General features: G+C 42.8%; 1 non-coding gene and 1 pseudogene across 1 annotated transcript; both read right to left on the bottom strand.

Moving 5' to 3' along the window:
* Positions 1-55752: 55752 nt before the first annotated feature.
* On the bottom strand, positions 55753-55854 carry LOC143389787 (small nucleolar RNA U13). Its single transcript, XR_013090168.1, has one exon. It is a non-coding gene; the product is annotated as a small nucleolar RNA U13 (small nucleolar RNA).
* A 4743-nt stretch (positions 55855-60597) lies between these two features.
* On the bottom strand, positions 60598-122224 carry LOC143389778 (ephexin-1-like; annotated as a pseudogene).
* Positions 122225-144179: the final 21955 nt, after the last annotated feature.

The raw sequence follows: 144179 nt of genomic DNA, 5'->3' as shown, positions 1-144179 counted from the left end.
AAATCAAAATATCTCTTGTCATTTATTACAAGATGAAGGCATTCTATTTTTAAGACTCTTTGCTTCAAGTGTAAGAAAGAAATCATGATGTCTGAGAATTAGTCTTTACCCTCATGCTGCCCTCAAGTACTCAAATAGTTTACATCTTGTAAGGAATATATGTATGGAAGTGAAGATTTAATGAAGTAAATGTGAAAATCTGGTTACAACATGTGCTTATTTATTGTTGTTCTCTTAGTTTTTGTTGCCTTCCTGATACAAGTAGACTACAATTCATACAGTCCCAATTCATGGTAGCATCTGGGTTGTAGCACCTTATACTGATTCTTCCGTTTCTTGTACTAAGTTCCCAGGATGTGTGGCGTTATCCATGTCCCCTTTCCCTCCTTTTTCTCTTTCTCCAAATAATCCTAGTGTTTTCTTTCCAGATAGTATCACCCCTGAGGCTCTGTCAGTCACTAAACCAAATTCCTTGGATTTGAATTTCTTGCCCCTTGCCCCTTCCTATTTTAGACTTCAGGACACAATAACCATCCTTGCTCATTGTTCCTCCCTTAGCAGCAAATTCACACATTTATGATTTTTTTGTTAAAACAATAGAGAAGTAACAATATGGCATCTAGTGACAGGTAATATATATGGTTTATAAACTTGTTTCTCTCGAACTACTTTACCCAGACTTATTCAGAATCATAACAATTACAGTAAATTGCCATATAGAGATTTTAGATGTTACTATTTGCTAGACCACATTTTGGCTTCAACATTAAGTTTTTGAAAATTATCCCATGGAATTGCCTCTATAGTATAAAGGAATGGCTATAATCATTTATCTTGCACCTGCTTTGTGACATGGACTTTATGAAGAACTCCTATAAATGTTACTCAATCAAATGGCTTCAAATATACTACTCACTCTCAGAAAATGAATAATTTTAAAATGTTTTCAGATATTATCAAATTATTGTTATATATTTCACTATTTAATTAAGCAAGGTGAGAGACAGAACTAAAGTGGAGAGAAACAGGCAAAGAGAACATAATAAACATAAATATATATGACCTGTCACATAACACAAAGCAAAACCTGGCTGAATGAGAAGTGAAGGGAGAAGAGATTAATAGAACAAAAAAAAGCTACAAAAAAAAAAAATGAAAAAAAAAAAGAAATAGTGTCCTGAACTAAGGAGGGTTATTTCTGAATCTCATATAAACACTTATCAGAGCAGCCTGAAAATCATGGAGCAGCATGAAGAGGGGCTTTCTTCACTTCTGGACTCACATTTCTGAGGGAAGGCTTGGATGCCCATCAGGAAGAATAGCTCAGCCCCACATTCATTTTCAGGTCAAGAGTGTCACCACACAGGAATATGGAAAAGACAGGAAGTTCTATGTCATTTCCTACTCTCTGACTCATTTTCAGAGTGACCTTCCATGAGTCTCAACCCTGGGCCACAATTCCCTTACCGGTCAAATATGAATGAATTCTATGATCTCACTGAATATGTAAATTAGCTACAGGGTTTTAAATTTTCTTCACAAGAAAAATGCTCATTGTGCTTTAAATAATAATTAAGGAGCTTTAAAAATCCATTTTGCTTACTTTTGTTAATCTTTAATTAATTTTATTTTAAAAATATTTATTTACAGAAAGGAATTTCTTTCTGGAAGAGTCACATGGTTGCCAGAATTAAAACAAACAAATCCTAAGCAATGTTTTGTTTCAATAGACTAAGAGGCAAACACAAAAGAGTGACCTAAATTATTGCACTTAAATGCAAATGACATCAATAAGCATATTAAAATAAGTAGCTAATAACAAAGAGTGTTAAAATATGAACATAGTAAGATTAAGGAGGCTTTAATACATGGATATGTGGTTGTTCAAAGAAGTAAAATCTAACTTGTCAAAAAGAGACCATTTATTATAGTTATTTCAGTTCAATTATATAATAATGGGTTTGCCTAAAATCACAGGGAAACAATAAAAATCTATAACTGTGGTACATTAAAAGCTAAATATAAAAGGAAAACAATCATACAGAAACCTATCTAGAAGTAGTCACTGTATTTCAATCTTCTAAATATTTTGAGGAAAAGTAAAGCTTTCATTTACAATTTGTGGAAGATAAACAGATTAATTAGGAAAAGAAGATCACTAAATTGTTTTATTAGTTTACTTCAGAAATCTGTGTATCATGTACCTTGGTGGTGATACTTTACCCTTTCTGAAGATATTATGTTGTAATTTTTTTTTCATAGAGTAGCACACATTTCTTCTAGAAACTGGAAATGCCCACATGTACTTAACTGACACAGCTTAATATATTAATAAACCATCCTAAACATTTTCCACAATGAACAATAGTGCTGTCTACATCTCAATACAAAATAATTTGGAAGTAAAATAAATTATTACTCAGAGACTAATATAAGGTACATAGTCTGGTATGTATGAAAAATTTTCATTCAAATATACCTAACATCACTCTGGTTTTTTTAAAAAAATGTGTTCAATTAAAAGAAAATATTAACAGAAGTGAATTAATTTGTATTACTTTTTTTTCTGTATGGTCTGAGCTAGAGAAGGATAAGTTTTCATGTAAAAATGAATCTAGCAAAAACCCAAATAGTCAGTTCTTCAGTATTATGACTCAGTAGAAAATTGGAATTATTTGATCTAATAAGATAATCAAGAATTCATTGAAACAATTCAAATAAGATTTCTATATCATAATGGATGGCATAGGGTAGGTGGATAAAAATATTAGTTTCCTTTATGGCTATAAAAATTCACAATTAACATTTCACACATGTATTAAAATGATTAATATAATTATATTAATGCAGAAATTAAAGTATTTTTATCAGCAAAAATAAAAATATTCTATTTAAATTCGTGCATTTGTATTACTTATTTGGTAAATATAATCAAGGTTAAGAATTTCAGGGTTTTTTACTTTTTTTTTTTCCAGTGGTGCAGACCAGAAGTCATTACAAATACTAGGCAAATTCTCTACCACTAAGCAACATCATAGCCCTTATGAAATAATTTTTAATAAACAATAGATAACAGCAGAAAGGTCCTTTTAAAAAGTAAAAGGGGGGACTTATTAAAGTCTTTGTGAACTATATCTACAGAAAAATTTGAAGAGCACATTGTTCACTATTAGTTCCAAATGAAAGAGCTTAAGTTTACATCTCTAAGTATGTCCTTTAACCATACACTAAGCATATCATACACAAAAATATAAAACAAACAAATATATGGATATTTTATGTAGTTGTCCAAGGACAATGGTATTGTTGGCTGATTAATAATATTTGTTAATAAAAGTACAATTTTATTTTACAATATAGTTTGAAATTTTTATTCAATGAAATAAAAACTTCTTTAATTATGAAATTGCCTTCCAAATTCAATGGGCATAAAAAAGAAAACCTATTCTGAATTTCTTTCTCTAGTTTTTCTTCATCTAAAATAGTGACAGAAGGAAGATGGAAGGAGACCCTCATCATTATACAGAATACATGTATGATGATGTGAGGGGCGGGGGAAGAAGTGTGTCACATTAGATTGGTTAAAGAGAAGTGATGGGAGGGGAGGTGGGGAAGGAAGGATAGGAAGGGCAGCAGAATAAAACAGACACTAGTATTGCTGTATGTATATAAGTGACTATATAATCAATGTGATTCTGCAACCTTTACACTCAGAAAAATAAGAAATTATACCTCATTTGGTTCAAATGTATGATATGTCAAGATCATTGTACTGTCATGTGTAACTAATATAAAAAGAAGATTAAAAAATAAAATAAAATAGTGGCAGAAACTATACCAAAATGTGTAGCATTTTCTTCAAATAGGGATCATGGTAGTGATTGAATCTAACTGTCTTACTCAATGTTGTGTTGGTGCTGATGTTGAAATTTTGTCATAAGATTATAGTTCAAGATCTCCAAAGCTCTTTAACTTCCTATATTATGTGGAAGTTTTATGTCATGCTTATTAATGTTAAAATAATCTAGGCTAAAAAATAGCACAAAGTGCTTGATTACACTAATAAAATGTAGGATTTTATAATAAAAATAATAATAAAGCTACACTCTTATAATAAAATTGTAAGGTAAGTATAATTTCAATATAAATCACAAATGGAAAACTGTCACAAATCTAGTTGATTGAAGAACAGATTATATACTAAACAAATTAAAAAGAGTCCCATAAAGATACAATTGAGTAAATAAATGATAATATCATTTTTATAGATAGTCAGTAAAATTAAAGAGAAAAAAATCAAATTTTAAATTCATGGGAAAGACATTGTATATATGCATATTTGTTTTGTATTCTTCATTTTCTAAAGTGGTCATTGTATATTTTTCATTGCAACAGTTGATCATAAAAGGCAAATACAGGGTGCTTGTGATACAACTCCCACACCAACAATTTATAATTAAGTTTAGACATACATATGAAATCTCTTCTTAATAGAGCCACTACCATCAATTGGAATTGGCTAAGGAGATAAGAAGTTTTTTTCTTTGTCTAATCTGTTTTATTGTGTAATGTTATATTATAAATGTACTTATAACATATTCTTTATTCAACTAGAAACCAGTCTATTTTAATGGTTTAGGACAATATTTTAAATAAATGAACTAGGAAATATTTGATCTGCAATATGTTGAATAGATGTAGGTTACAGATAAGATTATGCATTATATTTTAACAAATATTTAAGTGATTTTCAGGTAAAATAATTTAAATCAAAAGAAATTAAAAATCAATTTTATCTTGAAACAACTCCAAAATGTGAAGGAATAAAGATAGCTATAAGTAGTAGAAACAACAAGAATATTACAGTAAGCTTCTTGCTTTTCTCAAAGCATTTCACTCACAAAAAGAAGTAAAATTGAAATTTAAATGTAAATATTTGGAAAAAACCTCTAAATATTGTACCATCATAATTTTCTGCTTCTTGATCTCAGAGATTAAGTAGTTATATATTCATGTTTGTGAACCTGTGGGAGAATTCATAACTTATTCTATTGGATTTAGAATAGCTAGTGTGCTGCAGTTGTCTGTATACTAATACAGATTAGGGAATTATACATGAATAATGGTGAAAACTACTTCAAAGTAACAGTAGAATAGAGGCATTCCACAGTTTGAGTTAGAGAAATGAAGAAGGGAGAATGTGTTTAGGTTTAATTCAAAATGTAAGTGGTGTTAAGTAAATACTATAAATTTAACTTTATAATTTATCCTTATGTTTATTTAATTGATAACATCAAACCATTAAGACAGGTAGTTCAAAGATCAATTTTGAAAGTACAGTTTTTAAAATAAATTCTATTTGTTCATTTAGACTCTATTATCTCCATATGTGTTTCTTATATCCCTAATAAATAAACTACCTTCAAAAGGATCATTAGTTTTTTTGAGAACAGTTTCATATTATCTCCTTTGTATGTCTAAAAAATTAGGCATATATTCTGGAAGAGGAAAAAAATTCAACTATTTTTTAGGAAAAGCAATATGTGATAGTAATGGTTGTATTTTTAATGTCTCTGGTAATCTAACAGACTGTGATATTGAGTAATAATTATTTTTCTTTTTTATTTATTTTTAAGTGGATATGAAAAATTGTGGTATATATGTGTATTAAGAATTTAATAATTATTTTTAAAAGAAGTCATAACTTTCTAGTTCTCTATCTACCTACAAACCTATCTACAGTGCCTTGGCTGAATTATGAAGTAGCTTAAAGATAATTTTTAGTAAATAATTAGTGACTTTCCTTTAGGTGTTAATTTTTTGAAATTTGTCATAAATATAGAGCTTTTCTCTATAAGACAATCTAACAAGTTAATATACCCATAGCAATAAAAGAAGCATTCATAATTGCCTAAAAACATGACAAGCTCATCAAAAACTAAAGGGAGATCACAAAGGAAAATGAAACAAGGGATCTAAATTCAGCAAACTTCCACATCATTGTCCAAATTTGATCAAGAATTGCTTATTCACACAAAAACTTTAAACATTTGTAGAATATAGTATGGAAGCTTGATCCTAAGTATTATTAAAAATTGTCTGAGTGAACATTCGCTGCCCATTTGAAACTTAAAATACTGAACCATCTGTAATTATAATTACATTTGATTTCCTTTCCATAATGAGGATGACAATTTGGGATTCTTTAAAAATTAAAACTGCCACCATTTTCTAATTACAGAAATACACACAAAAGCTAAATTGCCTTATTTTACTTTTGAAATACGGAAATGAGTTTTGTGATTGTCTCATAACTTAGTGGAGAAAGGAACCTTTAAAAATATTTATTTATTTGTTTGTTTATTTATTTTGGTATTCAGGGTCAGCCCTTTTTATTTTATTTTGAGACATGGTCAAAAAATATGACTCTAGTTTGCAGAGGCTGGCCTTGAACTTGCCATCTACCTGCTTGAGCATCCTGAGTGGCTGGGATTACAAACATGTACCGCCATAAGCAGCTGAGATATAAGCTTTAAACAACAATACATTTAACATTTAAAAAAGCCTGTCATCTTTAGGTTGTCCCAAAACAACAATTAGTAGGAAAAATAAAAACAAAGGGTAACTTTGACTTTATTAACTGAGCACCTTCTTTCCCCTCAACCCCCTCAAATTATAGACCAACTGCTCACCTTTATGTTTACAGTACCATTTTGAGCAGACTAAGCTTATACCTTTGATTTCTAGGTCATTCACTTAATAAATGTCTACTGGGTGATCACAAAGGGATGAAGGTAATAAGAAACTAGGTGGGCTAGTATATAACGACTTCATTACTAAGTGTATTCCATTATTATAATGTCATTATTTTTGCTTCCATATGCAAAAAATGGTATGTCTTTGAATGATCTCTATGGAAAAATAAAATATGTTTTTTTTTCCAGCGAATGTGTTTAGTAGAATAATTTACTAAAGATGTACTCTATTATTATGAATTAGTCATGTCTATGCTGGATGAAATACCCCATAATTTTGGTGGGAAAGTAAAATCATTGCTTACCAAAATAAAGGGATAAAATGGTGAAGAAAGCAAAGTTAATTTCAAGCTTCAAAGAAGATAATATAGGTAATGGAGGTTAAAATAAAACTGAAACTATAAAAGCAATTAAGAATGTCCCTTTAAGGAGCAATGCATGAGAGATTGTGATAGCCTCAAATTGTTCATATTTGCATAGAAAAGGTCACAAGATATCATTGGATTGTTAACACAGAACAAGAGACTTTTTCTGAAAAGGAGAATCAGATGCATATTACATTATAGGGCATCAAAGTCTTTTTAGAATTGCAATACATGTAATCTCTACCACAATATTATATAATTTGTATATCCTTTCTAGGTCAAACACATTTTTGCTGGTTCTCATTGATATTTTTTCTGTCTAGAAAATATATGATCAGAATTATCTAATCCTTAGTGTAATTCCTTTCACATTTTTCCTAAATCCCTGTGTGTTCCCATATAACCATGAAACAGTGGGATCAGTCACAATTATTTTGGCTTTTATTGTTTTGCAGCATATTACAAAACGTGAATGGAGAATCAAGTAAACACCAGTATCGCTCTCTGGGTACTTTTCTCATTACAAATCTTTGTATAATGTGACAGGTTTGAAATACGATGACAAACGTAAGAAAGAACATCATTCTGATAATGCATGTTGTTGTGTTTTAATTAATTCTCCAAGAGCATTAAAAGAAAGAATTGCTAATTGAAAAATATGACTCTAGTTGCCCTGAAACATGAAAGAGTTCTATGTCAGTTTATGGAGTAAGTGATTCAAAGACTTTGCCCATTGTCATCCTTATAAAAGTTAATGATGTTTGACCCAGCCAACAGACATTTGTTTGAACAAAGACACATACAACTCTTTATTCTAATTCCTGTACCTAAATAGCAATAGTATTTGTCTGCTAAGGTTATATGTCATGAGAATAAATCAAATTACATGTTGAATTTCAAGGAAGAGCATCTGCTGGAGTACATCAAACAACAACAGATGTTGCTAAATCAAATAACTATCAATCTTAGAATCATAATGTTATTGTTGGGTGTTCACATTCAAAGTACAGAGTCAAATGGATGAAGAATGGATATCACATACTCCAGAAAGTTTACATTAAGTAAAGCTTCAATTATTTAAAATCCAAAAAACGGGTAATGCCCAAAAGATTTTTTCTGATCCTTATTTTTTTAAAAAAGGTTGATAATAAGCTGATATATAAGACTAAAAAAGATATTTTGATGTTTTGGGAATTTTCTTTTTTTGCTTTTGTTTACCCATTAGTTTCTTTTGATAAAAGCACATATACATATATCTTCTGCTTTTATGGTATTTCATTAGATCATTTCCTACAATAAACCCTGATGCATGGAATGATCATAGGTATCAGAAGAAGATTAAATTATATTTCTAAATTTGCAGTTAAACAGATAACTATGTTCATGAGTTCTTAAAATATTATTTGTCAACAAGTTTCAAAACCAAAGTTCTTCTGTTTTAGATTTACTTAATTCTTCACTTGAAGTTCAGGTTTTTAAAAATGGAAAACAAGTACAAATTATTTAATTTTCAGGTCATAGAGTAGTTTTGGGTTGATGGTTTTTCTAAATTATATTTCATTTTCATTATAAACATGGGGCATGTGGACAAAGATTTTGAACTTTTTACTTAACATGTTTTGATATGAAGCAAAACAATTTTTAGTGTTAAATGTATAATTGCAACTACATTTATAAAATTGACGTAAATATTCATTGTTAATTCTTTCCAGATAAACACAAGGGTAAAACACTTAAACTGTTTCTCATACTTGCTCAAATCACAAATATTTATGTATGCTAAAAGAAAGAGGGTTGCATTATATCTATTAAATACTAGTTAAAACAAAACCACTTCCTTAACATCCCCGATATCTCATATTAAAGGAAAGATCAATAAACAAAAAGTAGTAAAACAATAGCTAAATAGGTGTTCTTTGCCTTCTCAATCATCTACCATAGAGACTAAATTATATCATGTTTGCATTGATTTTATAATTTAAAATCAGTATAAAATTATCACACATAGAAAAATAAATTCTATCTTTCAGCACAATTATTATGAAATGAAAGTAAATTTTAGCCTCTCTACTTACTACAGATAAGGTTCAAGTGTTCTTTTGGAGGAAAGAGAACACCCTTGCTATATCAATTAGAACATTATTTACTTTCAAACCATTATAAATGAATGATGAAGGCTCTTCTTCTAATTAAAAGTACTTTGTGGTTTTTTGAGATAATGAGTTTCTACCTCCCTTCCCTGTGCTGCAAGGACTCTCAATTACTAAATGCCAAAGCAATATAGGTTCTTTAACCATCAATTTCTTGCCTTTGTTCCAAAAGGAACTAATTTTGGTTACAAATTCCTAATAATGCCTGTCTATATTGCACAAGATATCATAGAATGTGCTCTGACAAACTTGGATTCTCCTGGCCTCTCACTCAAGATCCAAAGAAACAAGGTAAATTTAAAGTAATTATTAATTTTAGAAATAGCACAAATATTTCCTAGAATATATTGATTTAATTATTATGTATATTTCTATAAAGTATTAGAACTTCTGTTTTCACATATCTATAATTAAATATTTTTCTTTTTCCTCAGTTGTGAATACAAAAATAGCATTTTTCACTGTGATTTGATTTATTATAAGGAAAGCAATATTATGAATTTGACAAAGCAGTCATATTTGTACTAGGAAAATTATTAATTCTTTTTGAAGAAAAATATGTTGTTAACTACTCTTTAGAAAGATAAATAATATCAATTACTAGTACCCATTTTTTATTGTATGTATGGTGTTTATAAAGTGTATATCCTTTGAAAATAATGTATATAAAAATACCTTCTAATATTTGGAAATAATTTCTGTGTTATAATTTTTTTATTTTAAGTACAATGTATAATGAAAAATATTATTTTGCATATTGACAACAAAATAGTTTTGTAATTTAAAACTCAATTCTGATAGAATAGATTTAAAAATGAGAAATGCTCTACAGAGATTCAAATATTGCAAGTTTATAGTATTATATAACAAGTTTATAGTATTAATATAACAATAGTATTGAAAGTTGATATTTTCTGAAAATATTTTCATCTTAAGTTTCAAAAAGAATTTTGATTTTAACTATAATTTTCAAAACTTCCTATATAGTTCTATGTTAAGAATTATTGTGAGATACCAATATTTCACTTTTTTTTTTTGGCTTTCATTACCTTTATGGAGTCTCATTATACTGGAATGATTAATGTGCTTACCTGAAAAAGAAAGAAATAAAGTGTGCTGTTAGTTTCAAAGAGAGATTATTTCAAAGTTGGCAGTGAACAAAATAAGACATGGTGGAGGATAATCACAATTCACATTCCATCGTCTATTTATTTTGCACCCCAGAGATCTGTATGGTTGTGACAAAATCAAATGGAATAAGCTGTTTCCAAAACTGCATAGGCAAAAGAGCTTTTCCAGATGCTTTGGCAGCAAGTATATTTTTATTGAATTGAAGATAGCTATTTTTGTCAATTCTTTATTGCTACCACATACAATGAATCAAATAAAAAATGTCAACAAAAGGTTTGGTGTGATTATATTACTTCCCAGAAGATCGTAGAAACATCTTTACTTCAAATGCATTTTTCCCAGTTCTACTACAGAATCAATCACACTACCCATATTTATCTGACTGGGAAATTTTACATTGCAGGTCTATTTAGAATCAAGTTCAGCAATAATGAAGTATCTGAAGAATTATCTGTCTATGAATCATAGGCAAAATTACAGGTCTATAGCAAGACTAGAAATGCCAGACTTTTCCACTTTTCTTTAAGAACCTAAGTGGTAAAACTAAATAATTCAAAGATTGGTGTATTTTAAGAGAAGATTTATGAAAAAGTGGATACTTTCCTTTATTCCCACTCACATTGAAATGTGAGAAAGAAGCCCCTAATCTAAAGAGCAACTTGTTCCTTCCCTATGAGTGAAATGTGTAGTTCTGTACAATATTGTTTGGACTAAGATAGTGATAGTGACCTGGGGATGGAACCCAAGGTCTCACAACTGTTAGGCAAGCACTCTATCATTGAGCTTCACGACCATTCCAAAGTGTGGTTTAAAGCAGTGGTAGCCTATATTATCTGAAGGTTGAAGTTAGGTATTACAAAAGTCTAATGTATTAAATATTAGCATATTACCTTAATGGGTTATAAGTGAGAAAGGTTACATTTAAAACTCTAGTATAAATAGATTTATCAAATTATTCACTGCATATTATTATATATTCTTTAGGAATCTGTTTTATATTGGAGGTTTTGTACTACCATTTCAGAGCACTCCTTAGTTTCTACAATTTTATGTACACTAGTTTTTAAATGTCTTGAGGTTAGAAACTATCTCTTGGATTACAAATCTAGCATGGTATGTGTTGTAGGGACTCAATATGTTTTTATAGAATGAATGAATAAATAAACAATGACTGGACAAATGACATAAAATTAAAAGTACTAAAATAAAACTCAAAATAGTTGAATATTGCATACATAGAGTAGATTGCATTGTTTGATTAATAGCTTATTACACTTTTTGTTGGTAAAGCTAAAAATTTTTCTCATTAAACTTTTTTTTATAATTAAAATTGGAAAAAAAATTAACAGTGTTTTGTGGTTCAATAAACTGGAATATCATATCTATAGGACATTCAGGAGCAATTTTTGGTAATTTTAGGCATGCAAAACAAAAACTCTAGGTTGCTATTTACCAATAAAAATGTAATTTGTTTTGTATAATGTCTCTTTTGAGAGGTAGAGGTATTAGTTGGAATATACTGATTTTCCAATTAACTTGGTTAAGGCAGATTTGCACATTTTAGGCAAATTCCAGTTTTCATGAGTTGTGTTTCTCCTACATGTAAAATGGTAGACATACAGGTAGTTCCCTTTGTTTGTTTCCTTTGTGTTTATTTGAAAGGGACTTCAGTAGAATTCTAAAGAAGAAGAAGAAAATAATTATAGATACACATAGTTCTTTATAAAAGAGATTCATGAGCAGTCTACAATTATTTTCTATCATGATTTTGACCAATTATGATTCCACTTCTCCCCCTCCATGGAGTTAGATGTTCTTATAAGTATTTATTTTCTTTATTTGCTCCATTATACATATTTAAGATAATCTGGGCAGTGAGCCCAGATTGCTTTATTTTTTGTTGTTGTTGTTGTTTATTATTTGTAGACTTTCCTAGATTCTTGTGAGAGGGCATATTCTAAATTACTACCATAATTACAATAGGATTGGCACTCTGTAAGATTTTAATATAAGATTCTCCTTTTATCTTATAATAAGCTAATGACTATATATATTTTTGGAATGCTTCATTACATGGCAAAGTATTTTAATTTTAATACTGCCTGCATGGCTAGACTATGTTCAAGACACAGTATGATTTAACTGTGTCCGTCTGTTGTCTAAAATCAGAATTACAAGGTAGGTTTTAATTCATTTTTGATGTAGTTATTTTTGTCACACATTCCACAATGCCCTTCTGAAAAATATGACTGCTAATAAACCATCACTTTTAGTGCAGTACATACTATCACTGCCCTCATGGATGAAAACCATCATTAAATTCATATTATAGATAAGAGATATAATATTTAAAAGTCAAAAACAACAAATGTAACTTTAATCTGTTAAATATGCCATCTATTGTATCTATGCCTATTTTATGAAATGCAGTCCCTGAAGAAAGCTAAGTAGTATATCAATTACCTCACCAGACCACAGCAGCTTCCCAGGATATAAAGTACAATATTGTTTGGACTATGATAGTGATAGTGACACCATTAGAGATTGTGTTTCCAGTATGCTTTGCTGCCTGACTCTTGTAGAAACCTGTGTCAGTAGCTGATGATTTCCAGTGTTCCTTATTAGAGATCATCTCATACGTGGTTGCTATCTTAAGTTTAAAATTGGTTATCTCTGAGAGAAAGATGTATTCCTTAAATTTATTTGGTATTTATTTGAGATTATAAGCTATTGATATATGTGAATTTTTACATATAAAATTACAGAAGAACAGAAAGTACTAAATTGTTCTTGCACTCACTTATTTAAATATCATGGAAGGCCCCAGAGCTATGAAGATAAATATGTTGATTAAGTTTCTATTCTTCAAGATTATCCTCTAATGAAGGAGTTACGATTTGTATAGTAACAAATCACATAGATTTTAAATAATGTTTGGAAATAAAGAATTTTTCCTAAAAAATATTATTCATTTTGTTCTGTTTTAAAAAGAAGTAGATATGAATCTTTTTCAAAGAAAAAGTTTGCAACTGTACTTGCATAGTGTAATTCCAGTATAAGCTTGAAAATAAGTCATCTTGGTTACCTTTGCACATCTATGTTTTAACTTAAAACCTTGTTTTAACTTAAAATCTCAATAAATTATTATGTGGCAAAGTGCTTTAAGTTAAAGAGTTTAAATATTGTCACATCTATGCTTAGGTCTGTTAAGTTTTAAATGCATTATATTTTTGGAACTCTATTCTATAATGATAACCTTACTTTTAATAAAAGAGATGAATTGCAGTGCAGTAATTGAAACAACCATGCCAATATTTCATCTTTCATGAAGTATATGTCAGTCACATTATAATTAACATTAATCCAAAAACACAAAGCCCAAGAAGACTGCAGATTAAATATCAGAAGAATTTTGTCAAATTAAAATACAAACTTTGAAATTATTTCTTTTTAATTTTATGCTATGTTTATGCTATATTTCAACACATGTTGCCCGATTTTTGACCTTCTGTTACTGAAAAGGATCAGGACTAAGGCAGAAAAAATTAGTGTTGCATATCCTGGTCCTACTCACACATTCTAAATAGATGTCAAACTTATTCACATCACTGGGGCTGGTCAAACTTGTTTATCTCATTTAGATCTTCTCTGAATTTGACTTTTCACTGACTTTGAGAGTTACAAGCTAAAGAGCAGCTAAATTAAGCAGAGCAAAACCAAGTAAAAGGAACACTGTAGCCCAAGTCTACCCATTCGGTTAGCACATGCTCCTCTTATCTCTCAATTTTAGATAACCATATCTATAAAATGATAGGTACCAAATGGTGATAGTGAGGAACAAGTTCAAGGGGAATCACTCCACTGCACACCTCTGCCTTGATGCCAGGAATTTCATTACTGTTACAAAAAAAATTTTAATTGTCATTCACTTCAAGTGAAAAAAAAATGGAGCATATTTTACTGTAAAACAGAATGAGAACGTATAAGCTTTGGGAATATGTGAAATATAAAAGAAAAGATAAAAATTACAGGGAAAATCATGAAATTGCAAACTTAAAATATAAAAAAAAATCAGGAACAAAAATACCAAAGATCTTTCATTGCTATTTGATAAGAATTGTCAACATAATTTGTTGAAAGAGAATGGAAACTCAATTACTATGTACTTAATTTTTTCAATATTTTCACTCATTGTTTATTGTTCTTACCTCTATGATACTCTTATTGGTGCACAAACAAAAATTTGATAAACATAGATTGCATTATCTACATTATACAAAAAATCTCTTAATCAGATTTTACGCTAGGTACCAAGTGTCCCTCTTATTTATTAATCTGTAGTAGTTGAGGTAAATATTCTCAAACCCTACAAAATCAACTGTCAAAAATCATAACATGAAACAAAGAGAAAATTAGAAACTAAAGTCACCACGAGTATTACTCCATGACAGAGGTTCTATAACTTGGATACATGTCCTATTTACCTTGAAACTTATATAAACAAAAACAAAATACACAGACATTCACAACATTAAACATGTGCCATTTGATGGTTCTAATTAGAGGTCATTATTCTGCAGTTTTCAAAAACTCTTCATATTTTTCTATAATTTTTTATGGTAGTTTAGTTTAATTCAAGTTATTGGATTAATCAAAACAGCATCTTTCATTCTTTGCAGCTCACACTAAAGAAATGCATTATGAATGTATGCATATTTAACTAAAACTCAAGTTTCATAAAACAGAAATGAAACATTCAGTACCATGCCCACCCCCCCCAAAAAAAAACTGCCAGCCTGGCTTCTTCAATTCTCTCTCCATGCACAAAAGTCAAATCAAAATGGATCAAGGAGCTAGGAATCAGACCAGAGACTCTACATCTAATAGAAGATAAAGTTGATCCTAATCTTCATCATGTGGGGGCAGACCCCAAATTTCTTAATAAGACACCTATAGCACAAGAGTTAAAACCAAGAATCAACAAATGGTACATTCAAACTAAAAAGTTTTTTTTCTCAGCAAGATAAATTATATGTGAGGTGAGTAGGTAGCCTACATCCTGGGAACAAATTTTTACCCCTCAAACATCAGCTAGAACTCTAATCTCTAGATTATACATAGAACTCAAAAAGTTAAACAACAAAAAAGCAAATAACCCAATCAACAAATGGCCCAAGGACTTGAACACAAACTTCTCAGAAGAGGATATACAATCAATCAACAAATACATGAAAAAATGCTCACCATCTCTAGCAATCAGAGAAAAGCAAATTAAAACTACTCAAAGATACCATCTCACTCCAATAAGAATGGTAGCCATTATGAATTCAAACAACAACAAGTGCTGGCAAGGATGCGGGAAAAAAGGTACACTCATACATTGCTGGTGGGACTGCACAGCCAATTTGCAAAGCAGTATGGAGATTCCTTGGAAAGCTGGGAATGGAATCACCATTTGACCCAGCTGTTTCCCTTCTTGAACTATACCCAAAAGACCTAAAAAGAGCATACTACAGGGACACAGCCACATCAATGTTTATAGCAGCACAACTCACAATAGCTAGAATGTGAACCAACCTAGATGCCCTTCAATAGATGAATGGATTAAAAAATGTGGTATTTATACACAATGGAATATTACTCAGCACTAAAAAATAACAAGAGCATGGCATTTGCAGGCAAATGGATGGCACTAGAGCAGATTATGCTAAGTGAAGTTAGCCAATCACTAGAAAACAAATGCCGAATGTCTTCTCTGATATAAGGGGGTGACTCAAAATAGAATAGGGAGGAAGAGCATGAGAAGAAGACTACCACTAAATAGGGAAGCTAGGTGGGAGGGAAAAAGAGGGAGAAGGGGAGTTGCATGGAAGGTGGAAGGAGAATCTCATTGTTATACAGAATACATATATGATGTTGTGATGAGAAAAAGAAAAAAAAGTGTGTCACATTAGATTGGATAGATAGAAAGGATGGGAGAGGAGGGGAGAAGTAGTGGGGATAGGAAGGGCAGCAGAATAGAATAGAAAATATGATTTATGTATGTACATTCCATGTATGTATTATATGTCAAAATACATTCTGCTGCTATGTATGACTAAAAAAATAAAAATAAATTTTATGGTAAAAAAAGAAAATATTTGTATTTTTAAAAATAAATAAAAATAAAGCTAGAGAGAAAAAAATAAAATTCAGCAAATTAAGAGTTAAAAAAATAATAAAATAAAATAGAGGAAACCAATTTGGTTTCTTTCTTCTTAAACCTCTCTTACCTGTATGCAATCTTCATGGTTTAGAAAGTGAAAACCCCAGTCTAAAGAGGGAGCCTGTGGTATGGTGGTTTGAAGCCAAACTCTGGGCCATTCAGTGTGGGCTTCAAGGTCTACCACCTGCTTGCTGGGTGACCCTGGGCACTGTGCTGTCAGTTTTCCATTACTGTGAAAAATACCTGAGAGAAGTCAATTTAAAAGAAAAAAGTTTTATTTTGGCTCACTGTTTTGGAGGTTTTACCCCATGAAAGACTGGTCCTATTGGTTTGAGCCTGTGGAACCACATTGTGGAGGAAGAATATGGTACAAGAGGCCCATTTGTCTCATAGCTAAGTGCAAGAGAGGAAGAGAAAGAGACCAGGGTTCCACAGTACCCTTCAAGGGCAGGACCCACCCCCAGGTCCCAAAGCCTCACACTAGGCTCTGCCCCTTAAAGGTTCCACCATCTCCCAGTAGTGCCATTCTGGGGACCAAGTTTTTAACACATGGGTCTTTGGGGACCCAGACAATAGCAGTCATGTTATTTAACATGTGTCTCTGTGGTCGCTTCTATCCTAGAGAATAAAAAACCTCTTGGGGTAATTGTAATAAGAAGATGAGAAAAACATATAAAGTTTTCAGAAGAGTTTAATAGAGTCATACTTTATAAGTATAGCCATTATAATTTTATTCCAAGCTAGAGGACACTGATTGACTTAAACTCCAATTTTATTATCATTCACACTGTGGGTAGTCAGATATTTTATAATAGTCTGTAACCTGTGATAATATCTGGATGAGTACTTAATAGAGATGAACCAAAAAGAGTTCCTCGAGAATGGAGACAATCTGAAGCAGCAATCCTGGGATTTCTCCAATTTCTCACAGTTTTTGATTTAAAAAAAACACTGAACATTTACTTCTAGAATGTTTTAGACACTGTGCTAAAGTGCTAGAAACTCATTTGACGGCTCCTAATAATTGCATAATCTATTTGTGATTAATTTTATAATGCAAAATCCTGATGGCCAGAAAGCTGGTTTCAAAGGCATTTGTGAGAAGGAGAATGTGCTTTGCATAAGTCCAAACCAGAAGCAGAGGTGCTCCTTACTTTTGCCCATCTGTACATTCCTCCTCTTACCTAAGACTTGCTCCTGGCCAGTCTCTAGTTGTATCAGGGATGGATGCTGACTCAAGCAGGAACCCTCAGATCCTCTCCACAGGAATTTGCAATAAAAGTAAGGGCAGGGACTGTTGGTGCTGGTGGGTGTTTGAATGGAGGGGCTCCCACAGGGTGTTGGATGGTGAATGGGACTTCAGTCAGGTCAGGGAGCAGAGAAGCTGTGAGTCAGAGGAGGAAGCTGTTTGCAGAGAAACAAACCCATATAAAATGTCAAGAGTCCCTCATGGCTTGTTTGGTACTATCCCTGTCCCTAGCCAGCCCTTGGAAGCCTTGGAACTGATGGCTGAGTCTTTGTAGCAATGGCTTTCTAGAGCCCATCAGCCCAGGTGCCATTTCTAAAGCATGACACTCCCTCAGAAGATGAGCCTTGTCTTCAGGAATAAGAAAATACATGCTTATTTTGTCATCTTGATCTATTAGCTCTTCTTTTATTTTCTAAGGGAAACAAAATTTCAGCTGTTCTGTAAATCTCCACTTAAATTTAATAAATTCACAAGCAGAAACTCCTTGCAGATTGGTTGAAAATGGAAATAAGCAAAATATGTAAATTCTCCTAATCTGCCTGCCAGTCCACCCTCCACAGAGATGATGCCATCATAGTCTACAGTGTATATGCCCACATGGCAGCTGGATCTTTAGGGTGGCAGGTCTGGGCTCATTTTTACTTATCACCGTGTCATGTCCCCAGTTCTTTATGTACTGTCAGCTGGTCAGGCTTGTCCAGTTATCTGGTCACACAGTGTGTACTGGCCAGGGTAACTGCCCATTGCTATGGTGATGGCCCATGTCCATCACTAGAGCTGGCTAAGCATCAGGGCTGAGGATTCCAGATGTTTTCTGGTGTGCTGTATGTGGGGTAGGTTCTCACAACTTCAGCACCCCAACCCCACTAGTACCCTCCCTGGCAGGGTGAATGTACTTACCAACTGCTTCAGTTCTGCACATGCAGACTTTCAGATGCAGATTTCTCATAAATCCCCTTGGGGTCTTGATACAGTACTGCTTCTGGTCCCATAGGTCTGGGCTGATCCTGAGACTCTCCACTTCAAGCAGCTCTCTGGGGAGTGACCCTTGGTCCAGGACACCTCTGTAAGCAGGAAGCTTTAGGATTTCCTGAGGCATGGACACTGGTGTGGATATCTCCTCCTTGATACAGTCTACCTGAGGTGGCATGTGCTCTTGGACAACTGTCTTTTCATTCCAGAAAGGTTGAAGCAAATAAAGAATGTTCTATTACTTATACAACACTAAAAATAGCTCACTGACCTGAATAACGCAGAAAGGTATGTAGAAAATTAGAGAACACTGGATTCCAAGAGAGAAGTGTCCAAATCCTACCTCCTATTCCTGTGAATGCAGGGATATTGTTGAATTTGAGGGAGGAAGGGAAGAAAGAATGGGGAGGGAGAAAGAAAGAGAGACAGGGATACATGGAAAGAGAGAGACTTAGAGACAGAGATAAGGGGGAATACATTAAAAAGAAGCAAACAGATGAAGAAGAGAGAAATAGGAGAGAAAAGAGATGGGGAGAGACACAATAGAGATAGAGAGAAAAAGAAAGACACAGATATAGAGAGCAAAGGGGGAGCAGATTGGGGGAAAGAAAGAGAGAATGTGCAGAACACTAACAACTCTGGGATTCTTTGAAGGGAACTCAGGGGTTCATGGTGCTATTTCAACTTTGATGGGTGACATTTTTCAAAGTAAAATGTGTGAACATAACAATGTGTCAATAAGCTATTCGGTACATACATATGAAGACCCAGCTACAGTCATGGTTGCTGGACTTAGTAGATAAAAATAAGAGGCCCAGCCACATTTGAATTTCCAGGGATCATCCAACACCTTTTTGTTGGACCTTAGTCCCGAACACTTCAAGTCATTCCTTCACTGTCCTCAAGGCAAGAAGCCTTGCAGGGGACAATTGGCCAGCCCAGGAGAGGCCCCATTCTGGCACAACTCATAATTAGGTCAAAGAGGCTCTGCAGAGGGCCAGTGAGTTCACATTCTTGACCTTTCCCTGTGTAAGAAGTGTGGCTTCTCATAATGGTATCCACAGTGCAAGGAACTTGTCCAGAGAAGGGTGGACCTTTATTAGGCAGGGTCCCCCGCTATGTGGAGTGTTGCTGCATGCTTCTTCTTGCCCAGCCAGGGGCTTGGCCTGAATCTCAGCCTGGCAGCCTTGGCTGGTATTTGCAGTGTGCAACTGGGGTATCCTCAAGTTGGCCAACCTTTCCCAGGTGGTACAGATGGGGACACATTATAGTTAAGGGTACAGCATGGGAACCCAGTGCTGGTGCCAGGCATGCTGAGATACCATATATGACATATAGAAAGCTGTTTCCCACCCTGTACAAAGGTAACCTTATTCTGAGGCCAGTTGGCTATTGCTAGTGGACACTCAATGTCTTTCCCCTCTTCCTTGCTTCTCAAAGAGGCCCTGAGTTTGAGGAACCAGGTATGAGGTACCTGCTCAGGTACCAGACCCTGTGTGGGCCTCTGGAATAACTGGAAAAGGCTTCATTGATGGAGCTCATGTGATTTGCTTTAGCAATGACCAGGGGCCACTCCTGGAAGGAAAGAAGGGAATCATCCAGAAGAGAGGTGGAAGAGAAGGGGCAGGGGACTGCTAAGGGAGGAGCTAGAGAAGGAGGGGCTCTGAGCAGAGGCTGTCTGGGTTCTGGGGTGAAGCAGGCTGGAGAGTTGCATCCTATGTTCTTCAGGTCACCAGCTTCTTGCATCTTTTGGAAGTCTCTGCAAATCACCCCTCACTTTCCCCAAGCATGCATGCAGCTGTGTGATCCCTTTCTCCATTTCCCCACTTGGAAGGCAGTCTCCAGGAGGGCTATGGATGCCTATCACTTCACACCACCCTTTTCCCACTTAGGGCCCCATTAACAGGCAGGCACACTTGGCTTCCAGATTTTAATTCCTCTTTTATTGTTGCCATCACGGTGGAACCCTGGGGAAGAATAACTTAAAACAGAACATTTTTGCAGAAACACAGAAGAACAGCATGTCCCAGCCACCTTCACGGCTCTGGTCTGAGCCCTCTTCCTTTCACCCCACCAAACAGTGTGTCTGTGGCCTCCTGAGGGATTACTCAGCTTTCATCCTGGGGGGTCCCATAGCCTGAGTTGCAACCTCAAGGCTAGTTTGCTTTGTACCAGGACAGGCCTCATTTGTACTCACTTCCAGAGGTTTTGCCTTTGAAGAAAGGGGGAAGTAGGAGAGAATAATAAGAGGGAAGTAGGAGATAAGCCTAAGGGAAACTGCAAAGTCCCCCAATGTGATAAATCAGACTGTTAACTCCTCCAATCTCTGTAGCTCAACAGGTGGTGTCCCTAGAATATATACTGACTCTTTGTCCTGTACCAGGATTTGGGTGAGAGCAAGAAAATACTAGGAGCCAGGGTAATGGGGGCTCGAATTCTCAGTTATTACCATCTATAGTGTTTGAATACAATATTATTAAAAATCAAAATTAACATAAAATAATCCATGATGGTCAATAAAAGCAGAATCAGCAGCAGGTACATGCCTGGAGCAAAAGGAAAAAAATTAAATAGATCTTGTATGCCCCAAAGTCTAATTCTGTAAGGAAAAATATTAGATGAACACAAACTGGGGGATAAGCTCAAAGATACCTGCCCAGTTCTCTTCCAGAGTCAAGGGCATGATGGGCTTTATGATAAATAATGATGAAATATAATATTTGTAATGACATACTATCATAAATGTTATTTAATACTTATGAATTTCTTATTTCTGGAATTTTTCCAGAAAACACCTTGTTGACCCAGTGTAACTGAGCCCCCCAGGGAACTACAGAAATGTAGCTAAAAGTGTTGTGTAGGAAATCTCAACCCCATTTATACAAGCTTTCTGTAAATCTACAGCTACCTCAAAATTTTTAAAAAATCAAACATCTGATTAAATCCCTTGGTTAAAAAAAAAAGAAAAAAGGAAAAAAGGAAACCAGATACTTATCTATAATCCCAGTGGCTTGGGAGGCAGAGGCAGGAGGATTGCAAGTTCAAAGCCAGCCTCAGCAAGGGTGAGGCATTAAGCAATTCTGTGAGATCCTGTCTTTAAATAAAATAGAAAATATGACTGGGGGGTGTAGCTCAGTGATTGAATGCACTGAGTTCAATCTCTGTATTAAAAAAAAGAAGAAGAAGTAAAGAAAAGAAAAACAGACAAAAGAAGATGGAAAAAGAAAATGGAAGAAGCTTTACTCTTTTCTCTTGCCTATGCCTGTGTTATATGGAGAGGAGTACTTCTTGGGACTGAGGCACCTTGGGCTGTGATGGAGTTGAAATCTTGAGTTGGATCTTGGACCTTGTGGGCAGGAGGACATGTGGAACAGTCAGGAGATTATGAGCAGATTCTTGGTTCTGAGAAGTGCCACCAAAGGCAAAGTGTGTGCCTACACCTGCAAGGGTATTGCTGGCTGCATACCCCTTTATACCAGGGAGTCTGGCTAGGGGCCACTGGTGGGGGTGTAGACAGGGGAGTTCAGGGAAAGCTTTGAATTTGGCTTCGGGAGAGGGGAACTTCAAACATGTCTCCACGTGAGAAAACAGTGGAAAGTCTGATTAGGGTGACTCAGTGTGGGCTCAGCCTGAGAGGCAAATCAGGGATCTCCAAAATTGATCTCTTAAAAGTGTGATGTTTGATTATGAAGGTAAAATGATGTCCAGCACCTCCTCTTCAATGACACACAAGACTGGAACCTGGCTGAATCTCAGAGCTATGCTTTCTGAGCCTTGCACAAGATTGTCTGTCTCCATGTGCAGACTTGCACACATGCATGCATGTATACACACACACAGACACACACACACACACACACACACACACACACACACACACACCCTTTCCTCTTGTGTCTTCGTCATTTCCCCTAAATGACTCATACAAACAGGTGAAATGCCACTTTTCTCAGTTAGAGAGGACTTTTTGTAGCCCTCGAGGACCCCTGGGTATATAGGTGTGAGTGTTCTCCTAAGTGTATGTACCTTGATGTGTGAGTGTGCACACACTTACATACCCACTTATCCACCATAACCCAGGCACATACTCAAACTCTCTCATAGCAGTCACATGACCACTCCCATACCATGTGCATATGCACACACACACACACACACACACACATACACACACACCACATGTACACAATTCCCCCCACATACACACAATCTCACATGCATACACATAATCCCACACACTGACTTAATCCCCCCCACACACATGCATACATATCACAACTACTTGTACAAACCCCCACACTATCACACTTATCACACATGCACATGTACCACACATATTAGCACACTCATGCATCACACAGCTGCACACACAATCCTTTCTGTGCGTTCACTTGGGCAAGGGTCTGAAAATATTTTCATTACACGATGAAGAAACCTATGTCAAACCTGGGCAGTTTTCTGTGCATGAAACAGGCTTTGCCTTCTGAAGGGGGAACCCATGCTGGGTGCTTCAAAATGAATGCCACAGAGTCACCCTGTTGAGGTCCCGTGTTCTGGAACCACAGGTGGCCTAAAGTGGGAGTTGGATTGCAGCCTCACACATTTTGAGGCAGTGCCCTCTCTTGGCCAAGTGGGCTCTAATGGCTGGCTCACTGGCCTTTCCTGCTGATAGTCCCTGCCCCTTCATCTCTGAGAGTCCTGGCTGTGAGGCTGGTATGTCTGAGTCACCCTGCATCCACTTCACTCTGCTGCCTTTGAATTTTAGCTCATTTACTAGCTGTCCTCTCTTTCTTCTAACTTGTCATTTTGTAAGCAAATTGTCTCTGTTTATTAATGTTTGGGTCTCAAGGTATTGACAATCCTGCCTGGGGTATTGTTTCCAGGTATTTAAAATGCCCTAGGGAGCCTACTGAAGATGGGAATGACAAAGGACAAAGAAGCCCAGAGGGGGTAGGCCCCTCTTTCTTGTTATGTAATGACCCATTCTCCCCTGACATGGAAACCAGACACTTCCTTTGCTGAGAGAGGAAAAATTACAAGAAAATAAATTTACATTAAAGTCCACTTAAAACAACCTGCCTCTGACTCTGTTCTGTCTTGCAGCTCTCCAAGCCTGAGCAATGGCTCTGATGGGTGAGTCTGCCACCCCATTCTCTTCTTCTATCTGGGCAAGTGTGCAGTTGGCTGTGCTGAGTGGTAGTGGCTGTGCAGAGCCAAGACCCTGTGCAGAGCTGCATGCACAGTCTACTGGTCTTGTCTGAGTCACACTTTGCATCCAAAGCTGGTGCTCTGGACCCATCAAATAAGAGAGCCCTCTCTGGTGCAGTGGGAGCCAGAGCTCTATGTGCAGTGTTGGATGACTGCCCCCCAGTGTCCTTGTGAGGCACATGAGTGCAAGGGGTGACAAGGATTCTTATTCTGCCATTGCCCATAGAAGGGCTCTGCTGGGAAAGGAAAGTGGAGAGGAGCCCTGGAGAAGGATGTGAGTGAAATCAAATCAGAGGACTGGCCTTGCGGGAGCAAAATGCCCCATCGCCTGTTGGGAAGTGCTGCCAGGTGTCAATAGCTGTGGCTTCCTCTGTGGGACAAATGCTGTTGCATGTGTAGTGTGTGTTGTAGGGCTGGCTTGGGTCCCACTGAGGGGCCTTCTCATGTGGTCTGTGCCTCATCGTGGTGGGGGATTCTACCTTGCAGACAGCTGTCCTTGCAGGACCAATGGCTACATTTGCTGACCCTGGGGCCCACTGCTGGTCCACAGAGCTTCTGTGTGTGAATGGTAAAAAGGTCCCTTTCCAGAGGCCTTCCCTAGGAGAGGATGCAAATTACTGTGCACACACACATATCACCCCCAAAATTCCCTCAGATCCCCATTCTCTTGTCCATTTTACACTGCTATATGTGGACTTGCTTGGGTTTCTTTCCAACATCATGGCCTCAAGGAAATCTGCTACCACCAGCAGAGCCAGGCTTATGCCACAGACCCTTATGACTAGCCTCAGAAGTCCCACCTGAGCCATTAGCTAGGTTCAAGGTAAGGGAGCATAGAGTCCACCTCTTGATGGCTGAAATATTAAAGTCACATTGTCATAGAATATGAGGGATAGGAGGGGCCATGGGGCTTCATTGGAAGATTCCATTTGTCCTGGTGGGAAATTCCAGGCAACTCCTACCCAAGAAATGGGTGGGATGGGGAGTCCCCAAGGAGTGTGACAAAGTGAGCACAAACCAATCAACAGACTTCCAGAATTCCTGCCACTGTCCCTGTTTGCTCAGAAGGGTCTCTGCCACCTCTAGGTGCCACCACACTACCTTTGGACTTGCTTAGCAACCGGCTTGCACATCTTTGGGACCCCTCAGGAGCTAATTGTCACTCCTTGCTCCAAACACTTAATCCACCCTACTGTGTGACCACTCAATATTTTATGTCACTGAATTTTTAAAACCTTTCTTCTTTTTTTGCTTTCTTCCCTTCCTCCCTCCATCCTATTAGAGGATTTCCTTGAATATGTAGGAGATCTGCGTTCACAACAGAGCAATCAAAGAGCTGAGCTTTTTACAACTGTTCTTAACAAAAAGGGGGTGTCTGTGCCACTTGGGGGCTGTGATGAGAGAGGGGCATGCTGGTTTTTTGCAGGAATGCCAAGGTAGGAACTGAGATGTCTTACCCCGTGTGATGAACATATATGGCAGTCACTACCCCCGGCTGAGCTCAGCTGTCACTATGCAGTGATGGGGAGGGGTGTGTAGGGGCCCCAGGAAGGGATAGGCAGGGAGGGAAAGGGTCAGTGTCTGTCAGGAAGTGGGGAAGCGGACCTTGCACTTGTTCTAACAATAATCTAGAGCCTTTTTTTTTTTTTGACGTCTTCTAGACCCCAGGTGCATCCCTGGCATTTTGAAACATTTAGCCCAATTTTTTTCCAGTTTAAGGCTTGTGATGTCATCTACTTTGTGACTTTTTTTCCATTTACTTTAGTTTTGGCAGCTTTATTGATATTTAATTGCTACATAATAATGCATATTTTCAAAAGGTATGATTTAATAAATTTTGAAATAGTGGCACTTCTAAAACCATCGCCACCATCAAAATTATGAACTTCTATGTCATCCCCAAATTCTCATGCTTCTCTGCATCTCCTGGCAATTGTTGATTTAATTTTTTTTGCTATATATTTATTCACATTTCATAAAACAAATTGAATGATACAGTGTATGCTCTTTTTAGTCTGACCTTTTTGTTTGATTGTTTGGTCTGTTTTTACTCAATTATTTTTTAAAGATCTTATTGTTGGGAACGGAAATTAGTACAGATCTTATGGAGAACAGAATGGAAGTTGTACAAAAAAACTCCAAATAGGAACTGGGTTGTTGCTCAGTGGTACAACACTCACCTATTACGTGTGAAGCCCTGAGTTTGATCCTCAGCACCACATATAAATAAATAAATAAATAAATAAATAAATAAATAAATAAATAAATAAATAAAGGTATTGTTACCAACTATAACTAAAAAATAATTTAAAAAAAAAATCCAAATAGGACTACCATATGATCCAGCAATTTTATTTCTGGATATGTATTTAAAAGAAATAAAATCAGCAGATCAAAGACATACATGTGTACATGCCCATGTTTATTGCAGCACTATTCACAATGGCCATAGTAGAGAATCAATCTAAGTATCCATCATCTGATCAGTGGATAAAAAAATGTGGTATGGATACACTATGATTAAAAATCAACTCCCAGGCTGGGGATGTGGCTCAACCAGTAGCATGCCCACCTGGCATGTGTGGGGTGCTGGGTTCAATCCTCAGCACCACATAAAAATAAAACAAAAATGTTGTGTCCACCGAAAACTAAAAAATAAATATTAAAAAGAAATTCTCTCTCTCTCCTCTCTCTCTCTCTCTCTCTCTCTCTCTCTCTCTCTCTCTCTCTCTCTTTCTCTTTTAATAAAATCAACCCCCCTTTTCTTTTCTTGCATGGGGGATTGAACTCAGGGGCTCTTAACCACTAAGCCATATCCCAGGCCCTATTTTTACTTTGTCTGGTTTTCTTTTGAGACAGAGTCTTGCTAAGTTTTAGGGCCTTGCTAAGTTGCTGAGGGTGGCTTTGAACTTGCAATCCTCCTGCCTCAGCCTCCTGAGCTGCTGGAATTACAAGTGTGCACCACCATGTCCAGCTCAAAAATTTGCTTTATCTGGCCACATGAATATAACTGGAGAGCATTATGTTAAGTGAAATAAGCTAGGCACAGAAAGACTGCAAAAAAACTATCTGGAAGAAAGAGAGAATAGAATAGTGGTTACCAGAGGCTGGGGAGGATAAGGAGGGATTAGAGGTAAGGAGGGATGAGGAGACCTGGTCAACAGGTACAGCAGGTATAGTGAGCTAGGAGGAATAAATTCTAATATTCTATTGCACAATAGGATGACTGTAGCTAGTAAAAATGTATTATATCTTTCAAGATGGCTAGAAAAGAGGATCTTGAATTTTCCCACCACAAAATAATGATAAACGTTCAAAGTGATGGATTTGCTAATTTTCCAAGTTTGATCATTACATTGTATATGTATGTTGAGACATTACAGTCTACCCCTAAACATGTAATTATGATGAGTCAATTATAAACAAAAATTTAAAACTCAATTATAATTATAGAATATAATTCACTCCTTTGATTGTTGTTAACCTTATATTATATGGATATTTTAGAGTTTGTCCATTTATCTGTTGATAGATGCCTGGGTTGTTTTCAATTTGGAGTAATAACAAATAAAGCTACTAAGGCCATTTGTATGAAAGTTTTTATATGGATGTGTGTCTTCTTTTGTCTTAAGTGAATTCCTCATTGTGGAATGACTAGGCTACATGGTTTATGTGTTTGTATGAGATACATGTTTAAATTTTAATAAGCTATAAAAACACATCCAAAAGGATTGGACCATTGTACATTTCCACAAATAAGGTACGGAAGTTCCAGGTGCTCCACACCTTTGCCAGTACCTGAATGGTCTCTACAGATTTGACATTCTTGGGTATGGGTATCTCATTGTAATTCTAATTTCCATTTATGTAATAACAACTGATTTTGAGATTTCAGATTGTCACTTGTATATTTTCTCTAGTGTAGCATCCAGTTCAAGTCTTCTGTTCATTTGGAGACTTGTTGGTTTGTTTTCTTCTTATTAGTATTGTTGGGAATTCTTAATGTATTGTGGCTAATAGTCTGCTTTACTCCTAAAATTAAAGAATATTTCACATATGGAGAAAATTATAGATAAGAGTATAAAAATTTGGTAAGGTTGTCACCCATATTTAATATATGGTAACCTGTTCTTACATTTGGCTTGAATTTCTTTTTTTTTTGCATAAATGTTATGTATAAAATATACTTAAAGCCCTTTTCTTATTTTCTTCCCTTTCCCAAATTATCTCTTTTTCCTAAAAATTAAATAATAATCTAAGTTTTGTATGTATCCATTTTTAATTCTTTTACTACACACTTGCACAAAGTTATTGATGTGTTCATGGTTAACTTTGCCTGTATTTGGAGTTTCTGTTTATGCAATCATACTTTGTATATTATTCTTTTAAGAGAGAGTGAGAGAGAGAGAGAAGAGAGAGAGAGAGAGAGAGAGAGAGAGAGAGAGAGAGAGAGAGAGAGAGAGATTTTTTAATGTTTACTTTTTAGTTTTTGGCGGACACAACATCTTTGTTTTTGTATGTGGTGCTGAGGATCAAACCTGGGACGCACGCATGCCAGGTGAGTGCACTACCACTTGAGCCACATCCCCAGCCCATACTTTGTATATTCTTTTGATACTTATGTTGCTCATGTTATGTTGTTGAGATTCTTGCATGTTGATGCCATTGATCATTCATTTTCATGATGGTCAATTTCCATCGTATTCTGACACTACAGTTTATTTTTCTGCATATTATTGATGGAAATTTTGGTTATTTTTATATTTAGTGTTATTTTAAGCAATACCACTATGATCATTCCTGTGTATGTAGTCCTGGTGCCTATCTGCATACATTTCCCCAAAACAGAAAAGATGAGTCATAGGGGAGGGCTCATTTCCACTTTACTAGGCATCACCAAACTTTTTCCTAACTGGTTGTTGAGCAATTGTCATTCCCACCAGAAGAAATGAGAGTTTTTACTAATACTCATTCTCTGTGCTCTTTGCTACTGTCAGATGGCATTTTTTTTGTCAATCCTGTAGGCAGGAAATGGCATCTCAACACCCTGCACTATGACATGTCCAGTTTACTCTCCATTGTTCAATCAAAAAGTCCCTGCAGGGATGGGTTTTTTTCCCCTTCTTCTTCTTTTTACAGACCTGTTTTGGGGTTCTTTTTAAAACATTTTCTTGTCACATGACATCCTGCAGTGTCACTATGATGTTTCTTGTTATATTGCAGATTTTAAAGATTTAAACTAAGACTTCAATGAACTTCCTAGGTCTGAACATTGGTGTCTTTCCGCAATTCTAGGAGATTCTCATGTTCTTAGCAACCATCTGTTAAAACATTGGTGTTTTTTACTCTCTATGGTTTCCTCTTCAAGTTCACAACTCTTAACTGTTCATTTGTTGATGTGGATTGTTCTGGACGATTCCTTCATCCCTGAGTTCTAGTTTGACCCCAATTATCTCTTCAACTGTAATATTTATACAATCTGAGGTTTTAATCTGTCCATGATGACATTTACATTTTAATCATTTCTAGAAATTCTTCTTACATTTTTATTATTTTTGGAAATGCTTTTGCATTCTTTTCCAAATCTTTCAAGACATATTCATGGTGTTTTTTTTCCTCATCCTATTTTATATTCTTCTCTTTAAAAATTACTTGATAACATAGTTATTTTGGATTCAGTTTCTATTAACTCAAAAATTATAGAAAATAGTATGGAAAATTCTCAAATAGTTAAAAATGAAGCTACCGTATTTCAGAAATTGCACTTCTAGGTATATACTCAAAGAAAATGAAATCAGTCTGTGGAAGAGAGTCCACACTCCCATGTTTATTGCATGGATGAGTTTGGAGGACATTTATGTTAAATGAAATAAGACAGGCATAGAAACACAAATGCCTCATGACCCCACTTATATGTGCAATCTGAAAGAGTTGGATTCACTAATCAGAGAGCAGAATGATGGTTGCCAGGGGCTGAGAGTGGGGTCCATTTTGGTGACAGGATTCCAAATTACCATTAGACAGGAGGAATGAATTCAAGAGATTTTTCTGTACAACACGAGGATGGAATTCAATAACAATGAATTGTACACTTAAAAATTGATAATAGATTTTAAGAGTACTACCACAAAATAATTATGAGGGGTAATCAATATGTTAATGAGTTTGATTTAACCATGCATAATGTACATGTATTTCAAAACATCATCTAGTACCACGAGTACGATTAATTTATATCAGTAAAAACAAAGCCCAAAATAAGAGCTACTAGATGTATAATGCTGAAAAATAAACAAATTGTGGGATCCAGGAATCTGTATTTTTACAGATATCCCATGTAATTCTGTTGCAATTACTCCTCAATACTCTCTTGGAAAAAAAGGATATGACTTTAGAAATACAAAAATATTCACTGCACATCATAATAAATAAAAGAAATTGGTAATCTCATTTTTTAAATAATTTACAGAATAAGAAAAATATTAAGACAACTTAAGAATTGTCCCACAATGATACCATTTACTGCAATGTGACATAGGTAGGGTGACCCTCACTAAGACTGGTATTAAAACATTTGGATATTTCAGTTAGATAAGCTACATAAACTCTTTTCTTTGTAGGTGACCCACCCTAATGTATTTTGTGGTAGTCGTGGAAAACAGACATACATACAGTCTCTGATTCTGTTTTAGCAGCAGAAAATTAACTAAGAAAGGACGTAGTAGTATCAATTTTATTTTACAGGCAAGAGAACTGAGACACAGGAATATTAAGTAACTTGTGCAACGTCACACAGAATAATAGAAAATCCAGAATTAGCTATGGTGTTTAGCATCTGCTCTCTCATTTCTATATGATAAAACACTTGTTAATGATGTCAGATGCCTTTAGCTTCTGCTGAGTTCTTTTAGGTGTGTAGATTAGAACATTTAAGGTAACAGTTATGTTATCTGGACATTTATAAAACTAAATTAATGTAAAATTTACCATAATTTACTCTTTAATAAAAAAAGTCAGATGCTATTCAGTAAAATGAACTAGAAGCATCTGAAATGGCCAAGAGTCAACCATTTTGTACAGTTGCCATTTTGAGCTATAATTCATAATTTTTTAGGTCAAAAATGGATAAGCCTTGACAATTTTATTTGGCTTAACCAGATGCATAATTTATATCTGAATGGTGCACAACATTGTACGAGACTATTATTCTGTTTGCTCCCTACAGTCTTGGAGGTGGAGGAGGACTCTCTTTTCATCCCACTTCACAGAGTAAGAAGTGCAGGACATATGGAAGGGACCTCCCCAGGGGTGAACAGCTGGGAATTGATAACCTTGCCCCCATGCTCTGAATAGAGTTCCCTTTTCCTTTTGACACTTGTTTATTTTGCCCAATGAAAACTCAGTCTGTCACAATAGCACTAATTCCAGGATAATGTTTTCATCTTTATATTCTTCCATGAAGCAATGAGGAAAGGACATTGATGTAGGGACTGGGTCCCAGTATGCCCTTCAAGAACATGCCTCCAATGACCTCACTTCCTTCCACTAGGCCCCTCCTCTTAAAAATGACTCCACCTTCCAGTAGTGCCAGCAGCTGAGGACCAAGCCTTTAACACAGGAGCTGTTGGGGGACACTGATGATTCAAACTACATCACTTGCAGAATACATGGAGAAATAAATGTGACTTTATACAAACCACTTCATCTTGAGAATCAGCTTATTCTATACAGTAACAGATCTAGATGATACAATTCTATGTGAACCTTCGGGTCATATTTACACAATTGTAGAATTTTTTTTTCTGTCAAAGACAGCTTCGCTATATTAATATATTTCAATAAGGTTGGGCATTGTTACCCCAAGAGCTCTCTGGAAAAGCCTGATTTTTTTCTGGCACATGGTACTTATTGAATAATCCCTTTTTAATAACTGAGCCAAGAATAATAAATTTTTTTCATAGTTGAACCCTTTGCAAACCACACCATAAATGGCTATACTCTGTGGTCACCCCAGATATAGGTCATTTTTAAATTGAAAGTCTTGACAATAATGATGGTCATACAAAGAATTCAACTTCCTTTGAAATACACTGAACCATTCTCACAGAAATATTTTTTAACTTCACTGTCCTTGCAAAGTATGAAAGGGATAAGTAATTGTTTGTGTCTAATGGCCATTTCCTTAGTGAGTTGTGTTATCCTTCGTCATTCAAGTGGTACAATTTTAGTTTTAATATAGATGTTGTTATTGTGATAAGCTATGAGGATTCTTGGAGAGTACATTACCCATTGCCTCAAAAACGCATCTTTATTTGTTTTAACAAAGCCACTTAGAAACACCTGTTTATGAAGAATAATATTGATATAAAAATATAATTTTGACATCAAACATTATTTGACTTTTATAATAATTGGAATGTTTTCCCTAAATTTATACTTTCTGCAAATCTTAAAATTTTATGGGCTTATGGTATTATTATTATTATTATTATTATTATTATTATTATTATCAGAGGAAGCTTCTTCAATTTTTATTTATTTATTCAGGTAAGAAAACATTTTTGTGTTACAGCATACAATGCGAAGAAAATCATGTTAGAGGACATGAACAACCTTCCTAAAATGTAATTTCCTTGTTACTCAAACTATGGCAGATGGTAAAAAATGAAGAAAAAATTTTATATATTTTATATTTCACTCATTTTAATTTTAATACCAAATTCTGACTTTATTTTTTTAAATCAAGAAAATGTATTTATTAGTGAAATTCTGACTTTAAAAAGAGCAAAATAAGAAGAAAAAGAGTGGATTGATTTTATTTGTGAATGTAGATACAAAAGAGTCTATAAAATATTAGTGAATTAGAAAATAAATATCATTTAACTGTTTTAGTCAGGTTTTTTTGTTGCTGTGAATAAAAGAACTGACCAGAATTATTGTAGAGAAAGAAATATGAAAGAAATATATGACTATAGACTGGGGTTGTGGCTCAGTGGTAGAATGCTTGTCTAACATGTGTGAGACCCAAAGTTCGATCCTCAGCACCATGTAAGAATAAATAAGTAAAATAAAGGTATCGTGTTCAATTACAACTAAAAAAATCAATATTAAAAAAAGAAAAGATTATCAGACTGTTATGTAGACAAAAGAAAAATAAATTGGAAAGTCTGAAGCTCTCAATCTTCCTAACATTGTGGTAATTAAAATTAAATACAATATATACTCTTAAATTTTAACACTTTATAAAAATAGTGGTAGGACCTAGGATTGGAAATGCATTAGCCAAATGGTATTCTATGACTTAATGAATGGGATTGGAAACTTAACAACTGTTAGGGGAAGAAGTCTCACAAAATTTGTTAAATCTATGATGTAAAAATACCACCATTATCAGTAAATTTTACAAAAAAAGAAAAAGAAAATAATTCATAGACATAAGTCTATGCCAGTCAGCTTTCTGTAAATATAAGAAATTACCTGAATTAATCAATTTATAAAGAGAAAAGTTTTGTTTTAATCCTTAATATTGGAAGTTTTAGTCTGTGATCTGTTGGCCCCTTTATTTTGGGCCTGTGGTGAATCCATGATCATTGTGGGAGTGCATGGTTGAGTAAGATTGTTCACACCAGCTTAGGGGAAAAAGATAAAGAATAAGGGGCCAGAGTTTCACAATCCCCTTCAGGGAAATGCCTTCAATTGCCTAAGGACCTCCCATTAGACCTCACCTGTTCAATGTTCCTTGACCTCCCTTTAGTGCCAAGCTTCAGAAAAGGCCTTCAACACATGGGCCATTGTGATGCATTCAACATCTAATCTATGGAAATATCTAAAGATATTCCTGTGCATTTTTTATAATAGAAAAACAAAAGAAACTATTTGAATATTTTTGCATATAACTGCTGGAAAAGAACTATGTTGTATACATACTGAGGACTAGCATGTTGATATCAAAGATGTTAGACCTGAGGCAAGAAGACCATGGTGATATAACAACAACAAAACATTCCTGAGTCCCTCAATAAATCTAGATAGAATACCAGGAACAAGAATAAAAATGCAATATTCACGGATACCATCTGTGTTACCTTTCCATTATTATAACAAGACACCTGAGACAATAACATAAATATAAAAGGGGCTGGATTGGCTTTATACCTCATTTGGTAGAGCACTTGCCTTGCATGCATTGAGTTCAATCCCCAGAACCAATAAAAAGTAAATAAATAAGGCTTACTTGGCTTATGGTTCTGGAGGTTCCAATCTAGTATCATGAAGTCCATTTCTTTGGGTCTCTGATGAGGTAGCACATCATAGCAGGAGTGAATGGTCATGAAATTTGCTTGCTTCATGACCAGAAAGCAGAGACAGACAGGAAGAAGCTGGGTAACCATAATCCATTCCTTTGTAGGGCACACCTCCGGTGACCTAAGGACCTCCTTATAGCTCCATCTCTGAAAGATTGTTTCCAATGGCACCATCTTGGAAAAAGACTTGAATATAGGGACCTTTGGAGGACACTTAATATTCAATGTACAGTCTATAACAAAACTAGGTGATAAGGTATCCTTTTGAAACCACCAATCCAAGCAGGTGTGGTGGGCCCTGTGCTCCAATTTTCATTCCCTTTTAACATGGAAAGTCTGCCAGGAGCTCTCTGGATACTTCTTTGATGCCTCTCAACCTGTTTCTTGAACATCTTTGCAATGACTGATCTCAAAAGCTGGAATCATGTCCCTCTCCTTTTTTATTTTTTTGCTCCCAGATCTTGCCCTTGCCCTATAATTGTTTATGGGCTTCTTTGCTCTGTGGTTCCATCAAGCAGATAGCCATATACATATCTAAATAACATATATAAATAATAATATATAATAAATAATATAAATATATATTTATTTATTTCTGTGATACTGATAATTGTGAATAGAAATGAAGTGTTGTAAGGGTAGAACAACTCAAGAGGCTAGCAGGCTCTCCCAGGCAAACTTTAGACCATCTAAGAATACCACCACCCTCTGAGGGAGCTGGGGTGCCCCTTCATAGATGATTGCAAGGAAACAGGGAGCCACTGAATGAATCTGAGCTAAGGTGTCATTTAGTTTCCTGTGAACTCTCAAAAATAACCAGCCAAAACCTACCTTCCAAATAAATCTCCAGAATGAGGATGGTTCTGTCCTTGGCTCTAGTAATTCTCTCAACTCTCTCAAACATAACTAGGTTTTTAAAAAATTTTTATGTATTTACATTTTTTCACTGCCGGTAATAGAACCCAGTGTCTCATACATGATAGGTAATGATGCTTACTATGGAACTGCATCCCCAGCCTGAGTTTATATTTTTTAAAGAATTTTTGTGAGTCTGCGGAGCGCACTGGGAAACGACGGGCTGGTGGCGCAGAGATACAGCGATGCTGATTCTGCGGGCTCCTGCAGCTAGGCATTTGCTGAGCTCGGAGCTGAATTCTGGGTTGGAGACGGGGAAGGAAACGGTCCAGTTCGGTTCTCCACACCGGTCAGACCACGGAGGAAGCCAGCGGCCACCATCTTGGAGAGCTGACGTCACCATCCTTGTTTTTGACTGATTGCAGCTCTTTCAGCTATAGAACAGGTAATTTCAGGCTGACAATTGTCTGCGTCTCGCAGACAAATTGCTCAGACTTAGTGCTAAATAACACGCGGAAACTGCTTCTTGGAGCCTGCTCCTATCAGAACACGCACCGAGCCCGGAGCGGCGGAGCTCCGGCTACCGGAGCTGCTCTGGCCCAGGGCTATAGAACCCGCGGAAACTGCTTCTTGGAGCCTGCTCCTGTCGGAGCATGCACCAAGTCCGGAGAGGCCGAATTCTGGCTCCCGGAACTGCTCTGGCCCAGGGATAAAGAACCCGCGGAAACTGTCTCTCGGTCCGGGTCCTGCTGAATACTGTGAAGGCCAGAGGGGTGGAGCAGAGCCGCCGCCAGAGCCCGGAACAGGCCTAGCGACCTGCCGGCGTGGTGTCGCGTCGCCCCGGCTAGAGCAGGGGCCGAACAGAGCCGCCGCCAGAGCCCGGAACAGGCACAGCGACCCGCCGGCATGGTGTCGCGTCACTCCGGCTAGAGCAGGGGCCGAACAGAGCCGCCGCCAGAGCCCGGAACAGGCACAGCGACCCGCCGGCGTGGTGTCGCGTCGCTCCGGCTAGAGCAGGGGCCGAACAGAGCCCCCGCCAGAGCCCGGAACAGGCACAGCGACCCGCCGGCGTGGTGTCGCGTCACTCCGGCTAGAGCGGGGGCCGAACAGAGCCGCCGCCTGCGCCCGGAGCAGGTCAAGAGACCCGCCGGCGTGGTGTCGCATCGCTCCGGCTCGAGCAGGGGCCGAACAGAGCCGCTGCCAGAGCCCGGAATAGGCCCAGCGACCCGCCGGCGTGGTTGTCAAGAATCCCCAATTGGAGTAGGGGAAAAGCAGATCCTCCACCCGCGTCCGCAAGGTAGGCAGGCCTGTGACAGTCTGGCAGAACAGCCCCAGCGGCCTGCCGGCGTGGTAGACACTTCACACCACTTGGGGGAGGGGCAGAGCAGAGCCGTTCCCCGAGCCTGGATCAGGCCCAGCGGCCCACCAGCGTGGCAGTCACATCACTCCATTTGGAGTAGGGGCAGAGCAGAGCCGCAGCCCGCGCCCAGAACAGGCACAGCGAACTGCCGGGGTGGTAGTCACGACAACCCAATTGGAGAAGGGGCAGAGCAGAGCCGCCGCCCACGCCTGCAAGGTAGTCAGATCCGCGACTAACTGGTGGAACAGGCCCAGGGGTTCACGGACGTGGTGACGTGGTAGACACGTCACACCAATAGGAGGAAGGGCAGAGCAGAGCCGCTGCCCGCGCCTCCAAGGTAGGCAGACCTGCGACCGACCGGCAGAACAGTCCCAGCGGCCCACCAGCGTGGTAGACAGATCACCCCAATTGGAGGAGGAGCAGAGCTGCCGCCCGCCCCTGCAAGGGAGACTTTTCAACTATACAAGAGCAATATAAATATATAGGGGGAAAAATTTCAAAAACACAATAGTTTCACTAAGCAGAAAGAAACACGAGCAATATGAAAAGACAAGGAAAGAAAGGACCACAAGCAATGCAGGTCAACTCAACTTTAGAAGAGGTTATAGCTGCAGCAGATGGAATGTCAGATAAAGAATTCAGGATATACATGCTGCAAATGATCTGGAGTCTCAAGGAAGACATTAGACAGCAAAATCAGACAATGAAAGATCATTTCGACCACTTCGACAATGTATTACATAAACAAATCCAAGAAGCAAAAGATCAACTATACAGGGAGATAGAGGTAATAAAAAACAAACAAACAGAAATCCTAGAAATGCAGGAAGCAATAAACCAACTTAAAAACTCAATTGAGAATACTACCAGCAGAGTAGAACACTTAGAAGATAGAACATCAGACAATGAAGACAAAGTATTTCAACTTGAAAAGAACATAGATAGCTCAGCAAAACTGTTAAGAAACCATGAGCAGAACATCCAAGAAATATGGGATAATATAAAGAGACCAAACTTAAGAGTCATTGGGATACAGGAAGGTATAGAGGTCCAAACCAAAGGAATGAACCACCTATTCAATGAAATAATACGAGAAAACTTCCCAGACTTGAAGAATGAGACAGAATCCCAAATCCTAGAAGCATACAGGACGCCGAATGTGCAAAATCATAAGAGATCCACACCTAGACACATTATAATGAAGATGCCCAACATACAGAATAAGGAGAGAATTTTAAAAGCTACAAGAGAAAGGAAGCAGATTACATTTAGGGGTAAACCAATCAGGATAACAGCTGATCTTTCAACACAGACTCTGAAAGCTAGAAGATCCTGGAATCACATATTTCAAAAACTGAAAGAAAATGGGTTCCAACCAAGAATCATGTATCCAGCGAAATTAAGCTTCAGGATGGAAGATGAAATTAAAACCTTCCACGATAAACAAAAGTTAAAAGAATTTGCAGCTAGAAAACCATGTCTTCAAAACATCCTCGGCAAAACATTACAGGAAGAGGAAATGGAAAATAACAATGAATACCAACAGTGGGAGGTAGGACAGTAAAGGGGGGGAAAATAATCAAAAAAGGAAAACAAACCATGTTTAGTAACATAAATAAACAATTATGGCTGGAAGAACAACCCATATCTCAATAATAACCCTAAATGTTAATGGCTTAAACTCACCAATCAAGAGACACAGACTAGTAGAATGGATCACAAAACAAGACCCAACAATATGCTGCCTACAGGAGACGCATTTGATAGGAAAAGACATACATAGACTGAAGGTGAAAGGTTGGGAAAAATCATATCACTCATATGGACTTAGGAAACAAGCAGGAGTGTCCATACTCATATCAAATAAAATAGATTTCAAGCCAAAGTTAATCAAAAGGGATAAAGAGGGACACTACATACTGCTCAAGGGAACCATACACCAACAAGACATAACTATCATAAATATATATGCCCCAAACAATGGTGCAGCTATGTTCATCAAACAAACTCTTCTTAAGTTTAAGAGTCTAATAGACCAACATACAATAATCATGGGAGACTTCAACACACCTCTCTCACCACTAGACAGATCTTCCAAACAAAAGTTGAATAAGGAAACTATAGAACTCAATAACACAATTAATAACCTAGACTTAATTGATATATATAGAATATACCACCCAACATCAAGCAGTTACACTTTTTTCTTAGCAGCACATGGATCCTTCTCAAAAATAGATCATATATTATGTCACAGGGCAACTCTTAGACAATATAAAGGAGTGGAGATAATACCATGCATCTTATCTGATCATAATGGAATGAAACTGAAAATCAACGATAAAAGAAGGAAGGAAAAAACATGCATCACTTGGAGAATGAACAATTGGTTACTAAATGATCAATGGGTTATAGAAGACATCAAGGAGGAAATTAAAAAATTCTTAGAGATAAATGAAAGCACAGACACAACATATCGGAATCTATGGGACACATTAAAAGCAGTTCTAAGAGGAAAATTCATTGCTTGGAGTTCATTCCTTAAAAAAAGAAAAAACCAACAAATAAATGATCTCATACTCCATCTCAAAATCCTAGAAAAAGAAGAGCAAAACAACAGCAAAAGAAGTAGAAGGCAAGAAATTATTAAAATCAGAGCTGAAATTAATGAAATCGAAACAAAAGAAACAATTGAAAAGATTGACAAAACTAAAAGTTGGTTCTTTGAAAAAATAAATAAAATCAACAGACCCTTAGCCATGCTAACGAAGAGAAGAAGAGAGAGAAATCAAATTACTAGCATACGGGATGAAAAAGGCAATATCACAACAGACACTTCAGAAATACAGAAGATAATCAGAAACTATTTTGAATCCTTATACTCCAATAAAATAGAAGATAGTGAAGGCATCGATAAATTTCTTAAGTCATATGATCTGCCCAGATTAAGGCAGGAGGATATAGACAACCTAAACAGACCAATATCAATTGAGGAAATAGAAGAAACCATCAAAAGACTACCAACTAAGAAAAGCCCAGGACCGGATGGGTATACAGCAGAGTTTTACAAAACCTTTAAAGAGGAACTAACACCAATACTTTTCAAGCTATTTCAGGAAATAGAAAAAGAGGGAGAACTTCCAAATTCTTTCTACGAGGCCAACATCACCCTGATTCCTAAACCAGACAAAGACACCTCAAAGAAAGAAAACTACAGACCAATATCTCTAATGAACCTAGATGCAAAAATCCTCAATAAAATTTTGGCAAATCGGATTCAAAAACATATCAAAAAAATTGTGCACCATGATCAAGTAGGATTCATCCCTGGGATGCAAGGCTGGTTCAATATACGGAAATCAATTAATGTTATTCACCACATCAATAGACTTAAAAATAAGAACCATATGATCATCTCGATAGATGCAGAAAAAGCATTCGACAAAGTACAGCATCCCTTTATGTTCAAAACGCTAGAAAAACTAGGGATAACAGGAACTTACCTCAACATTGTAAAAGCAATCTATGCTAAACCTCAGGCTAGCATCATTCTGAATGGAGAAAAATTGAAGGCATTCCCTCTAAAATCTGGAACAAGACAGGGATGCCCTCTCTCACCACTTCTGTTCAACATAGTTATCGAATCACTGGCCAGAGCAATTAGACAGACGAAAGAAATTAAAGGCATAAAAATAGGAAAAGAAGAACTTAAATTATCACTATTTGCAGATGACATGATTCTATACCTAGCAGACCCAAAAGGGTCTACAAAGAAACTATTAGAGCTAATAAATGAATTCAGTAAAGTGGCAGGATATAAAATCAACACACATAAATCAAAGGCATTCCTGTATATCAGCGACAAATCCTCTGAAATGGAAATGAGGACAACCACTCCATTCACAATATCCCCCCAAAAAATAAAATACTTAGGAATCAACCTAACAAAAGAGGTGAAAGACTTATACAATGAAAACTACAGAACCCTAAAGAGAGAAATAGAAGAGGATCTTAGAAGATGGAAAAATATACCCTGTTCATGGATAGGCAGAACTAACATCATCAAAATGACAATATTACCAAAAGTTCTCTATAGGTTTAATGCAATACCAATCAAAATCCCAATGGCATTTCTTATAGAAATAGAGAAAGTAATCATGAAATTCATATGGAAAAATAAAAGACCCAGAATAGCAAAAACAATGCTAAGCAGGAAGGGTGAATCAGGCGGTATAGCGATACCAGACTTCAAACTATACTACAGAGCAATAGTAACAAAAACAGCATGGTACTGGTACCAAAACAGGCGGGTGGACCAATGGTACAGAATAGAGGACACAGAAACCAACCCACAAAACTACAACTATCTTATATTTGATAAAGGGGCTAAAAGCATGCAATGGAGGAAGGATAGCATCTTCAACAAATGGTGCTGGGAAAACTGGAAATCCATATGCAACAAAATGAAACTGAATCCCTTTCTCTCGCCATGCACAAAAGTTAACTCAAAATGGATCAAGGAGCTTGATATCAAATCAGAGACACGGCGTCTGATAGAAGAAAAAGTCGGCTACGATCTACATACTGTGGGGTCGGGCTCCAAATTCCTCAATAGGACACCCATAGCACAACAGTTAATAACTAGAATCAACAAATGGGACTTACTCAAACTAAAAAGTTTTTTCTCAGCAAAAGAAACAACAAGAGAGGTAAATAGGGAGCCTACATCCTGGGAACAAATCTTTACTCCTCACACTTCAGATAGAGCCCTAATATCCAGAGTATACAAAGAACTCAAAAAATTAGACAACAAGATAACAAATAACCCAATCAACAAATGGGCCAAAGACATGAACAGACACTTCTCAGAGGAGGACATACAATCAATCAACAAGTACATGAAAAAATGCTCACCATCCCTAGCAGTCAGAGAAATGCAAATCAAAACCACCCTAAGATACCATCTCACTCCAGTAAGATTGGCAGCCATTAGGAAGTCAAACAACAACAAGTGCTGGCGAGGATGTGGGGAAAAGGGTACACTTGTTCATTGTTGGTGGGACTGCAAATTGGTGCAGCCAATCTGGAAAGCAGTATGGAGATTTCTTGGAAAGTTGGGAATGGAACCACCATTTGACCCAACTATTCCCCTTCTCGGTCTATTCCCTAAAGACCTAAATAGAGCATGCTACAGGGACACTGCTACATCGATGTTCATAGCAGCACAGTTCACAATAGCAAGACTGTGGAACCAACCTAGATGCCCTTCAATAGACGAATGGATAAAAAAAATGTGGCATTTATACACAATGGAATATTACTCTGCATTAAGAAATGACAAAATCATAGAATTTGGAGGGAAATGGATGGCATTAGAGCAGATTATGCTGAGTGAAGCCAGCCAATCCCTAAAAAACAAATGCCAAATGTCTTCTTTGATATAAGGAGAGTAACTAAGAACAGAGTAGGGACGAAGAGCATGAGAAGAAGATTAACATTAAACAGGGACGAGAGGTGGGAGGGAAAGGGAGGGAGAAGGGAAATTGCATGGAAATGGAAGGAGACCCTCAGGGTTATACAAAATTACATACAAGAGGTAACGAGGGGAAAGGGAAAAATAATACAAGGGGGAGATATGAACTGCAGTAGAGTGGGTAGAGAGAGAAGAGGGGAGGGGAGGGGAGGGGAGGGGGGTAGTAACGGATAGGAAAGGCAGCAGAATACAACAGACCCTAGTATGGCAATATATAAATCAATGGAAGTGTAACTGATGTGATTCTGCAATTTGTAAACGGAGTAAAAATGGGAGTTCATAACCCACTTGAATCAAAGTGTGAAATATGATATATCAAGAACTATGTAATGTTTTGAACAACCAACAATAAAAAAAAAAAAAAAGAATTTTTGTATACATATTCATTAAAGAAGTTGGCCTGTACTTTTAATTTTTTATGATAATTTTCCTTGTTTGGTATGGGTATCAGGTCAGTCAGACTATATGAAACAAGTAGCAGGGATGTGGAATTGTCTGCCTTCTGTCCTCTGGGACTCTGTGTAAGATTGGCATTTGTTTGTCAATGATAACAACCACTTAGAGTTTTCTTTAACAGAGGGTTTTCTTTTCTTTTCTTTTGGTCCTGAGGATTGGACCCAAGAGTTTTTAACCACTGAGCTACAACGTGAGCCATTTTATTTTATTTTATTTAGAAACAGGGTCTCACTAAGTTGTTTAGGGCCTTGCTAAGTTGATGAGTCTGGTTTTGAACTCACAATACTCCTGCCTCAGCCTCTCAAGTCACTAGGACAGGCATGCACCACCACGCCCAGCTAAGAGAGGGTTTTAAAGTGTGTTGTTCATATCTTTAATAGCCATGGGATTATTCATATTTATTACTTCTTCTTGAGGCTGCTTTGCTAAGTTAGATTTCCCCAGAAATTTGTCTAATTTTTACTTAAAATTCCAATTGATAATTCTGTACCACTGTGTCATTTACCATGATGTGACCATTGGCAATATCTTAGTGCTCAACTGCTTCATCTGTCCTCTCCTGACCACTGTAATCTATGACTTTTCTGTTTTCACATTGATATATCTTATCAAGAGCTTGAAAAATTGGTTCTTTCAAAGAATAAACTTCTAGCTTTATTGATCCTTTGTACTGAATGTTTTCTACTATATTATTTCTGGTCTACTCTTTTTATTTCCTTCCTCCCACTTGATCTTTTTTAAGTAATTGTTTTGATGTTATTATTCTATTTTTTTAGATGGATGCTTATGCCATTGATGTATAGTTATTTGTGTTCTCTAATATACTTAATATTTTTAATCTCCCTCCAAGCTCCTCTTTAGTGACATCTTGTGTTAGTGTTTTTTATTAAGATGAAAATATATTTTGATGTCTATTGTGATACCTCATTGCTCCTTGAGTTATGTAGAAGTTTATTCTTCACCTTCCAAATGGATGTTAATTTTCAAAGTATCAGTTCATTATTCATTTTTAGGTTATATGGTATTTGAACAGCTGCATGCAATGAGAAGGGGCCCTCTGGAAAAAGGAAAAACTTGAAGTAAGACTCCCAAATAACTTCTGTGGTGGGCAGGTAATTTACACCCAATGATGGAAGAATGGTGGTTGTCTCTCCTTACATTTCTTTGATGTCACACACAATTAGAGCTACATAGTGAAATCCTTCCCCTAGGAAACAGAAAAGTGTGGCCTGGGAACCATCAAAATATAAATGGAGAGGCCTGATGGTGGGAGGTAGGAAAATGCTGCCTCTTCTGAAAACACTCTGCCCATGAGACTGTTTACAAATGATCTGTATCATTTCTCTCCTGGTCTCTGTGGGGCCTTTCTGTCTATTTTAACACTATTTTTATAAGACACATTCAAATAATAGGGCAGAGGGTCAGAGTAGAATAAAATTAAACATGTTGACTTTCTCTAGTGCTCTGTAGGCAAAATGTCAGGTCTCAGGCTGGGCTCCTAAACATTCAATTACCCAGCTCATTTTCTGAAGCAGCTTTCAGAAGGCATATTCCTTCTAGGTGACACATGATGCAAACTCCCCATTATAAACAGGAACCTAGATGTTTTGAGGACAAGTATTTGTTCAGCTCAAAGCATCTGAAAATACAGTCATTTGGTTTTTCTGTCTTACTCTGTCATGGATGGCGACCATGATGAATAGAAACTGCAGGGTTATTTTGACCCTCACATGGTAAGACCTGCTGGTGGGCAGAGACCCAGACCATCTGGAACCTTTCCACCTCTGTGTGCCACCCATCAGGGAAGGCAAATAGAAAGGAAATGTATGATAGAGTCTTGATTCATCCATTGGCAACCATTTATTGAAGGTCGACTGTGTGTACAGCAAACTTCATAATTAGAAAACTTAGGTTTTCTATTAAATTCCTGGTATAAAGCCAATTCTCAAGGGGAAGTTGTGTGGCCACCTAGTCACACAGCCTGAAGTGATCATGGTTATTATACCTATTTTACCCATGGGAAGTTATGGGATGGCTTGGTTGATCCTGGCCAATCTGTCAGTATGGTAAGCCACTCTACAAGCAAGCAATTGAGAACTTGAATACAGTTCTTGTTTTATTTGTTTCTGTCTCTGTCTCTGTCTCTGTCTCTGTCTCTGTCTCTCTCTCTATCTCTGTGTGTGTGTGTGTGTGTATGTGTGTGTGTGTGTGTGTGTGTGTATCTTTTTTCCTCCATGTCTTGGATCCCAGAGCAAGAACTTCTGATGAATCCAACTGGCTTTTCTTTACACTTTCTCCAAAAGATATGAAGTCAAGTGTTTTTACTTCTGAAACAAACCAGAACTAAATTGCCAGATAAAAGTTCACTTCTGCATAAAATTTACTTGTGAGACAAAGCATGAGCTACACTCTTCAAGGAATTTCCAAAGCTCTTTCTTTCAAGATAAACATTGATTACTTATCTGCTGGGGCAGATTGTATTTTGCAGACGATTGGTCATACAAATTTGCATTTCATCCTACAAGCTCTTCCTACACTGCTGAGCTGACCTCCCAAAATAAGAAGAGAGAAAGTCCCATTCTCACACCCTGGTGAACTTCCCTGATCCATAGAATGCAAGGAAAATTGTGCTGTGAGACTTTCAAGGGAGACCAAATAGGGCAATATGGCTTCTGCCTGGCTTTCTGGGGTGCATGTTCTTAGAACCAAGCCACTTTGTTGTAAGGAAGCTCAGGTCACAGGAGAAGCCTAATGCAGGAATTATACCCCAAACAAAACAGCCAGCATGGACCCCAAGAGAATGGCCTCCATGTAGCCCCTGACTCTGCTTTAAGTCACTGGAAGAGGTGCCCAGGACCAAGGAGCGGAAACGAGCCACCTTCGGCTCCCTGACCCAGTTATTGGCCCATGGGAAATGTAAATGGTGACAAAGGATGATTTTCCAAAGCTGCTAAATGTGGGAAATTTGTAGGGAGCACTAAATACTAATATAGGGGTGTCTTATATCCAACACAAGGTATTTGCTGCCCTGTGTGGTTGGGCTCAGTGTCATTGCACCTGGGTTTCTCATGCCTGTTTCTAGTTTCCTCCTTTTAAAACACATCATTTTATGCCCCCTTCACTATCCTGTGATGAAATTCATAGATGATAAATACATAGATCATCAATGGCATAGATAGATATCTCACACACACACACACACACACACACACACACACACACACACACATTATTTATATACATGGCTATAATATGGAGAAGTAGAAGAAAAATAATTCATAATTGAACAACAAATTAGAACACAACACTATGTGATGAATTCTCTTACAATGCAGAATACTATTTCTAAAAATTACTATTATGAGATTTTTGCATAATAACAGGTCTTATGGGGAATGAGGTAAGTAGGAGAATTCTCAACACCTATATAATTTTTAAGTAATTTATTACATAATAAATGGCAAACTATTAAATTTCTGCTGTAGTTTAAAACATTTTAAATTCTTAGATGAGGAAATACACACACACATACTGTATTTCCCTTGAAAAGTGCATGACTGTTGGGGGTGGAGTCGTTTTGGAGAAGGGCTGGATGGAAGGGATTTTACTCAGAGGATCCCCTGCCTCCATACTAGAATGGGTCCTGGCCTGTTTGTATCTTCTCACTGGTTGAAGTGGAAATTCAACTGTAGAGAGTGAGACTTGTCATCTTCAATCCATTGCAAGAGATTTTTGTTTGCAGAAAATGGTAAATTTTTATTTTATTTTTGGTTTCAAATTCATTCCTCCAAAGTATAGTGTGGAATCCTGCTGGTGTCCCCCTTTTGCAATATCATGTGACCTCCACATTGAAGGTTTCCCTTTGACATTCAGACTTGGATTCTTCTGCAGTGGATATGTCTATCAAGAGCTTCCAACCTTCAAGAAACCAAAGAGCACACTCGTAAGGGTTCACACCTAAGTGAGCTGGGCAGAAGGTGTACACCTGATTATTTGTACCTTCTTTAATTAAGTTTGAACTTGAATCAATAGAAGAAAATAAATGTTCAAATGAAAATTTTTGTTTCTATATTTGACATTTTGAAATAACACACACAAAAAAAATCATTTTTAGTCCAGGCTGATGACATGGGTGTTAGTTTGTGACTCAAGTATCATAATTAGTTTTGTCATCAGGAATGTGATTTTCTGAAATAATGAACCAATTTTGGTGAAGGTCTAAGCAAAACAGAAAACCACTTCCCCCTCTTACACAACAGATGTATTCTGAGAAATGTTGATGCATTTTAAACCCATGTAAAATATTTTTTGTATTTACATGTGAAGAATTGGGTAATAAGCTCAGGACACTAGAGGCAGTTTTCTCCATCTATGTGAAAATTCAAATGGATATTCAAAATTCTTGTGAGATGAGGGGAACTTATTTTGAAGGTGTAACTATGGCAACTTTGTTTTCTTCTTAACAAATGCCAAAGTTGTTAGGAACAATTGTTACAACAGCCACCCAAACCCCATGTTTTATTCTTCGATGGCTGACTCACAATGCAAATTAAATTTCTAACCTCATAACCTGTCATTTTAATAGTGAGAATACTGGGAAGGGATGGGATTTGGAAGATTTAAATGAGGACATAGGAACAGATGCAAAGAAGCTAGGGACCTCAAATCCTTAAATTCTACTGCCATTTTCATTGACAATTTTGTAGGAAAGGTTAGCAAGGCCTGAAGACCATTGTCTTTAGAAAGGAATGCTGATGATGTTGACCTTTGGTGGGCTTCTGAGAACTTGGATTTGAGGATGTTTCCCTCATTCCTTAAAGAACAAAGATGTCTCATGCCACTTCCTAACCTGTTCATGCAAACAAGTTGGTTTCTGCTGAGATGGGTTTTCCTTCTGAGTTTTGGTGTGTGCTAGACAGAGTGTTTGACAGAGACACTAATAAAGACCCTGGTCACAAGCCTCTGCTCCCCAGTAGATGATGTTTGGCTTATGTTGTTACAACTCTGTGCTGAAGGAGGTATGTGTACCCTGGGTGACTCCATGGGGAAAGGATTCTTGGAAACTTATATGTGGCTTCCTCTAGGCTCTGCCCCTATAACTTTTTCCTTTGTTGACTTTGCTTTGTATCTGTTTGAAGCAAGCTATCAGCAGTGAGTGTAACTATATATAGAACCCTGTGAATTGTCCTGGGCCATCAATAAGTGAAAGTCCTTAATATAACAGTAGACATGGCTTATTCCCTTCATCTGAGATTATCCCTTTTGTCTGAAGACAATCCCTGCTGAGATTGTGGCCCTGTAGGCACTATTGATTCTCCTCAGGAAACATAGACCTATAACTGGTCTCAAGTCCCAGCAGGCCCTAAAGGACGAGGTACAAGACATGGTATACAATGTGTGCAGCTCCCTGTTGACACTAACAGGAACCTGGGAATATAGAAATGGGTCTTAAGGGCATAGCATTAAGGTGAAAGCAACTTAAAATTGGTTCAGTCTGAATTCATTTCCCTAGGCTCACTAATAGGGTGTGGACTAATGCATTATGTGGGCTAAAGGACTTTAATAATTTGGATGGTTGATTGAAACATGGATGTTAAATAACATTCAATAAAGTCACAGAAGAAAGAGGCAACCTGAATCACCTTAGAGAAAACTCAAACATTTTGGACTTGTTGTTAGGATTCTGGACATTGAGGATACCACTGGTGAGACCAAAGAAGAACGTATTGCAGAAAATTTAGTGAAATTTTGTTCCACAGTTATGTGTAAAGCAGAATTCATAAGCCACACACCTGTATATACGTAGCTAAGGGAATTTCCAAGAAAGTGTTGAAGGCACAGCTTGATTTTTTCTTACAATTTGTGGTATAATGTTATAGAAGAGAGAAGAAATATCAAAGGTCTCAGCCTTTCCAGATGATCAAAGAAAATGTGACAATTAGAATTGGATGGTAGAAGTGTGGCATAGAGGATGTGGCTGTTTAGCTCTTTGTTAAAACCATGAAAAGCTTAAAAGTCTATGTAAACAACTCTCCAAGAGATTAAAGTATTACTCACAGATCAAGCAAGAGGACCTCTGAGAAGCTTGAGGACATTGTCCTTCAATCCTTTTGCTGAAGAGAGAAGGGATTATGAGTAAAAGATTTTGTGTGCAAATTGTTGTTTAATGGAGTGAAATCCAGAAAAAAATGCACTTTATATCCACAAGCCTCTTGAAAAGAATTTATCAGCAGAAATACTGCCACATCTTGTAATAAATGGAATATCTACACTAATTCTTCTTTATATGTGGTTTTGCTGTTTATAGTTTCAGTTACTTGAAATAAACTGCAATCCCAAAATAGCAAATGAAAGATTTTGAAATAAGTAATTCATAAATTTTAAATCATGCACCATTCTGAATGGTATGATGAAATGTCTCACTCTGTCATACAGGGTGATAATCATCCCTTTGTTCAGAGGGTACATGCTGTATATGCTACTTATTCATTAGTCACTCAGTAACTATGTCTATTATTAGATAATATGACATGTGATCTAATCTTTATGTTCAAATAACTTTATTTTATTTTATAATGGCCCTGAATGCAAGGGTAGTTCCAGTAAAGCTTATTTATTTTATAATGGCCCTGAATGCAAGGGTAGCAATGCTGAACCTTCAGATAGGCTAAATGAGAGTGGTGAATTGCCTTTTTTAAGTTAAAGAGTAAGATGTTTTAGAGAGAACAAGACACTGAGAGAGGCAGAGAGGCCACATTCACATAACTTTTAGTGTAGAATTCAGTTACACTTGTTCTAGTTTGTTATTAACTGGTGGTATTCATCTTCTATTGTGCCTAATTTATAAATTAACCTTTATCATAGATATATGTTCCTAGGAGAATACATAGTGTATATATAGAATTCTATTCTATCTGATTTCATGCTAATCAGAAAACTAGAAGATAAAATTGCTCATCATCAAAACTATTATTCTTTTGAGAAAACTGAAGTGTGACTCTAAGATCTGAATCAAGAAACCATAAATTGAAGATGAAAGCTTAGAGGTACCCATATAGAGATTCTTAGGCCCTGAAACCTTCTTGACTTTGCTCAACTGGTTTTTGAAACTGGTTTGGACAGGTGACTGCCTTTTACCTTCCATCTCCCTCATATTTTGACTGGAATATCTGTAGCTTTTATAATCTTCACCACCTTGTTGAGAATATTGGAGGCATGCACTTCACCTCTAGTTTTGTAGGTTCACAGGTGGAGAGACACTGTGACCTAGCAGTTGTATTAATGGATTATACTCAGGAGCTTTAGCCAAATCTGATTTTGATGATTAAGTAATGAGTTTTGAACTCTTGATTGGATAAAATTCAATGAGATTTTGAACTTTAATTTATGTGGTACTAGGAAGAAACCATTGGAAACCCAGGGAGATGGTGGATATAATTACAGGTTAAGGGAAACAAGTAGATGTTAGTAACAATGAAGGCAGGTAACCTGCATAAGCCTAATCTAATCACACAGGCCTTTAACGTAGAGTTTTATTTGGTGATATAAATATAGAAATATTTCAAGTATGAGAAGAAAATCAAGGCCATTTTCCTGAATTTGAAAATTGAGGGGATCAGAAGGCAAGAAATGTCAATTGTCTTTCAGGGTCCTGAGTTGTCCTTAAATGATAACTGATAAGGAAATGTTTAGGGACATCAGTTATGCAATAACAAGGAATAGAATTCTACTACTGAATGGCATAAGTTCATAAGTATCCTCTTCCTTAAAGCTTCCATATAGGAGGCTTGTTCAGCCAAATTTGATTTTAACCTGCGAGACCCCAAATAGAGATCCCACCTGAATCTCCCTGGAGTCTGATGCTTTTCTCCATGATATCCTGGGTAAACACCTGGTCCTTGTCCGTTTTTTGATAGCGGAGTATCCTCTATTATGGCTTGAGAATGGCATTCATTAGCCCAATATCTCCGTCTATGGCATAGTGGGCAAATACCCGGTATTCTACTCTTTAATACCTAGCTTTGTTAAACCCTCCTCCTATGGGGAAATTTCTTTTAAAATGTCCTGTTTGTTCACAGTTGTAGCATGTTTTCAGCCTGGCATCTAAAGACTGTTGTACTGCAGCTGCCAAGACTTGCCCTTGTTCATTAATGTCTCTACATAATTTGATATATGTGTTTAAATCTCCATGTATGGCTTAGTAACTGACTTTCTTACCAACACCCTTAAAGAACTAGAAGTAAAATCAGGAATCAATAAATGGAATGGAATCAAACATAAATGCTTCTTCACAAGAAATAAAATCATTCATAACATGAAGAGAGAGCCTAAAGAATGGAAGAAAATCTCTAACACATGCACCTCAGATAGAGCATTAATCTCCAGAATATACAAAGAACCTAAAAAATTCAACACCATAAATACAAATTACCCTCAATAAATGGGCAAAGGAACTGAACAGACAATTCACAGAAAAAGAAATACAATCAATCAACAAATATAAAAAATGTTCAACATCTCTAGCAATTACAGAAGTGCAAATCAAAACTAAACTGAGGTTTCCGCTCTCTCCAGACACAATGGCAATCATGAAGAATAAAATCAATAATAAATGTTGGCAAAGATGTCAGGAAAAACGATACACTCATATGCTGCTGGTGAGACTGCCAATTGGTGCAACCACTCTGGAAAACAGTATTAATACTGCTAAAGAAACTTGGAATGGAACCACCTTTTGACCCAGTTATTCTACTTTTCATTTTATACCCAAAGAACTTAAAATTAGCATACAACAGTGATGCAGTCACATTAATATTTATGGCAGCTTAATTCACAATATCTAAACTATGGAACCAACCTAGATGCCTTTCAACAGATGAATGGATAAAATAAATGTAATACATACACACAATGGAATATTTCTCACCCTTAATGAAGAATGAAATTATGGCATTTGCAGATAAATGGATGGAGCTGTAGAATATTATGCTGAGTTCAAGATGTCAGTCCCAAAGAACCAAAGGCTAAATGTTTTCTTGGATATGTGGATGCTAATTCATGATAAGTGATTGGGTGGAGGAGCTAGGTAAGAGTAGTTTTACTTTGGATTAGACAGAAAGGAGGAAGTATGGGGTTAGGAAGGATAGTAGAATGATTAAGATATTATGACCCTATGTACATATATGATTACATGTCTTGTGTAACTCTACATCATGTACAAACAGAACAATGAGAAATCATACTTTATTTATGTATGATGTACCAAAATGCATTCTACTGTCATGTACAACTAGCTACAGCAAATTAAAAAAAAAATTAAAAATATAACATGAGTTACAGAAAGACTAAACATTGAGTAAAATCCATAAAGGAGAAGTCTTGATAAATTGTTCTATAATAATTCTAACACCCTCAAGTAATGAAAAGAAACCAGAAAAATGAAAAAGGTAAGCCATATAGCAGAAGGAAATCTAGTTGTGTGTCCCCTAGTGACATGTTGGTCAATGATGGACCACATATGCAGTGGTATTACTATAGAACTATACTGGAAAATTTCTTCTAGCCAGTCATAGAATCCCAACATGGTAGCAGAATACACTGCTCATGCATTACACTGTGGCAGTACTGACATAAACAAAACCTGCCACAACGATAGTCATTTAAAAGTAGAGCACCTATAATTATGTACAGTAATTATTGATAATAAATGACTGTTGTTGGCTTATGTATTTATGATGTTATGCTTTTATCATTATTTTGGAATTTAACTTAAAATAAATTAGTGTCTAAGTGTATGCTGTGCTACAAACTGATTGACAGCCACCTCATGCACCTTGCATTTACCATGTATCTTTTTTTGGTGCAAAAAATTGAACCCAAGGTACTTAATCACTGAACCATATCCCCAGCCTTTTAAAAAATTTGATATAGAATCTTGCTTAGTTGCTTAGTACCCTGATAAGTTGCTGAGGCTGGCTTTGAACTTGTGATCCTCCTGCCTCAGCCTCCCAAGCTGCTGGGATTACAGATGTACACCACCAAGCCTAGTTTATCAAATCTATTGATAGTATTATTTTCTCTTGTGCATGATGTAATCTTGTGTTATGTTGTTTTGTTTCTCATGGTTCTGAAAGCAATATGCTATACCACCCACCACCCCCCACACACAAACACAAACAAACACCATATAGACAAAGTGTATAATAGGCTACATATGGTCTAGGTTGCTGTAAATATATTTGATGATGTTTGCAAAATGACAGAGTCAACTAAGGACATATTCCCCTGAACATCCCTATCATTAAGTGGCACATGACTGTATTGTTGCACGTTTAACATCCAATGGATTTCTACAAATTAATTAAGAAAATGACAACCAAATAGAAAACTGAGCAGGAGACTTCAAAGGACCAAAAAATAGATAGTAAAGGAAAATTAAATTAAAATCACAATGAATTAGGTCTGCATATCTCAGAAAGGTCAAAATGAAAAAGATAGACCCTCAACTTCAGTGAGGTGTGAATTGGTAGAACTATCACACACTACAGAAAAAAAAAAAAAAACCTTGGGAAGACAGATTGGCACAATTTAATAATACCAAAGTTGTGAATAAGGCAGGACCCCACAAATTGACCCCTGGCTACATTTTTAACAGAATGCACAGAGGTGTGTATCAAGGGACAATGAACAATAGTATTCATTGCAATAGTGCTTGCGACAGCCCCAAACTGAAAAATGATCCAAACGTACATGAATAACAGATCTACTCATAAGGAATAGTGCTAGGTAGGAATGATCACCAGCTAAGCAGTGAGCACTAACACCAGAACACTCACTGTGTGATTCCATTAATATAAAATGAGCAAAATCCAGCAAAAGGAAACTCTACTATTTAGTTGCTAAGGGAAAACAAGGAAGTTATTTTCGTAATTGGGATAATGGCTACTTTTAGGGACAGGTCCTGGAAGTAGCAATATTATCCTCTCAAATTAGGTCCTGATTACACAGGTATTTACTTTGTGATAAATATTTTTTCTGATTGTGTCTTATATTTCACAAAAAAAAGAAAAAGATAAAAGGACATTTTTCACCAAATCACCACAAGATGAAATCTTCCAGAAACAGTCTCACCTGGCTTCCAACAGTCCACATCAGCACACATACTCAGTGTAGAAATACTGTAGTAGTCCAATTACAGTCATTGTTTACCTTCTGGACCCTGGCTCTCATAGTTGATCACATCTCATTCGATTTTAGTGCACGAAGCTGAGCACCACATGCAGACCTTTGGGATGCAACCACAAGCCTTTCTATGAGTTGAATTTCCTTTAGGATTTATTAGTTTTTCTCTTCTTAATTTCCCTACGTAACTTCCTCAACAATTCATCTGATCCTGTCTTAGTACATGCATTTTGATTAGTAATTGTATTTTTTTCCTTTTATGCATTTTATAGTATCCTCAGTTCTTATAAGTAGTATTGTCTCAATCTTCCATTCCTGTGCAACCAAAAGCTCTAAATTCATGAGTAAGAACAACGGAGTATTTGCCATGACTCAGAAATCTGGGCTGCTCTCATCTGGACTGGGTAATAGAATCTGCAGCTGGAACATCCAATATGGCTTGGGCTATCAGGAACTCTCTTTCCATAGGGTAATTGTCCAGCAGAGTAACTAATTCTCTACGTGAGGTTCAGGAATTCTGTTAGTCCATTTTTTTTTTGGTTATTTTAACAAAATACTGGAGGTTGAACACTTTATTTTAAAAAAAGGTTTATTAGTTTTTAGTTCTAGAGATTGAAGGGTGTGGTATTGCTTCTGCTCAGCTCTGGTAAAGGCTTTCTGGTTCCACCACACCAATGATGGGAGCACATGGAGAGGGAAAGATCATATGGTGAGATAGGAAGCCAGAAGTATTCAGCAGCCTGGCTTGCTCCTCATTATAGCTTGCTCTCACAGGCACTAACTCACTCTGGAAGACCAAGGATGAAACCCCATGAGCTAATTACCTTGCATTAGGCCCCACTTCTTAAAGGTTTCACCAGCTCCCAACATCATAACACTAGGTGTCAAGCTTCCAACACACAAACGTTATCCAGACCAGAGCAGTCTATGTCACTGTAAGGACTGTGGATTTTAATTCTCAAGATGAGTAACCATTGGTATGATTGTAGTATAGAATCTATGATCAAAACATACTCTGCTGCTGCATATAGACATAGCAAAAGGGGATCACGAGAGAAAACAGGAGACAGGACAGATTTGATGGCTGAGATTTGAATGTGGTTTCCACTATTCATGGTGGTTGGATTCTGGAATTGTTTGCAAAATAAAGAAGTGTCAAGGGTGACTCCTATTTGGAGAGGAAGCAACCCAGAAAAGGGATACTGTGCATAGATTGACAGGCAAGGGATAGTTGTTCTGCCACTATAACAAATACCTGAGTTAATCAACCTATGAAAAATAAGAAAGGTTTATTTTGTCTCACAGTTTTGGGGATTTGAGTTCATGGTCAGTTGGCCTGGCTACTTAGGGCCTGTGGCAAAGTGGCACATCATGGTGGGGAGTGCATAGCAGAGCAGATTATTCATCTGAATGCTGAGTCAAAAGAAAAAAAGAAAGAAACTGACATCTTATAATCCCCTTTGAAGGCACACCCTCTGAGCCAAAATTTCCCATGAGGCCTCACTCCTTAGTTTACACCAATTCCCAATAGTGACACCCTGCAGATTAAGATTTTAACACCTGGTTCTTTGGGGGATGCTGAGGGTTCAAACCATGGCAACAGTGAACAGTGAGTCTGGTTTGTTGACTATACCTTTTAGAGATTCTTTGGTCGACATGCAGAGTTGTGGGCTGGGTGGAAAGTGGTCATTTGAAGCATACATTTGGAGTCCTCTGGTCCAGAGAGAAGAGCATGCCTAAGAATATGTCCTCATAGGGAACATTAGTGGGAAAACGGAATGGGGCATTTCAGTGTCATACTAATGAGCCCCAAAAGAGGGCAATGAAGTGGCCTGACCCTACCCTTTGTCACAAGAGGACCACTTGCCCAGAGCCAGGGCCTCTTACCTGATGGTCCATCCCAGTAGGATGCAGACCCTTATTAAAGATACACCAAGACAGCTTCCCCACAAATAGCATTTATTAAAATTTGTGTTCTTCCTACAAGGGTTGGCCAAGGTAAAGGTGAGAGTTCTTCTCCATTTTTCACATCAGACTGATAATGTGCTCACACTGCAACAAAGTTTGAGGGAGGCAAATCTCACACAATGGCATTAAAACATGCATTGTACATAAGAACAGCCAAGGGATCGTGCTTTTGTTAGTTAATTTATGTCAAATAAGACTGTGATATGAGAATGGCAAATTACAATATTGTATAATTTGGAACTCCAAAAGGGAAATCCAAGTTGTTTTGCAAGATAAAGTACAACATCCTGAGACCCCAAAAACTTTAGGCTAAAAATTGAATATTGTGTAAAAATCATAGCTCAGTAGGCTTTTGACTGGCATTTTATGGGCCACTGCTGAGAAATGCTGTTCTACACTTTGCATGTTACCTTACTTAATATGGGAAAATTACCTTGAAATAAAGTAGCTTCTCTCCTCCACATTTTGCAGGTGATAAAATGGAGTCACAGGGAGAGGTTCCCTAACTCTCCTCATTTACTTTATGTTAAAGTTGTCAGAATTAGCTCTTGGGTTAAGCTTGAACAAAATGTAAATTAATCAGGGAGGTGGTAATGGAGGCAATGTCACCTGCATTTGCCTGTTAACAAGAACTGTTACAAGAGACTGCCAGAACCATCCCCTTGCACAAAGCCATCACAACCTTGCTCACAAAACACTTCTGTAAGAACTGTCCAACAACTGCCCACCTAACCTCAGGTAATGACACTTTTAGGATTCTTGATGAATATTGGTTTATTCATGCAATATTGATATTCTTCATGCAATCTTCCTGGAGATGGAACCCAGAGGGCTTTTACCACTGAGTCACATCCCCATTCCTTTTTAATTTTAATTAGGAAACTAAGTCTTAGTTACTAGGGTCTCACTAAGTGGCTGAGGTTGGCCTTGAACTTGCAATCCTCCTGGCCCTGGGAATACAGGCATGCATCACCATGCTTTTATTATACACATGGTTTATTATCACATGCATGTTCTCATTGCAATGTTTTTCCAGAATAAACTTAATTTTTGGAGAATCTCTCTATGCTTGTTACTGTACTTGCTGACTAGGAGAGCTGAAGCACTGGATTATCTCTTATCCAGGATGTCATCTGTACCTTGTGAAACAGCCTTCAGACTCAGGGTGGGTGATGTAGCCTGCTTCTTCCACACTAAAACACTGAAAAATCTGTATCAAAATCATCAGGCAATATCAAAAGTCATTCCAATTAACCCACAAACAATTTGGAGAATATAAATAACAAATTCAGACTTTGACACATATTTGGGAGGTGACATGGGGCACACCTAGGTCACAGTGATGTACTGAATGATGTGCCAGATCATTGAACTGAGTGAGCACACAAACCCAGAGGTCTCCTCTCCTCCTAACTGGCACTCAGTTAATGCTTATGGGCCCAGTTCTCCACATCCTCACAGAATCCCAGGGCACTCCACCTGGCAGGGATTGTGTCTTGTCCAGTGCCTGTGAGCAGCATCAGGGAGGCCATGCAGGCAGCTTGATGAATAGGGGAAGACACAGTGACCACACTTGCCTGCAAAAAAGTCAGGCTTGTGAGTGAGCAAGGCATGTGAAACTGTTAACTAGCACAAAATGCCATTCAGATGTGCCAACAGGTGAACAACACAACTCACACTTCCCCTGCAGGACTGCTGGGGGTGTGCAATTCTCCTTCATCAGATAGATCACCCTTGCACTGGGAGCACTAAGGAATTGCAATGCAAGCTTCCTTCATTGATTGTACACTGTGGTCTCTTGAAACAAGCTACAGATCCAGCTCTGTTGGAGAAAATGGGCAAAATGTGTCTGGAAAAGACCCCAAAGTCATTACAACGTTGTACTCCCATGAAACAGAGTTTCGCAGAAACTTCCAAAACAAATCGCCTATTTGAAAAATAAATACCACAAAAGAAATAAAATTGTGTGTTTGTGTGTGTGTGTGTGTGTGTGTGTGTGTGTGTGTGTGCATGCATGTGTGCATGCACGCAAATTTTCTGGTGAAATTCAGTGGAATAGATTGATTTTTCATATTAAGTAAATTTCGCAAAGTGATCCCAGATGTTACATAAACAAATTTACATCCTAAGAACTATGTATTTATTTTAGAGTTTATAAAAAAAATAAAATTAGTATATCCAACCTATTACATCAGTGGTGACCTAAAGTTTTCTTTATGAATTTACATAAAAAGAATCAATTTCAGATTGAAATTTTGAACAAATAAGGTTAAAGTGGAATGTTTTCCTGGAAATGATGGGAGTCATGGAAAATCATGAGTCATGGGAGTCATGAGGAAAATGAAGCAAAGGTACTATGAGGCATGAGTACAGGAACTCCAGAGAGTTCCATGTAGCAGGGAGGCATCTCACTCTGTGTGTAGTTTATCCATTTTGAATGAATTGTCATTAATCAGTTCAATGTCTATTAAATATCCATTTGGAGGTTGGAAGAAAATTCATACTAAAAACTATTTGAATACATTTTTAATCCTCACTATGTCTTTTAAACCCATTGGGGCAGACTTTTCTCCCTCCTCCATTACCTAAGGAGAAGCCCCTGAACAGTCCACCTTTAGTACATCTTGGGGAAACAATGTCAACTTCCAAGCCCAGCCAGGGTTCCAGAAGAAGGCTCTGTGTTTGGTAAGTAATGCATGTGTCCTCCATCTGTTTCAGTTTCCATGGTTTTAGTTACAAGTGATCAATTATAGCCCAAAAATATTAAATGGGAAATTTCAGAAATAGCAATTCACCAGTCTTAAAATGATGTACCATTCTGAATAGATGTTCTGATGAACTCTCACACTGTCCCATTCCATCCCATCTGGAATGTGAAGGATTTTGTCACATGGCAGGTAAGGATGCGTATGCTAGCCACGTTCGTCCCCCACCTAAGCCGGAGTGCATGTGTGCACACCTAGTTCTACCAGAACACACAGTAGACAGGGGCAGCCACCTTAGATTTGCCTCAGGAAGTTTTTTAACCTCTTGTTTCTGCATAATTGCAAAGCCACCAATTGAACCCAGGGTCTGGCATAACCTAGGTAAGTGCTCTGCCACACCCAGGCTGGGGAGCTTTAATAAGAGGGACTCCAGTCTTCCCATTATAACCTGTCTGTAATTATAAAACAATCTCTTTATTGATGTGTTTCATGGACCAAGACCCAAAATGATTTGGCAAAATAACTCTCTACCCTGCCCCCAAACATCAGGGCAGTGATGACTTTCTCCATGTCTGGATTCTGTTAAATTAAATAAATTTGTAAAAAGTCAAATGTTAGAATAATACATCTGGAGGAACAAGAGTTTGTTTCCCCAGGGCTCAGAAAGAGGCCCCCTCCCTCGCCCACTCCTGGGGGACCCTGGTGCAGGTGCTCCCAGTGGGGGTGCATCAAGAGGCCCCAAGAGCTAGATCTCTTTACTGCGCCCAGGGCCCTCTGCCCCACAGCTGGCCCACATTGCTGCAGGTGACACATGCTCCCAGGGATGCTCAAAGGGTCTGAGGTCTCAGAAAGGCCAAAGACCCCCACTGTGGCCTGTGGGAAGATGCTAGGAAGTCCCACTAGCTCTAACTCTAAGGCCTGTTCTAGTGTTCTTCGTCCTGGCAGAGTGTTCCTGTTCCCAGCATACACCCTGGACACTCAGGGGACAGAATCAGGGGTGGGGATGAGGTAGCTCTGCTGGCCAGCCAGGCCAGGGACAAGGTTGCAGCCCCTGGTAACTGGCTGCTACTGAAGGCTTGAAGAAGTGTCTAAAACTAGTGTTTGGGTCAGGTGGGGAGTTCCCCCCAACTGGGGACCACCTCACTGCCCTTGTGATCTTGCAAAGCTCTTCTCAATTCCATGCAGTAAAGATGTCCCCCACTCCCTCTGACAGCTGCTTCCCTCCTTCCACAAGTGGAGGCTCAAATCCCCATCCATTTGGAGACCTGACCCTGGCTGCTCTCCCCTGCCCCGGAAGCCTCCTCAGGGACTTGAAGACTTGATCCTTTGGAACATGCCTCCCCCTGCTGGCCTTGAAAGGTGCTCCCATCTCCCGGGCCAGAACCAAATGCCTCCTTCCTGTGTGCACCCGGATAATAAAGGATAGACCTTCGCCTCTTATATTTTATACATGATGCTTCTTTTAATGCAGCCAAAAAAATGATATTTGCTTTTCTCAGAACCATAACCATACACGATGCAGTGACCAATTCATTCCATAAAACACCTAGGCTCCTTAAGAGGCCAGAAGACACAAGTTACATCCAGCCCATCAAGGAGCCAGAGGCGACATGGGCCCCCAGCCAAGCTTGGGCAGGCCTGCCACGGAGCAGGGCCTGGCCGTGCAGCTGGAGGCGGCAGAGGCAGGGGAAGGAGGACAGAGGCCGCTGGTCTCAGTCCCGTGAGTCAGAGACCAAGGGCCGCTCATCAAGCTCCATCAGGCAAAGGCAGCCCCTGGGTGTGCCTGGTAGATTCTAACGGCTTTCAAGGTAGGGAAGGGCATGTGCAGTGCAGGGGACCCTGACAGTTGTTACCCTCCACCTGGTCTGCCAGGGACGCCGGGCTCAGGGACACTAGTGATCCCTGGGCATGCCTGTCCCCCAACCCCACTAAGAGGTAAGAGAGGGAGGTGGTGTATGTACTGCTCACGATGTGACTCCTTCACGAAGACCCAGGGGAGGAAGCTGCTGCTAGTCTGTGAGTGAACAAGGGCGGGGACACTGGCACACTCACCGCATGGGCAGGGACCAGCGTGCGCACCTCCTGTTGCACCCCTGGGGAGGTGCCAGTCTGTCCTTTCCCAGGGCCTCCTTGTCTGCCAGAGTCCCAGCCAGGCCTGCTCCCCGACCCCTCCTTGTGCAGGTTAGTGCTGGGACAGGGGTCATTGCCGATTCAGGCTGCCCAGCTTCCTGCGGTCCTTGTTCTGGCTGCACTGGGGGTCATCCATCTTGTGGACACGGATACATTCCTTGAGGTTCTGAGAGCGGATCTTGGGGTTCAGAATCTCCTCAGTCATGGAGCTGGGGAACCATCCTCTCTCCTGGTCATGCAGGCGCTCCCCAAAGATCCACCCTGAGGAGGAGGGGCAGCAGGGTCAGGCACTCCACAGGGGCACGCGCAGGAGCTGGGGCCTGGGTGGAGCTTCCCCAGCTAAGGCTCCTGTCTGTGTGGGGAGCAAAGCTGAGGGACTGAGTCCAGCTGGCTTTTCCCAGAGGGCAGCAGCTTGGCACACCCGGCTCGAGTGCTCAGGCCAGGTTCATCCCGGTGAGCTGGGAAGGCAGGTGGTGAATGCAGAGGACCAGGCTGCAGGCTCTGACACAAGCTCCACACTGACGTGGGAGCCCATTCTGGACCCCTCAGCACTCCCATAGGAGGCCAGGAGCCCCCAAAGTGAGAGGCATCCAAGGGGCCCCGTGGAGTCCATGCCCCAAGAATGGACCCGGAGGTCACCTTCTTATTGGTCAGTTCCTCTCAGAGCCTCAGCCTCCCAAAGGCCACTATAGCCAGCTGAGAGTGGCCTCTGAGCTGGTAACACTTGAGTCACAGTGCTCTGGCCATCTCCCCCACTGCTTGCTCGGTCCCCTTCTCCCACCCCCAACCTGGGCCTGGGGGCATATTCCCACCAGCTCTGGGGGGCCTGGGGCATGCTCTCTGCACGTCACCTTTGGGCAGGTGTGTATTCAGTTGAAGAAGGAATCTGGAATGGGGCCCAGAGGGGGCCTGAGTGGAGGAGGCCTCCCGGGATGGGCTGGTTGCCTGGCCTGGGCAGAGAAACAGGGAAAGGGGAGCCAGGCACAGTGGCCACGCCTGTGATCCTAGCAACTGAGAGCCTGAGCCAGGAGGAATGCAATTTCAAAGCCAGCCTCTGCAACTTAGGGAGATTCTCAGCTTAGAGAGACCCTGTCTCAAAAGTTTTAAAAGGGCTGGCGATGTGGCTCAGTGGTGGACAGCCTCTGGGTTCAACGCTCAGTACTGTAAATAATTAAATTAATTTAATAAAATTAAATTCTGCAGGGCCTGGGAAGGAACTTCTTTTGGTGCTGATGTCATCTGTGTGTGTGTGTGGGGGGGGGGTCCTGGCACCCAGGGAGCCCCGAGGCTAGTGGTCACAGGCTTCCCTGGAGGCCTGACTTGGGGCTTGGAGTTCTGCTCACCTCCCTTCCACTGTGATGGGAGGATTGAAGCCAGATGTTCGAGGGCAGGGGGCCGCAGAATGCCTGCTCCGGCTGGGCTTGCTGGGAGGGGTGAAGTGGGATCTCACTTTGGGGAGGAAAGTAGACACCGAAAACAACCCCTTGGGCTGGGAGAGGAGCAGGGCTGGGGTCCCCGGGGCCTCACCATCTTCCGTCTTCTCCAGGATGTTCAGGATGTCAGCCATCAGGCTGCTGGGCCACATACGGGTGCATGCACTGGACCTGCGGGCAGTCTGATGGGAGGAGAGGGGGTATGGCGTGTCCCCATTGCGGCCCCACACCTGTACCCCGGCAAGCAGTGGCTGACAGGGACAGCCCTGCAGCCAGTGGGTGGCTGAGCCCCACTTGATACAGGACTGTGAACTCCCCAGCAATGGACAGGGCTCACCTGAGGGGGAGGGGTGCTTGCTTCTAAAGGCAACACCCCCCGACTAGCCAGGAGTTCTGGGAGAGAACACTGGAGGAAAGGACCCTCCGAATGTGAGGCGGTGCTCAGCTGAAGCTTCAGAAGGCACCCCAGGGTGTGGCCCTGAAGGTGATTTGGGGGCTCAGGACAAGAGGTCACAGCCAGGAGCCATGGCTAGTCTGTGAGGCGCTGGGCTCGTGCACCTTTGGGTCTTAGATGCTTTCCAAATAACTGGCAACCGCCAAAGAGCCTTGGAGTTTGGGCCCAGGTTCCTCCTGGTGTCCCCATGGTTCCTGTCACCTATGACCCAGTGATTGCTATCTTTATGTTGACCGTCCAGCACTGGCGAAGCTGGGGTCAGCATCCTTGGTGGTGCTAAGCCCCTGCCCCATACGAGGCCTGAAGCTGCGGCCCAGGGAGCGAGTACAAAGCCCCCGCAGTGGCCACTTGCCAGGCCGGCACTCACCCAGAAGCCGGGATGTGAAGGAAACAAACTTGGTCCTCCTGTTGGGGGCCAGCGAGGTCATCCACCGCTTCATCTCACTCCTGGTACAGGGAAGAGGATGGTGCCCCAACCGCAGAGCAGAGCAGAGCAGACCCACCCAGCGTGTGGTCCCAGCCTTCCCAGCAGGCCAATGCCCTGCGTCAGGAGGAGCTCCCAGGAGGCCCTCCTCGCGGGGTGCATTTAAAAAGCCAGGCAGAAAGGAGTAGTCACTCCCTAGAGTGCACTGAGGCGTCTCAGGGAAGCCGTGGTTTGTTAGCAGCAGCAGGGTGGGGAGGGTTAATGTGACCCCCAGCCCTGGGGACCCTGGTGGGAGTGGTGAGGCAGCTGCAGAGGAAGCAGGCTGGCCGGGTGGCCAGGAAGAAGCCCTGGGCCCACGGCTCATGGAGCGTCCCTCCCACATTGGTCTCGTGGGTTCTGTGAGAGCTCTGGGCTTTGAGGCAGCTGTCCATGTAGCTCAGAGGGAAGAGGTGAACAGGAAGACACGCGGGTGAGGGGCGGAGGGAGGAGGAGGGCGGTCCCCTGGTCATCCACCCAGTTCTCAGGCTGGTCTGAGTGTGAAGCCCCGAGGGAACGCACCTGCACACTGAGCTGCCCTGCATTGGCCCACACCCGAAGCTGTGGCCCTGGGGCAGACCCTTCCCGAGGGCTGGCCTCCCACAGGTTTGGAGTCTCATTCCACCTGGGAGCAGGCCTGTGGCAGAGGAGGCCAGGCCTCCTAGCAGGGTGGCTGGGAGGGGCCGCAGGGGTGTCACAGGGTGGGGCCTGCACAGGGCACTCACTGAGAAGATGCCTTCAGCATGTAGGTGGCCTCGTGGTCATCCTCGTTCTCCAGCAGTCGCAGGATGAACACATTGGCCAGCGTCTGGCCCTGGTCCTCCAGCTCCTCCACTCTCAGCAGGCCGCGGGAGGCCGAGTCGAATACCTGGTACTTATCTCTGGAGACCAAGGGAGCAGGTGGGCGTGTCAGTCCGGCAGGACAGGCAGCACAGCCCAGCCCAGCCCAGCCTCCTCAGCCCCCTGCCAGCCCTTGCACGCCTGTCCCCCAGGAGCCTTCTGGCCAGGGTGTGGGGCGGGCAGTGGCTGAGCGCTTCAGGGTGCCAGACACTAACGGGAGCAGAACCCACCTCACGGCAGGGGAAACCGAGGCTTCTGGACAACAGCAGGGGACCTCCAAACCTGATCCCAAGCCCAAGCTCTGTCCTCCACCTGCCCAGCTCCTGGGGCCATGGTCAGACCTGGGCTCATGCCATCCCATCGGCTCACCCGGGGATCTGGCGGCAGATCACCAGCAGGTCATTGAAGAGGAAGACGTAAATCTCTCGGAAGAGCTTCTTGGTCCACAGGGTGCGGGAGGTCTTGGGGCCTGACATCTGCTGCAGCTGGCCCTGCTTCAGCAGCCAGGGGGACCGTGAGATGATGGGCACTGACTAGGAGGGGTGGCAGGGTCAGGGCCTGGACCCTCTTTCCCACCCCAGCCCCCAGCAAACTGACCGAGTGACACTGGTGTGACGGTGGAGGGTGGCTGGGCTTGGCCAGGCACAGGGAAACAGCAGCGGTGTGAGTGTATGTGAATGTGCGCCCCTTGTGCAAGTGTGCTTCACCTGTGTGTGTGTGTGCTTCAACCCGTGTGTGATGTGTAACTCTGTGTGTGCACATGTGTTCTGTGCCGTGTACGTACCCACACGTAGGCTTTAGGGCATGTGTTTGTGCCTGTGTTGATGTGTGTGCTGTGTGTTTCTTAAATGTGTGTGTACTACTGTGTGTGTATCGCACATGCATGTGCACTGCCATCTGTATACTGCATGTGTGAGCATGTGTGTGCTGCCATGTGTATACTGTGTGTGAGCATGTGTGTGCTGCCATGTGTATACTGTGTGTGAACAAGTGTGTGTGCCATGTGTGTGATCAGCATCTCACTAGGCTCAGCCTGTTTGGTGCAGAGTCGGGATGGCCATGTTCACAGGAAGAGCAAAGAGAGTTACCAAAGAGCAGAAGCCTGGCCTGCAGGAGCTGGTGCTGGCCCTGGCTGTGCAGAACAGGTGGGAGTGGGGCACCGGCCATCAGCCCAGAAAACAGCAGGTCCATCTCTGGGGCCCTTGGTGGGCGCTGTGTGCTGTGGCCTGTCACCAGAAACGCAGGCCCCAGGAGCCCTCAGGGCTTTAGTAACAGCCAAAGTTTTATGTAAAGTTTGGGGAGAAGGTTGATAACCTGAAAATTCTCAGACATGAGAATCCTAGAGTAGTCCCTGTCACCATAAATTGACCAGCTCAAGGTCTCACGGTGAGTAGTTAAGAGTGGGCCTCGGGCCAGCAGGCAGCGCTGGGGCCAGGCACTCGCTCTCAGAAGGCAAGTTTGGAGGACGAGCTTGGGCATGAGCACTGGATTCAGCAGGGCCGGGGAGGTGGCCCAGGTGGGGGCAAGTCTGGGCACACAGGTGGGATGCACAGGTGCGGTGCAGGCTGACTCCCACCCCAGGCTTACCTTGATCTTGAACTCCATCTTCTTCTGGATGCTGATCATCTGCTCTGTGCGGCTCATTTTCCTGACGCCCTCGTTGCATGCCTTCACCACCTGGGACAGGAGACGCTGTCTCAGGCCAGCCCACCCAACGTCCCAGCCACACTCCTTTCTCTAGGTGAAAACCTGAGAGTCTGGTGGCCTTCAGTGCCTTGTTCCCAGAGGATACTTCCCAACGAGGCACAGTGTCAGCCAGGCTGGAAGATGTACTGCGAGGCACCGGGTTGGCCTCTTGCCCATAGAGGGTGCACATGTGACTCCTTGGCTCCCCAGTAAGAGGCTGGGGCTGTGACACCACCAGGACCTCAGGGCCTCGTTCTGAAGGAACTAAGCTCTGTGCTGGCTCACAGGCCAGGGCAGCGGCAGGTGATGTCTGTGCCTGTGGGGGGTCCCTGAGCATGACACCCGTCCATCACGTGGGACTGACTGGGATGATGACAGAACATCCATGTGACAGTCCCATGGAACCACAACCAAGGCCGTGAACTCTGCATGTACCAAATTGGATGGGAGTGTAGGAACTAACCCCCTTTGGCAAAGAAAGTTTGTGTGCACCTGCGTGCACAGGGTCTGTATGGAGCCCTGGCAGCCTGCTGGAAGTTGGGTACAAGATGGCCAGGCACCTTCGCTCTCTTCTTTTTGCTTATGAGAATCTTCTGAATTTTCTTGTGTTGAGCATCAATTACTTTTATAAATTAGAAAAAAAAAACCTTTATTTTAAAAAAATGAGCGGTAAGAAACAGAGTATACCCTTCATTAAAAGCAAAAGGGAAATGAAAGTAGAAACAAATCTATTTGGAAGCATCCCCTGGCCCCCCGATGACCACAGTGAGACCCTCTGGGGCATTTGGCCTTTGACAGGACTTGCCTCCTGCAGCCCAGCGTGGCTGCTCCAGTGGGGCTGGCACGGGGGCACAGGAGGCTCTGCCTTGGGCGGGCAGGTGCTCTGACAGGTGCTGCCCAGCTGGCAGGTTGCTGAACCCCCTGGCCGGCCCCGTGGTGGCTACAGCTTTGCCCTGTAAGGATCAGGAGGAGAACTGTCCTTGCCAATGATAAAGGGGACAACTGCCAGCGAATTTCTGTGACCCCTGCCTGGGTGAAGGACATGGCAGCAGCCCAAACAGGGAAGCGACTGCCTTGAGCTAAGAAGCGCTGGCCTCCCGACTCGCACAGAACCATGCCACTCGTCCACGGAAGGTGGACTCCTTTCACGAAGTTCTGCCCCTCGGTAACAGAGTGGAAAGGACTTCCTGCACCCCACTGTTCACCATCATGGCAGTCAAGAGCCCAGCGGAGACATCCCACACAGCAGCCCCAACTGGCTCTCAGCTGCAGTGATGCAGCCGCTTGGCACATAGGGCAGAGCCCGGGAGCATTCGAGGATGCAGACAGAGCTGCTGACCCCTCCCGAGTCCTGCCTGCCGGACACTTCTAGGAGTCCTCTGCTTCTCTGAGGATCAGGAGAGGGCCCTCCACTCAGCCACAGGGAAAGCCCAGCGCTCTTGGGCAGGGCCAGTGAATCCTCCCAGGAGACACGTGCGGGGGTGAGTCTTGAGGGATGGGGAAGGGGAGTGGAGGGACAGGGCTGGGACAAAGAGCTTGCCAGTGGACAGGAAGAACAGGAACAGCCTCCACACAGCCTTAGGAGGGAGGGAGATCATTTGTGACTTGAGGAGAGAGGCAAAGACAAGCTTAGGGTCTGTATGGGCCCCAGACACTTGCCATGAGCAACACCAGACAGCTGATGGAGGCCTGGGCCTGTGATGGTGGCAGAGTTCCATGATGGGGAAGAGTGTCCCCGAGTGCCCTGTGGCTGCCCCAACATCCACCATGAATTAGTAGAGGAGGGTGCTGAGGGGGTCTCAAGGGCAGGAAGGTCTGCTCAAGCACCATTGGGCACATTTTTAGCTCTGGTGACTTTTCTTGATGGTAAAAGTAAAAATTAAACGAAGGCCTGGTCTAAAGAGATGAGGGGGCTGGCGGGAGGGTGGCCCATGTGGGGCAAGTGGCCGGCTGGCCCACGTGCATGCAGGAGGGACTCACCATTTCCAGCTCCCTGTGGACCTCCAGGGCAGTCCCTTCACACTCTGAGCTCTCTTCCACCCTCTTCAGAATGTTCTGCCAGTGGGGACAGGCTGCGTTACCCTTCCTGCCAAGCCAGCCCAGGAGCTGTGACTGTGACACACACACAGCCCTCGATCTGGCACACCAAGGGTTGAGGCACCCCATCCTAAGGCTTGCCAGAGTAGGATGAGCACAGCCCAGTCCATCCCCTGTCCTGGACAGGGGCCAAGGGCCTTGGGGGGCCCTGCGGTTCCCCTCCCTCCCTCAGCTACTGCTGGGAGCCTGGTCCTGAGGCTTCCTGAACTTTGGCCCCATCAATAAACAATTGTCTTTTCTCCAATTGTTCCATTTTCTTCAATTAACAAAACTTTGTGTTCAGGTACCCATGGTGTGGGTGCCTGGTGAGGTCTGCTTTTGTCCCGTGAGGTCTGGGTGTCTGGGCTCCATCTCCCGGTTCTCCTGGCTGTCATGGACCATGGCTGTACCCAGTGTCTCCAGCTTCCCCGGCGTTGGTCCCAGCTCTCTCCTCCACCCCTGCCTGCCCTCCTCTCCCAGCAGCCAAGCCAGAGACCTGCGAGGTTCCCCAGGTTCCTTCCACTCCTTCCTCACCATGCGAGGCCAGTCACAAACCCTGTCATTAACTGTCCCTACTGGCCAGTGCTGCTCAGCTGTCTCATTAGAGCAAAAGTTCCTTTCAACCAGGTCACATTGGTGGCCTCAAATGGAGGACAGTGTCAGCCCCATGGCCTGCTGTGTGCTTATCTCAGCATGTCCCTGGGTACCCTAGTACTGTGACCTGCAGTTCCAGGTGGACCTCATCCCCAAACACACTTCCTCCGAGTCCTTCCCTAGGGCCCCCCAGTTACCCCTGCTCTCCTACACCACCACGCAGGTGGGTTTCAATCTGACACTGGTTTTCATCCCACATAAATCAAGGTCTTTATATATCCATGTATGTTCATCTCTACAACATGTCAAAGCTGTTTATTCTGCATCCCTAGAAACTGTTTCAGTTTTTCTCAGTTAAAAAACATTCCATTCGTCCCTCCTTTATTCCATAGCCTCGTGGGTTCCCTCAGCTGCTACCTCTTTGATGCTACTTCCTGTGCTTCTGAGACCTCCTCCCAGCCTCCTCCCCTCTGCTTCTGAGTCAGCTGCCCCTTGGTGTCCCCCCCCCGCCTGACCCTGACTTCCACAGCTGTGGCTCCAGGACATCATTTGGGGCCCCAGTGAGACTCACACGGCCCTTCACTTCCCACGGCCAGTGGCTTCCTGAGGCTCAGAACCTGACTGGACACACCAGCCAGCTGCTGTCCTGGTGGGGCAGCTGGGATGCCCCCACCCCTCTGGCCTGTCCCCTGCAGGGTCTGTGGCTACGCCTCTCTTGGTTCCTCCCTCTCTCCTGGTTGCTCCCTCTCAGGCAGGTGGGGCTCTGTCCCAGGGCCTGTCTGCCCCTTCTCTCCCTCCTGGGTGGCCTCTTCTACTAAATACTGACCTCTCCCTCTAACTGGAAGTGGCTCCTCAGCTGTTCAAGGTCACGGCCAACCCCACTGGCTCCAGCCCAGCCCTGGCTCCTCCACTCCTGACTTCCCTGAGGGCACCAGGCTGCTCATGCTAAAAGCCTGGGAGTCTCTCCTGGTCTGTCCTCCTTCCTTTGACACTGATTTCAGCTCACTGAGTCACTGTCCCTCCGGTTCTTCCTCTGCAGCTGCCACAGTGAGCCCGGAAAAGCACCCTCAGGTCAGGTGAAGACCACACAGGATGGAGCCCCAGGCCCTGAGTCTGCCTCTGACAAAGTCACTCCCACCTTGTTCCTGTGAACCCTGATGCCCCAGGGCCTTTGTGCATCCAGTCCCTTCTACATAGAATGCCCCTTCCTCCGGATGGCCACCTGGCTGGCTCTTCCCAAGCCAAGACTCTGTTTGAATGTCACTTATCTTTCTTTGCCCCCTGCCCCACTGGCAGTGGCGAGGGAGTCACGTGACCTCATTAATTGTCCTCCTGGTCAAAACCATTTCCTGGTTGTTTTCTCTGACTGGGCCGTCACAGCTTAGGGAGATGCTTGGCACATAGTAGGAGCTTAATTAGTTCTTGTGGAAAAAATGGTCTCCCTAGAAAGCCAACAGAGCTCTGGGGAGACAGAAGGGAACTGTGTGGTGCCGGGGACCCTGTGGAGCCCAGGGGGCATGGGCCGGCGGCAGCACGTGCACCAGCAGCTTGAGGCGCATGATCCTCTGGAAGGGCAGGATGAGGAAGGAGGAGAAGGGCAGGCCTCTGCACTTGGGGTCGAGCTCCAGCTGTGCAATCAGCTCCAGGAACGCTGCCTTCTCCTGGCTGGGAACACAAACACAGCAGTGGGTCTCTCCTGGAGGTGCACATGGAGGCGCTTCCTCCCCACTGACAGCTCCTAGGGACCCAGAGACCCACGGTCAGGGAAAATGTGTCGAGTTCTTTCTTTCTCTCTCTCTCTGTCTCTTTTCTAATGGGAAATCAACTGTTCATGCACAAGTCAAATAACAATAGTGATTTTGCAGGCCCAGCCTGTGAGGTCTGCAAAATAGGTGGCATGTGGGAGGGCGAGGATTCTTTGTGTGGACAAGTCTGTGAATCAGACACACAATTAGATGATTTCACTCAGGAGGACACCATGGCGAGGTAACCCACGTAGTGACGGGAACAGGCAGCAGGTGCCAATCACCTGCCAGGAGGGCCTGAGCTATTTCTGACAGGTGGGCTGGGCACAGCGCTGACAGGACCTGGGAGGCTGTGGGAGATGAGTGTCAGGCCCGGCTGCATGTGCCGAGTGGTGGCGCTCTGCCTGATGCTGCTCATGTGGCACAGGGAGGGGCCTCAGGGCTCCTGGGCACGGTGGTGCGTGGGCACCTATCCCTGGAGCACCTGGATGTGCAAATTCATCCACGAGTAACCCTGGGGTCCCACAGAAAGGCCAGCCAAGGGCAGGCTTCAGACCCACAGGAATAGCAGGCATACGGACCGGTCACCAGCTCTTGTCTGGGGAGATGCCCAGAAAGGCCAGTACAGCCACTCTATCTCAAGTGTTCTCAGCAAGTGTCCTCGGAACTATGACCACAAGACCAGGGTGGCATGGCAGCTGCTTCCAATCAAGCTTGCCAGCTCCCCCAACATGCGAGGACCTCTCTGTCCTCATAAAACCCCTGACCTTGCCTTCGTTCCCAGGACAAACAAGAGGCCACCTCAGCCTGCTGTGTATCCTGGCCTGCGATCCTGTTCCTCCTTCCCAAATGAAGATTGCTCAGAAGTTATGCTCTTCTCTGATGTGGAAGGTCACCTTCAGAAAGGCCTTCGAAGTTTCTGAGTGGAACTGAGTGCCCTCCTGGATGGCCCCAGTACCTTAAGACTGACCAGTGCAAAAACTCAACAGAGGCAAGGTGACTGAAAAATTATCTTGTCAACTGAAACCTCAGAGGGAGTTGCTGACATGGTGGATTGGTAATCGAGCCAAGGGCATGGCTGGGTAGCCACAAAGTCAGCTCCTGCCCTGCCCCTCCCTTCTGCTAGTTCATCCCCGTTTCAATCTCTCGGCTCTCTCGGCCTCCTCCTCTTCCCTGAGTGCACAGGGCCTGCTCAGCGGTCTGGGACGGGTCTGGGGGACGACAACTCACTCACTTTGGGTCCAGTGGGGTAAGGCTCTGGGAACATGCCAGGTCTGGGCACTGTCACTGGCCTGGAAGGTGGCAGGCCTGGATGCGGTCACCAGTCTGGCCAACCTCGGGGCCCCTGGGACCAGGGAGGGCAGGGATGGGGAGGGACACTCACAGCAGCTGCTTGTAGGTCCTCTCCTGGTAGGTCTGGTTGCTCACATAGGTGATGTAGACGGAGAAGTGGCTGGCGGCGTAGTGGTACACGATGTCACACACATCAGAGATGACGATGTTCTCCTCCATCCTGTGCTCCAGCTCCAGGAGAAACCTGCAAGGGGCAGTGGCTGGGCTGAGGATGCAGGGCAGGCAGGCTCAGGACACACCCTGGCTGGGACAAAGCAGCGTGCAGGTCCAGGAGACTGGCCAGAAACCTGCACGCTGGCGGGACCCGTGGGCACATCTGGTTTGGATGGACGACAGCATCGCGGTAGACAGACGCCTCATCTCTGTCTCAGGACAGACTGCTGTGTTTGCAGAGGGAGTAAAATGACCATGAGGACTTGCATCAGGATGGTCCCATGGGGGTGGGCGGGGTGGGGGAACCTGGACTGCCCCTGTGCTGCCCGTCACTGCTGAAGCAGGGGCCTCGGCCCAGGGCTCACTGTGTGGGTGTCTTTACTTCTGCACCTCAGGATTTCCCACAGTGAAACAGGAATCAGCACATAGATAAGAGGTGCAGAAGCCAAGGCCGAGGGTCTCTACAGCTGCTCAGGCCTCGGTGACCATTGTGTCCAGAGCCATCCAGACAGGCCTGCCACAGGGAGGTGGAGGGACTAACGCACAGATGGGTGTCAGTGCAGAGGGCCACATGTGACATGGTATGCCCGGGGCTCACAGCTGAGTGCAGATACTGGTCAGCTCCTCCCCATGTGACCTTTAGCAGCCAAGATGCCCAGGCCACAGTGAGGTGGTGAGTGGGCCTCTGATCCCGATAATATGCCCGAGTTCATTCCTTCTTTGAGAGAATCAATGGATGTCTCTTCTTCCTCCATTGACTCACCCTTGACTTCAACCAGGCCCAGCCATAAGCTCAAAACCACTTCCCCCAACTATGGCTCACACCATCCAAGAGGATCGGGAGCCTGAGGCAGGCTACGCTCAGAGGTCTTAGCCTAGGGGCCCGAGCCGGGGCTCTGTAACTGCAGGAGGGTGAACTGCTCAGGGGGACACACCCACAAGTCATGGACTGGCCGAGCACCCGCCTGAGAGATGGACTGCAGTGGACAACTGTGGGTTCCGTGCATAAGAGAGATCACTCAACATGGCTCCAGTTCAGGGTGGGTGTCCTCCCGGCCATGGGTCCATGGAGACCCACAGGGTATGGTTGATGGGGACGGACCTGGGACTTGCCACTGGCCACCCCGCTGCGTGGGGAGGTGGATCTTGAATTTATGTCATTATTAGTCATATTAATTATGGAAAATTCCCAACAATCAAGAGCAGAGCAGCCCTGAGACGAGCACCATGGCCAGCTTCGGCCGCCTGGACGGGAGGCGGCTCTCACCGCTCGCTCACAGCCAGGACATCCTGGACGTTGGAGAAGAGAATGTGTGCCTCTGACGGGTGCAGGATCTCCTTCATCCGCTCGTTCTCCATGAAGTGGGACACCAGCAGGTTCAGGCTCTTGTAGTAGGAGGCCTCGGAGGTGACCAGCTAGAACATGGCCTGTGTCAGGGGAGGTGGGGACACAACACAGGAGACCCTGTGGTCACTGCCTTGATTCCAGGGAAGCCCAACTGCGTCCTCCTGCTCAGAGGCACCGGGAAGCCCAGCCGGCTGGAGGGAGACACGAAGGTGTGTGGATGGCTGCTCCCTGACGCTGCCACCCCTACCAAGGGGACAAGCAGCCCCGTGAAAGAGGGCACCGTGTCCTGCCCTTTTAGAGCACGCTCTCAACAACTCTTCCTTTGCCATGGACATCGGGGACAAGTTGAGGTCCAGGACATGGAGAAGGAGGAACACATGAGGTCAGCCCCAGGGTGAGGGTCCTCCAGGCCACAGGTTCCTGCCCGGGTTACTGGCAGAGTCAGGAGGGAAAGTCGGCGAGCAGAGGTCCCCGACTCCACATGCCCAGAAAAACATTTCGAAGGAAACGGGTCACCATGACACCTCCGGCACCAGCAGGGAGGAATTTGGTGGGGACTGTTTCCTTTTTTACTTTTTGAATTGTCTGAAAATTAGAAAATGAGCCTGTATCATCGCTCCTAAGGTTGGATTTTATAATGTAATAAACAATCTTCATTTTGAAAAAGAAATCCTTAATCTAATAAGCTCTTCTGAGGCACCTCTTTTCCATCTGTGTGTGTGTGTGTGTGTGTGCATGTGTGCATGCACATGTGTGTTCATGTGTGAGTGTGCACATGTGTGTCTGTGTGCACGTGTCCACGTGTGTGCGTGTGTGCATGCGTGCACTTTTTTGTTCTTTATTCACTGAAGCTGTTCTTTATTCACTGAACACCACAAAACTAACCGAAGCTCTGCCCTCTCAAGTGTGGCTCCGTGAAGCACATGCAGCAGCCTGGCCTGCCTGCCTTCCGTGCTTACAATGACCTCAATCTGTAAAGTCAGCTGGCACCTTCCACCTTCCTCTCCCCATCTTCCTCCACTTTTTATCGGCCTAGGGTGGCTCAGGTCCCCAGAGGGACAATGTAATGGGTTGAATTGTGCCCACAACAGGAGGCTACGCCCACATTCTAGTCCCCAGAGCCTGTGAGTGTGACCTTGTTTGGGAAAGGGTCTTTGCACATGTGAGTTAAGGATGTCAAGGTGAGGTCGTCCTGGATTTCTGGTGGGCATGCCCATAGTGGAGTGACAGGGAGCCATGATGAATACACACAGGGTGGAGAAAAGGCTGGGGAGGTGTGGCCAAAGCAAGGGACACTTGGAGCTGCCAGAACTGGAAGAGGCAAGGACTCTCCCGCAGAAGGAGGGAGTACAGCCCTGCAGAGACCACTTCAGGCCTCTGGCGTCCACACCTGTGGATGAGTACCTCAGGTTTCTGTGCCCCCAGGCTGTGGACAGTCCTGGGAACCAACATGGCCCGGCAGAGGAGGATGGACAGACACAGCCATGGTGAAGGCAGGGCTCTGGCCTCCCCAGGTTCAGCAAGCTCCAGCTCCAGGGGTTAGGAAGGAGGGAGGGAGAACACACAGGCTCTGGGGACAGGGGTCTTTGTACAGCTGTCCCTTCAATTCCCAAGGTCCCCCAGGAAGGAGGCATAGAAGCTCCTGTGTCACCAGAAGGAAGCAGGAGCAGAGCTGAGGCCACGTGCCTGAAGTCACCCACCTCTGTGGTGGGAGGGCTGAGACAACTGTGGGTTTCCCCATTCTGGCTCTGCACAGCCCCTGCCATGAAGCCTGATGTCCCATGCTCTGGCCAGGCTGGCATTGGCCAGCTGCTTCCCAGTAGGGCGGCCGCTTTGAGCCCTCGGCCAGCCTATGATTCCCATCCTCGGGGAATACTCATTAGACTGACCCCAAATTTATAAATCACAGCGTGGTCCCCGAATGGCACTCTTAGGTCTGGCTATTGCACTTGGTATCTGCAACAGCCACGTTCCACTCCGAGGGCCTGTCCACCCGCCACTGCGAAGCCAGTTCTGCCCTGGATTCCCTGTGACCCGTAAGATGCCATCAAGGCGGGGCATTTCTCCAGGGTTTTGAGGACTACAGCAGGCGGGGGTGGGCTGGGCGACTGCGGTCACTAGCAACCCTGCCGACAGCCCACCCAGCCAGGCACTGTAAGATGAGGAACAGATTTGTAAGTCGAGGATGTCCTGCAGGGCAGACCTGCCTAGCAACCAAGTTGACAGTGACATCCTCCAGGGCTGAGCCGCCAATCACAGGCCCTGGGCCACCAGGTTGCCCCTGATTGAGATAAGGACAGCGAGAACCAAGACGCTGACACAAGCAGTGGCCTCTCCATAACGTCCTTGCACCACAACTGCCTTTCCACCTGAAAATAAGCACCCACACAAAAAGCACAGCCCTGGACTCCTGGTGGTCAACCTACAGCCCCAGCACTGACGCCCAGCTAGCCATTGGTTGCTCCATCTACCTACACCCAGCCTGGACAAGAGAGGCCCCTCATGAGAAGGTTCCTGGAAGCTTTCTTGGCTACAGATGCTGTCAGGAACTCACTTTCCTGCTGCTAAATTTAATTTTCTTGAGACAATGTCAAGCCTTCATGGCTCCCAAGCTCCAGGCACACATAACTAACAAAGGTGATCCAGACCGGTGTCACAGGTACAGGGCGCCACAGGTATGGGGCAGCGGGCACTGAGCCCAAATCACAGCAGCACAGGGAGAGGGGGTCTGTCGACCACATCACCAGGAAGGATGCCTACCAGAGCACCACGATTATGCATGCAAGGGCCTCCCTAGCCCGGGTCCACCCTGGTTCCCTGGCTGGTGGCATTGTCATCCTGACACCAGGAGGACAAGGTGGTCGGGAACAACCAGGCCTGGCCTTTCAGAGGCTGACTTTGGCCTGAACCACCGCTCATGGAGGCTGGTGGAGCCCATTCACTCAGAACTCACCCCCAATTTATCCATTTACAGGCAACTGGTCATCTGCGAATTCTCCTTTGGCAGGGTGTCTGTCTTGTGGCATATGTCCTGGTATTAGTGACATCAATATGGTCGCCTTTTCCTTATCCGTGTAACTTTACTATCAGAGGCTGAAGCCTTTGTGGGTGGAACAGGGCTAACGAGGGACCTGGCCAGCCTGCTCACTCCTTTACTCCTGCATCTGTTGGTGCCACAGAGCTCACGGGACATCTGCTGTGTCCAGGTCTAGGCCTGAGCTCCCAGGTGACCGGGCACAGTCCCTGCTGTCACCACAGGCTCACAGCCCAGGGGAGCAGAGAGAGCAGGTGTGAGAGAAGCCTGCAGTGGAGCCAGCTGAGGCACATCGAGGAGCAGGCAGGGCCAGGTGTGTGTGAGAGCGAGTGTGAATGAGTGTGAGTGTGCGTCCCAACTTCTGCTGAAGCCGGATGTCCCATGCTCTGGCCAGGCTGGCATTGGCCGGCTGCGTCCCCACCAGGGCAGCTGCTTTGAGCCCTTGGCCAGCCTAGGATTCCCATCCTCAGGGAATACTCATTAGACCGACCAAATTTGTAAATCACAGCGTGGTCCCCGAATGGCGCTGTTAGCTCTGGCTATTGCACTTGGTATCTGCAACAGCCACTCCGAAGGCCTGTCCACCCGCCCCTGCGATTGCCAGCTCTGCCCTGGATTCCCTGTGACCCATAAGATCCCGTCAAGGCGGGGCATTTCTCCAGGGTTTCGAGGACTGTGACGTAACTGGTGGGCATGTCCCTCTGTGGGCAGCTGAGCTGCAGACTGGCCTGAGGCCCTGGAGTGGGGACTTGGCCAGAACCTCTGCCACAGTGACAGTTGCTCGGCCTCCCACTGAGCCTCAGTGGCCTCATGTACAAATGGCCCCCTGACTCATCGTGTGGCTACTAGGAAGTGACTGTGAAATGCTCGGCCTGGAGCCTGGCCTGCCACCGAGCCTGGCCTGTCGCAGAGCCTGACTTGGGCATTTCCCGTCCAACCACTGTCGTTGCCTCCACAAGTGGTGGGAAGGTGCTCTGGCCAGACGGGCAGAGGGCTGTCCTAGGAGGACACTGGGATTGTTCCCCAGAGGATGGCAAGACAGCCCATTCCCAGGAGTGCCAAAGATGGATTCTTGGGGGCAGGAGATAGGATGGTGGTGAGGGAGGGGGCAGGACATGGGGGGGCCCTCTGTGCATGTCGTGGGCCATCACTGACAGGGATGAGTGGGAGACCCTCAGGTCTGGTTTACATTTTCAGGTCCATCCCTTTTGACCATTATGTGGGGATGGACACCAGGAGCCAGAGTCAGGAACAGGGAGGGCTGTGGCCCTGAGCTCCAAGAAGCCACATCTGTCCACCTGCAGAGTCACCCCCACTCAGTAAGCAGGGGGTCATGTTCTTCTCAGTAAATTTGGATTTTTCTCTGACCAATACAGCATAGTGGACAGGGCTCTGGAGCGTAGGCGGGAGCCCATGTGTGGGGGCTCAAGTGACAACTACTTCTAGTGCCACTCTGTGTGACGAGGCACAGCCCCATCCTAAAGGCAGCCCTGGGGTGCAGGTACCAGGGCCAACAGCACCCCGTGACACCAGCAGTCCCTGCCCAGCCCAGCAAGCCCCCATCACAATGCTGATTATTAAATTTCCTGAAGACAACCCGGTAACAAAGCAATTTGAAAAAATTTATATATTAAAGCAGGTATAAATGTACACCATGTTCAGGCTTCCTCACAGAGGGATACAAATGAACCAGACTCCATTTTTCATCCAGCATGAGAGTCAAGGTAAAATCGCTAGATAATGTGCTACATTCGTGGTGGGGAGAGAGCACACCCACCCACAGACAGAGCATGGGGACAACTGGGCAGTGTCTTCCCAGTTCAAACACATGTGGCCTGTATACCAGCTGTTCCACTCAGCGGTCCCCACCGGACCCACTGAGGGCATTCTGTCTTTGCATGATTTTAAATAATTCTACAGGGAACATCCCTGAGACACGACCTTTTCAACTGCAAATGTGCATTAACAGGGGCTGGTTAAATATGGACCGGATAAAAAACAGAGCCCCAAAAAGCTGCAGAAAAATGGATTGCTACCAGGTGCAGGGGCACATGCCTGTAATTCCAGCAGCCCAGGAGGCTCCCACGTTCAAAGCCACCCTCTCACGCACAGAGGCCCCCCTGCAACTTAGATAGGCAACTTGTGAGACCCTGTGTCAAAAGAAAAACATTAAAAGGGCTAGAGATGTGGCTCAAGGGTAAGTGTCCCTGGGTTCAATTCCTGGTACAAAGAGATATTTTGCTTAGAGAGACATGATAAGTATTTTGCTGAGTGTCAAGGAAGCCAGGCTCACAGCGATGCCCAGAGCAGCTTGTTACTGATACAACAGCGCAAGCATAAACCTTCTACTGCAAACAGGCGGCTGAGGAGGGACCCGGGCAGCTCAGGATAGGTATGGGGTCGGGGAGACTCTTCCTCTGCAAATACTTCTGCTCTTTTTAAATTTTATATCAGATGCATAAACTATTTATCCAAATGATTCATTTCAAAAATTATATGTGCTAATTTCACTATCTGGTTAAAACAGTTATTGGTGTTTATTTTCTGCATCAAATAGAACATCAGATCAAAGAAATACCTGATGTTTTGGGTGATGGCTACTGCCACCTTAAGAGCTGGCCCCCTCCCAATTTAGGACTCTCTTGCTGAATTGTTAGGGTTAACCCTATAGATAGAGATTTGGTGAAGGCTGGTTAATAAAGTAACAATCACAATTTAAGTATTTGATAGGCCCATCATATAAAAAACCCTAAGCCTGGGCTGGGGTTGTGGCTTAGTGGCAGAACGCTTGCCTAGCCTGTATGAGGCACTGGGTTCGATCCTTAGCACCACATAAAAATAAACAGATAAAATAAAGGCACGCTGTCCGTACATAACTACAGAAGAAGAAAACACAAAAAGCAAAACCCCAAGCAATTTCCTTTTTCCTTTTGCAGGCGCAAAGAAGGCAATACATATCAGTCCTGAGCAGTGAAAGCAGCTGCCAAACAAGACCCAAGAGAGGACGAGCGGACTCAGACTGTGTTGGAGACCACTGGGCCCCTCCCTTCCGCTCTCTGGGCATACTGGGGACTTGCCGTCGCCCGTGAGTGTACCTGTGTGTGTCCCTGTCCCCTGGATATTCTCAGAACATCACTCCCTGCTCACGTCTCCAGACCGGCACATCCAGCCATGGAGACCAAGTGGCAGACAGGTCCTGCATGTGTTGGGGACACCGCCCACCAGGCTGAAGGCATGGCAGCTGCAGGCTGTGTCAGTCCCACAGTGCCAGGTGTCAGGTGGGAGAATCAAGTGCCATCTGCGTGGCCCTGCCCTCCCCCTCCACAGTCACATTCCCTTTCTTTCTCTTTATTCTTTCAGGACATTTCTGTGTCCCACCCCTTCCTGCAGGTCCTGGAAGAGCCCCCTGCTGCCCACCAGGAAGCCCTGCCATTCTTAACTTGCCTCCTTCCTGTTCTTTTAATCTGAATATATTCCAATTACTTTCTCCAAGTGTCATGTTCTCAGTGACTCAAAAACCATCGCTCAGAGGCCGGTGGGAACCCAGATCTGTGAAGGTGGAGAGGGGTCCGGCAGCAGATGGAGCTGGGGCAGCAGGGGTCGCCCCCAGGCTTTGGCATGGGACCCCAAAGTTTGGGAGCGTACAGTCTGACAGCTCAGCTTTGTGTTCATTACAAGACAGAAAGCTTACTTTGACCTCTTTAAATATGAAAAGCCAATCCCCGAAACTCGGAGCAAGTCACATCGAAGCCTGTGTGTCCCTGTTCCCACCACTGAACGCAACTACATTGCTTCTCCATCCGCCTCGGTATCTTCAAATTTCTTCATCTGATCCACAGGAAACAGCCAAAAATGTATAGTTTTTATTTTCTTTGCACACTCTATTATAGATGAATGTTCTATTCTGCTTTTTAAAAAATGTCATATATCATGAATATTTGCTATTTTATTCTTTGAAAACATGTTTTTTAATGCTGTGTCTTAGGATAGCTATATACTGTCTTACTAAATAATTCCTCTACTGTTGGGTATTTAGACTTCTTCTCCTTATTCTTTGAAATTTTTTGCTGGGATGCGCATCCTAATAAATAAATACTTGTGCACACATCTTATTATTTTGCAAGACAAATTTCTAGACAGAAATACTAGAAAAGGTACAAAAATATTCTTATTGGAATTTTGGTACAATGATTGCTATGCTTTGCTTATCACTGATGTAACAGAATGCTCATTTATATAACAAATTAGAATAAAAAATTAAAAAATAAAATCCCCCCAGCACTAGGCTTTTCACGATTTGGGTTAAAAGATTAGATTAGATTTGGGTTAAACGTCTCTGTCTTTTTGAAATGCAGAAGACAGTACCTCAATACTGGGATTTCTTTGATTATTAGTGAGTTTGATTTCTTTTTCATTTACTCACTACCCACTTGTTCTCCTTCTATGTGAATTGTTTTACCCATTTTTCTTTGGGGTGCTTTCGTATTCTTATTGAAAAGAGTTTTCTAGTTGAATGAAATCTGGGTTTTGCCAACATTTGTTAAAACAGAAAATTTTACTTAACACCAAAAAAACAAATAACCCAATCAATAAATGGGCTAAGGAGCTGAACAGACACTTCTCAGAAGAAGATATACATTTGATCAACAAATATATGAAAAAATATTCAACATCTCTAGTAATTAGAAAAATGCAAATCAAAACTACTCTAAGATTTCATTTCATGCCAGTCAGAATGGCAGCTAACAAGAATACAGACAACAATAAATGTTGGTGAGGATGTGGGGAAAAAGTTCACTCATACATTGTTGGTGGAACTGCAAATTGGTGCAACCACTCTGGAGATTCCTTAGAAAACATGGAATAGAACCACCTTTTGACCCAGCTATCCCTCTCCTCTGTCTATACCCAAAGGACTTAAAATCAGCATATTATAGTAAAGCAGCCACATCAATGTTTACAGGAGCTCAATTCACAATAGCTAAACTGTGGAACCAACCTCGACTCCCTTCAATAGATGAATGGGTAAAGAAACTGTGGTACATATACACAATGGAATATTACACAGTATTAAAAGAGAATAAAATTATGGCATTTCAAGGTAAATGGATGGAGTTGGAGAATATCATGCTAAGTGAAGTAAGCCAATCCCCCAAAACCAAAGGCTGAATGTTCTCTCTGAAAAGTGGATGCTGATCCATAATGTCGGGGGCATGGGAAAAATGAAGGAACTTCAATGGGACAAAGTGGTGAGGGGTGGGGAGAAAGCATGGGGGCAGAAAAGATGGAATGAGATGGACATCATCGCCCTAGGTACATGTATGACTGCATATATGTGCGACGCTACATTGTATACAACCAGAGAAGTGAAAAGTTGTGCTGCAATTTTGTACAATGAATTAAAATGCATTCTGCTCTCATATATACCTAATTAATATTAATTAATTAATTAATAAAACAGAAAATAAAAAAAGACAAAGCAGACTGGGACAAATCATTTGAGCCCCAAAACAAAACAAAATAGCCAAATTTTTTTGTGTTTATCTTCCTTTGGGCCCAGGGATTATTTATGAGTGTGTTATCTATTTTCCAAGTGTTTGGATATCTTCCTGTTATCTTTTTCCCCCTTTAGTGCTGGGGATGGGTCTCAGGGCCAGTGCATGCAGGGTAAGTATGTGCCACAGTGCTATGCCCCCAGCCATTTTCTAGTTATTTCACATTACCAATTTCTGTTTTAATTCTCTAGGGTCAGATAACACCGTTTGTATGATTTCACTTCTTATGCATTTGTTCAGGTGTGCTGTGGTCTATCTTGGTAACTATTCTATGTGTACTTGAAAAAAAATTGTATTCTGCTGTGGTTGGGTGGAGTTGTCTATAAAAGTTAACCAGCTCCAGCTGGCTGATGGTGGTCAGTTCTTCCACATCCCAACTATATATATATAGTTGTTGGTGGACCTTTATTTTTATTTTATTTATATGTGGTGCTGAGGATCGAAGCCAGGGCCTCTCACATGCTAGGCAAGCACTCCACCATGAGCCCCAGCCCCAGCCCCATCCCTGCTGATTTGATATCTCTTGGTTCCACTGGTTACTGAGAGAGGAGCCTCTCAGCATGTCTTCAACTACAATTGTGGGTTTAGATGTTTTTGCATGTGCATGTCAATAAGGGCAGCTTTGATTGTCAATGTTACCCTACCTTTGAATAATTTGGGCATTTTCTTCTTTTGAATGCCATAGCCCAGGTGGGGAAGACGGCAGCCTGTGGGTTGTAAATCTGGTTATCCTGAACACACGCAGGCCTCCTCCTGCCTATGTGCGTAGCTCTGTCACACCAGGGCAGCAGGGCGAGCGGTACCGACTGAGACTGCACCAGCCATTATCTAGCCCTTGAAGAAGAAGCCCGCTGACCTCTGCCCAGCGCCACGCAGCTGCAGTGACATGGGAGAGAGAGAGCGGGTCTAGCCCTCAGCTCCTCAGTCGCGGGAACCACGTTCCACTCGAGGCTGGTGACCGTGGCAAGATAGCTGTGGGACGATCCTCTCACTGTGGAGTGTTCTGAAGCAGCCCTGCCGTGATGGTGGCCCCCCTGCACTGGCCACAGCATCTCTTCTGCCAGTGAGTTTTTGGTCACTGGTGTATTTTTGTGTTTTTAGCATTTTTATTTTAAAACTTTGATTGATTCTTAAGAGATGGGGTCTCACTATGTTGATCTTGAACTCTTGGGCTCAAGCGATCCTCCTGCCTCAGCCTCCGGAGCAGCTGGGACTACAGATGGCTGTCACTGTGCCTGGGTGATATTTTTGGTTTTGAGTCAGTTTTTGGAGGCTCGTATTTTCCTAGAAAATTGCTCTCTCAGACTCACAGAGCCTCCTTCCAGCTGGGCCAGTTGCTCTCCTCAGAAGCGTGTTTGGAGGGCGTCTTCTGCGAGCCTCCGGCTGGCCTGGCCAGGGAGAAGTTAATCTGATCTGGATTTCTCCCTTATTTAGTAATGGAAGCCCAGCAGGGTGAGTATTTTTATCCAAATGCAGCCTCGCCTGACCCCCTCCATTCCACAGCATCTTGAACTCAGTGCCCCCCTCCTCTTTGAAACAGTCTGATATGTTAAGCAGCATCCTCCATCTCCTTGGTTAGAAGCGGTGTCCAGGTTGCTGATGTGAAGTTGTAACAGCGTTTATCTCTTGTTCCACAGTGTCGTAGTGAGACATGTAGCCTGGACCACTTCAGTCATCATTTAAGGAGCTATACATCTCGGTTAATTAATCGATGACCAACTTTTGGTGATGTGTCCAGTGGTCAGCCTCCACTAGGGCGGGTGGCACAGCTTGAAGAGACAGAGCCCAGGGACAACGTTGTCAGTCAGCCACTGTCTCAGGCCCCCAGGGCCTGGCATGCCCCACCGCTACAGCATGAGGATGTGGGGCCACTTGTGCTCGGAAGCGGGCTACAAGAGCAGGGCGGTCCCTGGGCTCCATGTGCTGGACCCCACATTCCAGTTCACACGGCCCCCGATCCCGCGTGACCTCCACTGTGCAGTGTGCTCTGAGGACCAGCCTCCCTGATCCTGGGAACCTCAGGTGAAAACAGCGATAGATTTTCACGAAGAAAGACACCCTCAGCAAAGCGAGCAGGTCAGCTCCCCCAGTGCACAGGCCCGGGAGGCAGCACCAGGAACCCCAACGGAATGCCGTCAGTCCCCACAAAAACGCACATGGAGACCCCGTCACCACTGCAGTAGTTCAGGGGTCTTGTGGGTCGCCCTCCTTAGTGGATTCATGTTCTCCTCTCAAGGGGGATTATCTCTTGGGGGAGTTCAGTGCCCCCTGATCTCTCCCCTTGGCCTGCTGGTCCTTCAACTTCCAGCCATGAGTTGAAGAGCAGGGCCCTCACCAGCACAGCCACCTTGAACTTCCCGGCCTCCAAAACCATGAACTCTTCTTTACCTATCACCTGGTCTCAGGTTAGCAACAGAAAATGAACCACAACATCTTCATTTTACAGATAAGGCAACTGAGGAACAGAGAAGTTACCTATATTTCCCAGGTCACACAGCTAAGAAGTAGAGTGGGACTGAGAATGATAATCACTACATTCTGTTGCTCCCCACACTCCACCGTGAAAAAGCATCTGAGTACATTAAAAAAGAATTAACATCCAGAATGTACAAAAAGCTGCTAATAAACCAATCAGAACACCAATATAAACAAACCAATTTTAAAAAAGGATGAAAAATAAAACAGCCAGCTGACAAAGGAAGGGAAATGATAATTGCGTGAAAGGCTGTTCAAGCAAGTCCTGGGGACAGGCAGGGGAACAAGCGGGAGTTTATCTGACAGATTACAGAAAACCAGGATGTTCGACAGAGCCAGGAGGGCAGTGGGAATGGCCCTCACACTGTGGGTGGCCAGATGGATCTGAGTCGTCCTTATCCAAAATGCTGGGACCAGAGTATGTCAGACCTGGGGGGTGGTTGAATGTTTGCAGATACATAATGAGATATTTTGGGGATGGGACCCAGGTCTAAACACAGAGTTCATTTATGTTTCAAAAAGGCTTATACACATAGCCCAGAGGTAATTTCATTTAAAATATCTTAAATAATTTAACATATGAAGCAAAGCTTCATGGTATCAATTTTTCACTTGTGGTATGTCAGTGCCTCAAAAGTCTGATTTTGGAGCCTTTCACATTTCAAATCTTCTTCTTAGGGACACTCAGCCTGTACTGCCTTTTGAATGACGGTGTGGTGGGGTCCACTACCATTCAAAATGCACTTCACTTCTGACCAGCAGCTTCGGGTGAGGTCCCTCCCTACAGCCACCGCTCATGTGGGTGCTAGGAGGCCACACGCAGGAGTTCTCCCCAGCCACCTGTGCTCCCCGCCTCACTGAGGTCCCCTGGTGCCCTGTGGGGCCCACGGAGAGCTCTGGGCAGACTCCACACACACCCCGCTCATTGCACTTCAAGCCACCTGTGTCCCTCCCTCAACTTCTTCAAGCCAGTTGTACCTGTGATACCATCTATCACTTAATGCTGAGAATCAGTGGTGGCCAGTGCCAGGGAAGCATTTTATAAAAACTAAGCTGAAAACTCTGAGTTCATGAAAGGCAAGTTGTTAACACCCCCCAACCAAACCAAACCGCCCCTAGGGTGAAGCCAAAACCTTGAGCGCAGCACTGGGGACAGCGTCACAACAACCCAGAAGGCTTCTGATGGAGTCGTCCTACATGTCTAAACTTCAAAAGCAGACGGTGCCTTAAGGCTGTACTTTATCAGAAGAGGTAAATTAGATGAAGTTAGTTCTCCAACGGGAACCTAAGGTCAAAGAAAAGGCCTAGGTAGACACTTTAGTGTTGTTTGACTTTTTTTTAAGTAATGCAAGGGTAGCAATGAGTCATATATGCAACGTTAAAATACTTAAAAACAAAGTGGTACCTTTATCCACGTAAAGGACACCTTTAACAGCATGAGGTAACTCCTGCTCACTTTACTAACTGCTGGCCCGGTGATTCTACCATCCCATAATAATGAAGTCATTTACTTTTGTGGTACAAGGGAGACTTCCGTCTTTAGTGGAGGAGCTTCAGCAATTTGCATTTATTGTTATAACTGACAGGTTTGTTATTAACTCTGCCTCCTTTTTCAATGCTGTTTGTTTCCTGTGCTTCTTTGCAGTTTGCTGTGCTTTTCTATGTGATACAAAAGGCCCTTTCTCTGCTTCTAGCTACATTTATGTTGTGAAAGGCTCATGCTTTCTTTTAAGTTCTACATATTATGACTGATCTCTAAGTTTTATATCAGAAGTCTCCTAAAACAAACTCTTGATGTAGCCACTTACAAATCCCCACTCAAGAGACAGGAGGGATGCCAGCATTTAAACTCATTTTTCCTGATTCTACAGGACAGGAGGTTAGATGAATCCCTGGTGGTCCTTCAAAAATCCAATTTTATCAAACCTTCCCTACTGCAAACCTGCTTGGAAGCCGAAGTCTGAGTTAGAGGATGCAGATTGGGAGCTGTTCTCAGTCTTGATCATTCACAATGGATGCTGCAGTCTACCATGTTTGCTTTTAATTTGTATTTATTTATTTTTTTTAAAGAGAGGGGTCTCACTCTGCTGCATGGACTGGCCTGGAACTCCTGGGCTGAAGAGATCCTCCTGCCTCAGCCTCCCAAGTAGCTGGGCTGTTTTGCTTTTTAAATAACAACAAGAGGGCTAGGATGTAGCTCAGTGGAAAGCACATTCCCAGCACGCCCAGGCCCGGCTTCCCTCGCCAGCACCACACAAACACACACACGATACAATCAACACACACACATCCACAAGTCCTCTCTTCTCGAGTTGACCATATGCTTGTCTCTCTAAATCACACAACTTTCTTTGATTCCCGAATAATCTTTGTTCCATTAAAACAAGCCCTGAGGTTCCCCTAAACTTGTTTCTGTCTCTGTCCCACTGTTTCTCCCTGCAGCTGCAGACCAGGCAACCTCACAACTGCCCAAGGTCAGCCGAAGGATCCTGCCCACAAACCCAGGCAAGAGACTCACTGCCCAGTTGGGGTTGGGGGTGGACACGCCGGGGGATTTCTTTCAGCACCCCCGCTCCTCCAAAGTTCAAATGGCCCCCAAATAAAGTTGGGGGATAAGATGACAAGGGAAAGGAAGTACAGCAGATTTCTGTCACCCAGCTTAGGTGGCTGGGGTGATCTCACAGTCACCACAGGCTTAGCATCACCTGGTGCTTTAGCAGAAACGCCCCATGGCAGTCAAGAAGGGTGCGTAAATGCCATCTTCCCACCCGAGGGCACGTGCCTGTCGGGGCCTCAGCCCTGGGGAGGGGCAGACCTAGAGGCTACAGGTGCCTTCAGTTGCCCACGAGATAATGTCTTCTTTCCCACGTGGTCTCATGGGCGCGCCCTGCCAGTCATCCTCCTGATAAACCACAGCAGAACCTCAGCCCCCAGAGGAAGGCCCCCCATCAGCTGGGACCAAGTGAAGCCCCCGCACTTACCTCCTGCAGATTGACCTCCTCGGGCTGTAGGATCTCCAGCACCCCGCTGCTCTGGATCTCTGGAAGGTCCTGCCAGAGGTTGAACCTCGAGTGGGGGTTACTGAGCAGGCAGATCTGGGGCACAGCCCTCCTCTGGGGTGGGCTCACCAGCTCTTCCTCTTCCTCCTCTTCCTCTGGGGTGTCCTCACCGGTCGGGGACCCATCCTCATCGCCCTGTATCTCTGTGTCCTGTTGCCTCCTGGTCTCGATTTCTTGAATGGTTGATTTATCTCCGTATTTCTGATATAGGAGCCCTGGAATAAAAAAGAGTTGTATTTTTTAAAAGAACAAGATTTTTGATGGCAATCATTTCAAATCACTATAACGTCACACTCTTACTGTGAGGGGATGCTCTACTGAGGAGCACACGGAGAAAGACAGACTCTCTCGCTTCCTAGTAATAGGCTCCTGGACCACAGAGCAAACTGCCTCCTCTCCCTCGTGGGAAAGACCAGAATGTGCAAGTTTTCTCCACCACTAAGAAAAGTCTCTGATTCAAAATCCAGTCACACAAATGCGGGCTTTCTTCAGCAAAATGAGAAGGCAGACCTTGATGTGTCAGTAACTGGGAGAGCGCTGTTGACGGAAATGTCCTGGTTAGGTCTCAACATCCAGCAGGGACCTTCCCACAGCCCTAATGCCCCAATAGTAACCCTCAAGCACACTCATCCATGCCGTGGGAATACCTGTCAATTTGCATATGGAGGAAAAATCCCTGTCTCAGCAACCTGAGGAGTCCAAAGGGACCCATCTCTTGTGCACAGTCTCCCATGGCTTCCCCAGCTGGTTCTAAAGCAAATGCACCTGTCTCAAGGAAGACTGGGGGTACGAGAAGTTGGAATGGATGTAGCTGCTCCATGAGAAAAACTCCCTTCAGGGCAACTGGCTGTGGGCAGAGGGACTGTCCCTCCACACGACCCTGCCTTCCACAAGGATGCGGGGACAGGTCAGCCCCAAGGGTCTTGTCAGCCATGCACAGAAACAGGACTCTGCCCATTGGCCAGGGAGGCCCCAGGAGCTCTCAGGCAAGCATGCCTGGGTTGCATTCAGCAGAACCAGACTGGTAGGAGAGGGCTGCAGTTCCAAGGACAGCAGATGAAGTGGTGGTAGTAACAGAGCCCAGGGCCAGACTCAGGGGACAGTCCAACATAGAGCAATGGCTGGTGCTGGGTAAAATCCAGGTCACCAGCTTGGCAAGAGGGTCTCGTGGCACCATTCAAGAGGACAAGGAACACGAGTGGAGGCTCTGACTGTGGGTGGGGTAGTGCAGAGATGAAAATGTCCTGGGGTCCCCAGTGGAGAAACCCAGTTGGGCAGCTGGACTTACTGGTCTGGAGCCTGGGACAGTGGCTGGGATCCCTAGGTTTGTCCACTTGGAAAGCACCCTCTCCTTTAGTACAGCTGAGACGTGTTAAGCATGTCTAAACAGTGGGAAGGGGTGAGAGAGGAACAGACTACCTCGGAGACCCTGGATACGTGAGCTGGGTCAGTCACATCCACGGGTGGGAACCTCATCAGTCTATCCGCGGGTCACACCATTGGCTTCCAATGTTCCATGACTCTAAATCATAAAGCCTTTAAATGAACCCCTGTGCTTTGCAATGTCACCATCCAGCAGAACACAATATAGAGTTCATGTGACAAAGGAATGAAAGTCGATCTATGCTAAATACAACTCAGGTTGGGGACCTATAAGGACAGTTGAGTGTCACTACATAAATGGGCTCAATTGTGACACATGACTGTTGCCATCAAGCTCGTTATTTTCCTGGGCTTCTGACAGACAGGATGCTTACGGAGGCTTCCACCTGGGTTCACCTTCCAATGTTTAACTCGCACCCACGAGGCCCTCAAACATTTGTTGAACATCTTTTTAAATGCAGTTTCCAAGCTTCCTCGGAGTGTCTGACCTAACATACTTCTGACATTTCAGAAAGCACATCTTACGCATGCTGCAGGCAGCTAATCCGGGGCAGAACTACCTCCAACTTTTCACAGGTGCATGAGACTTCAGCACTGCCACATTGTGGCAGACACTCTCAGGGCCTCCCCTCCGTCCCTTACACCCTGGCTTCCCAGGTAGCAGGGCAGGGGTTTGGTTTGGGTGCCGCCCATCTGTGCTCCAGGACGTGGGTGATGTTGACTGAGGGACACCTTCCCTGTCAGCTCCCTTCCCCTTGCCAGCGGTGGGTTTGGGCATGGGCATGTGACACCTGCAAGTTCATATGCTGGAACCTAGTGCCCAGGGTGACTGTCTAAGAGGTGGGGCATCTGGGGAAGTGATTTCCATGAACAGAGCACTGTCCTTATGAAAGAGGTTGAGGGGAGCCGCATTGTCCCTCCTGCAACATGAGACTCCACGAGAGAGCCATCTGAGCCCTCACCATCGGGAATCAGCTCTGGTGCTGGGCCTCTCAGCCTCCAGAACCATAATGAGTCACCCAGTGTTAGAGTGTGGATATGGCTTGTCCCCGAGGTGGAGGCTTGGTCCCAGTGTGGTGGAGTTGAGAGGTACTCTAGGCCATGGGCCACTTCCTTTTAAGGACTCCACAAGAACCTCAGTTTAAGAATGGGTTGTTGGGCTGGGGATACAGCTCAGTTGGTAGAGAGCTTGCCTTGCATGCACAGGGCCCTGGCTTCAATTCCCAGCACCATACACATAAAAAATGGGTTGTTCTTGGGGCTGGGCTGTGGTGGAGTGGTAAGAACGCTTGCCTAGCACACATGAGGCACTGGGTTCAATAAGATAAATAAGATAAAGGTACTGTGTCCATCTAGAACTAAAGAAAAAAAGAAAGAAAGGGTGCTAAAAACAATGAGCCTGGAACTGGAATCTTTTGCATGTAATCTCTCCTGCTCATTCCCATTATGCTGCCACCCACCATGTTGTAATAGTACCAGGGAACCTTTATCAGAGCCCATCAGAGACTGGTGCCATGCTCTCAGACCTCTGAACTGTGAGTTTAATAAATCTCTTTTCTGTATGAATTCCCTGTCTCAGTTATTTTGTTATACTCTCAAAAAGGTATTTTGTTATATACAGATTAAGACACTGGCCAAGGAGAGAAAGAGAAAGGAGACATATTCTAAGGGTTTCTCAAAAAGATGTCTCTCCCCAAGAAACACTAAAAGACAACACCCTTCCTGCTGCTACAGACCACTGCTGGAGGGTGTGATACCTGGAGCCATTACAGCAGATTGAGGAGGAGAAGCACTGTGATGCCTGTTTGGGTGATGAACCTATTCAGGACCTTCTCACCCCTGGACTCATTGACTGACATGGGATGCCTTCATCATTTAAGATCAGTTTTTGCTAGATATTCTATTAATAGCAGCCAAAATAATTTTAGAATTAAAAAAATGCAGACATTTTTACTGAGTTATATATTTAGAACATAAATTGGAACTCCAATTTTTTTCTGGAGTTACTACGATTACGAAATTATTTGACATGCTATTATAACTACTTTTCATAATCTTTTGTTTTTGTTTGCATTAAATTCAGATTACTGTATAATCTAAATCAGACCACCAAATACAGTAGATTTATATGAGGAACTACATGTTATCTGAGAACTCGCTGTACTCAGAGTATTGCATTTAATTTTTTTTTTTGCAGTGCTGGGGATCAAACCAGGGCCTCACATGTGCTAGACTAATGCTCTACCACTCAGCTGTGCCTCAGCTCAAAATGTTGTGAATATAGCATGTATTCCTATTTTATATTTGAATGTTCAGTAAGCACAACTTTATATGGAAGTTAATTTTCCCTTTTGTAAATCTTTTTAATTTACAAAAGCTTGCACTTGGTATCACATGCATGTGGAATAGGAAGGCTCAGTTCCAACTCTTATTAAAAGATCTAAACAGGTTGGCTAGAAAAGGAGGGTGAGTCCCCAGCTCCTTTGACCAAAGCCTCCTGAGTCATTTCAAATCCCTCCTCCTGAAGAGGATTCCTTTTTATTTCATTCTTCAAATACAATTCGAAGGGCAGGGAATCAATTATGATTTAGTGAGCAATTCTATGTGCCAAGCATAGACAATCTCTCTCTCTCTCTCTCTTACACACATACACACACACACACACACACACACACACACACACACACCACTCCAGGGGCTCAGGCTGTGTGATCTCTGAGGCAACAGCCACTGTGACAACAGCTGTGTACTCTAGTTACACATTCTGTGTAACCTGAGTGGTGGCCACTGCAAAATCTAAAACACAGTCTACAAAATGCAAACAAACTCATTCCACTTTCTGTCCCCTGGATTTCACTCTGCCCTCAGGACCCTGCGGTCCTTTCCTGACACCTGGTGAAGAATCCTCTCACTCACATAGCTGAGGGCAGCTGGGCTGGGGAAGGGACCTGCATGGCACAGCCATGCAGTCTCCAATGAAGACTGAGATGGCATGAGACAGCTCTGTGCTGTCCCTCGCCCCATCCATGGAGACCTATGGGAAACAGGGAAAGATGCTCCCCATGACACCAGCAGATATGGAGAAGGGGCTGTGGGGGAAAGGCTCAGAACCTCAGCATCTCTGCTGACTGTCAGGTGAGGAAACTTAGGCCCATGATGGCAGATAGAAGTCTCAGGGGCCCGGACTCCAGCTTGGAGCTTCTGCAGCTCCAGGGGAAGTGCTCGGCCTCCTGGGAGCAGATGGGGGCTTTGGCCCCTCCCCACCCTAATTCCTTCCTGGTCATGGCCCTGATCCTAGAAGAGCCCCTTCAAGAGGGTAGAAGCCAAAGTTTCCATCATATGCTGAGGCAGAGGTGGCTCTCCTCATACAAAGGACAATGTGGCATAGCATTGGGAAAATCTTTGTTGCAAAATCAGGATTTCTGACAGATGCAGTGGTGCACACCTATAATCCCAGTGGTTCAGGAAGCCGAGTCAGGAGGATCACAAGTTTGAGGCCAGCCTCACAATTTAGTGAGGCCCTAAGCAACCCAGTGAGACCCTGTCTCTAAATAAAATACAAAAAAAGAGCTGGGGATATGCCTTATGGTTAAGAGCCCCTGTGTTTGAAATCAGGCATCAGTTTCAGACTAGCCCCTCTCCACTTCCTCAGCCAACAAAATGAAAGGCCCCCATCGTGCCCCCACCCCAACCTGACGTACAGGGTGCCACAGGAGACAAACTTCTGGGAGTCAGAGCAGCCTATTAGCACGCAGTGCACACTCCACCCCCCCAGCTTCACAGGGGCTCGCTCCTCTCAGGGTTGGGTTAGAAAGCTCCCTGGCAGCCAGGAGGGGGGCTGCCTGAAAAGCCTCCCAAATGCCAGGTCTCCTATAGGGACAGAAGCTCCTTTCCACTCTGAGGACACATTGTGTCTATTCCAGTGATTGGGGCTAAAGGACAATAATGATATATTATTTAGACAAGAAAATTTACAAATTTAGAATTTTTATTTTAACAAGTAGTCTGCTCTAACAACATTGAAGAATATTTTCTAAGCAGCCAGTACCACTTTCAGATGAACGGAAACTACAGGTCCATTCACTGGTGCCCCTGGTGATGGTATGAGAACTAGCCTGAAGTTACAAGCAATTTCTTAGTGCAAGGCATGGAGTTCTTTGGACACTCTCCGCCCCCTTTGTGAATTCTTGGTGGCCTATAGGAGCTGGACATACATGCTGCTCCTTGGGTGTCTCCCCAGAGCCATATTCCAGGAGAGGTTTCCCTTCCTTATTCAAGGGCTTCTGGGGCTCCTTCTTTCTCTATTTTCCCTTTCCTGGCTTGCAAAGTCCCTGGCCATCAGCCTGGCTCTGCCCAGGCGGGCCCTCCACACACCTCCCTCTCTGTTCCAACTCTGGGCCCACGCCCTGTTCTTCCCAGGCCCGTCCCTGCCTGGAGCACAAGGAAGGCTCACTCTGCAGGGTCCAGCAGTACTGGTTCACCTCTTTTCTTTCTAGCAGAAGTGACTGAAGAGAGCCCTTGCTCAGGAGAGTAGGGCCAAGCAGAGTCAGCAGGATAGAAATCCATTTGCTAAATTAGCTCAATGGTACAGCACTAATAAGATGTAGCAGTTCTGCCTATGGACCATTCAGAACCACATCCCATGGGCCAGGAGATCTCAGAGTCCACCTGGCACCCACTTTCTTAAACAAAACTCTCTCTCAACCAAGGACACCCACCTATTTGTTCGATGAGGTTTCCTCCAGGAGTCGGCAGGAATGGGATGGATCATCTGCAGGGCCTCGGTGAGGGTGGTGGGGCTGTCCGCCAAGGCTGGGCACTCCTCGGGTGTGGTCCCATTTCCCAGGGTGGAGGATGACTCGCTACCAGAGAGGGAGGGCCGCAAGACTGGTTATTTTTAAGCAACAACACACCTTGGTCGGCTTGCCAGAGGCGTATTCACAATCGGGTGCAGGCCAGTGGCACCCTGCCTCAGGCCGTCCAGGCCGAGGTACCACAGCAGCCACTGCCCATCCCAGCAGGGCGGACCCAAAGGCCCTTTTAGTCCTGCACCAGGGCTCGATGGGGTGATTCATTCCCACACTAGACCGCCCAAACCTTCATGTTTTTCGAGCTCACGGGCAGGCGTCGGAAACTTGGCGCGCCCTGCCCGCGCGCTCGGTGGCGCCGAATGGTCGCCCCAATGGGTCCCGCGGCCAGGAGGCCACCTTGAGCCCCTCGGGGTCATGCAGCCCCCAGTCCCTTTCATCCCCAATCCTTCAGTCCCAGGGCCACTAAGGGCGGAGAGGGAATCCATGTGGCACGCGCACGCCCAGGGCGTCCGGGGCGAAGGCACTGGAGGTGATCTTGGGGAGCAACTGAGGAGCCAGCGGCCAGGACAGGGAAGCTGCCCTACTCCAGCCAGATGCCCGCCCGATGAGGGCCCGGGTAGGAGTGGGGGGCAGCGGGAGCCCGTGGGCCGGGGTTTGGGTATAGGCCTTGCCAGTCGGTGTCCGTCGCTGGGGGAGCAAGCAGGGAAGGAAGCATACAGGGCCAGTGCGCGGGAACCGGGATGGCCACCGGTCCTCACCTGCCGGGCAGGTGTCCCGCCAAATCGAGTGCGGCGCTCTCGGAGGTGGAGCTGTCGTGGGTGGTTCACAGCGCAGGCGGCGCTGAAGGCTGCAGCCAGCAGCTCCATGGGGGCCGGCGGCGGGGCGGGAGCAGGGGCCGGTGGGGGGCGGCGCTGGGGGCCCGGGCTGGGCTGGGGGCGACGCGTGGGCTCTGGACTGAGGTCGCAGCGCGCAAGGCTGGAGCCAGAGCTGCCGCCGCCGCCAGCGCCACCGCAGCTGTGGAGCGCTCCAGCTGGCGCGCGCGCGCCAGGAGGCTCCGGGGGGTTGCCACGGCAACGGGGGAAGGCGGGAGGGGCGCGCGCGGCGGGGGCGAGGCCGGGTTGCTGAGGGGCGGGGGCGCTCAGGCAGGGCGCGACTCGGGCCCAGCGGCACCAACTGCTGACCTCGCGCCCCTCCGCGCCTCCCTCCAGCCGGCGACCGCTTCCAGCCCGGAGAGAGCGAGGGTAGACTGGGGGTCCGCGAGCGGCGCCTCCGCCGGCCCGCCCCTTGCTTGCGGTGGTCGCAGCTCGGCCGGGCATTCCTGGAAGGTGCGGTCGAGGTGAAGCTCTGCCCCGAGAACTCTCGAACCGCCGACTTGGCCACGCCGGGCACCCTGTGCAGTTTCGGGCAGGCTAGCGGCTGGTCGACCCTGCCGCTGCCGCCCGGAGCCCGGCCTCGGGGAATGTGTCCTCGCTGGAAGTGCCTCCCTCTGTTCCCTGTTGGAGGCACACACTCGGGTCTTACAGGACCCCCGCACGATGGCTCCTGACACTTAGAGTGGGAAGGGAGTAGCGCGGAGACCTTTCCCCTGCGGGTATTGCTGCAGGACCATCTGCTCTTAGCGACCCAGAGACCCTGGCGGGACAGGGTTGGGTTTGGGAGAAACGAAGTGCGCCAAGACTCTGCCCAGTTTCCCTGTCTAGTCACTTTGACTCTTGGAACCCGCTCCTCCGTTAGCTAGTTCAGTCCGTTCATGGATTCAGAAAGCGAGCAAAACTAGGTGACTGAAAGGAGGAGGAAGCTAGTGTTCCCCTCGGCAAGGTCCTGAAGGTGGGCATGAGACCAGGCAAGCCGCCCCTGCTGCCTGCTCAGAGGTGACCTGGGAAATCTAGAGGGATTCCGTCCTGCACGACACTGGCACATTGGCCAGTATCTTTTCCTGGGACCATCCTGCTCCCCTTGTTGTACATCCAGGTAAAGTGGCCTTGATTTGCAGCCAGGACAATTCCAATGCTAATTGTCCGCAGAGGGTAGGGATGGGGTACAGAGAAAAGTAAGGAGAGTCTTCCTTTGCACCTTCCCCTCCACATTGGTTAAAATTAACACAATCCTTTTTTTGGGGCAGACAGTGCTGGTGGAAGGGGTTCAGATCCTGTCAGTTGGTTGGCTTTCATATATTCCAGCCTGGAATAAGGCAGGTGTTCTGCAGGGAGGGTTGGGAAGGCGCAGGTAAGCAAGAAACTTAGGATGAAAGGCCTTCTGCCAGGAAGGGAACTGCCCTTTCCATCCGCTGGCTGATCACCCATTGTCCTGGCCTCTTTCATCTTGCCCTGATCCTCCTGTGGGAAGGTATGCTGCAGCTGGCTGAAACCCAGCTCCCAAAGCTGCCACTCAGCTCTCTGTTTTGGGAGGAGCCAGAACCGAAAGTTTCGATGCCTTTTGCTCTCAAGGGCTCAGGATATTTGAGAGACACCCATCGGGAATCTTTCCAAGTCAAGCACCTGCCTTCTGCAATGGTTTTCAGGGAGACAGGTACCCCCAGCTGATCTCCCTCTCCCTCACATTTTTGTCTACTAACTAGCATGTCCACCTGGATACCCTCTGTTCAGACTGCCATAACAAAATACCATAGATTGGGTGCCTTCTAAACAACAAACTAGGCACCTGCTCTCTGCTTGACAGCCTGCATTCCAGATCCAATGGAGAGATGGTTCCACCTTCAGGGGCCACTTGGGTGGCACTGTTGCCCCCACTGCGTGAGGAGGTGCTGCCCATGCTGTGGTTGGTCCCACCCTTGCCATGCCAAGGTTCTGTGTGTGGTCCACACTGAAGTTCTTTGTTGGGGTGGGGCAAGCCCTTCAAAAGAGAGGTGGAGGCTGCTCTTCCCAGACTGGGGACTCTGCCCCAGCAGCCAGGAGGCCAGGGAGAACCTGAGAGGTGTCTCAGCTCTGTATCTCCTGTCACTCCATGTGCCAATGGCTAACCATGCTCCCTTTGTCCCTAGAGTTCCTCGAGCAGCCTACCTCTCTTTTGAGTCTGGACTGTTGGAGTCTCTTCTCTCCTGGGTCCTTCTTTCTTTCCTTCCTTTTTCTAAACTATGGGTCCAACTTTGTCCTCTCCCTTTACTTAAGCACTTCTGTTGGAGCCCTATCACCTGCGGGCAAAGCCCGTCAGCCATTGCACACACCTGTCAGCTTGCGGATGGGCCCTGCATGGATTCTCCATACTATCCCAGGATCTGTGGATTTCCTAAGTGCTGTGTCCTCCCCTAGGACTCTGCACCTCCCCACCCTGCCAGTGACGACTTCCATCTGAAAAGCTGCCCCCACAGGGCCCTCCCTCTCCTTCATCACAGCCCTCACTGCCTGGCACTGTGAAGAGCACTTTATGGGCCCTTAGTAGGGTCTGCTGGTTTGCATGGCTGTGTCAGCCCTTAAGTTCCTAGAGACACTAAATGGAAGCTGTCCCTTCCCCCTTTGCTGCACAAAATATGAAGGATTCAACTTAAAAAAAATCTGAAAATATCAAACTGAAATTATATCTATTAAGGTGAGCATGATAAAATCTTCCAATTGAAAAATAAGCTAAAAATATCCCCTTAATTATAAAATTGGTTTAGAAAGTCACTGAGTTCTCAGGCATATAACCTTAAGCTTAATTCCCATGTTCTATTTTCTATCATATTTAGTGCTTATTAGGCAGTCTATTATTAAAATCTCCACTTAACTGACATTTTCCTCTGAATCATTCACAAAATAAAGTACTGAGAAATATTCAAATATTTGTACCTGGCTAGCACATAGTAGGTGCTCTCTAAGTATTTGTGAATGGATTAATGGTCTGCATTTAAAAAGACATACCTAGCTATCTTAGGTATTCAATCTGAGGGATCTACTTCTTGTTTTGGGTTATAAATATTGGCAGCAAAATGGATTTTTTATTTATGTAGCAACCTCAGCTTTCAGGAATCTTTGTTTATAAACTTTTTCTTGATGCTGAGAGAGAATTTCTAGAAGAGGAAGGAAGCTTAGGGATGATCTAGTCCAACACTTTGATTTTATAGAAGCAGGATTGAGGGTTAAATGACAAGTCCAAGATCTGACAGTTGGATAGTAGCTGATTTGGGAACATATGATAGTGAATGAAGACTGCGTTGTGTGGAATAGGAACTGCATATATGTGTGTGTGTGTGTGTATATATATATATATATATATATATATATATATATATATACATAAATATATACATATACATATATACACATACACACATATGGGCACATATATATAAATATATATGTGTATATATTTATATATACATATACACATTTATGAATCATATATAGAAAATTATACATAAAAAAGTGCTGGGAAAAAAACTCAGGGTGTTGCCTATGCTAGAAAAATGCTTCCCACTGAGCTGTGTCCCCAGCCCAAGGAACTGCGGATTTCTATCACCCTGTTTTCAGGGTCACATGGTTTGCTAGCAGACTACCAAACGTTAAGATCACTTGTATTCTTAATCTCATAGGATAATATCTTGGATTTTTTTTTTTGGAATTAGAATACATTCCTCAAATATATATTGTAAACTTATAGAAACAGTCATTTGATAGCTTTTAATTAACTGTGTCTTTTAAATATGTAAGCAGTAGTTTCTGTCACTCTCAAAAGACTTCTAATTTGTTTGGACATGAACAAAACTCATCTGTGTGAATACAGTAATCTATCGAGGGCCACAGCCTCCAGAGTTGCTTGGACCCCAAAAGCTAGAGGGATAGTGAAGCAAATGACAAGCTGTATTTGGAGGGGAGGACCCTCTCACTGCAGCTCCAAGAAACCGGGAACTCACACTTGATGGGTGAAAAGATTTCACCCCAAGATTGCAACCAAGGTTGACAGTGCTCTATGCATACTGTCACCCACTGCTGCTGGGAAGGCAGCATGGCCCCCGACTTCCGAAGACCTCCAGATGCTGTGTGTGTTGTACTCTCTGGACTGTCCCCTGCCTCTTCTCTCGGCTGAATCTAATTTGGAAGCTTCCCTGTAGCCTGTCGTTTCTGGAGGATAGCAGCTGTCAGGGGGTTCTGTAAGTCCCAGCAAATTATGACAACTGAGGGTGACATGCAGACCCCCAAACTCTGCAGCTGTGTCTGTAGTGAGGTGTTTTGGGGCAGTGCCTCCCTTCACAAGCCTCTAGCCTGACCTAGAGTGGAGCGTCACTTTCCTACCCTGGCCTTCTTTCCCCTGTCTCCCCTCCACCCTCTGTCTGTCCTAAACATGGCTGCCAGCATCACTGATCCCAGCATCTGCTAGCTTCAGTGACTCCCTAGTTCCTTGTTGGTAACTTATGCTCAATGGAGTTAATGTCCAGTCCAGGCTGGCCCTGCCCAGATGAGAGCGGGTCCCTCCTGTGAGCTCCCATGGCTCTATTGTCTCCACTCTGAGATTTTTGGGAGCAGCTATGAAAATGTCATTCATCTCTGATCCCCAGCAGGTCTGGGAAAGAGATGGTGCCTCTTCAGACACCGGAGGCCGTGGCTGGGCCTTTCTGTGTACCAGCCCTCCCTGCTCTTGGCCTCTTTGATTGACGATGATGTCTCTTCAGCCAACCTCTTTGGGAACTGGCAGGGAGTGGCACCTGCCTGGTGCTGCAGGCTGGAGGGAGGCAGCTGCACTTGTGGTGGTGAGTCTCCAAACCCATTAGACCTGGATTTAGGGTTTGGTGAGGCAAGGAGTGGTTTGTTCTGTTTTTGTCCTTTTTTGACATGGTTGCCTTGTGGACAGTTGCACTCTTGGTTAAATGGGGAAAAGGCCAGAGGGTGACGAGATGCAGACAAAGCCCTGTCTGGTTTGAGGAGCAATGCGGGCACTGGATGGGTTCAGTGACTCCGAGAAGCAGGCCCATAATCTTAGGGCTTAACTGCCAAAAATCTGACATTGCTAGGGTGAGTACATTTTCTGAATAAAAAATAGGTGACCAAGGATTTTTACTCCACTTCCAACCTAAGAGCAGCTTGGAGGATGGGGCTTGAATAGTGAAAATTAGAATTTCCAAAAGCATTTTCATTGTTCATGTGTCCTTAGCAGTGTCCTTAAAAGGCTGGGACAAATGGTGGACATGATCTTAAACTATGAGATGCACACAATTCACACATTTATGGAACAAATAGAAATGTATTTCCCAAAACAGCCTCCCCCAAACCCTCACAGATAAGAGGCTGTGATTCGTGTGCTGATCTGAATCTGGAAAGGGAGGGAGGGCTTAAATACGGATTTCTGGAGTATTCCTAACCAAGGAGGCTGGAGCACACGGGGCCTGGGGTCGGGCAGTGGCCAGTGTCATGGATTTTGACCAACAGGAGCATCTGAGGCAGGGAGTACTGAAGGGCTGACAGTTCCCAAAGATGTGGGGGGTGGAATTTAGAGTAAGTAAGGTTAAGAGTTGCCTAGGTGCACAGAGTTTATGCTTTAGGCTGTGGCCACGGGGGTTAGAGATTGTTAATCAGAACTCAAAATGTAAACAAAAGACTAGGCGCCCCCTCCATCTAATTTATAAACCATTGTTAGATCTAATTTAGTCTTGTTTTAGAAGAGCACTTTGCAAACTATCACGTGCTACACATAGAAAAGACATTATTATTATTTTTTTCCTACGTAGCCTACATTTAGTACTGCAATACATTCATTGTGGTAAGGAGAATGCATTTCCTTGGCAATTTGCCAAATGTAGCAAAGCTGCTTAGAGTGTAAAACCAGAAAGAAAAGGCTGTCTGTTCACAAGTAGTTTTTTTTTTAATTAATTTTTATTGTAGGTTGTTCAAAACATTACATAGTTCTTGATATATCATATTTCACACTTTGATTCAAGTGGGCTATGAGCTCCCATTTTTACCCCATATACAGATTGCAGAATCACATCAGTTGAAGAACCATTGATTTACATATTGCCATTCTGGTATCTGTTGTATTCTGCTGCCTTTCCTATCCTCTACTATCCCCCCTCCCCCCTCCCCTCCCCTCTTCTCTCTCTACCCCCTCTACTGTAGTTCATTTCTCCCCCTTATATTTTTCCTCCTTTCCCCTCACTTCCTCTTGTATGTAATTTGGAAGGAGACCCTCAGGGGTACACAAGTAGTTTTGAAGGAGTAGCAGGTAGTCAAGAATATTTGTAATTAGAAATTGTTCAGACTTTATTCCTGGAAATTTCCAAATAACTGGATTTTAGAGAAATCTTTTCCATCATAAGAAGTCCTGTGATAACCTTCCATTTCCTATTGAAACAACCACCTTGCCCTAACATCCTGAAGAAGGAGAGCTCTTTGATGAGTTACCGGTTCTATCTGTTGAAGGATTTGGGGTCTCCTAGAAAAACCAGTATGTATTTGATGATAATGGTCACATTCTGAGATGTTGGAGCTCAGTGCCAGCCCTCGCCTGCCCCTGGAATGTCGAAAAAAATGCATTTCTCCCTTGAACTTCACAGCTTTGGGCCACTACTGATATTTGCATTTCCAAGAGTCTATTAAGGAACCATGACAGCGGTGTTCAAATGAGCATGAAATATTTGAATTTTACAGAGAGAAAGCATGGAATTCCAAAACATACCAGCAACACAGCAATCAAAGAGGTTTGAAAATGAACAGCTGGTGGTCACCAATGCACAGAAATTGTCACTGGCTTCTGAGAGTGGAAGTGTGACTTGATATTATCTTTCTCAGGGGTGATCTGACAACACATACATTAAATCTGTGAATGTTCATGCTCTTTGGCAAAGAGAGTCTACCTCTAGGACTATATCCTAACAAACTATTAAGTATGTGAAAAAAATAAAAAAAGCTCTGTAAGGATGTCTATTACAATGGTGTTATTAATATTAGCACTGTTACTTATAACTGGGCAATATTTAAGGCGACCCTATGTCCAATGACAGAAGATTGATGATTTAAATCATGGGATACTGTACCATTAAGAAGATTTTAAAAGAGCTGGGTGCAGTGGCACATGCCTGTAATTCCAGTCACTTAGGAGGCTGAGGCAGAAGGTTCACAAGTTCAAGGCCAGTCTCAGCAACTTGGCAAAACTCTCTCTCAAAAAAAAAAAAAAAAAAAAAAAAAAGGACTGGGGATGTAGCTCAGTGGGGAAGTGCATCTGGGTTCAATTTCTAGTACCAAAACAATTTAAAAATGAACATTTTTGAAGAATATTTAATAATATGGAATAATATTAAAAAATGTTCAGAATTAAATAAAGCAGATTTCTAAACTGGAGGGTAGTATGGTCTTATTTGGTTTATAAGTAGACTTTTAGGTATGGAATTTTAAGCATGTACACAGTCTTTTAAAGGACTGGTAGACCAATCACCAAAAATATTTTGCATTACTTGTAGCTGGTTGGCTGGATTCTGAGGGAATTTTCCTCTTTTTACTCATATGTGTTTGAAATTTTTCTACAATAAATGTGTCACTTATGTAACAAGGGAGGAAAGTTACTTTAAAAACAACATCAATCGCTTAATGTGCATAAATTTAGAGCATGAATTCAAAGTGTTTGCGTCACCGTGGGGCATTCTGATGAACTTGGAAAGGGGGCGGGGCTGCTTGCATTCTCTCCAGGTACCTGGGGATGAGTTGAGGGGAGGCATCTCAATTTTTGTTACGTAAATCTGTCTCTGAGAAAGCTCTTCAGTTTCCAAAGAATCATGAATTCAAATTTTACAGTAAATTGCTTCCTGGCAACATTAACATGAAGGCACTTATCAGATATTCCAATCTGCCTGGTTATGAAAATAGTCCCTTTTCCAGAAATTCCTTCTCCTTCATAAATCCATGTGTACAGTCCTAACCAGAATGTGGCTCACATTTCTACTGAAGCCATGTTCTCACCAGAGCGCTCCTAAGAAGCCACCCTTCCAGCCAGAGGCAGCGCCCGGCCCCGGCCGGCACCACCAGGGCTCTCTCCCTGCAGAGTGCAGAAGCCTCCTCCACATCCCACCACGCAGCTGGCTGCGCCCCCTCAAGTCTCTGATCACTTTATTAGAAAGTGAGTTTTCCGGCCTACTGGGCTGTGCGTGGAGACTGGGCGTGGCCCCTGGCTTCTGTCCCTCCCTATGCTGGACAGGGCCCAGGCTCACCCTGTAGGTTCTGAATGTATCTGCTCAGTGAGGCCGATCTGGGACTCTCCCAGGGCCTCTCAGTAAATCACAGCCACAGAAACGTCTCACAAACCCTTTTTCCTTTCACTCATTAATATAATCTTCTCTCCTTTCTGCTCCCTTAAAAGGTGATTGTATCTGTAGTTAAAGGACCATTATTTTCCGGGGACAAAGTCAGTTTACCAGTCAAACAGTGAATTTCATTTTTGTTTTTCACCTACCCACTGTTTGTCCCTCCCCTGGACTGACCAGTGGCTGCTGGCTTTCCTAATTTTAAGGCCATGTCTCATTTTTTCCATGCAGTGAAGATTGCATGTTAAGTTGTTGCTATTTCTAAAATGTTGCTCAGCTCTTATAGTGGCTTTTATTTATCACAGCCAGTGGGATCTCTAGGCCAGGCTCTCTGTTTTTGCTTGGGCTACAAAGACAGTCTTTAATAGGTCTTTTCTTCCTTCCTCCCTTGTAGGGTCTTCAAGGAAAGTCTTTGGCTTGCCAAAAATACAGGCTTCTACTGTGAAATTGTCATTTATGCCTTAAAAAAGAAGGCGAGTCCAACCTGTCAGGAGCTGAGTGCTTTCTGTTAAGAAGTGAAGGATTCTTAGCAGGAGAGGGGAGAACTTCCTCCACAGCATGAATCAGAGACATGACAGCTGAACAGAGAACTCCTCTCCCTGGAGAGCACCTGAGCAGCACCCTGCCCCTTCCTGACACCACGCCCGAGTCCCAGCACGGCACGCTCGGCAGCTCCATCCACCCTGCCATCCTTATAAAGATGGGAGCTCTGAGCTTCCTGGACTGAAATCCATCATGATCACTGAGCTAAGAGTCAGGAAACAGGCACTGGCATGCACTGACGCCGAGAGGACAACCATCCAGTCCCTTGTGGGACAGAACTGGACAATAATTCCTGGAATCATGCCTCGTCTGCCCCTGCCCAGCAACTCCACATCTAGGAGTTTACCCTGCAGAGGCAGGCCCTGGGCGCTAAATAAGACATGCACAAGGTCAGGGGCTGCAGCATCGTTTTTGAGAGCAGGAGGTCAGGTGCTGAGGCATTGTTTTTGAGAGCTGTGTTTTGGAAACAGCCTTGGTCTCCATGGGAAGAATATTGGTGGGATAAGTGTCATAGAGTCACCAGGCTGAAGTGTGCAATGTGTGCACGGTGTGCAGGAGGCCTGGTCCATCCCCAGCACCCAAATAAACAAATACAATCAAGTTGAGTAATTTTTTTAAACAATACCTTTATTTTATTTATTTATTTTTACGTGGTGCTGAGGATCAAATCCAGGGCCTCGCATGTGTTAGATGCGCGCTCTACCACTGAGCCACAATCCCAGCTCCAAGTTGAGTGATTTTTAAACATAGTACTCTATAACCTTTTTGAAATCTATTCTAGAACTCAAAAAGAAGGAGGAGAAGGAGGAGGAGGAGGAGGAGGAAGAAGAAGGGAAATCTTCAACTTCTCTTGGTAGATATGGTGAGATGAATTTGTCTCCTGAAAAGATATGTTCCAGTCCTCACCCTGGTACCTCTGAGTGTAATTGGTTTGGAAGTAGGGTCTTTGCCAATATGATCAAGTTAAGATGAGGTCATACTGATTCCAGCTGATGGTATTCTTATAAGAAGAGGGGAACTGGGACAGAGTTCCATGAAGACCTTGTCAGGGATTAGAATGATGCATCTGGCAAAGCCAAGGAGTGTGTCACAGGGGCCATTGGAAGCCAGGAGAGAGGTAGGGAGCAGACTCTCCCCATGGCCTTCCCAGAGAACGTGGCCTGCCAATGCCTTTCTTGAATTCCTGGTCTCCAGAACCATGAGATCTTTGTTACAGAAGCCCTAAGAGACTAATACAATACATTTGCTATTGGTTATGGATCAGGTAATTTTGAAATTCTTCTGTAGTTGTAAAATAGAGCAATATTCTATGATACATTGATGTTGAGAATCAGAGTCCTTAGTATTAGAAAGGCAAGATGTAAATATGGAACAGGTAGAATTAAGAAGGAAGGAATACTGTGCACTGTACATGGACACACACACACACACACACACACACTATTTCCTAGGTCTGTGTACTACAGTGTCCCAGAAGAATTGACCTACCAGTGGTAATGAGCACACCCAGAACTCAGATCTTGGTTTCTAAATACCATTCTCCACCAAAAAGAATGAGGGGTCCTTGGGAAAATGTCTGATTCTATATTTAGGATTCAGAAAGTGGAAGAAAGTAAATGAAGTACCTTGCTCGGTCGGAAAGGAGGTGCTCAATTAAAGTCAGGAAGAACTACATCAAAGAGACGTCATAGTCAGCTTGTAGGGACTCCCCTGTCCACATTTGTGGCCATGTGTTAGAAGGAATATAACAGTGATGAATTAAAATGCATTGAATTATAAAAACCCAGCAACCATGAGTCCATACTGATGGACTCAAATAATAACAACAACAACAAAATAAACAGGTATCAAAGGAGTTTTTTTTCCCCTCAAAAGAAAATTAACTAAAGAAATTAGAAAGAATGCACAACATCACCGTGTACAGTTCCCAATATAATTGTTGATGCAGGAAGGATCACTATCTGATGTTAAAAGTCATTACACAAAAGTTCAACAGGGAAGAGGATATTTACATGGTACAGATAACTCATTTGCTGCAAGAGGAAAAACTGTACCTTTACTGCAGAGCAATCTAGCCACTTCCAAATTAACCAAATTATCAAATTTTAAAAAAGGGAATTGTGGGCCAAGCTGACATCAGTGTCCTGTCCGGAGTGCAGTTTGGAATGTATGACACTTGGATGTATTTTTGTTAAAAATGTTCGACTTGAATCTAATCAAGCAATAAGAACTCTCAGTTTAAAGGCTGCACAGTGAGTAAAGGAACAAGTTGAACAGTGCATGAGAAAGTACTGAGACCAATCCATCATGGGGCCATTGCACAAGGCCATAAACCTAGATTTTCCAAAAGTCAGGCATGGAAAAAAATGGGGGGCTCCTTTTCAAAGTCAGGAATCTAAATACATCAAACCATCAAACGCAGTGACTGAGGCCTGATTGGACCTTGATTACAAAGCCCAGCTCTAAAGACGTTTTGAGGAACATTGGGAGCTTTTGAATGTAGGTATCAGATCTTTTGTGGATCTATCATGGATGACTGTTGATTTTCTTAGGTGGGAGGTGGCACTGTGATTGTGTTGAGGGACATTCTTTTTTTTTAATGATCCTATCACCACTGTTTGTCCCTTTTTTTTTTTTTTGTACCAGCTATTGAACCCAGGGGCACTTAGCCACTAAGCTACATCCCCAGGACTTTATTATATTTAGAGACAGGGTCTCAATAAATTGCTTAAGGCCTCTCTCAGTTACAGGCTGGCTTTGAACTCACAATCCCCTTGCCTCAGCCTCCCAAGCTGCTGGATTATAGATGTGCACCACCATGCCCGGCCAGGACATTCTTATTCTCAGCTGCATGCTAAGTATTTGGGACTGAATTACCTTGTCTGTGATTTACTTTCATACAATTTAGGTAAAATGGAGGAAGGAGAAAGAGAAAAGAGAATCCAAATATGCAAGGGATTAATAAATTTTTTGAATCTAAATTGAGGGTATATGAAAGTTCATTGCACTGTCTTTCAATTATTCTCTATGCTTATTTTTTTTTTCTGAAACATTGGTGAAAGGCTGGGTACATAGCTCAGTGGTAGAGCACTTGACCATCATGTGCAAGGCCATGGGTTCCATCCCCCACCTCAGCAAAACACAAACACGCGCATATACACATTTGCCCACACGAGTTACAGAGGAGGCGAATAAAATAGATAAGTAGCACATTTGACTTAAAAGAAGTATTAAAAATCAAGTTTAAGTGCAGAGGGCTGTAAAATACTGAGGATGGATGGCACGGAGGCTGAGGGAAGGAAGAAGTTTGCCAGTCCCATTGCAAAGCTGGGGCTTTGGGTGCTGGGACCTGCTGGTGTGGAGCCCCACAGAGGCATGGCTTTCCTCCCTTTTATTCACTACTCAATCCCCAGGACCAGAACAAAGAACCAGGATCACAGTAGGTGCTCAGTAAGCACTTCTCAGCCTTGGGAAAATGGAGAAGAGCTCAGTGACAAACCTCATTGTCTGGTTTCTATTTCTCAGAGTAGATTTTTGATGAAGAACAGCGACTCTCTGATTGCTCTTCACCCACATCATGAGGTTACAGAAGGTCAAGCCTCTGTACCCATCGGGGTCTTCCCCTGCACCCTTTCTGGTACTCAGTATTAGAATTTCTTTTTAAAGTGCCAGTTTGATAGCTGAAAAATGATATCTTCTTTTACTTTGCATTTTTCTTTACAAGTGAAGTTGATTTTTTCTATACACTTGTGAATACTCTATTCACGTTTCTTACTGGTTTCAATTGTAGGATGTTTGTTTTCCCAACTGACTTGTAAATACAGTGAGCTGTGCTGTTTGTGTGAATGTTTTTTATGTGTGCAGATACACATTGCATATGGCCCACTTCCTAGGGAAGGAAACGATTTCTGAGGGATGTATGAGTCTAAGAATCCATGAAGGCCGATGGTCAGCTCTTCAGTAGCCACCGGCTCTCGAAAATCCCATCCCAATCTCCCCTGAGTCTGGAGCAAGGTGCTGGTAACTCTCCATCTGCCCCAAGATGAGGTGGAGGCAGAGGGAGCCTCTCGGGTCTTCTCGCCCAACCCTTGCTGGCATGACAGCAGAATTCCAGTTTTCCAGAAAAGCCAACCAAGGGGCAAATCCTCACTGGAGATGGGACACACACATTGGGTCACCTGAGTGGGGTGGTGTAGGGGAGGCTCCTGGGTTCTGAACAGCCGCTGGGAATGCGTATCACTTGTGGGAGGTTCTGTCACCACTGTCTGTGTCTTACCCCAGCCAGAGACAATTTGATCTATAACTGTCACCGTCAAAACCAGACTCACCTGGTCTGTCAGTTCAGACGGCTTCTTGCTAACATGAGAGGCCAGCCCCAACCCTATGGCTGGCCCTGTGCACCCCGGGACTGCCATACAGAAAGGCAAAGCTGCAGACAGCAGGTGCTGGTCATCTGACACAGGCACGTTCTCAGAAGACTCTTCTCTTTGGGGGCACATCATCTTATCTTTATATTCTCTTAAAAAAATTCTTATAGTCTTTCACATCATAGAGGCCTAGTAAATAGTTTTTGAAAAATGAATGGAAAGGTGACATATTTAAAGTTGTAAACTTCTATTTTCTTTGTTTAAAAACGATCATCACTAACTTTGGGAATAGAAGTATTTCTTTAAGAATCTGGAAATCTTCAAGGGAAATTTTTGTAAGACACCCCTTTTCTTGTTTCTGGGAGCCTGGATTTTAACCCTGGTCAGGTGCCCTTGAGAGTCAGTGCAGTGATTCTTGAAGGAAGAGCTGGAAGGAGAACTAGGGAGGGAGCTGGGATGCAGGGTGGGGGAAGAGAAGGCCCAGCCGCACCTCACTGTTTCAGGCAGGAAGCTGGGATTTGCTACTGTGGCAATAGCCCATAGCTGCCTCAGACCATGAACAGTGCAGGGAGTAGAGGGCAGGTCACCTCCCTGTCATGGGGACAGGGGAATTGTAGAAGTCAGGGGGACTTGGCGCCAGCATTCTGCCTAGCATGGGATGTGTGAAGGTGGAATTACCTTCTATCCCTATTTTCTAGACTCTTCCCAATGAATTGGTTATCTATGGCTGTTGGCTGTGTAATAAGCATCCCCAAGACTTTGCGGCTTACAGTGACATTGATTCTGTCCCCTAGCTCCTAGGGGTCAGGGAGCCTGTGGTTCTCACTCCTCCCTGAGACTGTGGTGAAGCTGCTGGCCCCTCTTCCAAGCTTATGCATCTGCTTGGAAACCTTGATTCTTCCCCATGTGGGTCTTTCCCTGGGCTCCCGAGTGTCCCCATGACATGGAAAGATACAGAAGCTGCCAGAGTGGGTGATCGGACACAAGTTGATGCTACACCTGAAGGAAGGTGTGAATCCTGGGCTGAGGGGCCATCAGAGGCCAACTTGGAGGTGAGCCAGGAAAGTGACAAAGACAACCATTACCACTGTCCCATTTTATGTTGGCACTCACCAAGTGGATCCCAAAGTGGACAGATATTGAGACTTTTCTGACAAAGCCACTGTCCCTTTAAACCTCTCCAAGGGGTGTTGCGCTGCTTGCAGAAGACAGGCTTCAACCTAGGTGCATCCTGTGGTCCTTTTTAGACATAATAGACTCTTCTGTTTGACAGCCAGCCTGGAGCCCCATCTCATTTATTCTGCTCACACACAATTCGTAGCTGCCTGCAGTTCAAGGCAGCACCACCTTCTTGGCACACACATGACTTTGCAGCCCGAGAAGACCTGGATCCTGGCATCGTAATTAAACTTGGTCAAATAGAGCTGCTATTCTTCTACTCCACAAGTCAGGATCTTAATTCAGAGGTTTTAGAGCTGCATGATTGGCATGTCAGGTTCAGGACCAACAGCGCCAATTAAGCATGTCAGAGAGAGGAGGAAGTGGGGAGGCTCACGTGCCCTCTCAGGGTAGCACGTGCTGGCTGCTCTTGGAACCACCAGGGTGCTGAGGGCCACATCTTCCCTCCAGCACACACCCCCTCTCCATTCCCCAGTTCCTTGTTTAAGGGTGAAACAAGTCATTTCCCACGGGTTGTTCTGCATGAAGAATGACGTGCTCAGCGATGCTGCTGTAGTCACCATGGCAGGGCATCTGGAGTGGCCGTGTTTTGTGGCACGGCTTCACCCAGGCCATGGTGTGATGTTAAGGTGCAGCTCAGTGGAGACGTTCTTCCAGAGCTCAAGAGTAGAGGGCAGACACAGATGCGAAGTCCCAGCACCCAGCCTCAGACAGCGTGGCGTGGTGCAGTCTGAAGCCAGATTCTCCAAAGGACAGATGGGCTGGGGGCCTTCAAGTGGCCTTAGCAGGGCTCTGTTGGAGGCAGAGTGCTGGGGTTGGAGCCTCAGGCAGAGCCAGCACTCTGCCTGGTGGTTAAGGTGGATCTTCAGAAATAAAGACAGACTGCGGCCACTGAGATTGGGAAATGTATGCATGAACTCCCAGGATGGGACCTCAGAACCATGTTCTAGTGAGGGAGTGAAGGAGAGCAGGCTGTCCAGCTCCAGTGGACACTACTTACTGAGCCCCTGTCTGTGTTAGAACTCCTCAGCTTACTGACCATACGCTCTTCACTGGCTCCTTGTGGCAATCTGGTAGAATGTAATTTCCATTGTTTTTTAATTTAACCCAGGGGTGCTCCCCCACCAAGGCACAATCCCCAGCCTTTTTTATATTTTATTTAGAAATAGGATCTCACTGAGTTGCTTAGGGCATCACTAAGGCTTTGAACTCAAAATCCTCCTGTCTCAGCCTCCCCAACTGCTGGGATTACAGATGTGTGCCACTGCGCTCAGCCTAAGAACACCTTGGACCAACCACATTCACTTTATTTTCTTGAACTCTGCTCTTCCCATCCCCTGAGAACATAAGCCCCAGGATTCCCATAGCTGATCTCCAGGAGTAACACATCCCCTTGGATAGAGATACTGTTTCCTCTTTTGGTGACAGCTACACTTTCTAATCTTGCTTTGATTTACCTCACGTCATTCTCTACTTGGAAATGCTGATATTCACCACACAAAATTTGGGGGTCCCTATTTCCTGACTCTGCCATCTTATTGCTGCTGGAAAATCTTGGGAATGTGATCAATTGTTTTGATCAATATACACTTAAAAAATGATTGGTGTGCTGCCTCTTTCTTTCTTTTTCTTTTCTTTTTTTGGTACTGGGGATTGAACTCAGGGGCACTCGACCACTGAGCCACATCCCCAGCCCTATTTTGAATTTGATTTAGAGATGGGTCTCACTGAGTTGCTTAGTGCCTCGCTTTTGCTGAGGTTGTCTTTGAACTCCCAATCCTCCTGCCTCAACCTCTGGAGCCTCTGGGATTATAAGCATGCGCCAGTGCACCTGGCAGTGTAGTGCCTCTTGATGTTGTCCAGATAGCTTTGAAACAGCTATTCCTACACAACCAACTTGCTAGATCAACCCAGAGGATGATTGACATGCATTCTTTTAATAAAAAGGTATGAAATACATTTTTGCTGACATTGACATCTGCATCTTCATAAAGCTTAGGAAGTGGGACTACAGTCCTCAGTGTCCCCATTGCTTGCCCAGGGCATCTGTCCAGGGCCAGGATCTCCTCCTGAAATCATCCCAGGCTCCAGGACACATGCAGATCCCTCCATGGGGCATGATGAGGCGGTTGGGGCCTGGAAATACTCCAAGCAGGTGTGCATCAGAGCTGCACCGCTAAGGCCCAACTGTGGCTCCTGGAACTTGGCTTTGTGGCCTGGGGGCTTCCTGGGAGGTTACCTGGGAAGTGGCGGCTGTCACCCTCAGTCACCAAATAAGGAATCTTCCAATAGGAGCCAGCAGTCAGAACAGTGGAGGTGCTCAGTAAATATTTGTCATTTGAGTGAACACACAAACAGATAGATGCCTCAAGTCAGAGGAGTGAAGCATCTGCCCCCCAAAACGCTCTTCTTTCCAGCAGCCGACTGCAAGGCTATCCTCCTTCCTTTGAGGGATGGATAAAGCACAGACCGTCCCAGAAGCACGTTCATCTGTGGTCAGGGCTGTACCAGGCAACTCAGGCTGTGCACTGGCCACTGTGGGAACACCTACTGCACAGAGTAGTGTCAATGGAACCCTCAGGAACTGGGCCCTGGCATCCCAACCTCAACCTCAAGGTGAGGGCTTTCTTCTGTAACCTGGACTGGGAGGTTGCAGCAGGCCATTCATTTGTTCATTCATTCATCAGCGGCCTTGGGCTAGGACATCTGAGGGAGGCTAATGAGGATTAGAGGAGGTCATGAGATCATGAGGGTGGGGTCTAGTGACTTCACAAGAAGAGGAAGAGAGGCCTGAGCTGGCAGCCTTGGTCTACACCACCACGTCTCACGTGATGTCCTGTTTTATGTCACATTGCAGCAAGAAGGCCTTCACCAGATGTGGTGCCACACGTCCAGGTTTCCAAGCCTCTAAAACTTTGAGAGATAAATTCCTTTTCTTTTTAAATTACCCACTCTAGGCATTTTGTTATAGCAACAGCAAGTAGACCAACACACTGTATGAATAGGACCTCAGCCCAGTGCACTGAACCACACTGTTCTCTTGCCTGTACCAGGACCTGCCCCCAAGACCTGGCGGAGGCTCCTAAGGGCAGGGCAGGGCAGGTGGGGTTTCAAAGCTGAAAGAAGCAGGCCCACAGTGCACAACCTCCACCCTCCACGCCCTCCCCAGAGCCAGCCCGTTAGAGGAAAATTTCAGATTAAGACTTCAAAAAAATTAGAAAAAGATAAGACCAACATGATACAGGCTGTGACTAATAGAAGGAACTTAGTATAATTAACATTATGCATAAAATATTAGTTTAAGAAAAATAGTTAAATTGGTTTAAGTGAACCAAAATTAGGTTACTGAAAAGTTAGTTATCATCAGTAAAGTAAGCAAAATAAAAGAGCATATAAAGGCTTGTAGTTAAAAAGAAATAAGAAATCAAATAAGTAACCCTCTCCAAAAAAAAAACAAAAAAAACTTAGGAATTTAAATAATAAGATAGCAGCAAAGTAAGAGGGGGGAAGAATTTGGCATTGAAGGAAAGGGTCTGAACTTCGATAATGGTAACTATAAGCTAAAACCCAAAGGGGACATAGAAAGGCGATTACAACCGGGAAAATGAAGGAGGGCCTTCAGGGTGGAGTGAGGAGGCTGAAGATTAAAGACTGACAGGTAAAGTGGGCGCGAGGAAGCAGGAGAGGGCAAAGGGATCCTGGACGGGCGACGTGGCGAGAGGGAAGAGGCCCGTGGCCCAGAGCACTAAAGATGTTACCGCCAGTGGACAAATCTGCAGGCCTAGCCTGGCACCGCCCCCTGCGCTGTCACTATTATTATTGTAAATGACAAGGAATGAGCACGTCCACGAGGCTGTCCCCTAGACCCCTTCCGTCCCATGCCTCGCAAGCTTCCTGAGCCTCTCTCTGCTCCCCTGTGGGCTTGGGCCTGTGGCCAGCAGGGCAGTGCCTGGGTGAGGGCAGGTGTCACTCAAGGGTCACTCCTGAGAGGGCCCTTCCCCTGCATCCCACATCCATGAGGCCTTGTGGGGAGGTGGGGAAGGCACCCCTTCAGTTTCCAGAAGGGAAAAAAGCTCAGAACTGCTGAAAATAAGATACAGCTGTCAAAAGTATATGAAATTAGCTGCATAAACTGTGAAATATAAGTCACAGTTATATTTGTTCTGAGACAGGGTAAAAATAGGAACAAATTCAGAGATGGAAGATCCCAGCCTCCCTTCAGTCACTGTGTCCAAGGGGCCTGAGATTCTTCCATCCAGCCAGCACCTTTGCTTACAGTCCACGAGCTTGGTGGTGGTGGGACCTGTGTGGGGACCTCAGGTAGCACCTGGGTGGAGGCATGCCAGGAGAAAGTCACTTCCTGTGGCTCCCTTAGTGCCTTCACTGGGAGGCATTTGGTCTCCTAACTGCACAGAGGAGGTAAAAGGAAAGTTTTTCTCTAACAGGCAGCAAGGCAGGTGAGCCCTGAGTCAGGGGAGCTACATTCCTGCAGGAGCAGTCACCTGTCTTGGTGACACTGTGACCTGGCTTTGTAAGAGCCTTGTTCCCCACAGTCCTGGGTCATTTCTGGACCAGTCTGCATAGCTGTGTCTTCAAGAGATTAAAGGTCACAATCTGCTCAGGAGTCTGCATGTGTGCATGTGTCAATCATTTGCAAGGGCGGAGCTCCTCTAGTGTGTCTCAGACACGTGCCAGGTGCCCAGGAGGGAGCAAAACCTGGTGTGGGCCTGCCCTTGAGGAGCCAGGAATCAATGCCCCTGGGGCTGCCATGGTCAACAGTAAGAGCTGATGATTTTGCCAATTTACTTAAGCCCCTGATATATATATATATATAAGTTTTAGTGGGCAGGAGTGGAGCTCAGTGGTAGAGCACTTGTGCAAGGCTCAGCCTCAATTCCCAGCACCTCAAAAATAAAGTAAAATAATTAATCTTTTAAAAATAAACTCGATAACAATTAAACTTTTTATTGTGTAAAATTTTAAAAACATATACTCAAGTAGACAGAAAAGTATAATGATTTCCCCCAAAGACTCACCACCTAGCTCCAACACTTCTCAACTCCTGGCCTTCACTTCCACTTCCACCCACTCCTTCCCTGGCTTGGATTATTTTGGAGCAAATGCCAGACATCATATCATTTCATCCAAAACATTCAAGATGTATCTCTAAGAGACAGGAAGAGTTACACGTAGCTAAAACCCCACTATGACACCACCAGGATGCCCAAGGAAATGAACAATTTCCTAACATCACCAAATTTCTAATCTGAGTTCAAACTTCCCCAATTGTCTTTTAATCTCCCCCTGCAGGTCGCAGGTCATTTATTTGTAAAAACGGTTCAAGTAAGATTTCCACCCTGTAATGACTCCATCTTTCTTTAGTGTCTTCTAACGGCTTCCTCCCACTCTTGTTTATTTTTTCTTTGCAGTTTGATGAGAAATTGGGGCGCAACCCCCCTATTTGAATCGCGTTGTGTGGGGTCTTGATCCATTGCTCTCTCTCCTGTAATCTGACAGCTAGAGCTACAGACTGGCCAGCGTCAGGCTGCAGTTCCTTAGCTCCTCTCTTGCCCTGAAACCTTGTAAATGAACTAACCCCTGAAACAGCAGCCCCTGACTACTTCAGTATTGGTCTGCGATATTTACAGATTCTCACAGCAGGACTCTCAGAATTAACAACCCAAACAAATGCTGACAAACCTATGGCCAGCTGCCCCAGGGTAACTGCATAGGCCACTTCCATGGTTTCCTGAAACACATGCCATGGCCAGCATGGACACTGGTCCTTTCCCAACATCAGCAAAGACTCACAGTACCATGCATGAGTCTTAGCGACATTAAAGGAGCTTATGGCATTTTTTTGAGATGAATTCAGGGACAGTAGTCACAGTATTTGATAACCAGGGAGTATGGCTCAACCATTTAGAGCAGAGCTGTGGCAACCTAGGGCTGCCCCTGCGGCCCCACAGAGTACAGCCCTGGTGCAACACTGACTTCAGTGCTGAGGATCCTTGAAGCGATGGACAGCTCCACAGCTCCCCTGGGTGCTGCTGGGGAAAGGAAAGCTGATGCTCACTCAGCTGATGCAGGAAATTTGCCCACATGAAGTTTTCTGATGCAACTTAGTTGTATATACTAAATATCAGGTTATGAAAGCACATGCTATTTTACTATGTATGTAATATATATAAATACATAAATAGTGAGCATTACATATATTCAAATAAATTTGGTGTCTTCATGGCATGCGATGATTTTGAAGGTTAGAACCCTGATTCATGACATTGCACTTACGTAAATAAAGATCCAACTTATGACATCTTGACTTGGTTGAGGGTCTCTGAGGAACCAGGCCAGCGCTGGGCTGGGGGTGAGGGAAACCTATGCCTCTGGCCTTTGCCCTCTGCAGCCAGGTTAACAGGGACAGCCTCCTTCTCACAGCCAAGATCACCTTGCCATGTCCCCATTGGCAGCCTGGGCATGGGAGACCCCGGGGAGTGGAGGCAGGAGTCTCTGTGTTCATGGTCTAGCTGTCTCATTAGCCGTACAACCTCTGGCCAGGCACTGAATTTTCTTTTCTGTGAACTGTGAATAATGAGAGTGTGTATAACAGGGCTCAACAAATGTCAGTCCCCATCTCCCCCAGCACTTCTCTTCCCCCATAATCCTCTGTATCGAGCATCTTTCTACCGCCACTGTGCCTCTCTCCTGCCACCCTGTCCTGTGGCACCGTGACTCTCACTGCTTGATGGTGTGTGGAAGAGGACTTGCAGAATGCCCCTGGGTGAGCTGTGGAGAATTTCAGAACCTCTGAAAAGAGGCACTGACTACCCGCCTTATATCAGCACCACCCAAGCTCCTAACCCTCTAGGGGACAGGTTTCTACACCCACCTTGGTCTCGAAGACCCCAATTCTTCTCTATAGCCCCACTCCCCATTCATTATCTCTGCTGCTACTTCTCCCCTCGCCCAGGTACCCTTGGCATTGTCACGTGTGAGACCAGACTCTACATAATGCCCTGTCTCCTTGATTCTCCCACAGCTCCCTCTGATGAAGGGGGACTGGCCCTTTAATCCTGTCCTGGTCCTTTCAGCTAATTGTTCTAGAGATATACATCTGACTCAAGGATGGCCAACCAATTCTGTTGCTTAGAAATTCTTTTTCTCTAAGACAAATGAAAAGAAGCTCCCAGACTTTGGGGAGATGAGTTGAAGGGTCCTACTGGCAAAGGCTGCCATTTAGGTCATGCGCAGGATGACAGGAAAAATAAGATGGTCTGAGAAATATGTAGGAGAACAGAACTGGACACGGAGAAGCAAGGAGCCATGGGCCTGTGACCCTGGAGAACAGGGTAACGTGACCCTGGTTTCAACGCCTTTCCCATTCCTATGAAGAGGGGCTTTCTCTTGTACTTGGACTCTCTGAGACTTCAGCACTCTTACAATTACCTCTTTCACTTGAAAAAGATGAGTAGGCTTCAGATGTTCCCAACCAAAGTGACCTTGACCAGGGAGTAAGACCAGGATATCTACTGTCACCACTTCTATTCAGCATTGTAAAGGAAGTCCTTATTTGAGCAATATGGCAGGAAAAACAAATAGAAGGTATGAAGACTGGAAAGAAAGAGTGAAATTGTATTCCCAGATGGCATGACTGTGTGCACAGAAAATCCAAAGGGATGTACCAGGAGAAGTAATTACCAAGTTCATCATGACCACAGGTTACCAGGTGAATGTGGAAAAATTGATTGTATTTTTACATACTACAGATGTATTTTGCTCAAAAGCAATTTACAAGTGAAATCACAAACACTGGCTTTTAAAATAGGATCAAAAAGCATAAACTACCTGGGAACAAATTTAATTAGAATATACATAAAGCTTCTGAGCTATGAATCATTGCTGGATTAATTTTTAAAATAAGCAAATAAATGGAAAGCTAAGATGTGTTTGTAGATTAAATGATTTTAAATGCCAGTATTTAAGTGTAAAGGATCCCCAAATTTATCTATGAGAACAATGCAATTTCAACTGAAATTTTAGCAGATATTGTGGGGGGGTAGAATTGACACTGCAATTTTAAAATGTATATGGAAATATGAAAGACTTAAAATAGTCAAAACTATCTTTAAAAAGAACAAAGTAGGAGGACTTACACTACCAGACTTCAAGACTTTGCAAAAAAGCTTCAGAATTTAGGACACTCTGGTATTTGCATAAGGATAGATAATTAGATGAGTGAAACAGAATTCAAGTCCAGAAATAGACCCACATATCTACAGGGAACTTGTTAAAAAGGCATCAGTGTGATTCATTGAGGGGGACAGAGACCGTTTTACTAGGTGGTTCTGGAGCCACAGGACCTCCCCATGGACTACAGGGACATGAACGTGAGAGCTGAACACATAAATTCCTGTGCAAAAACACAGAATAGCTTCATGTCTTTGATGTGGTCAAATATTTCCTAGATAACATAGAAAATGATAAACAATAAAAAGGATTGCAAAATTAGTCTTTCTCAAAATCAAAGTTTTCTGCTCATTACAAAAGAAGCTATAGACTGGTAGGAAATATATTTGGACTATTTGACCAAGGACTTTTATTTGATAAATAAAAAACTATAAATTAAAGATAAGGAATGAATAATCAGCAAATAAACAGGCACTACACAAAAGAAGACCCATGGAAGGCCAATGAAGAGGTGCTCAACATGGTGGTCACCAGGGAAACTGGAACAACAGGGAGAAACCACAATGTACTAGAAAGGTACAATTACAAAGACTGGCGGTTCCAAGTGTGGCAGAGGATACAGAGTAACCATCTTTGATTCCTTGCTGTTGAGTGGGTAACAGAGTACAAGCACATAGCACATTTGGAAATTATTTTTCTATTTCTCATAAAGTTAAGTATACACCTACCCTAAGACCCAGCAATTGGACTCCTGGATATGTATTCCAGAAAAATGAAGGTGTATGTCCACAAAAAGACTCTTCTAGGGATGTTACAGCAATTTGGGAGACTGAAGCAGGAGGATTATGAGTTCAAAGCCAGCCTTAGCAACTTACTGAGGCCCTAGGTAACTTAGTGAGACCCTGTCTCAAAACATAAAAAGGGTTGGGGATGTGGCTCAGTGGTCAAGCACCCCTGAGTTCAGTCCCCAGCACCCAAAACAAAACAAAAACAAAAAAAAGGATGGGTGGATAAATAAATTGTGGTTTTTCTTCTTAGCAATAAATGAGAAAATCTCATCCACATGGATCTAAAAAATATTATGTTGAGCAAAATTAATTGGGCACCACGGGTATACACTGTGTGATCCCATTTGCGTGAAGTTTAAGAACCAATGAAACTAACATCATGGTGTTGGAAGGCAGAAGATGATCACATATGAGAGCCTGAAGGGCCTCCTGGGGCAATGGGCATGTGCTGTACTTTGTCTGGTTGATGGTCAAGGGGAATATATTTATGTTTTATTTTCATCAAGGAGTATCCATGCAAGCTCTAGACTCAAGATCTACACATTTAGTGTGACATAAAATGACTTTGATGAGTAGTTAAAATGGGATTTATGAAGACACTAACTATAGAGACAATTACAACAAGACAGAGAGGTAAAACGTTGGGGTTCTGCTTGAGATAAGGGCTCTGGCACCCTTCACACTCACTGGTGTTGTGCCAGGTGGGGTTTTGCTGGTGGTGCTGATGGTATTTTTTGGTCTGTTAAATTTAGAACATGAAACCTCCATTTATAAGCACAAATCAAGCAGAAAGACTGCCATGGTTTGGGGAGGTGTCCTCCAAAGGCCCATGTATTAAAGGCGTGGTCCCCAGCCAGTGGCACCTTTGGGAGACGGTGGAACATTCAAGGAAAGGGGTCTAGTGGAAGTCTCCTGGTCATATGGGGGTGTGCCCTGGAAGGAGGTACAGGACCCTGGCCCCTTCCCTTCCTTTATCTTTCTGGCCATTTTTTCTTCCATTTCTCAATATGCATAATATCTAAAATTTCTCAATTTTGTGATGGAAGAGAAAAAAAGTCGTGTGTGTGTGTGTGTGTGTGTGTGTGTGTGTGTGTTTTCCCATACTGGGGATTGAACCATGTCTGCTCCTCAGACATGCAAAGCAAAATTTTTTTTTTGCTTGTACTCAGGGTTGGACCCAGGGGTGCTCTACCAGTGAGCTATACTCCCAACCCTTTTTATTTTGTATTTTGGGAGAGGGTCTTGCTAAGTTGCACAGGCTGGCCTTGAACTTTTGAACCTCCTTCCTCAGCTTCCCGAGGATCTGGAATTATAGGTGGGCAGCATTGCTCCTGGTCCTTTTTATTTTTAAATAAGGAAATAGTGGAGGTGTGTGTGTGTGTGTGTGTGTGTGTGTGTGTGTGTGTTTAACATAAGCAATTGTGCTGTTAAAACACGACCCCCTCCCACCCCCGCCAGGCTCCGCACACTGATGCTTGACACATCTTTGCATGAGCAGGTCCTGCCAGCTCTTACCTTGTTTTCTGGACTCCTGGTCCCATCTGCATTGGTATTCTCCAGAGAGGCTTTCTGCTCTGGGGAAGATTCAAGGTCAGAGGCTCGTTTATAGATTTCCCATTTTCCTGTGAATCTGTGGTATTTAAGAAATGGAGCAAGTTAGAAAATATTTATCTCCCCCTTTTCAGGCAATTCTAAGACTAGGGCAGCAGTGACTGTCGCCCTGGAAGGGGAGGTAAGGGCAGCGAGGAGGGTGGTTTCTCCTCTTACCCCCTGAAGGAAATTTGGAAATGTCTTAGAGGACAAAAACATCCAGAACCCCTGGGACTTTCATTTCCACTGAACTAAAATCCTCTACAACTTGTCATCTTTTCTCAACTGATTTTATGATGTCTGGTTCCTTTCAACATTAATAGTAAGTCCAGCTGGACCCATTAGGCAATGCTGGAGCATGTTTCTGAAGGGCATCCATTTAGCAGGGGAGTGTCCTGCATCTCCCAGACCTGAGTTCCACACTGTGGACCCAGAGCACGAGCCTTCTGGTTACATAGTGGACCAGAGCAGCCTCGGCTCATTTTGTCTGCTCCTAAAAGTTCCTCGTCCTGTGTCCTTTCTCATCAGAGAGAAGGAAAAGGATGTTTTCTCCTTGGATTTGGAGTCAGGCAATGCTGGGCCATCTTGTGGGGTTAACTCTAGGGCAGAGAAATGAGGGATTCATTTTGACCATAAAGCCATGCATCTTATACCTCTGGGCTGGGCATCAGTGGTACCTGTGGAGGTGACAGGAGGTGAGGTATCCCCTGTCATGGTCAGCATTCCTGGATGGTCTTGAAGAGTCCTCAAATCTAAGGCTCTTCCCCAGTGATCCTGTCTCCACAATCATCTCAGACACAGCCCCACACCCACGTTTTCTCCCACTGTAGAAATCACCCTGCCCCCCCCCCGGCTCACCAGCTGCACATGCATTTCTGTCTGCTGGCTGGGCTGCATGCCCACTATGCCCCAGAGGATAGCCTCTAGCCACCAGTGATCATTGCATGCTTGAAACACGGCTGGTGTGGCTGAAGCAGCGCACGCTCCATTTTCTTCAACTTAGTTCAAATCAAAATGTAAAAACTGATACTTGATTCAGCGATTAGGAAACTTCTAAGGATATTTGGAACCATTTATAGATCTACTCTTCCGACTGTACAATTTATGAAATCTAAGTCCAGATCAAGTATTTCCAATGAAAAGTTGGCATATAAATTGAGAGGACTGGGATATAAAATATCCAAGAGATTTCAAAGACAATGTAAAAAAAAATGGCTGTAAAGTATCTCATTAGTTAACTTTACAATATGATGATAATATTTGGAATATATTAGGTTAAATTAAATGCATTGTTAAAATTAATTTTGCCTGCTTCTTCATAATCTTTTAATGTGGCCACTGGAAAAATTCAAGCAAGCCATGTGGCTTGCATTGGATTTCTGCTGCACAGTGTCCTTCTAGCCTGCTCCTCTGTCTGCACAGGTCTGGGGACTCGAAGCATCTGAACTGCATTGTGAGCCGAACCACTCACTAGCTGTGATTTGGGGCTGTTGCTGTTTTAATCTGTAAAGTGGGCTTGGTGAGCTTGCCCTTGGAATGTCTGTCTACACAGCCCTGGGAACCTACAAGTGCTTGACCCAGTTATCTTCCACTGCCGTCTGGCCAGGTCCTTACTCATCCCTCAAGACTCTCCAAAACACCCTCCTCTTGGGGAAACCTTTCCAGACCCCACCAGAAAAGTCTCATTCTTCACCTTTTCCACCTTGGCATGTGGCTTGCAGGAAAGTGACATCATTATATCATGGGGTCCTGAAGGAAGAGACTCCAACTTTCTCTGTGTGTGAAGTATGTTGTAAACTTTCATTTATATAAATTTTCAAGGAAACAAAGTTGAGAGGGTGTGGAGAGGGTGTGTTCAGTCCCCATCGCCAGCCTCCGTGACTAGAGTACTTCCGTAGTTGTGTAGCTCTCACTTCACTTAGTCCTGGACACAGGATTTTGTGAATGTTTCTGGGAGGTTCCAGCAAACACAAGTTCTACTGTCATTGAGCGTTAGGGCCATCTACCCCAACCCTCTTTACCTGGGCTGGCCCTGGGAGCTGCTTTAACAAACGGAACATACTGTAAGTGACCACGATGCTCTGATGAAAGCGCGAGGAGCCCTGCAGCTTCCTTGGCCTCTGAGGATCCTCTGCCGGGTGAAGAAGCCCGAGCCCTTGAGCTGGAGGAAGGGCTGGAGGAAGAGACACCAGGGTGGAGCTGAGGCCCTCCTTGAGCCATTTGCTAAACACAGAGAGCTGAGGATCCTTCCAGCCTTCCAGGCCCAAATGAGCCACTGGCTGACAGCAGAGGGCTGACCAATCCCAGAATCGAGAGAAATCACAGACATTGTTTGCTTATGTCTCTGTCTGGGAGTAGTTTAACTCAAGGCAAAAGATACCTGATGTTCACTGAAGAATAGCTTTTATGGATGAGGTTATGGAGTCCCTGGACCTGAGCAGGGTTACTACCTCCAATGCACCATCTGGCAGCATCCACCATGCCTCAGGGGCCAGGAGACCATCTGCATGTGCAATCCTGCCCTGCCCACTCAGCCTTGGTGGCAGGTCACAAGGGAAAGGGTCTGCAGCTCTCACACACCCATGGGTAAAGGCTTCTGGGCTTTATTCTGCTCAACAAATAGGTTTTGGGCAGACAAAATGAGCCAGGAACTGGTTTAAGAGACTAAGGTGTCCTGGTGCTAAGATAGCCCAAAGGTTGAATCTCATTTGTTTTCAGGACAGCAGAAACTCTGATCCTCACAGTGACAGGGAGAAGCCAGGATAGAATGTGACCCCACTGAGGAATTCCTCAGTGGGCTCAGAATCCCCTCCTGGAAGGTACGTGCAGCTAGGAGGGTTTGTTGAGTCATTTAAGTAAAAGTCAGCCTCACTGTATCATTGGGGTCAAGACTCTCATGACCAGCACACACCTTTATATGGGGGAATTCACATTGTGTAGATAATGGCTTCAAAATGGTCCACCTTATTAGACCTGCCCCTGGTGATTCACAGTGCCTTTTATTCTCTTTTCATTTCATGAGAATCTTCCATGCTAATCACTCTCCAGGGATGTGAAGGCGCAGCTGTGACCTCTGACCCTGACACTGACCTTCCAGGTGGCTGGAGTTCTGCTCAGGGGTGCCTCTGGCCTTGGTTTGGCTTCTTCGTCTCATGGTGCAGTTGAAGATAGAGTTTCTCTGCAGGGGAATATGGCGGCAGGGTTCTGTATCCTGGCTCTCCTGCTCAGTACAGGGCATTTCCTCTTTTTCTGGAAGCAGCTCAGGTCTCACCTTGACTGATTCCTTGTCATTCTTCCATGAATTTCTCACTGATTTCCTCCAGGGTTTTTCCAAATCTTCTATTTCCTCAGTTTCCATGGTAATAGAGCTAATGGCTTCTCAGCAGAACGACTGGAGGTCACCAACCTCCCTAGACTTTGCAGGTTTTGAGGGCTTTAGAATAGAAAGAGAACAATTTTCAGTTAGTCATTGGGCTAAATATTCCATTCAGAGGATGGAATTACACTCCCATATGATTTGATGAAATTTGGAATAATCTGCACATCCTGCCAACCACGTCTTTGTCAATGAAAATTACAGCGTAACCACTGTAATTTGGATACATTCATGTATCATTTTATAATTGAGGATTGTTTATACTATTTGTAGGATGCACTTTGGAGAAAATGCTTTAAGTGGTTTGTATAACTAACTTTCAAGTAAACATTTCCTAAATAATTCTAGAGAAAAAGAGCAGCAAAAAAAATGGGAGAGAACTTCAGGATAGCATCACAAAGAGACTTGCACACGCAAACACAGAGAGCCATGGCAAGATGGGAGAGAGGCGACGGCCAGGGTCAGGGGTCAGGACAGAGCCTTTAGAGATGAGCCCATGAGGACAAACCTCTTGTAATCAGCTGGTAGCCAAGTCCATGATAGAACCATGTATGAAAGCTGGGGGCACTGAGGGTCCCCACCCCGTGGTTGCCCCATGGCTGAGTTACACAATGTCTACCTCCCTCTGGGGTGACCATCTCCTTCCCACCCAACCCCTTTTTCCAGCCCAGCCCAGTGTCATCTTGCACCCTGATCAGGGCAGCAGGTCAATTAGGAGCTTCAGGGTCCCACCCAAGGCTCAGAATGTCTTTGTCTATTTTGGGTGAGGATCAGGGCTCTCTGGGTAGGGAGATTTGAGGACTCAGTGGGAATCAAGCCTGCTCTGGTTTCCAGAACCAACTACCTGTGATGCAGGTGCAGAAGGCTCACGTGGGGATAGCACGTGCTTCCACATTCCTGTAGCCCTGGCCGTACTCTGTTAATGACTATAACTTTTACCTACCCTACATTTCTCAGACTAAACTTTCTGTAGTAAGGGTCAGCAGGTAAAAGCAGCAAAAATCCTGGATGGACAAGTTTAAATAATTCAGGAAGAGAGATCTAGAAAGGAGTAAGATTCTGAAGTACACACACACACATACACACACACATACACACATACACACACACACATACACACATACACACACACACATACACATACACACACACATACACACACACATACACACATACACACACATACACACACACACATACACACACACACATACACACACACACACACACACACACACACACACACACCCTCGGTACTGTCGGGGATCACTGGAGAAGTACCAAAATGGCGGGAGACGGCCTCCATGGTTGCCCTTAAACTAGAGATTGGGAGAAGAGCATGCCAGTCAAGGAGGTATGCGACATTGAGTCACACCTGAGAATGTCTGAAGCCTGGATGACAACAGCTATGACCTCTGTGGCCCAATTAAATGGGACAGAAGCCAGTCTGAGTAATAATCATCAAGCTCCACACTCATTAGCCCCTTCAGGGGAATGGGGCAACCTCAGGAGTGTTGGAAACCCAGTGTGAAGGATATCTTGAATTGACTGAGGTTTGGATTGCTATCTTTGACTGAGGTCAAATTTCTACCAAACAAAAGAATAGAACAAAAATAAAATAACATTGATTCCTAGCAGATGAAAGCAAGACACATCTCTTGAATAACTGGGTTTCATATTGATGCCAAGACCTTAGTATTTACTTAAGGTTGTAGCGGACTTTAAACACAGAGTAACTTTCAGTGTCCTTTCCTATACAAGAGCCAGTGGAAGCAAGCCAGACATTAGGGTTAGACACACCCAAGGTGAATCCTAAGAGTCCCACCCATGTATACAATGGAAATGGTGTTTAAGATTTAAATGCAGAATAGTCCAAATCTGGAGAGACATGAGCTCAATAAGTGTCTGTTCCTTCATTTCTTCAAAGACATTTTCTTAATTTAGAGGAAATACTTATACAAAAGCATAATCAGACAATGGTATAGTGGTCTAATCTTTTACAGCATGATTGTGTGGACTTCTGTTGCTGCTGAAATCTATGAGAAGATAATGTTCCACTAAGTGACAAATCCTGCCACCCCACCACATACACCAATAAGGCAGCTGCTGATTTTACCTGCTCCCAAGTAAATTCAGGGTACCATTCTGATTATAATAGCAGGGGGTATCTTATTTCTGCTCAGTGTAGTAAGAGTCTGTACAACTGAATTCCAATTTTAAAATCCTTTCAAACACACCCCCTTCAAGCATCAGCCCCTGTAGATGGAGGAAATAAAATGAGTTACTAATTTACAGTCAGTATTATGATGCACAAGGTAACCATAGCTTTCAGGTAAGGAAAGTGGGGACTTGACACAGAAATTTAGAATTTTTATTGTTAGTATCATTTTCTTGTTAATGGGCCCATTGACAATCATAATATTGGGTCATAAAAATTGGTATTAACTTTAATTTTCCATGCCCAAATTTTCACCTTAGAATTTTTTTCTTATTCAAACAATAATGGAGTGTTATAGCTGAAGAATTTAGAGACTGAATTCAGAAAGAGCAAAGTGACAGTATCCAGGGGGAATATTTTTTGTCAGAGATGGTTTTATTTTGCCCAGCAAAAATGTTTTCTTTTTTGCTGTTGTTCATTTTTTAAAAATCATTTGACTTATATACAGCAAAGTGCCCACATAGTGACTATCTAGATGTTTATATATCAATATAAACATATCCCAGTCAATATACAGATTTCTCCTTTATCTCTCTTAAAGAAAATAACCCAGAATAGCCTTAATTCTGAAACTAGATTAATTTTGATTGTTTTGAAATTTCGTGTAGGTAGAATCATATGGTATATAAAATTCCTTGTCTATGAATCAAGTTCTGAATAACTTTTTACATGTCTTATGGATCATGAGCACTCATTTCCATGCATGTTCATGCAGAAGTTAAATTACTAGGTCATAAGCCATCATTTAAAATCACTTATAAACATGCTTATTACTGCCAGTTTTCCAAAAATGACTAAAGACTCACCAGCAATACGTAAGTTTTAGGCCACTCCTCATACTCGCCAATACTTAGCAAAGTGTTTTCAGTACACTTTTATTTTCATATGCTTGGGTGTGGGAGCACCTTCCACAGTCCATAGAACTCTTCATCATTTGTACCTTGACATTTCATATCCTTGTTTTAACACCATGGTCCTTGAAGGCTTTTAAGCTTGCCCACTACTAACTTAATCCAAGTTCCCATTTATCAGATCCAGAAAACTGGCCCCAGGAAGCTCCACTGGCTAGTCCAGTGTCTCCTAAAAGATGACAAGCTTGGAACTCGAGCTTGGGCGGAACTTGGAGACCAGGCTTCTTCTGCATAAAACTGCCACCCACTGACAGTCCCCATTCCAGTCTCCCCTTTATTTGTTAAACGCCATTCATAATTTTATGAAAGAAATTGCGGCCCACAGTGAGATGCCTCACTGGAGTGGAAATCAGCTGGCCATGTTGTAGTTCTCACACCCTCTTCTAGGAGGAAGGAGCCTATGAACAGTGGCACTAGGTGATCCTCTTACTGTCACTTTTCCAAAGATTTTGTGAATCTGGTATTGCTTAGCTAGCAGATACTTCTCTCCCAGCATCCACTTTCTTCATGTGAGATACATATCTCTTAAAATCAGGAAGGAGCATAAAGAAAGTTTTGTCAGCACATATGATATCATTTGCATCAGGCAAATTCTAATTAGAACAGTAGAAAAGTGGTAGGACACTATGATGTTCCTGGGCTTTCCCTCAGTTTCCCCTTATATAAAACGAGGAGCTGGGTAAATTATTTTTTAACATCCCCTCCAGCTTGGTAGTTCTGTGAATGGATTAAATGTAACTTATATGATAGACTCTGGGTTCATTTTATGTTATTTTTCTCTATGTAATAATAGCTGCTCTGGAAAACTGACTTAATTATGTAAAATAGACACACGTGTCATCTGATCAAAACTGGCGTTTCTCTTAATTTGTCATTGACATAAACTTAGATATTATTTGTCATAATCATTTGTCCCCATTCCTTTCTTCCTGTCTCCAAAATTATTTGATTAAACAAATTTATGATTAGTATTTCACAAAGAAATCAGTTTTTCTATAGAATTAGACCATATCAAAATGATGTATTCCTTACTGTTGTATCTGAGAAATATGAGATCAATTACTTTGCTATACAAGAACAAAAATCTGAATGTAATAAATTCATCTCCAACGAATAATATAAAATTGTTTAGAGTCTGAAATGAAATTAACATTAGTCATCTTTTCATCAAATGATCTGAAGCATATTTCTTTTCCCAAAATGATCTCAAGCAATGGAATTAAAAACTCGAGACTTGAGGGATTTCTCATACCTAGAGAGAACAAGTCCTATTTCTTTAAAAAGACTAGATTAAAATTGCCAGTGAGTATTATGATCTGTTTTGGCAGAGACGGGATTAGAGGTAAGACATTTGCCACCTTACTTGGGAATCACCTTCTCCCCTTGTCATATAAGGATTCATGTTTTCTTTAATTAGAAATTGATCAGATGCCTAATAAAGCTTGAAGAGTGATAGCACTAAAAATCCCTTCCCAAATGCTGAATTCGATCTCCTCGTGAATTTTCTCCTGTTGGACTCTGTGCCCGCGACCCAGGTCTGAACAGAGGATAGAGGGAAACTGAAATTAATTTTGTCTCTATGGTTTCTCACCACATTTTTAATTGCTGGAAGCAGCTCTGATGATTAAGTCAGAGTAACTGAAGAAGTGTAAATAATTGCTTTTGTACAGAGTAAAATGGATCAATTTAAAGGTACACCCAAGGGAGTTTCTAGGGATTTGTAGAGGCAGGGAAACTGAGGCTTAGCAGAGAAATACTACTGTTTATGCTAACAGGCCCGTGGTTAGTGATTCACTCAGACCAGAATGCTCAGCCTTCCTCTTGGGAACCAAGACGCTTTTCATGGGCCAAAGGGTAGGGAGTGAGTTGATTCACAGTAAGATCGATAGGTGGGGAAAGGGTGTGGAGTGTTCACAGTTGAACAGCTAGAAGTGATACAACAAGTGGGTGCACTGTGTCCCTTCCTCCTCATGGTCAGGTGTTGGGTGTATTGTGTATGTATCTGGATTTTGATTGTGACTTTACATCTAAGGTATAGGTATATAACATAGGTGTAGATGGAACTAGATGAACTACAGTTCTTGGCTCTCTCCCAGTTCTTTAGATAAACAAATCATATGGAAGGAAACTCAGCTAGGAGTGAAGGAGAGAGAGGACAATTAAAGCACAAACAAGGAACAGAGAAATGGGCTTCTGAGGGTTTTGCAGGAGTCGAGTGAGGGGCACTCTCGGCACCAGGGAGAACACCAGGGCTTGGGTCAGGCACTTCCTGAGTAAACACTGGAGAGAAGAACAGATGGGCAGAGGTGGGGTCATGACTAAATGGCAAAGCAGTGAGAAGAGACAAATGGGCGGGAGTGTTGTCACAACGGTGTCAGGTGGGTGAGAGGGTCAAGATGCATAGCTGAGATGTGAGTACTTAAGGACAGTCCAAACATATGAACAGCAAAATCTAGCGGGAAAAATCTAAGGAAAACTAGAGGTGACATTGGAACTATCTTTTCCAAGGATTCTTACTGTTCTCACAACTTAATCTGACACTTTACTAAGGAAAAGACAAATATCCTTTTAATTCTCCCAGATCTACCTTCTTACTGGAAGAATGCTAGGCCTGGAGAGGCAGTTATACTCTTACCCAAACTGCCATCAGCGCAGGCAGAACCCTTGGCATCTCCAGCATTCCAGAGCCAGGCCCAAGAAGCTGCAGAAGGAAGGACACTCTGACCCTCCTGACTGTCATTGTTCACTTCTCCAAAATACAGGTCCCAGTAGGTGAGCTTTTACCAGAAGTTCTGCAATAAGCCAGAAGAGCATTCAGAGCCATGGAAGCTTAACAAGGAAAAATATGCGTCTCCAGGCAAAACAAAGAAACCGGTTGGCTACCATTTTCTTGACTATCCAGCCTCTAAAACTGGACAAAGAATATTCTCTGAATATTGAGATTAGAAGGAATTCCTGAAAGGTACAGAAAGGAAAGGAAAGGCCCCGTACAATCCAGATACAGGACACAAACAAGATTTGTAAATCAGATTTGCACACCTAGAAGCACTTTTCATCTTTCCTTTACCTCAGTGAAGGGATTGGGTAAGAAACAAGTGAATTTCTAAAGAGTATTTTAACTGTTTTGTCTTTAGCTTTAAAATATCCAACTGTACCTGAATACTGTATTCAAATCAGTAAACACATTTCTTATAGAGAAAATACATGCAAGATTTCTTACCTATTGTAAGTGTACTTTTTATTTGAACAAATAGTTTGTATATAATGAAAGCTAGCTTTTTTCACTGTTGAAGAAAGAAGTTCCAAATAGAGGAAAGGATTAGCAGGAGTCCTGGGGTACTAGATTGGAATTGGAGGTCCTTTGATAGATTTTTATTGTCTATCCATCCCTTCTCTTTCTGTGTACTGACCTAGTATGTCTGTGTTAGATTTTCATCACTGTGACCAAAACGCCTATGAAGAACAACTTAAAGGAGGAAAGATTTAGTTCGGCCCATGGTTTCAGAGGGTCCAGTCCGTGGTCAGCTGGATCCATGATAGAAATATTAGGGGAGAAGGATATAGCAGGAGAAGGTTTCTCAGCTCATAGCAGCCAGGAAGTGGAGAGACAAAGAGGAAGGGGCTGTATAGAAGAGAAACCCTTAGGGGACACCGCAATGACCAACTTCCTCCATCCAGGTCCTACCTCTGAGAGGTCCATTCAGGTATTAGGTAGATTAATCCACTGAGGAAAATGGAGCTCTCATGACCCTTCCATAATCTAAAAGTCTCACCTCTGAGCCTTGCTGCTTGGGGATCCTGCTTTCAACACACAAGCTTCTGGGATACTCCAGACCCAACCATAGCATATACACATACATAAACTTCCTACTTCTGTCTGCTGAGAGGGCCTTGAAGCAATGAACTCCAGTAGGAATGAACACATCTTAGATCCTGCATTTTGGTTTCAAAATATCTTCTCTAAATGAAGAAGAGGGGAAAACAAGATGAGCCTGGAGCATCCTAAGGGTCGAGAAAGTAAGCAATTGCTCCCAAAATGAAGAGACATGTTTAAACGGCACAGGATCTACCTAAACAGCTCCCAAAGGCCAAGACAGGAAAAGTTTGAGCAAATTGAAATAGATATCAATATGTGATATAAGAAAGAATTCTATAGCTGTTCTTCACAGCAAAATTTTAACTGACAAAGGTAGAAGAAATAAAGGAAATAGAAGTTACCATTCAGATACTGCAATAATAATTGCATGGAAGATCACTAGTGGATATTATAATTAGTTTGAAAAACTTCCATTTCTCAAGCTTTTACTTACTATCTCCTCCAAGATATGTACTGCAGGAGACTGAGAGTAACTTCCCCATGGACAAGCCCAGCAGACACCAAGTTAGCCAGTGATCAAAGTTGACTTTGTCTGTGGTAAAGTAGTAGCCATCATGCATGCCTGACAAGGCGTGCTGAGAAGGACAATCACTGCTGTGACCTTCCTGCCCCAAATGCATAATTAATGAAACAACATCAGAGAGCTGCAAATTGAGAGACATCTTATAAAACAGGCGGGAGAGCTTTAAGAGAGAAGGAGTCAACACAGGGAGTGTGACCCAGCAGGCTGCAGACAGAAAGGGAAATGGGTGAAGCCCAAGGCTGGTTTGACTGGTCCGCCATATAAGTCAAGACACTCAGAAATGGAAGGAGCATTACTTCAAGAGAAATTTTTCCCCTGGTTGGAAATTACTGTATAATTTTCATTAAATTACTTACCTATTTTCCAAGGTAGAATGCTTTAATCCTTAAGTTTACTCCTCCTAGTACCCCATAATTGTACCTTGAATTACTGATTATTTTTGTGTCAAAAATGAATAGTCATTAATCTTACATGCAATTCATAATTAAGCCACTAGGAAGTAAAAAAAAAACTACAAAATAAAATTGACTAAATTTATGCATTTAATATTTACTAATGACCAAAAATTGTTGGAAATACCAAACATTTCCTCAAAATGATCAGTCAGAAAACTTTAAAAACGGGAAATAGACAAACATTTCCAATATGTTCGCTTTCCTATTGAGTCTATTATTGGACTAATGGATGCATTTAATCTTTGTTGTAAAATTTATGGTGAAAGTTGTTTTCAATTTGTTTCATTAAAATAAAAATAGACTGTAAATTATTTGAAATGGCTTAACCCTGCTATAGGGAAAAAAGTGATTAATTAAATCATAATTGGCTCTGGGAAATTTTTTCTCAATGAAAACCTCATCCATAAGAGTAAAATACTGATTTGACACATCTGTAATAATAGGAAATCACCCTTTCTTAGGGTAAAAATCAGAGCATCAGATTTTCAGGACCTCTTCACAGTTATCTCCCTTGGCACCAAATACCCTAGTCATCTGGATGTGGGGTACAGCAGACAAATCTACTAGTCTACCAGGTGAAGCTCCTGGAGATCTACTACAAATTTAGATTTTACAGTGATTACTACTGCCTAGAGAGAGAAAGCAAGAATTTTGTACAGGAATAAGCTTCTGATAATAGACATTCAAAGATGAAAAAGATATTGATGAATAGGGACTGTGGGTTAGCGAATGTGTTAGTCAGTTTTCATTGCTATCACAAAACACCTGAGGAAACCAATGTATAAGGAGGAAAGGTTTATTGGTTCATGATTTCAGGGATATCAATTCATGGTCATTCAGCCCTGTGTCGTCTGGGCCACTGGTGAGGTAAATATCACAGCAATGAAGGTGTGGCAAAACAAAGTTTCTCACTTCCTGGTGGCCAGGAAGCAAAAAGAGAAAGATAGACAGAGTCTTAATATCCCTTCAAGGGCCCATCTGCAGTGACCTCAGTTTCTTCTACCAGTCACCACCTGCCAAAGGCTCTGCCACCTCCCAATAGCAGTAGCTCAGGAGGCTGAGACAGGAGGATTTCAAGTTCAAAGCCAGCCTCAGCAATTGCAGGATGCTTAGCAACTCAGTGAGACCCTGTCTCTAAAATACAAAGCAGGGCTGGGGATGTGGCTCAGTGGTTAATTGCCCCTGAGTTCAATCCCTGATTACCCCTCCCCAAATAAAACAACCTTTTGTCTTGACTATGTTTTATATAGGGAAAGAAGAGGAGATACAGCCAAAAAGGTAGTTTAAACCAGATTGTAATGAATCTTAAAAAGTAGGCAGCATAGTTATAACCACATGGAATAATGGAACTAACCCAAATTTGCAATCAAAAAATTAATGGATAAGGTAAGTGGGAAACCAAAAGTAAGACCGTCCAGTGATTCTTTTCACAAAAACATCAATTTGAACAGGTGATCATGTTCCCAATTTCCTTTGCCTAAGAAAACAGGTAAAAGACTATGGTATCAGGTTTTGGCATAATAAGATGCATTGAAGAAGGTGGGAAGGAAAGTGCTTCCCACATCACCCCTGCACCATCTCCAAGCAATGCAGCATGGGGAAAGATTCCCTGTGCTTGGGAAGCAAGAATGGGTTCAGCTCAAACCTTAGACCTGAAACCAGAATCAGTCCTGCTGCAGTGAAACTCGGTACCAGGCAGAGCCTGCATCCCTTACCTTCACGTCAGGGCCCTCGAGCTGAGCCTCTAGTCTTGTGTTGACCAGGTGGCCAAGGGGCTAGCTCCACTGCCCCTTGCAGTACAGTGTGGTACAGGACTCCACCAAGTGGGTGTGGGAGAGAAAAGTAGGAACAAGATTTTACCTTAGAATTCATGCTGGTGAAACCTAACTCCGGTCATATTTCAACAGCTTCTGGAGACTCGCCTCAATACCAGGCCAAGACCCAGTAACATGAGTACCCAATTGATTGGGCTTCTGTTCTGGTCAGCATCACCTGCAATTTTTTGTAGTGGACTTGGGCCATGGGTACTCCAAGCTACTCGTGCAGTACTGCAGCCCATTGCAATGTGGGCTTTGGTTCTATGCTTACACCAGGTCCATCTCAATGTTCTGTGGACTTCAGGTGTGATCCAGAATTCAGTGGCCATGGGACTGTTCAACCCTTTCCACATTCAACTGCAGTGTCTCCAGGATAGATCATATGATGGAAAGCAAAAATATTTTAAAAACTGAAATCACTGCAACCACAATGCAACTAACTAGAAATTAATAAAAAAAAAATTTGGAAACTCTGCAAATACATAGAAATCAAACAACATATACTTCAACAACAAATGGATCAAGCAAGAAGTTAAGGAAATTAAAACATTACTTGGAAAAAATAAAAATGGAGACTCAACATACCAAAATCCATGGAACATAATGAAAGTAGTGCTGAGAAGGAAGTAGATACCGATCAGAAGGCTTTACTGCTGAACTCTCCAAACCATAGAAAGAATTAGTAACAATTCCCAAATTATTTCAAGAAATTGAAAGGGAGAAAATTTTTCCAAACTTAGTTTGAGACCAGCATTACCCTGACATTTAAACCAAAGACACAGACAAACACACAAACTACTGTCCAATATCCTTGATGAATTTAGACACAAAAATCCACAGTAAAATACTAACAAACTAAATCCAACATCACATTAAAAAGACCACTTACCATAATAGAGGATTCTATCCCAAAGTTACAAGGATGGTTGAATATACTAAGCAAACCGGTGAATGTGACATACACATCAAAAGAATGAAAACACAAAAACTAATTATTAATTAAAAGGTATTTGATAAAATTCAACCTTCATAATAAAAACTGGTTAGGCATGGGAGGAACATACATTAACATAGCAAAGGCCAAATAAAAAAAGCCAACATTACACTGAACAGGAAACAGCTGAGAACTTTCCAAGATCTAGAATATGACAAGAATTCCCACTCTCTCCAGTTTTATTCATCCTAGTACTGGAAAGGCTAATTAGAGTCATCAGGAGAAAGAAAGGAAGTAAATCCAAACAGGAAAAGAGGTAGTCTAATTGTCTACCTCTGTAGATAACATGATCTTGTACACAGGGAAATCTCAAGGACTCCCTCAAAATCCATTAGATCTAATAAACCAATTAAATAATGTAGCAGAATACAAACTAAACATATAAACCATTAGCCTTACTTTTATGCCAACAGTGAATTATCTGGAAAAAAATCAGGAAAGCAATACCATTTGTAGTAGCTACAAAAATAAAATAAAATAAAATGTGCAAGAATAAATTTGACCAAAGAGGTGAATAATCTCTCTAATAAAAGCTATAAAACATTTATGGGAAAAGTTAAGGGTATACAAAAATAGAAAGGCATCTGTGTCCATGGATTAGAAAAAGAAATATTGTTGCTGTCCATTTTATCCCTAATCTACAGGTTCATAGCAATCCCTACCAAAGAACCAATTCTTTTAAATTTTTATTATTGATGGGCCCTTATTTGTTTCCATGTGGAAACATGGAAACAGTGCCTCACACATGCGAGGCAAGCATCTACCACTGAGCCACTCCCTGGCCCACCGATGACATTCTTGACAGGCTGGAAAATAGTTCTAAAAAAAATACACATGAAGCCACTAAACTCCCATCCAAAGCAAATTGTGATGGAAAAGAACGAAGCAAGAGTCATTATAAACCTGACTTCAAAACATACTACAAAGCTGTGTAATCAAAACAGTGTGGTATTGGCCTGAAGAGAAACATGAAGAGCCTAGCAGTGAACCCAAACACCTACAACCAACTAATGTTGGGTGGGGCGGGGGGAGTAATAATAATAATTCACGCTGGGAAAAGTGTAGTCTCTTTAATGGTGTAGATAAAGTGGAATATTCACAAGCACAAGAATGAAACTAGATCTCTATCTCTCACGAGTTCCTAAAATCAAATCAAAATGTATTAAAGACTCAAGTATAAAACCTAATACTGTGAAATTACAAAAGAAAACATAGAGGAAATGTTTTAGGACACTGGAAGGGGAAAGGATTTTTTTTTTTACAAGACACCTCCCCAACAAAGCATAGTAAACAAAAGCAAGACCTGACAGATGGGACTACCTAAAATCAAAAAGCTTTTATAGAGCAAAGGGAAAAGCAGAGTGGAGAGACGGCTTACAGAGTGGGGGAAAATATTTGCCAACTAGACATTGGACAAGGCATTGACCTCCAGAGTGTATAAGGAATTCAAGAAACTCCATAGCAAGACAAGAATCCAAATTCAAGATGGGCGTTTCTCCAGAGAAGCCACACAAGTGACTGTCAGGTATATGAACATGCTCAGCATCACTAATCATCAGGGAAATGCAAATCAAAACCATAAGGAAATGGATCTCCTCACTTCAGTGAGAATGACTATTATCAGAAAAAGAATAAATAACAAGAGCTGGGGGAGGGAACCCCCGCATGCTGTTAGTGGGCATGTAAATGGGTACAGCCATTGTGGAAAACAGTTCCTCGAAAAATAGGAAATAAAATATTTTTTGAACAGACATCGCCACTCCATGTTCACTGAAGAACTGTTCACACACAACAGCTCCCCCACCCCCTAAAAAAAGAAATAGTTTAATTGTTCATCAGCATGAACGGATAAAGAAACTGCGGTACATACTCACAATGGAATACTCCCCAGCCATCAAAAGGGTAAAACTCTGTAATTTGCAACAACCTGAATGAAACTGGAAGTCGTGATTAAGTAAATCGGGCCAGGCACAGAAATACACATACTGCATGGTCTCACTCATGTTCAGAATCTAAGTCAATCTTCTAGAAGGTGAGAGTAGAATCGTGGTCACCACAGGCTTGGGAAAGTGGGCAGGAGGCACAGCGACAGGGAAAAGCTGATTCATGAGAACCTGTTCTAGTGTTATACTGCAGTGTTTTGAGCATAAATAATGATTAGCTGCTTATTTCAGACAACCTGGCGGAGAGGATTCTGCATATTTTCACCACGAAGAAATGATAACTGAGAAGACAGACAATGTGCTCACCCTGACTTTGACATTATACAAGGTACCCACATAGCAAAGCATCACTTGGTCCCCTACAAATGTAAAATGTCTCTACTCTTATTAAGTGATTTTTAAGTTACCAAAATAAGGGGAAAAGGCCTTCAAAATTGGGGATCCTCTAGGGGAAAGTATCAATATTCTACACTAAAAGATAGAATTCAGTGATGTTACTTTATACTTCAAGTCCTTATAAAATATCACACTAGGAAATAAGAAAGTCCTTGTAAGGCACTTGTTCAGAAAATTTCTCCCCTCTCCCAACAAGTAGAATAAATTTACTGCTTGTAATCCCTATGGACTTTTCAAATTGATCCCACACAGCAGATCCTCAGCCTTCAGGACCAACGTTGGAGGACCTGGGCTTTACTGTTGGGTTCAGGGCTCTACCTATCTTCTGCTGAGCCAGGATAACTGTGGCCGTAGTGTTCTGAGGCCTGCGTGAGGACAGGTTCAGGGCAGCTCGGCACTCCAGAGCTTTGTAACCTGGGCAACACCCTCAACCTCTGTGGGCTTCATTATCCTTCCCTGTAATGCGAGCAATTTGACCTGAGAGGACTTCCCGGTTTCCATCAAGCTTTGAAATGGTACATCTCTAAGACATGGCTTTAATGAGCCACTCCAACACTTTCAGAGCTGCTTTTTCCAGTGTAACACAGAAAGCCCTTGACGACAGGTGATGAGAGATCCATATGCAGGTGAGAAAAATAAGTCCATAAAGCAGAACCAGCTCTTTGCATATTCAACTTAACGAATAGACTTTAATAACTTGCCTGGTTTCCCATAGGCTATTAAGCATTTACAGGTAAAGAATAGTTGGTTTGGGACCCAACATCATTCTGCTGCACAGAGTAGCAGGGAAAAAAATACCTAATTCTCTTTTTCTTCTTTTAAAATTAAACATGGCAGGAATAAAACAGTGATCAATAATACAGAAATCAAATTCACATAGAACTCTTTGATTCTCATCACTATCACTTATTAAATTACCTTGCTCAAGTTATTGAATACAAATCCCAGTTTCTAAGTGAGGATTAAATCCACATACTAAAAGCTCAGCACATGATAGATAAAACGGCAATGCTTAATATACAGAAAATGTTGACCACATGTTGCCTTTTAATGTGGAAACTTCCCTGAAGAAAATGGCTGACCTGGAAAACTAACCTCCTGAGATTCACTCTCCCCTCAATAAGTGGTTCTCAATATTGACTACACCATAGACTTATTAGGTTTTTTTTTTTAAATACCAATATCCAGGCCCCACCAAATGTAGTAAAAATCTAGCTCACCTAGATGAGAAGCTATCCTAGAAAGCTGAGCTGTTCTTGCTATTGACAAGCTACTGCTGAATATTCAGGTGTATCTTAAACTTTAAAGAGTCCAATAGAACTGGGGTGCTTCCCACACCAAGAACACCAGAAACCAGACCTCAATGAATTTACAGGAAAATTCATAGTACATCTCATAAATGACCAGCTTTCCAAACCGCATACATGCTTTACCTTTATATTCGGTTTCCTAACCACATTTGCATATCTTATTTTATTTGCTACAGTTTTGAGTCAGGACATACTGATAGAATCTGCCTCATCTTAAAAATACATGCTAATTACTGTATAATATACTTCCAAAGCACTCCTATAAACAATGATCACAACTTTCTAAAGTAGAAAATAATTAGTCATCACCCTTATTCTATATAGATGAGGAATCTGAGAAAATGACAAAAATTAGTCCAATTTTTATTAGAATATATAGTTCTCAAAACTTTTTTAAGTAAAAGTAAAGGGATAAATATCTTTCAAATAATTATGGTTTTTTATTCTAATTAGTTATACATGAACAATAGAATGCATTTTTGACAATTAATACATAAATGGAGTATGATTCTCATTTTTCTGGTTGTACATGTTGTAGAATCACACTGGTCGTGTAGTCATATATGTACATAGGGGGGTAATGTCTGATTCATTCTACTGTTCTTCCTACCTCCATACCCCCTACCCTCCCTTCATTCCCTTCTGCCTAATCCAAAGTACCTCTATTTCCCTAGCACTGCCTCCTTGTTGTAAATTAGCATCTGCATATCAGAAAACATTCAGGGTTTGGTTTGGGGGGATTGGCTTATTTCACTTAGCATGATATTCTTCAGCTCCATCCACTTACTTGCAAATACCATAATTTTATTCTTTTAGGCTGAGTAATATTCCATTGTGTATATGTACCACATTGTCTATCTCTTCATCTGTTGGAGGGCATCTTAGTTGGCTCCATAGTCTGGCTATTGTGATTTGAGCTGCAATGAACATTGATGTGCCTGCATGACTGTAGTATACTGGTTAAGTCCTCTTTCACCACTGCAAAGATTATCCAAACAAAAGCTGAAGAAGAAACTATAGAACTCAGTATAGTCAAAAACTTAACTGACATATGTAGAATATTTCATCCTTCAATGAATGAATATACTTCTCAGCAGCACATGGATCCTTCTCTTAAAATAGACCATATATTATGCCACAAAGCAACCCTTAGTAAGTAGAATGCATGGTAGTATCCCTATAATTTTATATCACATGAAAATGAAATGAAATTAGAAATCAATGATAAAATAAAAAATCCACTCCAATACCTGGTGACTAAATAATATGCTAGTGAATGAACAATGGGTTACAAAAGACATCAAGGAGGAGATTAAAACATTTTTAGAGGTGAATGAAAACACAGATACAATGTATATAAATCTCTGGGACACCAAAAAGGCAGTACTAAGAGGAAAGTTCATTGCATGGAATTCATTCCTTAATAGAAGAAAAAGTCAACAAATAAATGACTTAACATTATATCTAAAAGCCCTAGAAAAATAAGAACAAGTCAACACCAAAAGCAGCAGACAGAAAATAATTAAAATTGGAGTTGAAATCAATGAATTTTAAGCACAAGAAACAATTGAAAAAAAAAATGACAGAACAAAAAGTTAGTCTTTGAAAAAATAAATAAAATTGACAAAATGTTAGCCATGCTAGCAAAGAGGAGAGAGAGAACGCAAATTACTAGCATAAGTGATGAAAAAAGGAAATATCACAACAGATACTACAGAAATATAGAAGATAATTAGAAATTATTTTGAAAACTTGTACTTCAATAAAATAGAAAATATCAAAAGCATTGACAAATTTCTGATTTGTCATATGATTTGCCTAACTGAATCAGGATAATAAACACAATTTAAACAGATCAATTTTGAGCAATGAAATAGAAGACACCATCAAAAGTCTACCAACCTAGAAAAGCCCAGGACTGGATGGATACACAACCGAGTTCTACAAGACCTTTAAGAAATAACTAATACCAACACTCTTCAATTTATTTCCAGAAACAGAAAAAGAGGAAGTATTTCCAAACCCATTCTATGAGACCAATATCGCCCTATTTCCAAAATCAAAGAAAGAAAAGACATATCAAAGAAAGAAAATTTCAGATCAATATCTCTAATGAACGTAGATGTAAAAATTCTCAATAAAATTCTGGCAAATCAAATACAAAAACATATCAAAAAGATAGTGCACCACAATCAAGTGGGTTCTTCCCAGGATGCAAGGTTGGTTCAACATATGGAAATCAATAAATGTAATTCATCACATCAATAGACTTAAAGATAAGAACCATATTATCATTTCAATAGACTCATAAAAAGCATTTGATAAAATACAGCACCCCTTCATGTTCAAAACATTATAAAAACTAGGGATAACAGGAACATATCTCAACATTATAAAAGCTATCTATGTTAAGCCCCAGGCCAACATCATTCTAAATGGATAAAAATTGAAAGTATTTCCTCTAAAAACTGGAACAAGACAGGGATGCCCTCTTTCACCACTTCTATTTAACATAGTTCTTGAAACACTGGCCAGAGCAATTAGAAAGCACTATCTGTTATCTCTTTAATTTATTTTGTCTAATTTGAGTTCTTCTTTTCCTATCTGCCAATTATGATTCTACCTAGAAGATCCAAAAAGTTCCACCAGAAAACTTCTTGAACTAGTAAACAAATTCAGTAAAGTACAATACAAAATCAACAGCCATCAATCAAAGGCATTTTTGTATATCCTCTGAAAGGGAAATGAGAAAAACTACCCCATTTACAAGAGAATCTAAATAAATAAATAAATAGTGTGAATATACTTTGTGTACAACCAGAGATATGAAAAATTGTGCTCTACTTGTGTAACATGAATCACAATGTATTCTGCTCACATATATAACAAATTAGAATAAAAAGAGAATATCATTGTCTATATGTGCCACATTATTTTTATCCATTCATCTGTTGAGGGGAATCTAGGTTGGTTCGACAGTTTAGCTATTGTAAATTGTGCTACTATAAACATTGATGTCGCTGTGTCCCTGTAGTATACTGTTTTTAAGTGCTTTGGAAATAGACCGAGGAGTGGGATAGCTGGGTCAAATGGTGGTTCCATTCCATGTTTTCCAAGGAATCTCCATACTGCTTTCCATATTGGCTGCACCAATTTGCAGTCCACAAGCAATTTATGAGTGTACCTTTTCCCCCACATCCTTGCCAAAACTTATTGTTGTTTGTATGCATAATAGCTGCCATTTTGACTGGAGTAGGATGATATCTTAGAGTACTTTTTATTTGCATTTCTCTAATTGCTAGAGATGTTGAACATTTTTTCATATATTGGTTCATTACAGAATGGAATATTACTTAGCAATAAAAGAGAATAAAATCATGGCATTTGCAGGTAAATGAATGGAGTTGGAGAAGATAATGTTAAGTGAAGTTAGCCAATCTCAAAAATCCAAATGCTGAATGTTTTGTCTAATATAAGGTGACTGACTCATAATGGGGTGGGGAGGGGGAGTATGGGAGGAATAGACAAACTCTAGATAGGGCAGAGGAGTGGGAAGGGAAGAGAGGGGACAGGGGGTTAGCAATGATGGTGGAATGTGATGGACATGAATTGGTGTGAACATACTTTACATACAACCAGAGATATAAAAAATTGTGTTCTATATGTATAAGAATATGTATTCTGCTGTCATTTATTTAAACAATAATTAAAGAAAAATAATATCAAACAGAAAAGACAGAATTTGAAACCAAAATAAATATCTAGAAGCTGGGAGCATTGGCATATGCCTATAATCCCAGTGACTCGGGGGATGAGAAGGAGGATCATGAATTCAAAGGCAGCCTCAGCCACTTATCAAGGTCCTAAGCAACTCAGTGAAACCCTGTCTCTAAATAAAATACAATATATGACTGAGCATGTGGCTCAGTGTTTGAGTGCCCCTGAGTTCAATCCCCAGTACCAAATATAGATAAATAAATACCTGGAAAGAATCATGTAATTTATACATCCTAGTGCAGATATTTGCACCATAAAGAAGGGTAATAGAACAGAAACTATGCTGGATAGATAATGCACAAAGCACTTTGGAAATGTTTGAATTTTTCTTTTCTTATTTAAAGATATATATATATATATATATATTTTTTATATAAAGATATATTATATATATATATATTTTTTTTAAGAGAGAATTTTTAAATATTTATTTATTTATTAGTTTTCGGTGGACACAACATTTTTGTTTGTATGTGGTGCTGAGGATCGAACCCGGGTCGCATACATGCCAGGTGAGGGCACTACCATTTGAGCCACATCCCCAGCGCTGAATTTTTCATTCCCAAATTTTTGACTACAATATTGGACTGGTCATTATATTTTTTAAAGTCATAATAAGTAGTAAGCTAATTACTTATCCAGAAATTGTAGTTCTGAATTTTCTTCATTCATATCAGAAGACAGAAAAAGACATATTTCTTAAAATTAAAAAAATAATAATAAAAACTTGGAAAGTGACTTCCAATAGGATGGGAGAAAATATTTGCTAATCATGTATTTGACAAGTTACTCATTCATTTAATCGTACTTACAAATCATAACAACAACCAAACTCCAAACAAACCAATTTAAAATGGGCAAAGGAGTCTAGACATTTCTCCAAAGAAGATATAAAAATGGCCAAGAAGCACATGCTATGAAAAGATGTTCAATGCTCTTAGCCATCAGGGAACTGCAAATCAAAGCTGCACTGAGGTACCACTTCACACTCTCAAGAATGGCTAGAATCAAAAAGAGCAGACAATAAGAGTGTTGCTGGGGATGTGAAGAAATCAGAGCTCTCACAAAATGTGGGGGCAATGGAAAATACTGTAGCTGCTTTGGATAACGATTTGAGAGTTCTCAGACAATTAAATGTAGAGTTACCATGTTACCCAGCATTTCAACTCCTATATGTATAATAACGTAAAGTGGCCTTTTGTTAATGTTTAAATTTTGAAATGTTTTGGACTGTTGTTAAAATAATGATCTGATTAAATAATCCATTTCTTCCATCTAGAGGCAGTGATTGATTCTATTTTTCAAGATGTCTTTTTAGTAGTATGCCTTGACCTGACGCAAACTGATAGAATATACCAAATTAAAACTTATAGATAAACTTCCATTTCAATTTAATGACCTCATTAAATTGGTATGAAATTTTCACAGTCTTTAGATAAGCTAGGTGGTTTATATCTAAGTTTAAACTCAACTCCCATATTTTAATCTATATAAGTAATATGTTTAATAAAACATACTTAAGACATTAATTTGGAATGCCAGCAATGTATTTGAGTTCCTCGATAGTTTTAAATCATATTCATTACAGTCAATGGAATGATCCATTGGTAAGAGTTTCAACACCAGACATAGAGGTGACAAGCTGTTAGTGAGCCACATACTGAGTTACCTTTTTCCCAACCAAGGACACTGTAGTTCATTCTATTAGCCATGATAAGCTTGCTTTTGAAGCTCTTCATTTTGAAGTTTTAAATAGGAGCTCTGCCATATGTCAGCCCCAAACTGAACATAAGTAACCTTAATAAAGCAGATGCAATGTGCTCAACACCAGGCTGCTGCAAGGGAGTTAGGCCATGCCCTTTCATTTAGGTGAAGCCACTCACAGCCCACTGGAGAATGACAACTGAAGCAAGGAATGCATTTCTTAATTCTCTGAGCACTGATGCTCCTGTATTTCCTTAGGTTGCTGAAATATATATTCTCTCTCTGAGGCTAACCTCTAATCCTCAGTCCAGAAATGGAATGATTTTAAAATCTGCAAAGTTTAAACTAAGCAAAGACAATATTAGACAAGTGAAATCTTATCTAACCAGACCATTCAAAGACTGGCTTTTTATATGGATGGAACAATAATGTTCTAAATGCATTTTATTACTGAATAAAGAGTCACCATTTTTTCACTGTTGTTTTATAAAATGATGGGTAGGTATGAGAACTCTTGAGGTTAAACTATTTAAATATCTAATTCCACAAAGGCACCCCTTCAACCCAGACTCTAGTAAGTAGTTGTCCAATTTTTCCTGAAAGACACTGAATTACAGGAGCTAAAACTTTGCTATTGGAGAAAGCCAGGTCAAAACATCTTCCTTAGGTTTAATCCAAAGAAGCTTTTTCATAACTTCTACTCATTTTACCCCTTGGAGAAATATCATCTATTCTAAGTCTAAAACCAAGATTCAATTAAAATTAGAATTTGCAAAAAAATGTATTTTAAACTTGGCTTTCTTGAATTGTTGGTGGCCCATTGTATGGAGAGGAACTTTCCAACACATATTTTCAAGAAATTTCTCAGAGTAAGAGAAGTTCAAAGATGGAGAGAAAGACATTATTGGCATTGAGAAATGAAGGACATATTTGGAAATGCTTTCCCCACTAATTTTTTTCCTTTTCTTTTTCATCATTTTTCCCCCTTAAAATTAACCTCCTCTTCACTCAGAATTCTTTTAGCTGGGTTCCTTCCTCTCTGACTTGAGCAAACGGCACTGAAATTCCAAAGAGATGTTTTCTGCCAAGAGTGGATACCTAAATTGTTTAAAGCAGAGAGTAGAATATTTTGGTGCTTTTTACTGCCAAGATAACCATTCTCCTCTTCATTTATCCCAAATAAGTCACCTGGGAGTAAGACACACAGAGCCATCCAGATTATTTAGGAATGCACACCTCCCTATTTGCAAGTAGCTTTGTACCTTAAAGGAAATGATGCCTTCAGTACTAGAACATAACATGAGATTGCCTCACTTCTCTGGCAGAAAGTTATCCTCAAGGTGGTCACCTGGCAACAGGCCTTTCTCTTACAAATGTCAGCATTCAAATTGAATTCCTTCCCTGTTTGCACTCTGCAGAATCAAACAAAATCTCAGTTTACATGCCACTGCATCTGCAAACTCCTCCTTGCTGGGATGTGATCAATGAGGACTATGGATGGAACTGTTTTGGCCAGAGGTAAAGTTTAAGTTGAGTTTGAACCAGATCCAGAGCTTGACTCAATATTTGGACATTAAAACTCTCAGGTGATCCTACAAAATATGCCCAGTGATTGTTTTCTGGACCAGTTGGCCCTCTAAGTAGATTGACTTTCAAGTTTTATCCCACACTCTGAGATTACTTAGAGAGCAAGGAGACATGAAATTGTTGACACAGGAGGGTATAATGTTTGTAATAAAGTCAGTCATTTGTTTCTCTTATATCTGTATATTGAAAGGTTTTAGGCTAGCTTTAGAAGCTTTAATTTCTGAAAACATGCATATCAAAAGGCTAATATGGAAAGATTCGGGAGGGGTGCCAGAGACACCAAATACCACTGAAGCACAGAAAATTTGAAAATGATGACTTATAAAGTAAATGAGATATTACTTAAGGCAAGAGAAACAATTTAGCCATTAACCATAAGAATGAACCAAAAATTTTGTCATCAGATATAATGAAACTAATTAAAA

The sequence above is a fragment of the Callospermophilus lateralis genome, unplaced genomic scaffold (genome assembly GCF_048772815.1).
Source record: "Callospermophilus lateralis isolate mCalLat2 unplaced genomic scaffold, mCalLat2.hap1 Scaffold_62, whole genome shotgun sequence".
In the NCBI taxonomy this organism is placed as follows: Eukaryota; Metazoa; Chordata; class Mammalia; order Rodentia; family Sciuridae; genus Callospermophilus; species Callospermophilus lateralis.
Note: the sequence above shows the minus strand (reverse complement) of the source record. Positions and strands in the feature narration are given on the sequence as shown.